Source organism: Miniopterus natalensis, chromosome 16, assembly GCF_054644295.1.
Source record: "Miniopterus natalensis isolate mMinNat1 chromosome 16, mMinNat1.hap1, whole genome shotgun sequence".
Taxonomy (NCBI): Eukaryota; Metazoa; Chordata; class Mammalia; order Chiroptera; family Miniopteridae; genus Miniopterus; species Miniopterus natalensis.
The window spans coordinates 2683474-2793122 of record NC_142096.1 but is presented as its reverse complement, the minus strand read 5'-3'; the positions used below and the strand labels follow the sequence as shown (position 1 = coordinate 2793122).

At 43.8% G+C, this 109649-nt stretch overlaps 4 protein-coding genes across 6 annotated transcripts; 2 read left to right on the top strand and 2 right to left on the bottom strand.

Moving 5' to 3' along the window:
• Positions 1 to 1232: 1232 nt before the first annotated feature.
• OTUD6B (OTU deubiquitinase 6B) lies at positions 1233 to 9442 on the bottom strand. The gene is made up of 7 exons (XM_087825264.1): positions 9361 to 9442; positions 8570 to 8721; positions 7412 to 7492; positions 5035 to 5347; positions 4041 to 4102; positions 3168 to 3274; positions 1233 to 2384 (listed from the first exon to the last, which is right to left on the bottom strand). The coding sequence occupies exons 1-7, from the start codon at positions 9440 to 9442 to the stop codon at positions 2300 to 2302; spliced, it is 882 nt and encodes a 293-aa protein (XP_087681390.1). The 3' UTR covers positions 1233 to 2299.
• A 5254-nt stretch (positions 9443 to 14696) lies between these two features.
• On the top strand, positions 14697 to 61247 carry SNTG1 (syntrophin gamma 1). The gene is made up of 18 exons (XM_016198959.2): positions 14697 to 14779; positions 28598 to 28651; positions 31106 to 31240; positions 33291 to 33347; positions 34982 to 35039; positions 35823 to 35866; positions 35955 to 35996; positions 43239 to 43341; positions 44230 to 44312; positions 46452 to 46582; positions 47092 to 47221; positions 49292 to 49330; positions 54821 to 54937; positions 56070 to 56141; positions 57715 to 57867; positions 58459 to 58551; positions 60182 to 60292; positions 60896 to 61247. Exons 2-18 carry the CDS (start codon positions 28625 to 28627, stop codon positions 61052 to 61054), a joined length of 1554 nt encoding a protein of 517 aa, XP_016054445.1. The 5' UTR covers positions 14697 to 14779; positions 28598 to 28624; the 3' UTR covers positions 61055 to 61247.
• A 5419-nt stretch (positions 61248 to 66666) lies between these two features.
• PCMTD1 (protein-L-isoaspartate (D-aspartate) O-methyltransferase domain containing 1) lies at positions 66667 to 101282 on the top strand. Of its 3 annotated transcripts, none has more exons than XM_087825262.1 (6): positions 66667 to 66751; positions 75147 to 75579; positions 85649 to 85751; positions 95626 to 95797; positions 97801 to 97924; positions 98859 to 101282. In XM_087825262.1, exons 2-6 carry the CDS (start codon positions 75273 to 75275, stop codon positions 99221 to 99223), a joined length of 1071 nt encoding a protein of 356 aa, XP_087681388.1. In that variant the 5' UTR covers positions 66667 to 66751; positions 75147 to 75272; the 3' UTR covers positions 99224 to 101282. The 3 variants fall into 3 exon arrangements, with proteins under 3 accessions (XP_087681388.1, XP_087681389.1, XP_016054396.1); XM_087825263.1 differs by lacking the exon at positions 66667 to 66751 and adding an exon at positions 68172 to 72600; XM_016198910.2 differs by lacking the exons at positions 66667 to 66751; positions 75147 to 75579 and adding an exon at positions 90293 to 90484 and having other exon boundaries at positions 85665 to 85751.
• A 4903-nt stretch (positions 101283 to 106185) lies between these two features.
• Positions 106186 to 107661, bottom strand: PPDPFL (pancreatic progenitor cell differentiation and proliferation factor like). Its single transcript, XM_016198960.2, has 3 exons — positions 107569 to 107661; positions 106380 to 106451; positions 106186 to 106289 (listed from the first exon to the last, which is right to left on the bottom strand). The coding sequence occupies exons 1-3, from the start codon at positions 107621 to 107623 to the stop codon at positions 106186 to 106188; spliced, it is 231 nt and encodes a 76-aa protein (XP_016054446.2). The 5' UTR covers positions 107624 to 107661.
• Between the last annotated feature and the right edge of the window lie 1988 nt (positions 107662 to 109649).

The following is a 109649-nucleotide window of genomic DNA, read 5'->3' as shown; positions in this document are numbered from 1 at the left end:
GTGCTGTTTATATATAGGGTTTTCCTGGTTAATCCCTGTACTTTCTTTCCCCCAGCCCCCACACCCCTCCCCTCTGACAGCTGTCTGTTCCACGTACCCATGCCTGTTTCTATTTTGTTCATCAGTTTATTAGATTCCACAGACAGTGAGATCACACGGCGTTTGTTTCTCTGACTGGCTTATTTCACGTAGCACAATAATCTCCAGGTCCAAAGAGGGGTGTGGGTAGGTGGAGGTGAGCACAGAGGGGGTAAATGGGGACCGGAAGACTTTGTTACCCATTTGTCAGTTAATGGAAATTTAAATTGTTTCTACTTTTTGTCTGTTTCAAATAATGCTATATGATCATTTTTCTTGAGTGTACACCTAGGGAGGAATTGCTGGGTCTTAGTAACTTTGGAGGAACTGCCGATGGTTTCTCCAAGTGGCTGCGCTCCATCAGTTGACATTCCTACCAGTGGCCTATGAGACCATGTTTTCATTTCACAGTCACTTGTGATCCTAAACTGATTTAACCTTTAAAAACTTTGTAAATTTATCTTAAAACAGTTGAACTTATTCTAGCAGACAAAAGCCACGCCCATAGTCTCTGCATATCCCTTTCTCCGACTAAAGAACTTTCGAAGCTCCCTCATGTTGATTAGAAGGCATCTTTCATCTTCCTGAGGTCTTAACAGAGGGTTTTATAGTCATGCCCTTGGCTTCACCTCTAGACTTTTTTCCTGACAGTTCCCCGATTCGCTGTCTGTAATTCATTTCTGAGTTTAGCATCATTTACTGCCTGGAGAGGCTAGACATGAGAATGTTTTATCTTTCAAGCTCAAAATGTGTGGCTCGTTTATAGTTTACAATTTACTCCTGCTTGCCTTTCTCTGCTCTTACCACAGGCAGCTAGCATCCAGGTAGCACCTTCAACACGTCCAGAAGCCTTTAGTTGGAGCATCCAGTTGAGGGTGTGCCTTTTATTTTTCATGTTAACGCTCCTAGCATCATTGCTAAACTTCTGGCTACTAATTTGAGTTCTAAGAGCCAGGCCTTAAATGGCTCTTATTTTACTACCTCCCTCGACCTGTTTGGGACATATTTATTCCAAATCTTTTAAATGCAAGAATATGTTATTGTATTATTCCCAATTATATGTGAGAACAATATAAAGGCTGGATAAAATTCTAAAACAAAATGAGCTTTCTCTATTTCTATAATCTAACATGTTAGCAAATAACAATTTAAGCAAATGTTTAATTCATCTTTATTTTTCTTTTGGCAAACAGATAATATGAACAAGACTATATGTAGTTATACACACTCTTTTTTGCTTTATACAAGTTATAAAGATGTTTAAGTGGGTAAAATTCTTGGCTTAACACATATACCAGAAATCCGACATACCTTTTTTTTTTTTTTAAAGTATGTTTTTATTGATTTCAGAGAGAAGGGAGAGGGAGAAATAGAAACATCAATAATGAGAGTCATTGATCGGCTGCCTCCCACACGCCCCCTTCTGGGAATTGAGCCCGAAACCCAGGCCTGTGCCCTGACCTGGAATCAAACCGTGACCTCCTGGTTCATAGGTTGATGCTCAACCACTGAGCCATGCCGGCCAAGCAATATGTTGAGTCTTTTTAAATTACACACAAATAAAAGGCTAATCTGTCATTCTTTAGAGGTTTAAATCTGATAGGGAACACCACTTTACTTTTGAATCTCATTTCTTAAAGTTCAGCAACTGATTCTCATCTGAAAAAGAAGTTTTTTTAAAAATTCTTAATCATTAAAACAAGCTTCCTAGCTGCACTTTGATGGGGTTATAAAAACGCTTCACAGCATGAATGCCACCAATACCAAGGTTTCTGCAATCAAGTCTATTTATACGCATTAATTAAGTTGGCTGTCACCATCCCCACTTTACTATAATGACAAAGAGACTGAGTCATTTGTCTTCAAGAAAAATTACATTAAAATGGTTACTGAAAGCTTTCAGTAAAACATTAAGATTTATTTCAACAGAATGTTCAGGATCCTATATTAATAAAAATATAGGCAAATAGGGTTGCATCTTGGTCTGTGAATGATGTTTTCCATAGTGGACTTACAAGTGTTTTTAAAATACCACTCAGGGGACACTGGGTTAAAGTTTATCTCTGATGTTTTTTTAAAAAACCTGTTAGCAGCTTGCTGTAAAAATGATTTAAAGTAGTTGTGTTTTTCAGTGACGTTCAGAACAATCCAGCACTTGGTATAAATACTCATATCGGCACACAGTACTAATAAAACATAATAGTTCGACACTTTTTTTAAACTAGCCGCAGTTTTCAGTAGCTCTGTTCACCAAGCCTGCAACAGAATTGTAATGTTCTCCTAAGCCATACGCATGTCTCATATACCTGAAAGAAAAAAGGAAAGAAATGAGCAGCTCTGATGAATGTAATTCCTTGTGTATAAATGTTTACTATGCATATAACACCAAGCCCTCGGAATCAATCACTCCACAGTTTATCACTCAAATAAACTACATAAGCACATTACTTAAAAGTTCACCACCATGCGAAAAGCAAGCAGTCAGTAAGATCTTTAACCATGTCTGCTGAGTCTAAGTTGTGTAAAACACAATCACTGAAGGGGGAGGGATTGAAATGCCGAGTGCTCAGTGAGCTTAAAATGTTTACCTAAATCCAAGCCATTAATGACCAGCTTAGTAGGTTTATCTAATAAAGACTGAAGCCGAGAGCAAACTCTCCACGCTGTGTTTTGGAGGAGATTTCTCAAACATGTAAAACACTTTTACAATATGAAGGAAAAAATCTCTAAGGAATTAACAATCAGGCAACACGAATATATTTCAGCTTTTTCACTTGTTGAAACCTTTTAGCATTATTAATGTCAAACCAGGACAATATTCAAACTACTACTAAAACTTTCTAACCTTTAGAAATGACTTTATTATTAACATATATGCAAAAATAAATCACTATAGATTTAAATAATTATCTAAATCTCATATTTTGGCAATACCTTTTGATTCTGTAATTGCCTTTAACATACGTAAGCCTAATTAATGCTGCTGAAGATAGGTTTTCTTTGATTAATCAACAACCACCTAAAATATTTTAATGATCCCTTTTTCTTAATTATGAAAAATATAACAGTGGACATCCCTTAGTACTTACACGAGTATTAATGGTTTTTTGGGGTATTCCTCACCCACTACAACAGGAGGAGAGTCTGCCTGTATTACCTCTATTGGTGTTTGTAAAATATGAGACAGAGCTCTCAGCTATAGGAAAGAAAATGCATTAGTAAAAAATAAATAAAAATGTAAACATTATTGAAATCATAAACAACTGAGGCATTTGGGAAAAGGGCAGTCAGTCAGAGCAGGGGTTCTCTCTGTTCATCACTATTCACTGTGAACCTGGCACTTAATACACACACATACTAGGCACTTAATACATATTTGTTAAATTAACCAATAAATATAATATTTATTAAATTGAATGCAGAAGTGTCAAGCCCTGGCTACATGACAGCTTCTTAGAAATATCAATGTCATTGATATAGAATGAGGGTATGGGGAGACTGGGTTCATTATACTAGGCTCTCTACTTTTGAATATAACTGAAAGTTTCCATAATAAAAAGTTTTTTAAAAATCATTGTTAAGGCACCAGGCCAAATCAATTCCAATTTTGGAGGGAGAGGGGGGAAAACGGCAACAGCCCAGAATAGGTTTATCTTCCTTCAAGCTTTCAGATGATTCTAACGTACGACTAGGGTTGACAGCCACTGCTCCATGATTCCCAAGGTGCAAGCAGAATGAGCTGTGTATACGAATTGTGTTGTTTCACGGACTCTCCATCTAATTAACACACAAGTTTATGTCATTTTCTACCATAAAATATAAAATTAGAGCTTAAAGTGGATGAATAATAGTCGGGAATCTTCAAAGAGAAATTGGGATCATCTGAAAATGTCTGAAAACTACAGATGGGATTTAGGGATAATTTAACAATCCACAATCACTATGAATAATTATAAACTTACCTCAAGCTGACCTCCCCAAGCAGCTGTGTTTATAATATCATCACAGTACTTTCCAAACTCTTCTGTAGAGAATAAACAGAATATAGCACTTAATAACTTTCATAACTCCTGTTATAAAATCCCTCTCAGAGCTCCCACAATTCCTCATGAAACTACTCAAGGCACGAACTTCCTTCTCTGCCGGACTCTCCAGAATTAATCCACCTACCAGATCCAAAGTTAACTCAGTACAACTGTCCACCACCCTTTCATCCAGGAGCAAGGCATTTCTGCTTCCCTTCGTCAGCGTGAGACCCAAGGGCCTTAACTACATAACAAGCCTACTTCCCTCTCTATCCCAAGCAGTCACCCCACAAAACTGTCCACTAGTCACTATCCTGACATGTATTTTAATGCCTAAACCTGCATCTGAGAGAATACGCCAAAAGAATAAAGATGCAGCCTCTATAGTCAGCTCCACTATAAGACCTTAAGAAATCTGAAAAGAGGCTGGGCCGGTGTGGCTCAGTGTTTGAGCACTGACCTATGAACCAGGAGGTAGCCGATCAATGACTCTCTCTCATCACTGATGTTTCTATCTCTCTCTCTCCCTCTCCCTTAAATCAATAAAAACATATTAAAAATATATATATATCTATATATATAAGAAGAGAATCAGGGTAAAAGTACAAATGCACTAAAACTCCTTTCTCAGAGAGAGCATTAAATAGTGCCTCCACTTGTCATTTTGGAAGCATTTACCTTATTTGCATTGGTATCTTATATAAAACAATATTTTTAACTATAAAATAACTACTTAAAATAATAAAGCAGTTAATAAAGCAACCTGTGCTACTATTAAAATTACAGAAAATAATTCTACCTAAATTTTGGGAGCTTTTCCCCGTAAGGATTATACCAGTTTTTCTTATTCTCAGACTCAGGAAGCACTTTATTGAACAATGACAACAACCGCAATGGCAATACCAAGATACAGCGAAGAAAAGGAAATTACCTGGAGTATACATGTCCCCTGTATTAGGGTTTGTTAGAAACGGCAGGAAGTCCTCCATGTGGCTTTGCATGTAGGTGGCAGTCTGACTTCTCAGGGCAGCGACCGTCAGAGGGCAGTCCTGCTCCTTCAGCTGGTCTTCGATGGCTCTGTACATACAGTGGCCATCAGACGGGATCTGTTTAATTTCCAATTGTCTGGCAGCCAGTATTTGAGCAAGTTTTTCACTTTCTACATGTCTAGCTCCATATAAGTTCTCGATTTCAGCCTCAGCTATCCTTTCTTTCTGCTCCTTTTCCAAGGCAGCTTTTTTGTCCTAAGAAGGGAGACAATGTAGGAAAGTTCGTTCATAATAATTGGGACTAATTTGCATTCACCAAGGAGACAGATATAGAAGATTCTCGAGACATCTTAGCCATTTTCCTGCCTTCTCCCACAAGCACCATCTTATCGAGCGTCCCGTCACTTGTAGCATCCTCTATACCGTGAACTCTTTTACGGGCAAACCACCCTTCTCATCTGTGTATACCCAGCACCTAGCTGCACTGGGACAAAAGCCCTCGAGTTTTTCCTTGAAAAATTTAAAACTTTTAAAAACTACATGCCAAGTTTCTAAAAAGTTCACTTACTGACTTCAATGTCCTGTCTTAAGACTGGCTTACCCTAGGCCTTAAAGCTAGCTTATCCTATTTAAGTCCAGGCCAATACCAAGCTCTGGAACTTACCACTCCACCAGCCAGGCATTAGCATGCTAAAGCCTTTAGAAGGGCACAGGAATTCTATTTATATGTATCTAGCTTAAAAAAAAAAGTGTTTAAACACAAACACAAACATTCACATAACAGATAAAAATATTCTTCTACATAAAAAATTAAATTTTACAGATAGACTAAAGTTCCCCTTTAAGGACCACTGCCAATCCCAGTGCCTGCTCTAGAGGTCTGTTGCATCTCCTTCCAGATTCTTCTCCTATGCATTTTATTTATTTATTTGTTACTGACTGATTTTAGGGAGAGAGAGGAAGGAAGGGACAGAGAGAGAGAGAAACATCAGTTTGTTGTTACACTCATTTATGCGTCATTGGTTGTTTCTTGTATGTGCCCTGACCAGGGACCGAACCTGCAACCTTGGCATATCGGTAGGATGCTCCAACCAACTGAGCTACCTGGCCAGGGCCTCCTTTGCATTTTAATATAGATGTACTCACAGAAATGTGTAAAAACAAAACAAAAACCTTTTTAGCAAAAACGGTATACATTACATCCTGTAACTTGCTTTCCTTATTCAAATGTCATAAGAAATCTCCCCATAAAATATATGCAAAGACGGGGGTCCATGAGAATCTGTGATATGGAAGACGGAGCGGCGGTAGAGTGAGAAGGCTGAGGTTAAGAGAGAAACATTCCTGACGGGGACGAGGGAAGATGAAAAACAGAGGCAACAGGTGTCTCACGGATGAACACGGTTCACGCAGCTGGGAGGCCCAGCTTGTACTTGTTAGGTGTTAACTACCCACCAATGTAAACTGTACTTGTTAGGTGTTAACTACCCACCAATGTAAAAGAAACACGTCTCTCTCCATTTTACTTTTTATCCAATCCCAGAGATTTCCTGCTTTACTTTCTCCTGCTTCCTTAACCTGCCACCAATGGACTTCACACCACCTTTCTTACGTCTCCTCCTTTGACTCTAACGTATAAATTACAAAACTGCTACTCCCTGGAGTATTATCTCAGTCCTTTGAGATTCTGCTTCTGGGACTAACCCCCAAACCTTGGCTCAAAATAAACTTTCTTTAGGTTTGGAATTTCTTTCATCAACACCTCTCTGAATTTTCACCATAATTAACCATTACCTAGGTACCTACACAATTCTCTGAGAATTTTGTATTCCTATATATCTTGCTTAACTTATAGGTTCAAATCCGTTTCAGCACTTACAACTATAGCTTTTAACCAAAGTGGTGAACCAGAATCACCTAGGCCCACACTGTGAAGATTCTGCATTATTAAAGTCTATATATATTTGTAACATGTATTTGTATATTTGTAAAAAATATTCTTTGCATATCCCTCTTCCTAGCTCCAACCTTCTATGAGAACTGCAGCTGAGCATGTTATTTGATATTGCCTTAGGCCTACTTTCTTCCCTCTCAAATGGAAATAAGAATCTTACTTCATAGGGTTACGGTCAGGACTAAATGAGATTTCACGTGACCTATACGCCTCACACAGTATCTGGCATGTTGCAAGTCCTTCGTGACTGTTAGTCCGGTCCTTTGACAGGAGCTCCATCTTTTTTTCCTACTCTCTTTACAACACCCACGACAGTACCGAGCACACAGCACTGACTTCAACACTTGGTGACAGGACTTTCATACCCGTCTCTTTTGTGCTCTTGATATCCGAGGCGGCTGATTCTCAAGAACCAAGTTTGAAATGTTAACAGCATCAAAATCTCTCTGAAGAAAACAGAAAGAAAGTATGAACTAGTTAATGAAAAATACTTTTAAGTTAGTATTCAAAGTTATCAGATTAATACATTATTGTGGAAATCACAAATATGTGTCACCCCACAATTCGAATTTGAGTAACAGCCACTACATAGCATAGTTCTGTCTCCTTTCTCTATTTGTAAGGGAGAATTTATCGGGTTCTCAAGAAGTTTCCTCACAGCTCTTGAAAGACAACGCTCATCCCTGCATGCTCTTCTTCCTTCTTAGCATGTCCACGCCATTAACCTAAATAATTCTTTTATGGGCCAACTCACTCAGCACTCCACCCTTCCCTTCTCTAAATGCTGATAGTACTCATTGGATATACAAGGTCCTGTGCTGGCTCAGCTCATTACTACCTTCATCACCTCCAACGTGGCAGCAGAGGTCTTTCTCCATCAATTAACCAGAACCCGATGAGCACTGCTTCTTGACCCTAGTAACAAGCTGAGCTTGTAATACGTTAAACATAGTGTTTGGCACACAACACACATTAGCTACATAATAAAATAACGGTACGTTAAAATGATGACAGTATGCTCCAATGTACCCAAGAAACATCAGTAAATTTTCATTCATTTCAACTTGTTCGTAAAGCACTTTTATACCTTAAAAATGACTTCATGTTCATTGTCCCATTGGATCCATACATGATCTCAACTCAAACAGCAGAGGTATTTATATCATTGTATGCGGAGAAATTTAGGCTCGGGAAGTTTAAGTAACTTGACCCAGGTTCTAATCACATCTATTGGCAATTTGGGGACTAAAGGTATGTACTTCCAACTCTCACTTGGTGGAGCTTCCTCAAATCCGCTCGATCACTGTTCATTTCTGGGCAAGTAACGAGTTCAAGTGCACTTCCTCTGCTGACCTCCCTCGCAAAAACACACCACCAGGTAAACCCAGAAACGGAAATAATGTAGGTAACGCAGGAGGGGAATGGCAGCGTGACTTCATTTCCCTCCGGAGTTACGATGTCATCTAGTCTAAGGTTTCAGAGGTGCGCGACCGCTTTCGGCCGCTGCGGGCAGAGACACACACCTGGCTCTCCTTGGACGTCAGCTTCAGTTGCTCCAGCTCCTCTCGGTGTCTCTGCTCCATCTCTGCTTCCAACTTAGAAACATCTTCAGTCAGCTGCTTCCTCCTCTTCTTGTCATTCTTGGGAACAGCATTCTTCATACCTTGAATTTTGGCTGAAAAAAATCACACCGAACACTTGAAGTCAAAAAAACTCCAGGGGTTGAGCGTCCACCTGGAACCCGGGAGCTCGCGGTTCGATTCCTGGTCGGGGCTCAGGCCCGGGCTGCGGGCTCGGTGCCCAGCAGGGGGCGCGCGGGAGGCGGCCCATCAGTGACTCTCATCCATGTTTCCCTCTCTCCCCCTCTCCCTTCCTCTCTCTGAAATCAACAAAGACATATTTATAAAAGCCCCAGGGGTGCGGAGGAATGGGAGCAGGAGGGCAGGGAGGGGGGCAGGAAGGCGGCGCGCACACGGGGCTCCCCGGTCCCGCGCAGGGGGCGGGCTGAGCGCGCGGCCCGGGAGCCACGCTCACAATGAACGCGACGCGCGGCGCGGGGGCGGGGCCGGGAGCGGCGGCCGGCGGGTCCCAGTCCTCCCGGCGCCTGCTCCCTGCGCTCGACTCGGGGAGGTTTTCCCAGCAGCCCCTGGGGCCGGGGTCCAGGCGAGGCGCCGGGTCGGGCGGGCCCCGCGGCGCGGCGACGCTCTGGGCGCGCGCCCGGGACGGGCAGGCGGCGGGGGCCCGCGGGGACCTGGGGGCGGGGGAGGCGGAAGGCAGGGGCCGCGGTCCCCGCCGCGGAGCCCGGCGCCCTCACCTTGCAGCGCCTTCCTCTCCTGGCGCTGCCGCCTCGCCAGCTGCTCCTCCGCGTCGCACGCGTCGGCCGGGCCCTCCTCCATGGCCGCCGGGCGGCCCGCGCTCCGGGACGGCCCTGCGCGGCCGGCGGGCGGGCGCCTCCCCCTCGGCCCCCACCGCGGGCGCCATTGGCTAGGCCGGCCCAGCCCCGCCCTCCCGGCCGCGCCGGATGGAGGCGAGTCCGGGGAAGCGGCCGGCGGCGGCCGCGACGCTGCGCGCCTGCGCACTTCGTGGGACACGCCCCCGTCTGATGGAGGGAGCGGGGAGGAGCCGGAAGGCGCGGCGCGCGGGGGCGGGGCCTGGCGGGGGCGGGGCAGCCCCAGGGTTACCCAGCCGGCTGGCTGGAGCCCCTGGAGCGGCGATGCTGCGCTCGGGTCTGTGGGTCCCGGTGTGAGGCGCGCAGAGATGACAGCGCGACGACCGTATTGGAAGTTCGTGTTTTGTTCCATTTAAAAAAAAATTATCTCTATTGTTTAAAGTATTACAGATGTCCCCCTTTTTCCACTCCTTTGATCCCCCCCCCCCCCCCGCCGTCCCAGCTCCAGGCCTTCTGCCCTCACTTTTGGTCTGCCCCCCTCGCCCCCCTTAGGAAGAGCTATTGAAAAGGGAAGAAAGAAAAATCACCCATCAATAAAACCGTTAATAGCTATCAATCAATAGGAATCTTTGCGTCGAATGAAGCAAATGGTAGGCAATAAGTTGTTTATTGTCTTAAAAGTATTAAATAATATAAACAGAGGCACTTGAAGGAGTTTGAGGTGCCATCCCAGGGAAACTGCCTTGCAGAGCTTACTCCTCAAACCTTTGGAATTTGTTAAAATAACCTTTGGACTGGGGCCTAAAGCAACATTGTATCCAAACAATTGCTTGCAAAGATGACAATAAAACCAGGATAAAAATTAAACACATTATTCAGAATTAGCATCACCTATAGAAACTCCTTCCTTCTCTTCATGTAATTGTTTCCCTTCCTTTCCTCATAAGTACCCCCTGCCTTTACTGCCTGTGGGCCCTGACAATAAAGATGCCTACTAAGAAGGGCACCTGGTGGCCAAATGGGCTCAAATTTTCAGAACAGAGCCTAGCCCTGGTCCCTGTGGCTTGGTGTTTGGAGCATGGTCCTGTGCACTGAAGGGTCATGGGGTTTGATCCCTGGTTGAGGTGTGTGCATGAGGCAGCCAATCGATGTCTCTCTCTCTCTCTTTCTCTCTCTCTCCCCCCCTTCTCTCTCTCTAGAATCAATGAAAAAGCATATCCTCCATTCAGAGCATCTCCATTCTGTCCAATCAGGACAGTGCTTTTTCAAACAAACTGGGAGGATTTGGAGTCCTCATTTCCATAAGGATGGACCAATCAGGGTCCAGGGGCAGGGATTTCTGTCTATATAAAGGCAGGTCTCCTCCAGTTCCAGGAGTGCACTTTCCCTTCTCACTAGACTGCATTTCCCCATCTGGAGCTGAAGCACGGAAGACAGCTGCCAGGACCCAGTGAAGCGGACCGGGACTGGGCAGGGCTGTCTAGCTAGAGAGGGGCCTTGCTCTAGGGCTTTCTTGCCCCGAGGCCTCCTTGCCCCAGGGCCTTCTCACAGCCTGGCTGCTTCCTAATTGAGCTGTGTGCCCTGAATAGTTTCCTTCTTCACCACATCTTTACTTGAAACTTAAAAAAAAAAAAAATCTGTCTTTATTGATTTCAGAGAGAGGAAGGGAGAGGGGGAGAGAGAGAAACATCAGTGATGAGAGATAGTCGTTGATCTACTGCCTCCTGCACGCCCCCTACCGAGGATGGTGCCTGCAACCCCAGCATGTGTCCTGACCAGGAATCCAACGGTGACCTCCTGGTTCATAGGTTGATGCTCAACCACTGAGCCACACTGGCAGGCAATCAACTCTCTTTCTCTCTCACTGGCAGAAAGAGAGAGAGGGAGACTGCCGTCAACGTAGGCCAGTACTCAGGAGGAGATGATGTGTTCCCCGAGGTCTGAGTAATCAAGTGCCGATGCATTTAATTAGGAACCTCCTGGTACCCCGTGCCTCACTTAAATGCTCTTATTTTATTTGGTGTGTTATATTTCTGCGATTATCCTTGCTTCTGCATTCTGGGAGAGAGTAATTTAAACAATCAATTCAGTCAACTGCAGGGAGCACCCAGCATTAAACTCCGGGGAGAAAGGCCCCTCTGCTGCAGGGGGGTGGCACCAGAGGAGGAGCCCTCACACAGGGAGGTCTGTTTCAGCCCTCCAGCGGAAGCCCTGCGCTTTCTGAACCGTATTTGCACAGATGACAAGTACTTGCTTATGCGGCTACAAGAAGCATGCGTTTGTCTGCATTTGCCTAAGGGAAAGGGAAGAGTTCATTTGCCACCATCTCGATCCATCTATCTTCACAAGGGCCCTAAAGCAAAACACAGCCCTTCCAGATTAGTCTAGGTTTCCGTGTCCCCATGAGGTCAGGGGGCCTTATCAGACATGGGTTGAGCGACCCCCTCACACCTCCTAACACGGCCTCTGTTCCAAAGGCCTGTGAGAGCCGGGCAGGTGTGGCTCAGTGGTTGAGCGTGGACCCATGAACCCGGGGGTCACTGTTCCATTCCCAGCAGGGGGCGTGCAGGAGGCAGCCGATGGATGATTCTCACCATTGATTTTCTATCTCTCTCTCCCTTCCTCCTTCCTAAAAAAAATAAAGGCCTGCGAGCGAAGAAAGTTGACAGGGGCTACTGCTGAAGGCGCGCACGGCTGCACACAGCTCCAAGGCGCACAGAGAGAGCCGCGTGTGCAGCCCCAAGGCTCACAGTGCCGCGTGTGCAGCTCCAAGGCTCACAGTGCCGCGTGTGCAGCTCCAAGGCGCACAGAGAGAGCCGCGTGTGCAGCCCCAAGGCTCACAGTGCCGCGTGTGCAGCTCCAAGGCGCACAGAGAGAGCCGCGTGTGCAGCTCCAAGGCGCACAGAAAGAGCCGCGTGTGCAGCTCCAAGGCGCACAGAAAGAGCCGCGTGTGCAGCTCCAAGGCTCACAGTGCCGCGTGTGCAGCTCCAAGGCGCACAGAGAGAGCCGCGTGTGCAGCTCCAAGGCTCACAGTGCCGCGTGTGCAGCCCCAAGGCGCACAGAGAGAGCCGTGTGTGCAGCCCCAAGGCGCACAGAAAGAGCCGCGTGTGCAGCTCCAAGGCTCACAGTGCCGCGTGCGCAGCTCCAAGGCGCACACCGAGGCGCACTCTGCTGCACACGCAGCTGCACACGGCGCTCGCCGGCTCCAGCGAGTCCAGCGCGGTGCACGGCCGCCTCCAGCCGGAGCCGGAGCCGGAGCCGGGAAGCGGGCCGTGCCGGCTGCTGGCCAGCCCGGGGATGTGAAGGCATCGGTGCGGCAGCGAAACGCCTCGGTCTCAGCAAAACATGGACTTCATGGACTTCTCCTGTGAGTAAATAACCTGCCTGTTTGATTTTCATTCCCAAACGATCCCCGTGCCATGGCGTTCCGCCTGGCAGCGCCCTGGCGGCCGCCGCGCCCCCGCGGGCCTAGCTCGCCTCGCCTCTGCCGCGCCGCGCGAACCTGGGGGAGCAGGGACCCCCCAGGAGGCGGGGGCAGCTCACCGCCGTGGCCGCTTCTCCCGAGGAAGGAAAACCCCACCTCTGCCGCCTCCCCATCTGAGAAATTCGCAGGGAAGGGAGGCCAGAGACAGCGCCCGCCGCTATCCTGCCGCCTGCACAAAGCGGGGTGTCTCTCTGCCCCCGCACCCCCGCACCCCCAGACACTACATCAGTACATTTTCCCCCCTCACTGCCCAGAGCCCTCGGAGACGTGATTTGGATCAGTTTTCCAACAGTTCCGGCGTCGTGCGCCTCTGTTCCGTAGTCTCGCCCTCCGGGCATCTGTCTGCGCCCCTTGCGGGGCGTGGGTGGCGGAGCCCTCGGCGGCTGCCCGCGGGGCCACCCCCGCAAACCCTTCCTCCCGCTCGGCTGTTGGAAGCAGGCGGAGCGGACAGGAGCGGGGTCTGCACGGGGCGGGCGCGCCGAGCCCGCAGGACCTGGGGAGGGCGCAGGCTCCGCACCGGCCCCGGGGGCCCGGGGCGCAGAGCGGGAGCCGGGCCCGCGGGCGGGGAGCCGGGCCCGCGGGGAGTTGTTCTGGCTTTAGAAGGGCGGGGGTGACTTGGTGCATTTCCTCTGTGCAAGCAGACCCCCCCCCGCAGGAGCCGGGGCTGTGGGCGGCGGGGGCGCGCGCCCTGGGGCGCAGCCTCCGGAGGCCCCGGCGCGCCGGCTGTTCCCCGCCGCCGCCCCGCGCGCGCGGACGCCCGGAGGACGGCGCCCCGCGGGCTCCTCTCGGCTGCTCGGCCGGGATCCGGAGCCCGTGCAGCTGCGTTTGAAAAGGTAGCGACGCCGAGATGCCTTTTCTCTCCTTCGTTTGATGACGATGATGATTCTACAGTGACCTGGCGGGTTTTTTTTCTCGGAGGGTCAGAGCAGAATCCACGACCTCTTTACTGTGTCTGAACTAGGGGTTTCAAACGGGGTGCCCCGGGCTGTGCATGCGGCCCCCGCCTCACTCATGGCCGGGGTTGCAGGACCTTCCAAAGCAGCCGCTTTCCGGTTTATGTAATGAGAGACCCACGGGGCCCCGGCTGCTCCACGGCACATAATCCGTATTCATTTCTTCTCTCGCCCCCCGCCCCGCCTCCTGCGCCTGTGCGTGCGTTTCCACGGATTCCCACCTCCAACGTCAAGTAGCGTCCGGAGCCGGTGCCGCCGAGTAGGCGCGAGGGTGTTGTCTTGGAGAAGCGGCCGACCCGACCCCCGCGCGGGTGGAAGGCGCCGCGGAGGGGACACCGGCCGACGGGGAAGCCCCATCGCGGGCGCGGCGGAGGAAGGCGCCGGGGGCCGGGCTGGAGGCGGGGTTCCGGGCGCAGACTTCAGGACCCGAGGGATGGACAGCGCCCCCCGACCCGGCCGCAGCCCCGCGCGCGCGCCCGCGCGCCCGCTGCCCCCGCTGCCCTCCGCCGCGCCCGCAGCCCGCCTCCCCGCCCCCCGCATTTAGAAGGGGGGCTCCCAGTACCCCCTCGTGCCCAACCCCCCTTTTCAACAGAGGGACGATAACTTGTTCCCCACCTGCCACAACTACCGGCCTGGGCCCCGAGGAGCGCGCTGGGCCCACCCATGAAACTCGCAGCAGCAGCAGCAGCAGCTGCGGGGGACATGCAAGCCCACGAGTGACGCCGAAGGCCTCCGGAGCCCCCAGAGCCATGGGCCCCGCGGTAGGAGGGGAAACGCTCCAAGCCCCGCGCCCTTGGAAATAAACACCGTTCATGAGGCGACCGCAGCTGTCCCTGGATATAGCTTTGTGACAGGAGGCTCCAGAACTACCCAGAGAAACGAAGAGACCTCATTCTTCACCTGGCAGGTAAGTGGTAACACTGTTTTTCTGCTTATTTACAACACTACTTCCCCCCCCCCCTAGAATTTCACAGGAAGTTTATATACAGTGTTATTTTTCCTTATGGATTAAGTAGATAAGCAATTTGGTTTTTAAACGATTGTTCCTGCGTCATAATCTTAGGAAACCTCGCCTGGTCACATAGTTGAATATTTGATTGTTGAGTCGTTCATTTCTCGGAAGTCCCTTATATGACAAGAATAATAGAAATTATTATGTATATTGGGTTATATAATTACAGGAAACTCTTAGTTGGGTATTTTTTATCTTGCTGACCTAACATATTTTTTAGTTTATGTATGTCTTGTTTTCCCAAAATCTGGCCTTTCCGTTAAGAGGGTTTTTATTTTTCTTTTGTTTTGTTTTGTCTTATGCATGCAGTTTAAAGTGATCTTGTCTTTGTTACATAGTAAACGAAATTCAAAAAGTTTCAAGTAGAGCCTGGCTGGTGTGGCCCAGCGGTTGAGCATCAACCTAGGACCCAGGAGAGGGAGGTTTGGTTCGTCAGGGCACATGCTGGGGTTTCCGGATGGATCCCCAGTAGGGGGCGTGCAGGAGGCGGCCGATCAGTGACTCTCTCATCCTGAACACCCAAGAACACCTACACCTGTAGAGCCTTAACTAAAGAAATACACACATTTTTACTTAGCAGTCTTCCCTGCCTTTTAAAGGTTAAGACTGCTCGCTCAAACCACACCCGCCAGGGTGCAGAGAACGAGGACCTTTAGTGGACCAGCTTCTGATGGCGTTCTGACTTCTTAGTTCTACAAAACGAATTTGTCACTGAAACCCAAACAGCGGGAGAGGAAAGCAGGTTCTTGGCAAACCATAAACTTTGAAGTGTTCATTAAGTCTGTTTTCTGTGGTTCTCCTTTCTGGAGTCTTCCCCTGGAGCTTTAAAACTACCAGCTTTCCCTGTGACCTTGGTAAGCATTCTGCTTTAGTATAAAGGTCTCCCTGGGTGAAGGCGGCTGCTCAGATCCATAGCCCGCGCCTGACATTCACCAAGGCCCCCATCAGCTCCACGGTGCACATTCGCTTCTGTGGAGAGCGCTGACTTTGGATGGACTCTTGCGACCGTGTCAGCGCATACGATGCTATTTGTATAACCAACACCGTGGGAAGAATTTGCCCCTTTGAAAAGTTACAGTTCCTTCTTTTTTTCTTTTAATTTCATAGGACGTCTAAATGATAATGAAATACTCCTAGTACATGTCCACACTTACCCTCTTTTTCATCGTCAGCCCCCAAATCCCAAGGCAGTTAAGATGTATTTGTTGGTAGGCTGATGGGCCCTTGTTTTGCATTGGCCGAGAGGAGCAAGTACACTCCGAGGAACAATCATTCCCAGCTGTCCTTTACCACTTACGTGAACCTCCTTGTGGAGCAGAAAGGGAGCGGGGCATCTATGCCGCTGAGCTGCTTGGCGGCTGTATTGCTCTATATAGGTCAGAAATGATCATCTGAGGGGGAGGAGATGTACACGGGTTTGGATTCCTTCCTAGGAGACCTAGGATGTGCTCCTAACACGACGCAATTTTTCCCCCCCTAATCTGACAGATGTGAAGGTGAAACTGCCTCGTGGAGTAATTAATGACGCTGCAGGAGACGTGTGGCATATTGCTCGGCTGATATTTTGGTTGTCAATTAATTAGTGTAGACTCTCGAGGCTGGCACCTCAGAATGGAAGCGGAGAATGTGATCTAGGAGGTGGGCCCGTGGGCACGCGGCCGCAGTTGCCTTCCCCGCGGTGCAGAGGGCAGGCTTTCCCTGTGGGTGCCTGAAACTGCGCAGAGCAGAAGTTCCCTTTGCCCAGCCCCGTTGGGGATTTAGTCATAGAAATAAGTAACTCTAATTCACATCTCCTTGCATAGACGGTAAACTCAAATGCCTACAGGGCTCAGGCAGGTAAGCTAATGAGTGTGGCTGGCCAGTGGGACCTGCAGCAACCCGATTGCACACAATTTAATTGTTTGTGTGAAAGTTAAATTTCTTTAAGTTTTATCCAGACTTTGTTTTCCTGAACTTGTTGTTTTGGATATGTATACTAGAAGTCTAATCATAGAATAAACCATTGAACGAGGCCTCGGAATCATTTATATTATTTACACAAGCGTTGAAAGCCCCCAGTGGGCTACTTCCTCCTGAACAGAATTAACAAAACTCCAAATGAATGCAGTTTCTTCTCCCAAAGTGTAGCTCCAGAATATTGTCCTAGGAGCCTTGCTTCAGTGTGCTCAGCTGAGCCGAATCTCTGTGTTTTTACAGGTTTATCAAGGATACGTATTAAGAGGTTGAATCTAGGAAGCAAGATGGCTCTCAACTAGATAAAAGTCCTGAGTATCCATCTAAGACTATCTTATAACTATTCTTGGTGAACATAAAGGTTGAGCACTTTGGAACAAGGCTGATATGTGACCAAAAAAAAAAAAAAAAATGTTTGGCATCTGATGAATTACTTAGCACTTCTTTTTGTAAAGAATAAAAGCTCTCTGGCGTCTAACAAAGAGTTTGTGAGTGTATGGCAGGATTTTGAACAAGGAGAGCATTTAGAAATGCAGTCTTTATATTTAGGAAATGATTACGGGATGCAGCTGCAGGTTTTAATGACTTTTAATAAAGCACGTTATAAAGTGAATTAGCAATGGATGTTTAACAGATGATACTAATTCAACACATTATAGAACATCATTACATCTGTGTATTAGATTGTTAAAGGAATAGATGTGTTCCTATAATACTCGGGCTTTTAAAATTTTCTAGGGTGTTTTGAAAGGAAGTTCAAGGAAGATTCAACTTTAATGAATGGGATTAGTGTATCTACCAGCTCCGGTAAACCAATAACAATTTTATTTATTTAAGCGATAGAGAAACTGGAAGTTCCTTAAATTTATACAGTATACAGAATTATAAAACAAGATTCATGTATTAATATATGAAGATATATTTCAACCATTTTAAATTCTTAAGTCTTTCATAAATAAAAGTGAATTTTACTTAGTAGAAAAAAATAGTTTGTTAGAAATAATCTGTGTTCAGACCTAGCTCGTTTGGCTCAGTGGTTAGAGCATTGGCCAGCTGACTGAAGGGTCCTGGGTTTGATTCCGACCTGGGCATGTAGCTCGGTTGCAGGCCTGATCGGGCCAGGGCAAATGTGGGAGGCAACCAATCAATGTGTCTCCCTCACGTCGATGTTTCTCTCTCTCCCTCTTTCTCCCTTCCACTCTCTCTGAAAAAGCGATGGGGAAAATATCCTCGGGTGATGATTAAAAAAAAAAAAAGAAAGAATCTGTGTTCAACACTTGCTTTGCTGGCGTTGCCAAAATTCTAAATTTCAATGTCAAGTGGTCAGAATACAGGTGAACAGAAGCAAACACAACTCGTAGCTCACCAGCGTCTGTTTGCACAAGTATTGGCAGGCCACCTCAGCATGCAGAATGATGCACTGTAGATTACTCTTTTTTCAGTATAAGTTACTTTTAAAGACTAATCTTGGCTTCTGACCTCAAGAAACCTGGCGTCTAATACAATAAAGCTAGGATATTTAGAATCACAAGGCAGAGTAGGAAACGTAGTCACAGACTATCATGCTAGGAAGTTGACTCTCAGAAAACTTCTGAAATTTGTTAAAGATTCAAATTTAGTTTATGACTGAGTTGTAATAGAAATGTCAATCATGGTTTAATCAATGATGATACTCCAAGAACAGTAAAGGAGAACTGAATACTGTTCAATGAATATCTCTTTATGGAACCATAGTTCAGGGTAAGCTAATAGCCTAGGATGTTAAGAAGTAGAGAAGTGGTAAGTTCTAAGTCTTCCAACATTCCCAGGAAGGGGGATTAATGCTCATCATAGATGCAGCTAAGGAAAACAGTGCTTTTTTTTTAACTTTGTATTTATTTTAAAATATAGACTCAAAAGAACTTGCAGAGATTTTCTTTTAAATTTATCTTTATTGTTGAAAGTACTACAGATGTCCCCCTTTCCCCCCCATTGACCCCCTACACCCTGTCCCTGCCCCCCCCCCCCCCCAGGGCCGACCGCACTCTTGTGAAGCCTTCCCTCAACCTCCCCAGTGGTAACACAACTAGGACTCGATCATCTGCTCCCAGAATAGGGAACGTTTAGGACAATGGCCAGGCTTTTTCAATAAATATATGGCAAGAGAAACTATAATCAAATAGGGACTTAAGAAAAATAGCAACCAAATGCACTATGTGACTTTTTTTTTATTTTTACATTTCTCTTTGAGAGTTGTTCCGCTCTCTTGAAGGCACTGTGTTCCCTCCTCTCTCTCCTCCCCCCTCTCTTTTATTACCTCCCTCTCTTATTTCAGTTTCCTCTGTGATTACAGTTGCAAGCTTGTAATTTTGGTATAGTCACTGACTCTGTCTCTCTACCTTCTATTTCACACCCTAGCAGGAATCAGTCTTAAATTCCACCCTGTGTTTAACTTTGCATTTGCCTTCCTCCCTCCATGGCTATGCTAGCAGCCTCCTAATTGGTCCCCTGACTTCTTTTAAATCCATGACATTCTTAGGTTTATCTTCTAAAACACAAATCCTGATCTTTACATGGCCTTGACTACTAACCTTAATTGGCTGCCCGTCACTGACAGAGTAACTCCTTGGCACAATTTGCAGAGCAGTTCACGAGCTGAGCCCGTCTGTCTCTATAATCATATGTATAATCATTCCCCATGATATGTTCCAAAACAACAACGTCAGCTCAGCGTGTGCGTGCCATATCTAACTCAATCTGTACAAGAATCCTAGAAGGTAGATAACAATTATAATTTCCATTTTATAGATGGAGAAACACGACGCATGTTTATTAAGTTGGATGCTCAAGATGAGAATCTTGGCTACATAGTCAGGATTCACAATAACTGCTCTACTGCTCCCTCTCTCTCCCTTCCTTCTGTTATGTTCTTGGGCTTCACGACAGGAAATTAATTCATTAATTCCGTCAGTGTCCCGACGGGAGACTTCATCGCCGAACCAGGTATTTGAAGGAAGTGTAAGAAAAAGATTACTTCAAAGTCTGGGCGAGATACGGAAAAACAAGAACATGCAGTGTCCCACCGGAGAGCGTCGGAAGGGGCACCCACCTAATCCCAGAGAAGGTGACTTTATGGATAGAGCTGCCTGCCAGGACTTGGGTTTTCCTGGAGAGGAATTTAGCCACCCCAAGGACTTCATAGGCAGGGCACCTGAGGGCACCCCGGAACCCCTTTCTCAGCCCTCCCATCTCCTCCAGCTGCCGCTCACTGGCTTCATCCAAGCAGAAGCCAGAGGCAAGAAAGCCTCTTGAGAGTCTCCTCGGCTCAGCCTCCGCCTCACGGAGGCTAGTGGACCATGTGGATGAAGGACTTTTTAAATATGAAACTATTGCTGTAAAGTGGGCAACTTATTTTGCGTGTGTTATGAATTCTTACAGATGGTTCCGCGCTGTCTTGTTCTGTTTGCCCCCCCAGCAGTTGTTTGTGAGCGATGCGCGGTGCTCAGTCCTAGTGACCTGCCGCACTTCACCCACCTGTCCCTCGAGGTGGGCCCACAGATTGCTTTGCGCTACTATACGCGGTGCGCAGCAGTGGAATAAGCTCCCTGCGTGTGTCTCCTATTTCCCTTTGGGTATGCTGGCTCTGAAGGTTTTCACATGTTTAATTTTATTAAGTGCTGTCAGACTCTCTTCCAGAATGGCTCATTCGAATTTATCTTCTTTGCACTGGCACTTGGAATTCTTGTTTTCTCGCGTGATTGATAAGCTTTGGCACAGTTGGGAATGTATTCCCTGGACCTCTGAGTGCTGTACTCGAATCTCCTTACGTACTCACTATATTTTTGGTTCAGATGTCCTTCATCTCCTCCAACAGCAGTAATTGGGTAAAAACCCATTCTGGTTATTTCCCCTCTCTCTAGATTCTTATTTCACTCTGCTGTTCATGATAGACACTTAAAGCTCAGCTCTGCCTCTTAAGCAAAACCAATAAAAATGAAGGAGCTCCTCGAGGCCGGAAGGCTGTCAGTCTTTTGTTGAGGTGCTAAAGAAGCCACCCTCTCCGCAGCTGCCTTAACTATAAATTCTGACGTATCCCCAGGCTCCGGGTACAGAGGAGACCAATCCATTTATTTGCCCCTTAGGTCGTCCAAGATCTAGGCGCTCTTTCTTCAAAAGTTCCAGAGCCTCTGAGGACCGTATTTCCCACGTCCTAAGTGGACCGATTCCCCCTCATTGGCTTTCACTCCCTGGTCCCAAAGCTTTCCCAGGCCAAACAGAAAGAAGCCCTGCGCTTGTCCTTCGTCCCGACACCATCAGTGTGTAAAGCCGCAGTCTCTAGGCCTGATGATTTTAGAAGCTGCCCTTCCTAGGACAGGGCTGGCGGTTGGCTTGCGGTTGCGAGGCAGCCAGTTGGCATGTTCGCCGGAGTTGCTAATGAGCCCTTTGAAATGGGAGTAGACATTTATACGGACATAGATCAGAATCAGCGTCATCATGGGGGGAAAAGGTACCGTTAAGCTATTTCCGCACACAACAAGGGTGATTTACAGCTTAAATGCAAATTAATAATGAATACTCAATCCTTGTGTGTTGGACTAAATGTAACCCAGCCCTTATGCTTAGTCTATAATTCACTGGTCTTGTTAAGAGAAGGCCACTGCCTTTCTCTTTTCTTATGGGCATGAATCCATGTGATATTAGTTGGGACAAATATGCGGTTCTTAAAAAAAAAAAAAAAAAAAAAAGAGCATTATGTGTGACAGGTGGACTCATTGGGTGTCTGTGGTGTTTGAGTTTTTCAGCTGTGATAGGGAGAGCGCGCTCAAGGGTAGCTCGTGTGGTCCGAGACTGCCGTAGTTCCAACAGCGTGAGGGGTACCTGTTGACGCGTCCTTTTGGGTAATTGAGCTACCCTGTTCCACCAGTGTTTTCACGGCTGTAATTATGACTGATGCGATTATTAATTCTCAAGCACAGTTCCGTTACTGTTGGAACATTTGGCCTCAAATGGAAGCTCAGAGGACAACCGGTTTCATTGGATATTTATCACTGATCCTCTCTAAGTAAATCTTAAGTGTCAGCTGCGTAACTTCCGTTGAAATGAAGTTAAATATATTACTGACCACCTCACATGTCCCATGATGTATGACTGATAAAGTAAACAGTTTATTTCCAGCTTTAATCACACCTGTAAAGGTTTTGAACAAGTGCTGTTGGCGTTTTATATGCTGTTCCTCCTTCAGTTTCGACGGGCACTGAAATTTCGGCTATTTTTTATTTTTTATTTTCAAGTGAAGTCAGGAATTCAGGGACAATGCTATTTTTTTATTTTATTTTTGCCAGTCAAGTAAAGGGCAACTTATTAATATCTCAGTGTTTGTTTTGTGAAAGAGAGATATTTTTCTTTCTCAAGATGGTAAATTTAATCACGAAGGGAATGTCTGCGCAGTTGGGTTTGACTTGGCGTGTAGAAATCCGCCCGGTTTCTCCTTTGCCACCTGCCCAATGTGGGTTATGCTAAATGCTCCCCAGGCCTTCTTCATTTCTCGAGGCTCCGAGATGGGGATTTCTCCCCGAATTGCAAAAATGGTGTCACTGTTTGGAAACCGCATTTCTTCACTTGCAAGGTGCTCGCATCACACTTTGTTTTCAGTTTAAAATGATATAAACCTGCTGTCTAGACAATACCAGAGCTATTTTTCTTCAATTATTCATAAGACTCTTGTAATCTTAGAGTTGGCAGGTAATATTGACTTTATTCCAACACTTTCATTTGGGGGGACAGTGAAATATGGACCGAGAAAGACATGTCTTTGCTCCAATTTTACACAGTAATTAGTGGTCAAAGTGAGAATAAAAATTAGGTTTACTGACACCTAATTTGTCTTCCTACTAGGCTACAGCAAATACGTCAAAGATGAAAGCACTGAAATTTTGCCAGCGAAAGGAAAAATAATCAGTGAGCTTAGAAATAAAATTTAAAAAGTGTCATTAACTGAGTGCTTACTCTATCCAGGTTTTAAATAAAATATCTAAATGAGTCCTCTGAACCCTGTTTCACTTTGATACCACTGAGGCACAGAGAGAGTCACTGTGGCCAAGGGCACATGACCAAGAAGTGCAAATAACACTATTATTAGAAAGTGCAAATCTTTGCTGATATTTATTTAATTGTTTAGGAATTAGATAATGGAGAGTTAAATTGCATGTTTTAAGGCCAATTGCAGTAAATATACCGATTTGACTGTTAATATACAGGTTTTTTAATCACACTTTTTACACTAGTTACAAAAAAGGACTTTGAAAAAAATAGCTTTCTTTGAGCCTAAGTTACATGATCTTTGAGCGGATTGGACATGTTGATGTCTAGAGCATTTTAAAGCTATGAGATGCTATGATGCTAGTGGCACCGCGAGTTGTTTTGAGGAACACACGTGCGTGCACTCGTGCACATACACACGCACACAAGCGCACACACATGCACACACTCACACACAGGCACACACTCACTCACACAGGCACACGCACTCACACGCACACAGGGACTCACGCACACTCACACACATACGCACGCGGGCACACTCACACACACACACAGGGACTCACGCACACTCACACACACACGCACACTCACACGCTCACTCACACAGGCACACACACAGGCACACACGCACACTCACACGCACACAGGGACTCACGCACACTCACACACACACGCACGCAGGCACACTCACACACACGCACACAGGCACATTCTCACACACACACGCACACTCACACGCACACAGGCACAGCGGGCAGAGGTTCCCTGTGCCGCACGCGGGTGAGCGAAAGGGACCGGCGCGGTGCGGCTCGAGCTCCGGGAGGAGCGGTCGGGCCGAGGCCTGGTCCGCCCCCGCGGGCTGTGAGACTTTCCGGATTTGTGGTGTTTCCCTGGATGAAAGAGGAGAGATGAGCAGCGGCCCTTCCCGCACCCTCTGCGGTGCAGTAGGATCGCAGCTCTCCCATTTCTGGGTAGAAAGGGAAGTTCCACCGATGAGGGAAATGGGGGGATCTGTCGCCGCGTTTGGCTGGAGCTGTAACAGAAACGGGGCAGGGAAAGGGCAAGGGAAAGGGTGACGCGCAGAGGAACACAGACCTTTATGAACAGACCACCCTGGGAACTTTCTGCGTTACCAGGACCTTCGCTCCCATACCTTAGCTGCTGGCTTGCTCAAGAATAAATTAGCTGCGGAAGTGGGAAGCCGACCTCCTGAGTCAGCTCAGAGCTCGTTGGTGCAGGTTCCCGTCTTCTGCAGGCTCGAGGCCCAGCTGGCCTTTCCCTCCCACCTTCAGAGCCGTTTCCTCTTTAAAAGAAAGCTCGATCCTCTGTTGTCTGCAAGGCAACAACCGTTTTCGGCCACATGAACATTAAATATTGGACTTCAGAAAGAAGCCCACACCCCACTGTCTCTCACAGGTGCAGGCCCCACGAGGAGAGAAAGCCTCTGGCTGTGGGAACCAGCGTGCTGGTGCTTTCTAATGGGGAGAAACACGGATCCCTTTTGGTGCCACTTGTCGTTCCCGCATCCTGACCCACTTTCTTTCTGAAACGGAATTTTCCATGTTGTCCTTCTGTTCTGCTGAAGGTCTGTGTCTGTAACTGATATCCTGGCAAATGAAAAACCCGAGGTAAAGAAAACCTGCATCGCTTCCAGTGGGCTTCCTGGGAGTAAGACATTCTGCCGTAAATTATTGTAATACCATTTGCCCACTCTGGGTAAAAGAGAGTCATGATAATAGCTCCCATTGATTAAACCCTGTGCTGAGTCATCTCCCCGTTGCGGTGCTTTTGCCCGGGATTGCCTGGCTCGCTCACATTTATCTCTTGAGCCTGGAACTCCTGTCCTCGTCTGCTGGAAGACGACACGGGGGCTTAGGAGAATCCAGTGGCTTGTTGGAGCCTCACATTTAATTAGTACCAAATTCAGCTCTCGATTTTTCTGTCAACCTGTAGGATAAATGACATTGTTTCTACTCTTCTTACAAAATAATTTGTAATTGGCTTTGAGGGAATGTGAGGACTGCAGGCAAAGGACAGCAGTGGCAGGTGGGCAGACACCAGCTTGCCCTCTGTTTCTCTGGCCCTCTCTGGGGCGCCGTAGCCAGTTCTTGTAAAGGGGACCTGCGGAAACAAATGGGAACCTCTTTGGCGTTGGTGTTGAGGTCAGAGGACACATAGGGGACGGCACTGGTGACTGCCCCTAACTACAGGATGTGCGGAGGCTTTAACGGTCAGACACTAAGCAGTAGCCTGGCAGATGGGTAGTGTAGATGGGACACGAGTTCAACAAGGATCAGATGCAGGGGAGGCTGGTCCTGGGCTCCCAAGTAGCTGGGTGAGTGGTTCTAAGGACAGGGTTCTTGGGCTATGTGTTGTGGTGGGGCAGGCAGTGTGTGTGTGGGGGGGGGAGGGCTGGGCTGGGGTCCCAAGAACCCTGGATAGGTAATGCTTGGGCCAGAAGACGGCATCCCATCCAAGGAGCTGCTGATTTTTGTGTGATTTTATTGCAGCACCTACCATAGTTGTAGTAGATCAAAACTAAACAAATTAATTATAAGTTGGGTGTCACAGACTCTATACTGGTCTTTGTATTGTACCTTGTGGTGACTATTTGAGCTGGAATCCGCGGTGCAGTGCTATAAATAGGTCCCAATTTATTTCAGTGAGTTCTAAAGCCTGTTAAAAATAGGGCCTTGTGGAGACTTCATTATCTTCTGTTTTCCACAGCAATGTGACAAAACATGTCTTTGCAAATCTTTCCAACTGAAAAGAATTTTGCTTTGTCTCCCCACTAATGTCTGGTTTTTAAAACTTATTTCTAAAGCTCCAAATGAGAAAAATGGTTTGAATCAAATCTGTTAAATTCCCACGACTTATTTTCAACTTAACACAGGTTTAATTGAACATAAATCTCACACATTTCGCAGCGCTTTTTTCCTAGTGGGTCTTCGGTGTGATTGTTCATTTTATGTGTCAAGACCAAAGTACCCAGATAATTGGGCAAATACTATTCTTGATGTTTCTTTGAAAAATTATGATTATATTTTCATTCTTTTTCCCCTTTTGATGGTGATGATGATGATGATGGTGGTGGTGATATAGAGAGCAAAGTATTAAATAGATGGTGATGGTGATGGTGCCGCCGATGACGATGGTGGTGGCGGAGGAACTGAACGGTCCTTTTCATATTCCTTATTTCCCGAACAGATGAATATGTACGGAGGAACTGGGGCCTGAATATATTTGCCAGTACTGCAACTTGCTGTTTAATCAGTTTGTTCTCTGCCCAAGAACATCCTGCTCTGAATTTCATGCTTACTCACCTGAACAGAGAATGAATTCAGAAAATGAATAATTTAATTTAGTTGTGTTCAGCTGGTGGCTGGGTTGGTCTAGAGTGTCAAAAATGACTTCTCATGCGCGGCCAGTGTGGCTCAGCGGTTGAGCATTGAACAGGAGATTGAGGTTTGATTTCCGGTCGGGAGACATGCCAGGGTTTCGGGCTCGATCCCCAGCAGGGGGCGTGCAGGAGGCAGCCGGTGGATGACTCATCACTGAGGTTTCTCTCTTCCTCTCCCTTCCTCTCTCGGAAATAATAAAAATACATTTTTTAAAAAAATGACTACTCACAGGCTTAATGCCTTGATAGTTTTTCACTCTTTTCATGGACACTAGACGTTCTATATAGTCCTTTAGTGGGTAGTTGCTGATCTTACATGAAACCTTAGAACTCCAAGGGAGCATTTTTAAAGAGTTAAGAAAAACCAAAAGAAGAGGCAAGTAGATACCATGCGTGTTTAAATCCCGAACGCAGAGATGAGCACAACTTACTTTCTCAGTATTCCATTGTCCAGCGTAGTCCCAGGGACTGTCCAGATCCCGGGGGGGGGGGACACACACATGGGTCCCAGTTCCTATGGGAGAACATGGGAAGATCTGTGGCAGCCTTTAATCCACCCCATAAGCAACACTTCTACTTTAAGAGGTAATGAGTTTTATATACAGTTAAGAGAACACACTGGTCCTAATAAAACGATGAGGAATTATTCCCCAATATAGGAAAAGTATCACTTGATCAATTTTGCGCCATCCAGTTAGAGCGGCAGTTTCCAACGGTGTGCTGGAAGAATTTCTAAAACATGCGGCATCTGACTAGTTAGCCAGGGGCACTGGCCTCTTCCCTTAGACTGTCAAGTGGAACAATGACAACCGCCAACACAGCAATAGCCGTCCCGTGTGAGCCAATCAAAGTCACACCTATTTTTCGGTCAGATCGGAAAAGATATTTTTTGGTGTGCCGCAGAATTTTAGTAATTAGTTCATGTGCCATGAGATGAGAAAGGGTGAAAATCGCTGACTTAATGAAAAGTCAGTGATAAAATATAAAAATGACAAACGCGAATGTATTTGTTTTATCCCATTAAGCTAATGAAAGTTTGCCCGTGGACACCATAAAATGAAGTAAATTATATCATCAAAGTATAATTTCTATCACCAGTTTGCCCTTTTGTCCGCTAGCGGCTCGTTACCGGGGTCTGCTGCCATCAGATGAAATAAAACCAGGCCCACGACCCGCAGGCCCACCTCGGGGACGCACCTGGTAAATGGCCCATTTCTGCTCTTTCTGAGGCCACGGGGATGACCCGGGGACAGCATGGGGAGCGTCTTCCTCTGTTTCACCCCCACATCCCTGTCCATCGGTCTCGCACCACGGGGACGGTGAAGGAGCCTCGGTGGCCTCCGGCTGCAAGTCCTGGGGGGGGTGCCTGCCAGGAGCAGAAAGCCTCCCTCCTGCACTTGGCCGCCCGCTGCCCTCGGGGCCTCACTTACCTTGGCCGTTCTCTCCGGGCTCTGCATCTTTGCAGCGCCACAGTGTCACCTTTCCATGATAACTCTTGGTTTTATTGAGTTATCACATTATTGAGACGCTAATAGCATTTTTTTAAAAACAAACTTTAAATGTATTTTTATACATTTCAGTTCACATCCACCATTTAGGTACTAATGGTGACCATAAAATGAATCTGTATTATATATTTTACACACTAATTATCTTAATATTATTCATTCCGATGAATAACTTGTTTCCTTACATCGTCCTGTTTGTGAATAAAATTTTAAGTTCCAGAGGGAATTATTCATGCGTGTAACTCTTTAATTAAAAAGAGAAAGATTCGTCAACTTTTTGCAAGAGATAACCACATGAAAGTCAACTTTTAATTACTCCTTACAACTTTTAATTACTCGTTCTGAGGTTCAGAATGAAGGCTGGGCGTGAGCTAAGACCTTAGCGAGAGCAGAGGTTACTCGAGTGTAGGTGGCGTCTGCGCGCCCTGGGGCCTGCCGTGTGTCTGCACCCCTCCAAAGCAGGGGTTCAGACCCTTCCAGTCTGTCCTCCGTTAGGCCCTCCACACGGGTGACTGGAAACGCGGTTTCCCGCAGAACCTGCTTCATCGTTTCCTTTTTGTTGATTATGTTTTTATTGATTTTTTTCTTTTCCTAGAGAGAGAGGAAGGGAGAGGGAGAGAGAGAGAAACATCAATGATGAGGGTCACTGATCGGCCGCCCCTGCTGGGGATCGAGCCCGCAGCCCAGGCCTGCGCCCTGACCCGGAATCGAACCGGCGGCCTCTGGCTCCCGGGCCTGCGCTCGGCCCCGGCGTCACTGCTCGGCGCGGCCAGCTCGCTCCTCTCCCGCACGTGGCGCGGCGCTCACCCGCTGACCTTTCTCTCTTTTCAGACAACGTCCTCTGCGGGGCCACAGCACATGGATTTCCGGACTCCCTGTGAGGAGGTAGGTGAAGCGCCTGGTGCTCTGCAGGTTCCAGAGCAGGAAACGCTCGGCCTCCTTTCGTATCAGCGGAACCTTTGCTTTTGGTGGCGGGATGAGCCACAGGTTTATCTCATCTCCGGAGTAGCGTCTGTTTCTGCAAAACCGGAGAGCCCACGAGTGCCTGGGGCTGCCGCAGACACGCAGGCCCCCGCAGAGGGCAGGGGCCGAGCTGGGCGAGCCAGCTGGTCAGGCCCGTGGGCTGCGCGCCACACGGCTTCAGGCAGGGAAGCACTGGACGCGGCTCCTTCACGGCAACGCTTAGCATCAGAAGGCACCCAAGGGCCCCTTTAGCACCAAAATTCTAGGATTTTATAACCTCAATATTACATAAGTATTGCGATATAATTTAATTATTAACATATGGCTATTCAGGTTCTCTGTAGAACTATCATGACCCCAGAGTATGAGTTGGTGATACATTGCTCTCCCAAGGGTATGAAAGGCCAGTCACTTGACTGTTAAAGTGCATGGACTGGGGCCTGTAGGGAATGGAACTGTTCTATTTTTGGAAGAAATACTCTCATTTTTACTAAACGAGGGATATTCAAAGCATCGTCTTTTCATTCTTCAGGTAAAATGCCAACATTCATACGTAAAATATTTCTCACATTGGCCTAAAAGGTTTAAGATATTTTTATTGTGTATAAATAGCCCAAGGAAAAGCACAACCATAACTGGATTGCCTGTGGAATTAAAAACAAACCAGCAAAAACTTCTGTTATCAACCTTTGTGAACTTTTTTCTTTTCACGAAATGTCACGAGTTAAAATTCTTGCAAACATATCTTTAAAAAAATTTGGTCACCGTTTACTCATAGCTTAGAATGTAATTCGTTCAGAAAATTAATAAATTGCCTCTATGTTTTTAATGCTTCGGCTTCTTACATTATAGTTATTTGTTTACAGACCTCTCATAAGCACGGAATACTGTAACCTGTATTATTATAACAAAAACTGCCTCTCTCAGGACCGAAGTATAATCTCAAAGTCTGAATTCTGTGTTCCAGGCAACTATCTAATAAGTAGGGGACGTTTCACACATTATTTGAGCGTTGAGTGGATGAAACTTTGCCTACATCCGGGAGGTGATGAGAGGAGCCTCATTGCTCTTTCAGCCCCGGCGCTCTCCCTGGGTGGTCCTTTCTCTCTCTGATGTGCAGCAATAGCGCCTTTATGGACTGGCAGGGAGAAGCCCCTCTCGTCCTCCAGTTGCGACAGAGCAGCCGTCTTTGGGAATGCCATTTTTTTCATTATATCTCTGGGGGCGGATGTCCCAATGGAACTGCCCAGTGAAAAAATCAACAGATGTGCTCAATTATGCTCAGGTGGCTTTGGTATTATTTTATACCCCCGTCTTCCCCGTGCGACCTCGGAGAGCCCCGAGAGCGCCCTTTCCTGAGCATGAGAGACTTTTCCATGTGAAAAATGTAGAAAATTATGTTCTATATTAAGAAAAATGTAATTTTCCCTGGCCAGTGTGGCTCAGTGGTTAGAGCGTCGGCCCGCAGACTGAAGGGCCTGGGTTTGATTCCCGCCAAGGGCACGTGCCTCGGTCGCAGGCCCGATCCCAGGCCCCGGTCGGGGCAGGTGCGGGAGGCGGGCAGTCGGTGTCTCTCTCCCCCTCCACTCTCTCTGAAAAGCAGTGGGGAAAATACCCTCAGGTGAGGATTGAAGAAACAAACAAAAATACTTAGTTCTCCAACCAGGCTCTGTTTTAATCCTCGGCATGAATTACGCAGTTCACGTGACCTCTTTACCCGCAGTCCCTCATCTGCACGGTGGGGGGTGGAAATGTGTTGGTGACTAGAGATGATTAACTGGTGGAGGTCAGAGAAGGCGTTTAAGTAGGTGTGTTTGCAGATCCAAAATCCGACGACAGAGCCAGAAAGCAGGTTAGTGCGGTTGCTGAGGCCGAGGGAGGGGCTGGGGAAGGGGTGGTAATAGGTTTCTTTTCGGAGTAATGAAAATGCTCTGAAATGGGTTATAGTGGCAGCCGCACAATTTTCAATATACGAAAAAACCCAGCCCGCATTGAATGGGACAGCTTGAGGGTCGAACTGTATTGAATGTAAATTGTAACGCAATAAAGCTATTCCAAAAGCTTTATAGTTAGGTAAGTATTAAACAAAACGTTCATTGTTTTTCAAACACGGTGTAAAAACTCTACTCCTTACTCTCCGAATCTGTATGTGAGTTTTCTGACATGGTCCCCATCGTCCGGGACCCGGGGACCACTTTACCTGAAATGATTTACCTTTTTCTCCGCACCTCCATTAATATTAACTTTCAGACTCATCGGAGTGCGTTTTCTGGAGCTCTTAAGTGTTACTCAGCATGCCTTTCAGTAAATAAGCTATGCAATTACAATTTACAAGCTCAGTATAATATCTTCTCTGTTTTGTTTTTTTGTCTGAAGACAAAGACAGGGGTTTGTTTGCTGCAGGATGGTAACCAGGAGCCTTTCAGAGTCCGGCTGCACCTGGCCAGAGACATTCTGATGATCCAGGAGCAGGATGTGATATGCGTGTCGGGGGAGCCTTTCTACTCCGGTGTAAGTCGCTCTTCCTTCTGGTAAAGAGTGTTGCTCTTGTTCAGTGGAATATTTATTTACAGAACAGCCTTCATATATTTTCTTTTACTTTTAGAGCCTAGTCGATCATCCTGCACTTAATCTTTGTTCACATTATTAAGTGAGCAGGGTCCTTGCATCAGTCCCCACACCGGGGGCCACAGCCACACCTTTAGATGCCCCTGCAGTTGGGCGTCTCTTTGACTCTAGTTGTCTTCACATGACTGGAGCGACACCTGTATGTTCTTTCTTTTTAAAAGAATATGTTTCTATTGATTTCAGAGAGAAGAAGGGAGAGGGGGAGAGAGAGAGAAACATCAATGAGAGTCATTGATCGGCTGCCTCCTGCACGCCCCCTACTGGGGATCGAGCCACAACCCAGGGATGTGGCCTGACCAGGAATCGAACCGTGACCTCCGGGTTCATGGTCGATGCTCGGCCGCTGAGCCACGCTGGCCGGGCGACACCTGTATTTTCTGACCACGCGAGTGCGTTCTACCTTGTCTCACAGGGGACTGACTGAGAATAGTGCTGGCCACTCTCCGAGTGCCTGGCAGGGCGTTGTTTCCGGCCCTGGGTTTATCTGGCATCACTTTGAACGCTTGGAGGTGGCGCAAAGGTGGGACTCAGCTTTTAGCGTCTGGGAAGCAGGAGGAGTTAGGCAGCGGCCACTGACCTCAGTGTCGTTGCTTTGCACCAGGGGGTTGTACATGAGTAATTCTGGGGCTTCCTCGATGGAATTATGTCTGTGTGTTGCAGCAAGTTCTGTCTAATGCTCTACGCGGTTGACATATTACCCTGCTGCTAATCCAGCCGCAGAAAGAGGCATAAATGATCAATCACACTCATTGGTCTTCTAGCTAGCACTGAAGTACCACCTTGGAAGCTATCCTTAGGCAAAATGAGATTAACTTCAACAGAACGGTTTTATTATAAAACAGAACAAGTTTTAGAATTTATCAGTTATTGCTTGATAATATTAAAGACATCATCTTAACTTTGTTGCCACGTGGGATCCCAGAAGAAAATTACAGCAGGGATCAAACAGCTGGCTTCCGGGCCCCCAGGCATTTGTAGCTATTTAGCTTGGAGATTTGATTGTTAGCTTATTGGTGGACTTACCTAGGAGCGTTTTATTGGTGGTGAGTAATACTGAACTTTCCACCTCACTTCTCACTAGCTTCCTATGGGAGTCACACCAGGTCCTAAATCAATTGGCCTCACTAACTAAAGATAATGGCCTTTTTGCAGACTTAACTATTCTTTTGTCACAGACCATTTAAATCATCCTGAATCATGGGTCTTGCTGTCAAGTTAGATTAAATTGCTCCCATGCGATTATCCTTTCTTTTAGTTAAGGAAAGAATAGTGCTGGATCCCTTTTTTCCTCCCTCCCTCCCTTCCATTTCTTTTTTTTTTTTTTTTAACTAAAGAAATATGATTTATATAATTCTGGAATAAATATATTGCCCAGGTCCTAGATCAGTAAAATTTTGTAATTTGTAAAATTCAGTATTTCAACACTGAAATGCTATTATTGCTTTTAAATTTGGCAGTTGAAATAACTAATGTACACAGACCTCATCCATAAGCAATATGATTTGTAGTGACAGAGATAAGAACCTAGTGGAGGAAAATAATATTTACCATCGACATTGAGTTACTTTGATGTAACCAAAACATAGTCATTTCTTAGACAACAAGAATGCATAATGTGGAAATGAGAAGAGATTTAAAAGTTTATTCCAAAATATGTCCAAAAGACTCATTGGAAAGAATACATTTTTAGAAGTTTAGCTGTTTAATAACACTACAGTCCTTTTATCTTGACAAATAAATTATTAATGTTTGATTTTAAAATTACAAAACACTCCATTTATTGCAAGATTTGGAGTCTCCGCGCTGACATTATATGTGTGTGTGTCTGTGTGTGTATGTACATATATGAGTAAAAACAAAACCTAGAGGAGGGATATGTTGTGTAAATACAGTTTTATAAAGAGGTAACCACTTTTAAAATCCTGTCTTTCAGGAAAGAACAGTGACCATTAGAAGACAAACTGTAGGTGGATTTGGATTAAGCATAAAGGTAACCTGTGTTTCTGGTGTGTCCTTACAAAAGTCATCCTATAATGCTGCATTCTTGTGTATTTTGATTTCTGTACGATAAATAATTAGACAAGCATGGCTATAGCAAACTCCTCAATATTTGGATTGAGATGTAAGCTAAGCAGGTTGTCATAGAACCTTGCCCCCCTTTTGATTTAGAAATTTTACAAAAGTATTTGGAAATTCTGCCTCACCTGGCATTGAATATAACAAGTTAACTTTTTGATCTGGGTTCGTCTAAACGAGCAAATGTGGTGTTTCGGTGCGCACAACAGTCTTCAGCCAGCCAGAGCAGGAAATCCTGGCCTGTTGGTGAACAGAGCAAGAACACGTTCGGTGCTAATGAGATCTTATATTAAGTATTAGTTTAATTCTACCCGAACTTACTACCAATGAAATCTTATCATTTATAAATAATAGTTGCTAATATTTATTAACTGTTCTTTAAGTGCCATATGCTTTATATTCTGTTTCATTGGGGTTTCCTATCTAGCACAGTAGCTAACCAGTGCTATCCCTCTACAAGCAATGAGATTAAGTACAAAGAGTTTAACTTGCCCATTGTTGTAAGTGGCAGAGCTGAGCCTAAACCCCACATAGAGCTGATGACAAGGCCCTTCCTCTTAATAACTGTAATCTATAGATATAAAACTATCTCTAAACTCTGTACTTCTGTACTTGGGAAACACAAACAATATCTCCTCTCTGGGTTATTTATACTCTGGCTTATTTGAAACAAATACATGGATTAAAATCTAGGATCGAGCAAGTAATTTTTAAAAATAAAGTACTGAATTTTAATTGTATCAAATTTACCAGATGAGAACATGTCTTCGGTATAGCTACCCCTTTCCCACCATGGATCGCACACTGGCTTTGTGCATCTACTCGTACAAGAGCCTCTCCAGTCGTTAGCACGCGAAGCGGTCAGTACTGAGTCTCCAGCGTAGAACAACTTAACCCTACAGTGGACACACGTGACCCTCTGGTGTGCGGGGCCCTGCCAGAAACTCCTGCGGTGGGCAGCACTGCTACACGCGGAGGAAAATGCCTAGTGAACACTGTCGTTCTTTATTTGGAAAGTAAACACTTTCGAAGTCACTTGTTATTTTTTTATTTTTTGTTAATCTTCACTCATGGATATTTTTTGCATTGATTTTAGAGAGAGTGGCAGGGAGAGAGAGAGACAGAGAGAGAGGGAGAGGGAGAGAGAGAGAGGGGGAGGGACACCAGTGTGGAGAGGACATGGATTGGTTTCCTCCTGCATGTGGCCCGACCCGGGCTGTGGATCCAGCCTGCAACCCAGGTAGGTATCCTTGACCAGGAATCGAACCTGCAACCCTTTGGTACATGGGATGATGCTCTAACCACTGAGCCACAGCAACCAGGGCAAAGCCACTTGTTATTAATGACTGGATGTCACAGTAAAATTCTGAACAGGTAGATACCTTTCCTGGGAACACTATATACTTCGTGAAAAACGTCCACAGGTTTATTTAAATTCTATCTCGCATTTCTTAGCGTACTAATCATAGCCTATACATCCTAACTAAACTCTGCATTTTTTATATGTCTTCCGATTAAAAAGCACAATATATGATTTTCTCTTTTCAGGGGGGAGCTGAGCATAACATTCCAGTCGTCATTTCAAAAATCTCCAAGGAGCAAAGAGGTAACACGTGAAGAGAATTTTACAGCAGCCATTCCTTTCTTAGCTATTGTTGTTGAAAGATAAGGTGATATTTAAGCATATAAATTAGTATGTCTTTGAATAACTCCAGCCTCCCCGTGGCCGGGCGGTAAGGGATGCAGGCTGACTCCTGAGTCTGTGCCCCAGGGTTCCAGGGAAAGGCTTCTGCCCGCGGGTCGACACGAGTCGGGGAGCGCAGAGCTTTTCCCTAGTCTCATTAGACAGACATACAGACACGCACATGCAACGATATCAAGTCAGGTGAAGTATGAGCAATTTTAGATATATATTATTTACAGTCCCCACACGCAATTTAACTCAGTTAACCCTCCGCATAAGACGTTATCTGGGAAAAACACCGAAGCTGTAAAGCAGCTGAACTGCATGAGAGAATCAGATGTTTACAGAGACAGTGGGAGGCGATTCAGTGGCTGATGGGTTGAATGTCTAGATCTAAACTTTTCATACATTCCTTAGCTTTGTAAGTACGGGATAAAATTTAGTCTTCCCTCCAGAAGAGTGACTATTTTTTTTTAGCAACTGTGAGATCTGAAATGGCAGCACTAAATAGAAATATGTCAGCTCGTGTTTTAATATTGGGGCTGAATCCTAAGATTACTTTTGGATTTCCATCGCGCATCTTTTAAGATCATATCCGCGTGAAGCATTTATCTTTTTCTCTTATCAGTTTTGACTTTAATTTAAAAACACGTGTCTGTATGGAGAAAGTAGCTAATGGGCCGTCCATTGTCCTTTCCGTCACAGCAGAGCTCTCGGGACTGCTCTTCATCGGGGACGCGATCCTGCAGGTATACATGTTGCCATTGTTGTTTCATGCGCCCAAAACCTAGTCCGTCATCGGATGCCTCAGGAAACATTGCTTTTCCTTCATTGCAGATAAATGGAATCAATGTGAGAAAATGCAGACACGAGGAGGTGGTGAGTTTCCTTTGCTTTTTCCTTACATTGCGATTTCCCCCATTGTAAAGGGAGGTTCAGTACGTTGCTAACATGTGCCAAATTTTATTCATTAGAAAGATATGACATTGGTCCAATGTGCTGTCAGATCTTGATCTCTTAATTGGTGTTTTTGGTGTGTGCTTTGGTTGGTTGGTTGGTTGGGTATTTTTTTTTTTCGTATTTGAAACAGATCAGGGAGTACTGCCCAGGATGAAATGTGCTTCAAAGGTCTACTTAAGGAGGGTTATTTGCTATGTTGACCCTGTATTTTTATTAATGCCTACTGATTAATATCCGCTAAGTATATCTCTACATGAAATACAGCTCTGAATTTTTGCAAATATTTAAAAGCTTATAAACAATAAAATCTATGCCTGTAAAATCTCATACAGTAGCAGGTCAGTTGGATGATCATATAAAGACTGTTGTGTGTGTGTGAGAGAGAGAGAGACAGAGAGACAAAGACAGAGCCAGAGACAATTTAAAGGAGCTTAATTTCAAGGCAAACAGGTTTAACGCTGCAGATTGGTCATCGGTTTTTCCTGTGGTGTTTTGTTGGATTGGGGTAAACCTGCAGATCTGAAGCGCTGGCCTCCGACGCTCTAACCCGGTCAGTTCAGGTTGGACCAGGAGTTAGGATTTTAAACGGTCAGCCCAGGGGTCCATTGTTGGTGGCTTCTCAGCTACACTTTGGGAGAAGCTGGAAGGTTGAGAAGCTACCGTGGGAGATGGTGAGATGACATAAAAATTATGCAGAGAGGAACAGGACAAGGTAGGGACTTTGGGAAACATTTGTGGATATTTATTTTATACATTAGGTTAAATATCGATTCTACTTTACTTTTTTTTCTCAAGTGGTTCCAGCTTTGGACATTATAAACTCTTTCAATTGGTTTTGGTGTCGCATTGAAATACTCCTTGTGATTTTTTTTAATAACACTTTCTCCGTTTCCAGCACTGAAAGATTTTTCAGGCTCATCTTGTGTATTTCCTGCCAGCCCGAGAGTAGCCATTTCTCGGAGAGGCCCTGCTTCCCTTCACCAAGAATGCGCTAGAAACAACACTCCGGGGGCCGGGCGTGCTCAGGGCTCCTGCCTTCTGGGCCGCCTCAGCTTACAGAGCTGGAGACACACGTGCCTATGAGCTTGTTCATGTGCACACATCGATCCCTACACACTTCTCTACGGGACCATCTTATACCTACAGTAAACTAAATATTAAGGGCATATGGCTGTCGCGAGCAATCCGTTTCCTACTGATCATTCTAGGCCCCTCCCTTTGCTTATTTGTGACCTCTCACTCCAACAGATGGTTGTACCATCTGCCACGCGTGAGTTAATTGTCAGATCCAGGACACATGTCCAGCTCCTCGGGAGTGAGAGTGGCTTCCCTTTCATACAGTGAGCTGTGTGTTGACACTACCAGGTGATTAATAGGCGTATCGTGAATGAAACCTGGACATGCACAGCCCACCTCGAACTGGACTCCCCCTAGTCTAACGGCTTTCCCCGTCTCTTACGGATCCTGCCTCCTTATTTATTCCTGATTCTTTCCAAATATTTCCCCCAGCGTTTATATTCAACTGCCCAACAGCTCTCTTACCAACCTAAGAAGAAAGCTTTAGGTGTCAGCCCTTGGTCTACTGGCTTTTAAATACACCCTTACTTTTCCCACGAGGAACCGTGGGGTTACAGACGAATTAACAGAAATCTGGATCTGCACCTACCATTTTTGTAAACTTGCATCTGAAAAATTCTTTGGATGCTGCTGGAAAACTGTGGAAAGCGAATTTAAGTAATGAAGTCTCCCTGCAGAGCTCACGTTTTCACAAGCACATGCCAGTTCCATTAACTAGTATGGGGATGGTTTGGCTGTAACAACCCTTCTTCTGAAAATATGAAGGGAATTAAAGTTCTTGGCTTTTTCTTTTTTTCTTCAGGGATGTTATATATCTTGGATGTTGAGGCACCGTCCTGCTTAGTCTGTCCTGATGTGAATGTCATCCAATGTCCACTGTCCAGCTGTGTTTTTAAGTGCTCTAAAGTTGTAGTATGTCGTGTGCAAACAGAAAAAATGCTCTCTCTCCGGTAGCATTTGGAATGGATTTCTTAGTGCCTGTCCTCTACCCTGTCCCCACTGGGGGTCATTCTTGGCTGCTTTCTTTTTCCTACCCAAGTGTCCTCCACCTTTTAAGTGTCTCTCGTGGTTCTTCTAGTCCCGCATCTGCAGGGAATTTGGATTCACATGGCGTATGATTTGTACGTCCCGGCTTTATTACAACTCACCGGAGACCTTTGCTGGGCCTTCGCACAGCCCCGTCTTGCGTCCAGCACCACTGTGCCTGGCCAGCGTCGCCCTCTTCTGTGTCCTTCACAGCGGGGTGGTTGTGGGTTTCTGCTGCTGCTGACCCCCGCATCGCCTCATTCCTCTGTTGAGCTTTTCTCCAAGTTCCCAGATTAAACCATCTGCTTGAAATGCCTACAGTAGTTTCTGTTGACTAGACCCTGATGATTACAGATGTTTATCTGTATTTCAAGTTTTCCTGGGACCTTAATGAAAGCTGTTGCAATTTTCATTGTAGAAGTTCCATACATGTTTGTTGATTAGAATAAATTGGGTGAGAAAATGTTATAAAAATAGATTAATTACTGACTATGCAGACCATAAAGCAGTAAGACCTTAGTCTAACCCAGGAAAGAACACCTCTGGCTAGAGCTACATGTCAAATAGCTTGAAATATAAAACTACTATTTTGTTTAAGTCGTAGGAGTTAATATCATGAGCCCTTCAACATAACATTCTTTAGTGAGCCGCTCTCTTGCCTTCCCCCCTTCGCAGCGTTTCTCTGAAGCCCTTCCTTCGCGGCGCTGGAGTCAGGCTCTGTCCTGCGGTCACATCCTGCGGGGTTCGATGATTAGTTTGGAAAATGCCTAAGCATCCCTTCCCAGGGCCCTTCACCAAGCTGTTGCTGCTTTCCTTCACGGGCAGCACCTGCCGCTGTTTCCTAGCCGTGGTCCCTGCCCCTGGGGGGCGACGGGCCCATCCCAGCAGTGCCCGGTGCCCGGTGCCCAGCAGCAGCGCTGGCCCTGCGGGTTCAGACCCGCACGCCCTGCGCCTGAGGCGCCCTCGTTGCGTCTCCAGTTACGAAGCCGCACAGGAGCCGAGGCACCGTCGCTGTCGCCATTTCCCGGGCCAGTGAGCTGACCAATTGCTGCCCCACCGACCTGCCACGTGTCTCTCCCAGGCTCCCCTCCGTGGCGCTGAGAGTGGCCGTGCAGCGGGACTGCCTGGGGCGACTGCTGCTCGGGTTGCCGCGGGCACGGAGCCCTGATAGACGCGCAGCAAAGCTCCCTCCTGGTGTCACCAGCCAACAGGAGCTCGTCGCACTCGGCGCTTCGCACGGGCCAGGCAGGTGCAGCGGTGTGGGGCTCAGACGCAGAGCCCCCGGCGGGGCGTCTGGCTCCTCTCCCTCCATCCCGCGCACGCTGGTCCCCGAGGAAATGCTCGGGGCGTTACCGGCAGCCCCCCTCCAAGGCTGCTGTTATCTGAAAGCAGCCTCTGCCGGTCTGCGTGCCCTCGCGAACATTCTTCCAAACTCTCCACCGGGACAGAAACCATCTCAGGCGCCGTCCCGGGCGAGCGGCCTGTAGGTGGCACCCGTTTGCCCCTGACTCACGTGAGGAGGGGGCGCTGAAGTTCCTTTGTTACTGAGCCCCTGCTGCGAGGTCACGGCGGGTGCCCAAGATCCCAGATGTCCTCTGACAAAAAGCAGTTCCAGTGGGGAGGCTAACCCAGAAATAGGCTGGCCGGAGCCGCTTCGGACACGCTGGCGCTAACGCGGTTTCCCCTTTCCTGGCAGCTCCTCTGGAGGGGACCGGGGGCGGGAATGGGGCCCGAGGCGCCAGCCGGGCGCACAGAGAGCTTCCGAAGGGTGCTTGTGTGCGCATTTGTGCTTTTGGTTTGTCATCCAGGCACCAGGTTGCAGGAGTGTCCTTAGGGACTTTGTTGGAACAGAAGCAGAGAAGTAGACTAGAGAGAAGTTCAGGAAGACAATAAGTTTATAATTTTGCTAACAGTCATCCTTATATATTTTCAGTAATTCCCATCTAAGTAAGATGGGGACATATATGGCTTCCAGAGAAAGTAAGTGCATCTCATAAAGGACATGCATGATGCGTAATTCCATCAACAGCTCACGGCTGATGCAGTTGTCATCCCGCCAGCGTTTTCGCGCCTGATAGATTTCTTCACGAATTTAGCAACATACAAGGCCGACTATTTACTCCCTACTCATTTAATATATTATATTGGGGACACTCATTTACTGTATTTTATTTGAGACATACACATCTACTATCAAGTATTTGAAATTACCAGACTCCCAAAGAAACTAGTGTTTTCCCACGGCAGTGCAGCTGTGTTTTTCGCTGTGCAAACCTCGGTCACCAAGGAAATGCGGGTACAGCCTGATCTGGTGGCCCCAACAATGATGCTAATGGTATCAGAGCACTTATACTGTACTCAGCGAGCTTCACGGGGCTCGGGGCATTTAAAATTCAGAATAACATAAGTAAATTGACTTATATAATAGGCTGAAATGACAGTATATGTCAGGAAACAGCACAAATAATTCTAAAATATTTACTTCTTAGGTCTGTGTTCTGCAAGCGTAGGACAATATGCATAAACAGATATTTAGTGACTGCGAGCCGCAGCTGCAAATGTAATGTGGGTGTAATACTGTTTGTTTTTCAGATCTTGACAATTGATTTTACATGAGATAGTCTTATACAGAGTTCTGAAAAATAAGGGAAAGAGTTATGAGTTCCCTCTTTTCCTTCAAAATTCTTCTTAAATCTGTACTCTCTGTACAACCCAGACGTTCATGTAGCTGTGGGTTTTCATATCACTTATTTAGAATAAATATGTGCATTAGCTATTTCAGTCCATTGTGATTACACAAAATAGTATCGTCTGTATGAGGCTATTTTAAAAACCCTGGATTCCCTAGATAGACGTGGAGATGTTCGGTACCTCCCCACCCTGCCTCACAGATGGGGCCAAGGAGCCTTTCTCCCCGAAGCAGGCTTCTCTGGGCTGTAAAACAGCTAGATAAGGAATGGAAAGACAGGGCTTTATTCACACACCCTAAGAAACCTGAGGGTTGGCTGCAGCCTTGAGAATAGGCAGAATTCACGCCCTTTATCGCTTATTTGAAATGTGAAGTCGGGGCTACCGGGGCAGAGGTCTAGGGGAAATCTCCATACTTTTTCTTCAACTTCGCTGTGAACTTAAAGCTTCTCTATAAAAATTAAGTGTTTAAAAATAAAAATATATATATATATATATATACACACACATATATGTATATGTGTGTGTATATATATATAAGTTAGTACAACTAACCAACAGTTTCCCAGGGAGAAATTTAAAACTATGCACAGCCACAGAGAAGAAGAATATATGTGTGTGTGTGTGTGTGTGTGTGTGTGTGTGTGTGTGTGTGTGTATAAAAAACAATCCCAAGCTACGAGTGTTCTTGACTACATACCAAAGCAGTGGTGGATGGCTAAATTCCTCTTAAAATCTCAGAGTAGAGGGACTGGCCTCCAAGTAGAAAGAGAAACGGGCAAAAATTACGAAAAGAGTTTGTGAAGTTTTCCTTTTAACTGGTGAATGGAACGTAAGAATATTCAGTCCATGAACTGAGTAGTTAGTTGTGCCGTGGTTTAACGGAGCACATTTATAAATACCTCCCTTCATCTGGGTTCCCGTCTCTGCTCTCACTGGTTGCCTTCACTTACCCATCTCGGTCCCGTTGCTCATGGGCTCACCCAAGGCAGTAGCTGTGCTAACACGCTATCTGATTAAAATGCACAGCATTTGACTTGCATTATAAAATGTGAATGAAAATGAAAAAGACAGTTGGATTCATGGGTGCAGGCTTCTAATTGTGCAGGAAGATGACATTTATCATCATTCAGGAGGTAGAACCTGTAATTTCCAACCTGACAGTGTCAGGTGAATGAACTATGCATGCAAAGCATAGTAGGGACCCTGAAAAAAATTAACACAGTTATCTCCATCCTGTTCCCTGAAAAGAGGAACATTCCTGCATGAATTAAAAATGCCTGTCAAGGATTTGAAGGTGTGATTACTCAGAAAGATATCCATCATTGATCTTTTATTGGAAACACAACAAAATGATCTCTCCAGGGTGAAATTTTGTAACTTTTAAAAAGCTTTTAATTTTCTCAATTACACTTGTACAAAACTTCAAGAATGAAATACAAATGTAAAGTTTTGAATTCAAACTAGTTGCCTATTGTCCAGGTAACCAAACTAGTTAACCACCTCCACCCAGCCCCTGCCCCCCACCCCCGGCCGTTACCACGATGTTGTCTGTGTCCATGTTCTTTCTTCACTAATTATTCTTAATTCTTCTCTTAGTTTATGTGATAAAATTATTTATTTAAAATTTATTTAAAATTATAAATATACGTATGTTTTTTTCCAGGTATGTTTGCTTTAAATAAATCCTCAGCTTCTTGTATTTCTTTTAATATTCCTTACACCTATCTTGGAATAATTTTTTAAGAAATTACCATTATTTTAATTGGTAGGTTGAGACCTATTAATTCCATGATTTGGAAAATGTTGCGCTATCGATAATAATAGTGTTAATTATAATTCTAAGTTTTCAGGGAAAGGAAAATAAAATGTGTGATGGGGTAACAGGAAAATAATACCCGCTTTTTGCAAAGAGTTTGAGTGAATTGGAGCCATTTTATTTACATAAAATTAGCACTCTGGACAGCGGCTAGGGTCATTTATTTGTAGATCACCGAATGTTGCATAATATATGCTCGATAAATACGTTTTACATTAATAAGTGTAGTGGCACGAGCACTACATTGTTCCGTAAACTTCACGATCCTTCAGAGCCGCCTAAGACAGACCAAGGAAACCTCGGTGTCTGTGGATGGAGATGGTGAGGGGAGTGGTCAGGCCGCAGAGCGGAAGGGACAGGAGACCCCTGCTGACCCCGCGTCTGCGGCGTTAGGTCCCTTATGCCCCTGCCTCGGAAAATACCCCGGCCACCAGGGGAGCTGGGGTGGGAGGTCAGCACAGCGTCCCGAGACCCCGCGAGGCGAGGCGAGGCGAGGCGGGCGGGCGGGCGCCGAGGCCTCACCGTGCGGCGCTTCTCGGCTTGTCCTTTAGGTCCAGGTCCTCAGGAACGCGGGCGAGGACGTGACCCTGACCGTGGCCTTTCTGAGAAGAGCGCCTGCCTTCCTCAAGCTGCCCCTGAACGAGGACTGCGCGTGTAAGCCCGGGCCTCGGCCCGCGCCGCTGCGGAGACCGCCCCTGGCGCTCAGGAGCAGTTTCCCTTTGAATTTGGGTTTCTGCCTGAGTACAAACATTTTAATCCTATGCAAAGGGAGCGCATCTTATTTCTAGTTCAGAATGTATTCATCACATTTAGTGATTTTCCCGTCTTTAATGGGAGAAGCATTGTTAATTTTAAAAAGAAGCGTCATCTCGCCCCAGCCGATGTGGCCCAGCGGCCAGAGGGTCGGCCCGTGGACCGATTCGGGTCAGGGCACGAACCTGGGTTGCAGGCCAGGGCGCGTGTGGGAAGCAGCCAGTCGATGTTCCTCCCTCTAACCACTGAGCCGAACAAGCTGGGGCAGGCTTCAGTTTTTAGTTGCAGTTTTGCAAAAGTAGATAGTGCCAATAAGGGTAGTTCCCATTATAGTATTTACCAAGAGCCCTTGTAAAGACAGAAAACCTTTTTTTTGCATCATGGAAAACTATGGTACCTAAAGATAAGATTTGCCAGGAGGTTGACACATGACATGTAGAGCTTGAATGATGAACAAACCCCTACACTGCTAAGTGTTACAAGTGTGGCTCACTTTGGATAATAAAATGAATACTACTTTTATAAGGTTGTTTATTTTCCTTAATAAAGCCTTAATTTTTCTGAAATCAAAGACCCAATATTTGCAGGTCTCTTTTAGGGCCCCAATAACTTTAGGCAATGAGCTCTCTTGCAAAACTCTGACTTCGATATAAATGAAATAGAAATTTATTTTACTACCTGATTTGCTTAATATCGTTGGATATCATGAAATATAACACTGTAGAGTGCATTAGTCTAGAATGCCTTGGCATTCTCACCAGCGGGCTGTGGTGTTTCTGTTTCTCATAGGTGCCCCAAGTGACCAGAGTAGCGGCACCTCCTCTCCCCTCTGTGACAGCGGCTTACATCTCAACTATCACCCCAACAATACGGTAAGATCCCCGAAGCACGGTGCACATTAGTAAGGAGGTTAACACAAAAAGCCCCCAAATATGTATATTTATAGTTTGCAAAAGCTGATACTGAATCTGGGTTGAAATCCTTGGCTGCTTCATCATTTGAGTATTATGACAAGCCAGGAAGGAAGGTCTAACTCGGTCAGTTATTTTATTTACTTTTTAATTATTTATTAAACATGTCTTTACTGATTTCAGAGAGAGGAAGGGAGAGGGAGAGAGAGAGAGAAACATCAAGACGAGAGAGTCATCGATCGGCTGCCTCCTGCACGCCCCTGACCAGGGACTGAGCCCGCAACCTGGGCCTGTGCCCTGACCGGGAATCGAACCTCCTCGATCTCCTGGATCCTAGGTCGATGCTCAACCACTGAGCCACGCCTGGCCTGGCAGGTCAGTTATTTTTTTTAATGTCATTTTTCTCCTTTGAGGAGAAGTTATTGACTGTAGAACTAGCTGCTCAGGGGTGGGCCCCCTCAGCAGTGTGCTGGGTCCTGCGAGAGGTTTGGAGCCACGTGCTGTAGGGGCTTCATTACCAGCAGCTTGGTGGGACCTGGGACCCTCACAAGCCTTTGGTTAATTCTGGCCTGACCACAAAAGCCTCATCCGTTTATCCTACTGTGTCGCAAACAAGGATTGTTTCTTCCAGCGCCTTCATGCAGAAAAGGTAGGGGAGCAAGGCTGTAACGCATCCAAAACAGCTTTAGGGTTCTCTTTTGTAAGAGGAGCCTCGCCATAGCCTTATCTTTGCAAGTAGGCACCGTAGGGCACAGAGAGTTTCCATAACTTGCCGCTGGGTTAAAGGACTAGTCAGTTAGGAAATTGGGATTTTGAAACCAGGTGGTCTGATTCCAATTTGGAGCCTAAGCCTTCCTCACCCTGTTGCACTGCCACCCAGATGGCTCCTTGCCGACCATCTACAGCGTCGCACGTGAAGGCCAGGAGAGAGTAACACGAAGCCTATGTTTGGGTTTTTGCAACCGCCAGATAAGCACTGGAAGCAACTGCCTTGCATCTAAGGACAGGCGTCCCACGCTGGAGTGTTCACTGAATCGCCAGTGGGCCGCCTCTCGCCCCTGAGTGGTCGAAGCCCCTGCCCCCTCCGAGTGTCCTAGACACTTCCAAGCACTTGGTAGATTTGTGTTTCACACTCGGTGACCATTAACGTAATAGTGCCAAGGAAAATGCAACCTTTAATCATAGCAAGGGCCATTTTCTTATTTCCTAAGCAATTTTAAATAAATGAATATCTGAAAGAAAAGGTTAAGAATAGACCAAGGGTTTTACCATGACGGCGAAAAGAGAACCTCTTTCTAACTTCATCCTTCAGAAATTACCCAACAGAGAAATCGGTATCAGCAGTTCCCTGGTCAAATTAAGCCTTGGCCCCTTGCAACCCACGACAACTTAGATGTCAACGTTATGCAGGTGCTCATGCCACAAAGAGAATTTAACAGGGAAGCACACGCAATGGTCGAAGCACAAATCAGCATCACGTGGAAAGCCCAAATTACGTTCAAACCCGTCTCCTCTACACGCCAGGGAAAAAATGCAAACTTCTGGTGAAGCGTAAAATACGTGTCATTTTAAATCAGCAGTGTTTCATTTAACATGACATTAAATACAAGAAAATATAAACATGTGATAAATATAAAGTTAAAATAATAGACACATTATTTGAGTAGTTTTTAAAAGTTGTTTTATTAGAAAATTTATTATACTATTTGCAAGTAATTGATAAATCACAAACAGTTACCTGTCATTAGCAGATACTCAGAAAATACTGGCTAATTGGATTAAGTACATCTTATTTTTATTTCTCACTTATGAGTTAGTTCACTGCCGTTACAGTGTCTCCCCTTCTTGTGCATGAATGCAGTTCTGTTTATTTTTTCCTTCCACCTCCCTGCGCATTTTTTACAGAATCCCATCAATAAAGACGTTAACAAGTATAATTTTGTTGTCAATGACTATGGGTTTCTTCTTGTGGCATCGTGTAAATACCTTTTGAGTATTTAGGGGGAAATGTATCCCCCAAATGAAAAGGATTTGTGACATGGAAACTCAAAACACAGGAAGAAAGGAAAAGCCACTAGTGAATGTCGGTGCTCTTTTCAGGACACACTGTCGTGTTCGTCGTGGCCGACGTCCCCGGGCCTGCGATGGGAAAAGCGGTGGTGTGACCTCAGGCTGATCCCTCTGCTTCACTCTCGGTTCTCTCAGTATGTGCCTGGCACGGATTTGAGTCGGTGAGTTCACGTTCCCGAGCTCTGATTTTCTGTTGATTGAAAGGGAGACCGTTGGTGAAACTCTTCATACAGGGTGCCTTGTGGTTATTATTTTCAACATGTGATATCAAGTGATTTTTTTTTTTTTTACACCATGTTTAATATTTGTGTGTTTTTACGTGACCTTTGAATTACAAATAAGAAGATGCATTGAAAATGTCAAGGGGAGATGACAGTAGCCACAATAATAAAGTCCTCTGTGTAATTTTCTGGTGACCTGGGAAAGAGTCCTAACATGTCTTAGATGGACTTCCACTTACGTAGTATCTATTTTATCGGAATAGATAAATTTATCTGAATCTCAGGATGCTTTCTAGCGATTCAGAATGCCACGGTGCCTCAGTTTATCTTCAGTCTTCTTTTAGAAACAGGCGCGGAGGGCAGCGAGCGGGCCCGCGGGAGGCGGGTTTGCACCGGCAGCAGGCCTGCAGCGGGCCCGCACCCGACCGCGGTGTTCTCCCCGCCCGCAGGCAGGACGCCTTCCAGGTGGTGGCCGTGGACGGCGTGTGCAGCGGGGTCCTCCGGTGCCTGTCCGCGGACGACTGTGCCGACTGGCTCCAGGCCATCGCGGCCAACATCTCCAGCCTCACCAAGCACAACGTGAGCAGTGAGCCGAGCGCTCCGGCCGCGGGCGTGGCCTCAGGAAGTGCACACGTGCACGCACACGCACGAGTGTGCAGCTTGACACAGCGATCTGGGGCTCCCCTAAGAAAGCCCGTCACGGAACGTGCTGGAATTCTTATCAAAAGAACATCACTTTACGCTGAGTAGCCTCACTTGTCAGTCCAAGAACGCTTCCCGCACACGGGGTTCCATTAGGAACCTGCTGAACGTCTGTGTTAAATAAGTGGAAACATACGTGTAGCATGTAACCTACATGCTGCCGTAAATAAAATGTATATAGGTGGGGGGGGCATTCTGGGCTGAAACGATGCTCACTTTCAAGAGCGGTGCTGATTTTCCGTCAGTGACCTTCGGTTGCAGGTAGAAAGGCCTGGGCGGCTGGGGGCGGGGGGAGCGCGGGCTGGGGGCCGAGGGTCTCACCGGAGGCTGGGCTGTGAGGCTCCGCGGAGGCCCCGCTGGGGCCTGGCCACGCGCACCTAGGGCCCATCGCTGGTGTCAGGAGCGGCTTCTCCCTTTCCCTTTTTCTACTCCCGCCTTTTTCTTCCTTTCCCATTCCTGTCTCTGTTCTCGCCATCTTATCGTTGCCACGATTGATGACTAAGCTTGTCAGTCCTTCCTTCCCCTTACTTTTTGGGGAAGTTCAGTTTAGCAAAATATATGAAACTGTTAACCTCACTTCATTGAGCATTGATGGGTAGCGTTTAAATGATTTAATCTTAATTTTTTAAAAACGACATTACATGTTATTCATGTCTTAATACTCGCCTCTTTCCACAACTCTTCTATGTCCTGTTGACCAAGAAAAATTCAAAAGCCAGGGAAAAGTAGGTAACTTCTTTACCAACTCATGAACTTGCAGAACTCTTCACGTAAACAGCTCCCCAAGCCCAAATACCTGTGCGCAGATTTTGCTTTGAAATCTGAAAAAGACTGTGGCAAATATTTCTTAAAAATAAGGAAGCTGTCAGCCACGAAGCACAGCGATGCTGTCGTAAGTGACCGTGCAGATGCCTCCCGAGCGGGTGTTTGAGGGGTTGCCTGGGAATGAGATTGGTGGCCCTGGGGCATGTACGTGGTCGACACCTTCTGGCACTGATGCCCAGCGCTTCCCCAGGGACTGTGCAGCTCACCCCCTTTGGTTGGCAGGCCTTTACTCACAGGTCACCTCAGCACTTGGTATGATGCTGTCCTTTAAATTTTTGGTTATTTGGTACGTGTGACATGTGTCTCATAATAAGGTCAGGCGATTTTTTTTTTCATGGTGCCTGAGTAGGTACCACTTACACAAAGCCTAACCCAGGACACCTCCGAACAAGCAGGCCTGGCCTGGGCATGTCTGTCCCGGGCAAGAATGACCCTGCGACACTCCATCTTCGTCAATCTGGTGGTGTCACCGTATTAGAATTACAGGTGAAAACAAGAGGTATCAGGCTGACAGGAAAGAATAGGACAGAGAAAAACCGGTGTTTCTCTGGGGACCCTGCCCCTTTCCCAGCCGCACTCCTCTGTTGGGTGCTCGGGGATTAGGAGGGAAACACACCTCGCGAGAGCACCACCCTTCTGTTTCAGTATGTGCTGTAATTAATGCCCCAAGTGAGCCAACATCTTGTATTTACTAGAAACAAATTTTAAAAGAATAGAATGTTGCCCTGGCCGGTGTGGCTCAGCGGTTGAGCCTCGACCGAGGATCCAGGAGGTCAGAGTTCGATTCCCAGTCAGGGCACAGGCCCGGGTTGTGGGCTTGATCCCCAGTCGGGGGCGTGCAGGAGGCGGCCGATCAATGACTCTCTCATCATTGATGTTTCTCTCTCCCTCTCCTTTTCTCTCTCTGAAATAAATAATAATAATAATAAAAAGATTACATATGAAATTTGAAATAATTTTGATAGTAAAAATAATTTTTCTTTCATAATTGCTGTTTTATATGCAATGATTTTGCTGTGTCTATATATTTACTCACTAAAAATCAATTACCATAAAATTTAGGGAACCTTGTGTCACCTTACTTTCGTCGTTCTTACTTTTACTATTTATTTATCATTGCAGATTAAAAAAATCAACAGGAACTTCCCTGTAAACCAGCAGGTAAGATGGAAAAATATTGGAAAGTCAAATTATATACGTCTTTCCTTTTATTTATTATAGAAGATAATCTTGATTGAATTTAATTATGTGGAAATAATTGGTACTATTATTAGCTACCTTCAGGAAAATACATAGTTCATTAGATTTCTTTCATATTATGTGATATATCTGTTTATCTATATATCGCATTAAAAGTAGTTTCAAAAAACTTTTATCTGCCTGGCCAGCGTGGCTCAGTGGTTGAGCGTCGACCCATGAACCTGGAGGTCACGGCTTGATTCCCAGTCAGGCCACATGCCCGGGTCGCAGGCCCGATCCCCAGTAGTGGGGGGGTGGGAGGCAGCCGGTGTTTCTCTCTCCCATCATCGATGGTTCTATCTCTCTCTCTCTCCCTCTCCTTTCCTCTCTATCAGATGTAGGAAGAGATGTTCAAATTCACTAACTATTGGGGAAATACAATATTGTTCTCACAGGCTTCCTTGCCTCTTTCCTCACTTCCTTCCCACGCGAGTGATCCTGCTCGGACACAAACCAGGCAGATCAGACTCTGCCTCTCCCCTGCCGAGGTCCCCTAATGACATAACCATCGCTCAGAGAAGAGGCCAGAGTTCTCCCAGGGCCCGCAGGGCCGGCCCATGTGAGGTCGGGTCCTTTCTGACTCACGATCAACTCTCCTGTCTAAGTCACTTTCCTCTAACTATAGGGCCTCGCAACCCCCTCAGATAGTCCTGTTCAGCTCTTGCCTCACAGTCTTTGCCTTCGTTGGCCCCTCTGCCTTCGTTTTCTCCCCCTAGACAGACATGTGGGGATTATCCGGTTCTGTGAAGCCTGCACTCAGATGTCCCTCCGTGAGACCTCACGCAACCACATCTAAATTTCAGACCCTTTGCAATATTTCCTATCTTCCCTTCCCTGTGCTTTTTTTTTTTTTTTTTTTTAACTGTTTTCCTTGGGATGTCTTATTCTTTAACAGCCTATATTTTACTTTTTTTCTTTTTTTATTCTCAATCACTCCAAGTGGAATCTAAATTATATTATTGCATTGTACTTAATTCGCTGCTGTATCCGCAATGTTTATGACACAGGCTTGACTTAACTCCTGTCATTTCGTCTATGTGAGAAGGAAAAATGTCCAGGTTACCCATCATCTGAAAGCATTACCTTTACGCACAGAGAGCTTGGATGCCGTTATGTCTGAGATATCTCTTTGCCAGACAACAAAAATCTTCAGTTTTACTCTTCCACTGTGAGTCTAGATGGCCTACAATTATTTTAGTTGTCAGAGAGGAATCGATCTAAGATGAACAGTGCTTTTCAAATAGGACTGACGTGTGTTGCCAGAAAACAACCGTCCTATTTCCTATTAACACGCTTGGCCCCCGCTGCCAAGCCTACCTGCTTTTATGTGCTGACAGTGGTGTCTCTTTTTTCTCTCCCGATGGCCACTCTCCAATATACCCTGGCACAGTCCCAGGCTGCTTAATTTCCATGTCTTCAAAAAGGCCTTTCTAGCCAACCCATGTGGTGACAAATCAGAGTAATTGCCACAGTCCCCGGTTTGAGGGGCTTTGGGCCATTGCAGTAATTGCTGGCTCAGCCGTGGTTTTCAGGGAAGCAGCTGGCAAGAGAGGAAGGAGATGGTTTTCTACGGCTGACCCAAAAATGACAATAGGTTCATCTGTAAGCGCGTAATCAACCATATGCCCTTCTACCAGAAGTGGAGATTACTTTCTGCTGGTTTCAGAGCGGTCGGGGTACGCTGAGCTCATTTTGTAACTTCTCTTCCATGTTTAGCTCTCCTTTAAATTCATTTTATTAAGATTTCTCTTAGAGAAATATTAACAAAGCAAAAATCTTGTGAAAGTGCCCCCCACCCCCCGCCCAAATAAAATCCCCCAGTGAAACATTTATCAGACAGTGGGTGACTGGCATGGCAAGGCAGTGGGTTTGGGCAGAGAAGTGTGTTCCTGGAAAGGACTGATGCCAAATAGCATCACAGGCTGTCAGGAGACATAATCTAGCCTGTTACTGAACTGAGTGGCCCCAGCTTCTGGGAGTGGTGTCCGCGGAATGCAAAGAACAGTAGCAGGTTCTCGTTAGAAAGCGGGTGAGGCAATTCCAGGACTCGAGTGCAGTGTTCCACAGTGAGGCTTCTCTCCAAGAGGCAATGAAACCCGACAGCGAATGGGTCTGGGCGGCCTGTCGCTACTTGAGCCAATTAAGCCAGAGACAGGGTTGAATCATACATGAGCGTTCATTCCAATAATGCCGGCCGCGTGGGAGAGCAGCAGGATCATCCACACAAAACCTGCTCTGCTGCTCTCCACACGCCAGCTGCTTCTATTGGGCAGAAGGACAAAGATTACATGGGAGAGTAAGAATTACAGGCGTGGGGGAGTATGGCAAGGTTACAGGCAAGGTGGGCTGGGGGTCGCAAATGGTGGGCGCCTCTGGGACTCCGCGGTTTCGGGAACGAGGCTGTTAATCTTTCCATGATGGCAGGAGGTTCTTGGAAAAGGAGAATGACCTGCATTCCAGGCTAACTCCCACGTCCCAGGGTGTACAAGCCTCAGCCAGGTTAGAATGTGCTTTCTCTAATCAGAACAGAACAATCGGGGTCAGCGGGGCCTGATTAATATTTCTTATAACTACAAGTGGTCCCCACTATTCTATTTCCGCCCCTAACAGCAGGGGAGTGGGTACTGTGGGAAAACCCCACTGAGGGACACTGTGGTCTCGAGGGCCGCATAGTGTCATGTGCACAGGCACAGTTTTGTCAGAGACCTTCCAGGAACATTATAGAAGGCAGACTTGCGGATTTGTCGGATGCTGCTGATGTCGCCGTCTAAAAGAATATGAGGCCATGTGGAACATAAAGATGATGGTCATTTGGGTGACATCACATCTCCTCTCCCTTGATTTAGGGACTTGAGATTAATTCTGAAATTCGGCCAGGTGAGGAGGGCTGTGAGATGAGAGTGCCACAAACCAGAACTCCTCGGTAAATAATTTTCTTTTCATTATCTTGCCTTTTGTCGGCATTTTAGATTTCCGTGGCCTTGAGAAACAGCTGTCGCTCCCAGGTGCTTTTAGTTGTAACATTTAAAATTCTGCTAGGTATCTGTGTGTGCACACACGTACATGCCCGTGTGCACATGCACACACACATCACAAGGGAGAAAGATGGTCTTTTTAGGATGCAACTGCAGTTGGTGTTTGTGCTGATTTTGTACACAGTGACTTAAATTCACTTAATTCTGTGCTCCTCTTTTCAGCTGTGTATAAACTTCTGGAAAATCCTTATATTGCATTGCAGTTTCAGTTATTCTATTTCTGTTGCTAGACATAGGTTTTATTTCACAGTTTCCAGTTATCTGCTACAACTTAGGAACTAGTCATCTAAATTTTAAACATATATCGATCAAAGTAGTAGTTTTAAAGTTTGGGTTTGATACCTCCAAAATTTGAGTCTCCTGTGTGTGTATGTTTCTTCCCCTTATTGTCTGTTTTATCCCTTGGTTTTCTGAATTATATTTATTTTTGTCCCTTCGTATGACTTCTAAATATTGGTTAAATAGTAGACATTGCTCATAAAAATTATAGGCATAACTTGAGGCTCGGAATGATGTTATTTTGCCCCAGAGAGGATTTACTTTTATTTTTGGCTGAATAAAATCAGAAGTACAATTTAACTAGTCATGATCAGGTCTGAGTGCTTATGAACTAGGCTACAGTCTTTATGAGGTCTGGCTTATTACTCATTTATTTTTACTTATATGTTGTATCCTGTTGAGTTTTTGTTTTTAATCTTCGCCCAATGAGTAAGGATATTTTTTCCATTGATTTTTTAAAATATATATCTTTATTGATTTCATAGAGAGGAAGGGAGAGGGAGAGAGAGAGAGAGAGAAACATCAATGATGGGAGTCATTGATCGACTTCCTCCCACGCACCCCTGACTGGGGATTGAGCCCGAAACCCAGGCATGTGCCCTGACCGGGAATCGAACTGCAATCTCCTGGATCCTAGGTCGATTTTCAACAGCTGAGCCATGCCTGGCCCAGCTTTCTATTGATTTTTAGAGAGCGTGGAAAGGAGAGGGGAGATGGAGAGAGAGAGAACATCAATGTGAGAGAGACACATTGATTAGTTGCTTCCCACACATGCCCCGACCTGGGGCAGGGATTGAACCTGCAACCCAGGTACGTGCCCTCGACCAGTGACTCATTTCTCTGCACTTTACTTTCCACCAGGAGCTGGGCCGCCTAAGCCTTTGTGCCTTGGTAACAGTGCAATGCCTTCTTTTTTTTTATCACTGTAATATTTTTAAATTACATTTATTGGAGCGACATTGGTTAATAAAGTTATATAGGTTTCAAGGGTACAAGTCTATGATGCATCATCTGTATATCATTGTGTGCCCGCCACCCAAGGTCAAGTCTTCTTCCATCACCATATATTTGGTTCCCTTTACCCTTGATTACCCACTACAACCTTTCCTGTGGTAACCACCATACTATTCTGTGTCTATGAGTTTTTGTTTGCTTACCATGTTAGGCAGCTGTGAACAAAAATAAAACCAGAGTATGTTGACTAAGGCTAACCCCACTTGGAGGGCCCTGGACTTGACTTTATGCCCTAAAACTGAGGCTGAAAAAGTATCTTAATCTTTTATGGCTTCTTCTGTATCAGAAAGTGCCCCTGTGGCAAAAGCTAATCCACATCTGGACTCACCTCTATCAACCAGTTATAAAACTAAAGCAAGTTACATGATGTAGAAAATGTGTTCTCCCAGGTACCTCTACCACATAGACTGTGGTAAGAGATAAACAAAATGATATATGAATATTCTTCAGGGAATGTAATATTCGTTAAATAATTGTTTATGTACATGTTTGACCTTTACCTCAATCAAATGATGAAAAGGGGAGTAATCTTTAATTTCCTTTTGGAAATTGATCCACCCAAATTTAAGAGCTAGAAGCAGAAGAGTTGTCGTCGCTGCCCTCCGATGTATGAATAACGCTTGAACAATCTTAGTCATCTTAGATCGGTAGCTAGACCAAGAAAGGCCCGGGGAGATGTGGAGACGCGGACCCCCGAGCGGTAATAACGTCTGATATCTCTGGCTTATCTTGTTACCCACTTGTGCCCAGACAGTGAAAGGTCACAAACTGGTAAAGAGATGGTATAAGTCAATGAATTCTATTACAGATAAATAATCTCATAGTACAAATGGTAGAAAGTGGGAGGCATAATTCATGCCAAGCTGGACTGCGTAAACAAATAAACACCTGGTAAGTGCTCATGGAAACATGCTACAAATTCTTACTAGTGGTTCACATATACCTTTTGAAGGCAAATCTGGTTAATATGCTTTTTGCATCGATTAATTTGATAATTTTATTAGAGCGTTAAGATATAAAAAATATACATAATACGTCTGATATGAGACTTTTTTTGCAGTTATTATATTCAATTTCCTTGCAGATAGTCTACATGGGTTGGTGTGAGGCCCGGGAGCAGGACCCCCTGCAGGACTGTGTGTACTCTCCGATATTTCTAGCCCTGAGGGGTTCGTGTCTTTACAAGTTTCTGGCACCTCCGGTAAGTGTTTTTGTCCAACACTCTTATTTTCCCATATTATCACAACAGAGCGACGCCAGCTTAACAATAAAAAGTAGCATGCTGCCAATATATTTTGAAAATAAGCCACAGGAAAAAATAGAAAACAGTCCGAATGTTTTTGAACATATTTTGCTAAATATATATGTCATCATTCAATGTTATTTTATAACCATTGAAAAATCTAGAAGCCTTTTCTATTTAGGCATTTATGACAAGCAAGATATGTTTATGTGGTACAAGTCTGTCTACAGTAAATCAATAGTATTTTTGATGTCCTACATGCTAGTCGGTGGGCTTTGCATTAGACATGTGTGGGTATCCATTGCACCTAATATCTTGCTTTTGAAACATGTACCTTACACAATAGTGATTCTCAATAAATATTTATTGAATATAAATATTCAATGTCAGGCCACTCACATACAAGCCGAATGATGGGTAGGGTCTGAGAATTATCAAGTCCCACTTGCTGCCATTTTTAATGTCTGTGTCTATACAAAGTTCAAAACACCAGGGAGGCAGGTTAAAAAAAGTCATTAATATTTACATCTACTATGTTACTACTCGGAATAATTTCTTATGACTGGAAATATAGATATGTGGTTCAAACTTCAGCAAGTTAAACAGTTTCATTGTTTGAAAGCGCTTGATGTCTTCATAATTTTGTAAGGTGTTCTCACCTCTTAGAATGACTACTAATATAAACTATGCATTTTTGAAAAATCAAACTCAGTGTTGCTATCTAGTAATCTTCTTTGTAGGTATCGAGTGGTAAACTAAAAAAAAAAAAAAAATTACTAGTGTGAAGTAGACATACTTAATATTTATTTGTAAAGACTGCACACATTCTTTAAAATGTGTAAAGACATTGGGCCAGTAGAGATTGTTGCCCGTAACATGAGATATTTGCTGAGAGAGGAGGAGAAACGGGGGTAGGGCTTAGAGGAGGGGAGGCCACAGCTGTGCACGAGCCTCTCCGCGACACTCGCCACCGAGAGACCACGCGGTGCGCACGGGACAGGCCCCCGGGGGGCACAGCACACAGGTAACAGAAAGGGGAACAGGAGCTCTTTCTCAAGCACATGGCGTATCACTTTCTCGTTTTTTGAAGGTGACGACGTGGGACTGGACCCGAGCAGAAAAAACATTTTCAGTTTATGAGATCATGTGCAAGATTCTCAAGGTATGATCCATAGGTAGCAAAAATGTTAATCATTTTTCCTCAGCAAACAGTGGTTTTGGCTCATAAGTAGGGTCTGAAAAGAAATGATGCATTGTTATAAAAGGAAATATAAGATAAAGACAAATAATATATATGCACATAATTTATATATACAAGTAAATTATATATATATAACATATATATAACTATATATAACTATATATAACATATATATATAACTATATATATAACATATATATAACATATATATATAGTCCCCCAAAATGCATTCACACACTTTGAATAATTATAAAGGCAGTGTTTATTAAAATACAGTTCATGTTCAAAATTGAGCTGTCAGCTGTTAAAGCGTGCATCCATTTTGGGGGGACACCCCGTATGTAGAATATAACGCGGAGAGGTGGGTCGGCGCCCTCCTACTGCCTGAGATGATTGTTAAGCAGATTCTGTGGGGAGGAAACAAGGAAAAGCCTGGCAGGAACCCGCTGAGGAAGGGGTAGGAAGTGCCCTTGGAAATAGTGAATTATTACCATAGCTTTTTTGCTGAGGAAAATACAGAAGAGAAAGGTGTGGATAAGTCTTTGATTTAGAAAATGTAGAAAATATGAAGGCACGTGCAAAGAAAGGGTATCTGTCTTTTTTAATTCTCGGGGTTAGGCTATGGCTCTGAGGATGCAGAACGACATACGACCGCTTTTAATCAGTTTCCGTGCTCTACACAAAACTGTTGCGATAGAAAATCATCGCGCATTCTTTAAAATTCCAAATGGTTTCTGTAGCCATTTTTAATTAAAAAAACAGAATACTTTATAAGACTCAATGATAATCTACGTTCCGTTTCTGCTCCAGGGACTGTGGGCTGGGAGTATCCGCGATCGATCATTAATTGGCCTTGCCGAGGTCGACCTCATTTGTGCAAACAAGGCCGCGTTCCCTGTGTCTTGCGTCAGTCGTTTCTCTTCCAGTTAAAGACTCTGTGGAGGAGAAAATGCTGGAATATTTGCAACATAATGCAATGTATCAAACGTGTCTGAAGCAGAGACAAAGAAAGATGATTACTTCTGAAGTGCTCATAATTCTTTCCTATAGAATGATTCTAGATCAAAGCTGACGTTTACAGTAGCACAGAAGCGAAATAAAAATATAGGTCACTGCGGGCTCCTCACTGTGCCTGGGGTTGCTAGCAAAAGCTGAAGCCAGGAACCCAGCTTCTGTTTATGGATGGGATTCCGTGTCAGTGCAGAGGAGAAATGTCATGGACCTTGAGGCCTGGGATTCTGGCTGCAGGGACCTCTTTTTTTTTTTAACTTTTATTGGAGCGACACTGGTTAGTAGGGTTATACAGGTTTCAAGTGCGCAATATTATCCTGCATCACCCGTGTGTCACCCCGTGTGCTCCTCACCCAAAGGTTAGTCTCCTTCTGAGCAGCGACCGTTTTTAAGGAAGATTTAGTGACAGTGTCGAGTGCGGTCTCTGCCACCGGCCCCCCAGCCGCGCCCCGGTCGGCCTGACTTGAGGCCCAGGCGGCGGTGGGAGCTGGCGCTCGCGGCCCTAACCCCCGGCTTCCCGCAGGACAGCGAGCTGCTGGACCGGCGCAGGCACTGCTTCACCGTGCAGGCCGAGTCGGGCGAGGACCTCTACTTCTCCGTGGAGCTGGGCTGCGACCTGGCCCAGTGGGAAAGGGCCTTCCAGACGGCCACCTTCCTGGAGGTAGAGCGCATACAGGTGAGCCCCTGGAGCGCTCGGGCCTGCGACACGCTGGGGTGCCCTCGCTCCGAGCTCCCCTAGACATTCCAGTTAGCATGAAAGACTCTTCTCTGAGCCTGGGCCTCCTCAGACACACTGGCTAAGTAGCCATTGTGATGACGTGAACAGTAACGCAGCTCTGAGGAACATTTTCATTCCTCGGCCATTTGATCTCTCCAGGCTGTTTCCTACCAGGCATCAAAAGCATATTGGTGATTTTAATTAGAATCAGTTCCACTTTAAATCTAGAGTGAAAATGCTCTGATTTTAATTAATCCTTTACAAGACCGTTCCCTGTTCTTCAGTCATGATCACCTCATTTTCAGTTAAATGTTCATTTTTCTTGCCAGAAGGCCTTCATTTCATCTCTACCCTTCAAAACTACACACGGACTCCGACGCTTTTTTCATAGGTCATGTCATCTACGAAGATTTTGCTGATTTCCAGTTTACCCCGCCCACCGATGACCACTTATTACAGAAGCTTTCCCAGTCTTGGATAAATATTAGCTATTAATCCTGACCTGGGATCAAGCTCACGAAAAGTAACCGTGTTTTCTGTTCTGTCTAGTGCAAGACGTATGCGTGTGTACTAGAAAGTCATCTAATGGGACTCACGATTGACTTCAGCGCAGGATTCGTCTGCTTTGATGCTGTGACAAAGGTGATGAGTTCCGTCAGCTCTGGAAATGTTCTGCAGACATTTTGATTTTAGAATGATTGAAATAACCAGACAGAGGACCGATAAGGAACTAGAGAACTTGACCAAGACTATTACCAACTCTACCCACAGAACATACAGGGAACCGTCCACCCAACAAGAACAGTGTGTACTTTGTCTCAAGTGCATGTGGGACATTCTCTGGAATGGGCCATATGTAGGGACACAAAACAAGGAGTAATGCGTTTTTAAAAATTGAAATCATGCCAAGTGTCATTAAAGACTCCAATAAATAATAGAATAATAAGTCATAGAATTCATATTTAAAATTATGCTTTTATTCACATCGCGTTATGTTTAAGTGGATTATTGAATCATGTTAAGACCATGCACCAAAGTTTAATAAAAACACACAACAGGTTCCACTATACTGTAGCTTAAATGGAGCCCTCTCAACACGATACACTAGAATCACTGGCAAAAACTACAGGGTAATATTTTACTTTCATAAAATCTTTGGCCCATCTAGTCATGAGAAAAATATCAGACAAATTCCAACAAGGGGCATTCTACAGAATGTCTTTCCAGTACTCGTGAAATTGTCAAGGACAGTCTGACAAGAAAATGAGAGACTGTGACAGCCAAGGAGAGCTTACAAAGACGCAGTGAGTGTGACGTGGGAGTGGCTGGGAGCCTGTCCCAGAAAACGTGATTAGGTTAAAACTAAGGAAACCTGAACAAATAATGGACTCCAGATAACAATACTGTCCCAATATTGGTTCCTTAATTATGACATGTATCATATTACTATGAGATATCGACAATCAAGTAAACTGTGTGTAGGGACGGACATAGGAACTCTCTTTACCATCTCAGTTTTTCTCTAAATTAAAATATATGTATATTCTCAGCCCCCCCCAAAAAAAATGTTTGGACCTGTCACTGGGGTTCCATGTCACTATATATTCAAACAATTAAGAGCAGGGTTATGTTTTAATTAGCATTTTGGTTCTTATGAGGATTTAATATTAACTAAATCTGTTGCTGCAATACAAGAAGACGGTTTTGAGTCAAATAATCCCATACACTGAGATATGATAGCCTGATTGGGCTAGTTCTATAAACTGCTTATTCTAGTTCAATCTCATGATGGCGCCGTGTAAATTTTCATTATAATTATTTACTCAGGCTCGCTTTCATCTTGGTAAAGCTACAGGTTATTAGTTTGAGCTTAAAGAGAAAGTTCTACAGAATTATCAATTCAAAATCGCCTTATTTCTATTAATACAAAACAAAGAAACATATAATAGGTGTTTTTGTTTAGTCACTGGCATCGACATATGTTTTAAGTGAGCTTGTTTTTATTTCATGATAATATGAAACAAATTATTCAAATTTATTTATTTGTATATATTTTTTGGAATAATTATTTCATGGGTACATAAGTTATTTCTAGAAATAAAAGTATATCTTGAATCTAAATTATAGATTTTGATGAATATATTTTAATTTACTTTTTAATACTGGGATATAGTACTAACTTAATATGATTACCCTTTTGCACTTAAAAGAACTAGGTTGTGGTCTGAGTGAAGATATTGTGTTGACTTGTGTTCTGTTTCTTTCCCTTCAGGCTGTACTTTGGAGGTATAAGTTTTCTCATCTTAAAGGCTCTTCAGATGATGGCAAGAGCAAAATCAAATTTTTGTTTCAGAATCCAGACACTAAACAGATTGAAGCAAAGGTAAACCCAAGTTCATCACATAAACCGCCTCTAACTACATTCGTACTGTTAGGAAGCAAAGGAGAGAAAATTTAGAAGGACCAGAAGACAAAAGCATACATTCTCTGTTGACCTCGGACTGTGCCTCACGGCCCAAAAATTAAAATTAAAGATTTTAATGGCTAATTTTCACTGAAAGGCATAACTTAAAGTCAATTTATGTACAGTAAAAGGCAGTCCTCTCCTTCTAGGTGTCTGTTTGGCTCACTCTTCTATCTTTTCGCCAAGAAAATGACTAAATGCATAGTAAACATCAACAAATATTTGTTGACTGAATGAACGAGTTTGAAGAGAATGTATGTTGAGTGTGGTAAATGGGGTTCAGAAGAGCTTCATCACAAAGAGACAGTAAATAACTGGGGGAGGGTCATCCACGGGGCTCAGTGGGGAGACGAACATGTCGTTCTGAAATTCACATTATGGGTGAGTGAAAGCAGGGCCCCAGCTCTATCGAAATAATCCTTGGAGCCCCAGGAGTGGGTATCATTGTCAGAGGTGTCTGATTATTTCCAGTTTTTTTTAAGAAATTTATTTTTATTTTATCTGACCCATTTTTCTTCTCAGGAGCTGGAATTTTCAAATCTATTTGCTGTTCTTCACTGCATTCATTCATTCTTTGCTGCCAAAGTCGCTTGTCTGGACCCTCTCTTTTTAGGCCACCAGGCTACTGCTTCTGCTGCGGCCACTTCTACTGCGACAAGCAAAGCAAAGCACTCGACCTGACCCGCTGAGCTTTGTGTTGCTACTGACCCTGACTGTATAAATAGAACAAACAGACTCATCAGTTTAGATCTGGGCGAAACAATAACATCATCGAGTCAAATGACCGTTTCAGCAGGAAAGGAGCGGCCGCCGGGATCTGGAAGCGCTTCCGTCTGGGGAGGCCGCAGAGGACCGGCCCAGGCGAGCGGGCGGCTTGTTCTCGCACCCGCTGGTTTCGGCCAGTGTCCTGCTCTCATCAAAACAACGGAGGCTTTGCATTGTGTAAGTAATACAGAAGTTGTAAACTCTCTGTAAATAAAATAAAAATACTAAATTTAATGGTTACTTCTGTGTTTTAGAATATTTTGTATGCAAAATACATGTTGGTTCAGATCATGAACTAATAGCCTGTGGTTTTATTACGAGTGACCTAAAGGAGGCAGAAAAACCGTGGGGCAGCAAGGACACTAGCATGCAAAAAAACCTCATCAAAGAAAAAAGCCACTTTAATTTGCTGACGTAGATTTCTCCGTGTATTATCGCTTCATGATTTGACACAGACACGCCAGCTCTGTTTCTCTTATTGTGAAATATTTCTAAGAGTTGCAAAAGGGTGACCGCATTGACCTATGATGGGCTCAGTGTGAAATGAACTATTTCCTCCTCGGAAGACTCATACTCAAAGTTTTATTCACTGCTAGTGTCGACCACATACGCCCAAATGTGTTCCTTTAATTGTGAATGAGGCAACATTCACGAACATCTTGTTCTGTCTTTCGTTCAAGGAGACTTGTATTTTGCCTGATGGAGTTTATTTTCAAATTAAAGTTTCATAAATTTTCAGGGACCCCAAAATTTTCCAGAAAAAAGAATATCAATAACTGTGGTGTGAGAAACAATTCTTGGTAATCCTAACCCTAGCTAATCGTAAACTAAAATGTTTCTAGAAAGCAGTCTCAAAGCGATTACTTATGTTAGTTAAATGAAATTTTTCCATTTTGGTAACGTTGAATGATAAAGTGAGGTATGAAAGTAAAGATTTTAAACTTCTACCTTACCATGTCATAAAAAATGATTATATGATTCTAAACAATGAAGGTTCTTTTAGGTGTATTTTCTTAGGAATGTAGATCTGAAGAGGCTGGAAATTTGAAAGCATTGGGGGGAGTGTGCACAGGACTCAGAGTCCAGATATTACATAACTATTTGTATAACAGGGAAAACATTTCCTGTCCTTCACTACAGCTGTCCTGAGATCTTTTAAACAGCCAGCTGCCTATTAAAAAAGGAAAATACGCTTTTTTTTTTTTTAAATTAACGCACATGTTCCCAACCAAATCAAAATTGGACATTTCCACGTGAAAATGACCAAGTATCTAATAAGGTGGTTTGATTTATTTTTTAAGTAAGAGGAAAATATCACTGAAGATGGAAAAAGTGATTTGTAAAAAGGCACTACCATTATAATTAAAGAATTAACATCCAACTATTTCTATAATCATAGATTTTCACTTCACTTTGCATCTGATCAATTCTGAATCACATTAAATTTTTTTTTAAAAAGAAAGTTTCATAGTTTTACATGGGCAAGTGTTAAGTTGGGCCTAGGACATGTTACTTAAAAAACTGTGGAAAATTCAACAATATTAATAGAACTTATTTTGACCAAAAAACTAAATACATACCTGTAATTAGGGCAATATTGTGGAAATATTCCATATTTATTGATCACACATAACAGTCGTTTTAAATAAGAAGCCCACTGAAGGCAGGCTTTGCTATTGAACTTGTGGAGAAAGAAGAGAGGGCGACGTCTGCCCCGGGATGGAGGCAGCAGCCTCCAGGTCCTGATGGAACCCCGGCTACCGCCTGGCGTTGTGGCTCAGTGCGCCCGCCTGGGGTGGCACCCGTGTGCCGTCAGTGTGATGACCTGGTCTACAGGGAATACGAAACGGGCGAGTGAGCTGAAAGCAAAAACAGTTTAAAACTTTATGTGTCATGTAATTATTGAAAAATTGTCAGATTTTTAAAAGCTCCATTTAAGAAAAATACAAAAAGGCAATTTATTGAAATACCTTTTTTGTTACATCATAAAAATATGCCAGCCTCTGCTTGTGTGTGTGATGTAGGAAAAGATGCGCAATGAGACATGTATGGACATACATCTCCTTGTGCAACACACGCACACATGTGTATACGTATGTATATATAACAAAATGTTAATTACAGATGAAAATTATTTCAAATACATATACTTAATATCTGCATTGTAAATTGTAACTTGAATTAAAATTTATGATAATACTATATTTATTTTTGATACTATTGATAAAAAGGCCTAAATTACTATGTTACGTAATTAGGGGAGCAGCCACCTATTAAAAATATTATTCTACTTTTCATTAGTGAGCAAGTAGTATTTAACATCTTTTAAAACTTTTTGTAAGTGCAGTATAATTACACTTACACTTAATGTAGTTGGATTACTGAATGAGAAAGCATAGATATGAAAAATATTAAAATAAATCTCCATTTCTCACATAATTTTGATTTAGAAGCATTAGGCTTATTCACATTAAAACCTAGTTTGTACTGCAGAACATTTTAACAGCAGAATGTTTAATTTAGTGTTAACCCCTCCAGTGCCTTGGTATGTGTGTGTGTGCGCATCATGCATATATATGTACATATGTATATATGTATACATGTGTATGTATATATACACACATTTAAAGGGTTCATCCTAGTGTACGTAGTACAAGCCAAAAGAGAATATTGGTCAGATATAAGGTCAGAGAAGGGAGTTCAAGTATTTCAAATTTTGCTAACTACTGTAATAATGTACTTTGCCTGATGAAAATATAGCAATTCATGTAAGCTGAAGTAAATTAAAGCAGGGGCATTTTAAATTTGTTATATTGAAACAAGTATTTATTTAAAACTACTTTCATAGATAATGTAAGTGTAATGTGTATGCTAACATATGTCAGCCAACACTATTTTTAAGGGAAAATAATTAACTAATAACTTATTGCCCATTTTCCAGGCTTATAACCAACTTAGAGTTTGAAAGCCTTTGCTCACAGTGCTGTCATTTAGCAAGTAGAAAAGTCATTACTTGAAAATAAGTGTCACATCCATATTAACCACGGGAGCAGAGAAAACACTCGTTTGTACCCCGGCATTCCCCTCATTTCCAACAAAGCTTGCTCATGAACTTTGCGTCGAATGCTGGAGTTGAGAGAAGCTTGATTTGCTGTTGTGAAAAGTTCTGATCTAAAAATTATTTAGAATCACTGCTGGGAGTCAGCGGTGTGGAGAGCTTTAAAATAAGCACAGGGACAATCTTGTGCTTTACTCTTTAAGGTAAGTGTAGATGTTCTGATGTTAAAAACAAGTAGTTCGCTACTCTTAAAACTTCTATACTCCTGAGTTCTCCTTAAAGAACGGCTTTATCCATCCCTCTAAAACTGCTATTTATGATTTATTCTTCTTCCTCAGTACTTTAAAATTATAATTCACTTATGTGCACATCTGAAGTTACTTTTGAAGGTAAATAAAATATTGTAAATGTTATATATTTTATATGTATTAAAATAAAAAGAAATACCAGAAATATGAAATGTAAATATATTTATTTCATTTTTTATTGTTTTGGTGGATGTTTGTAAAATATAAATTCATATTGTGACAAAAACTTGTCACTGTGTTCCTTAAGTTTATTAATGTACTACTAATAAAACTTTTTTAATGAGGCATACTGAAAAATAAAAGCGAATACTCTTTACTACACTTGTGCTTTCACTTCTTGTGCTGGACGTGCATGTGCTAAGAGCACTGTCCTGAGAGCTCTGTGCCTTGGGGGCAGACCTCTTGGGACAGGACCTGCTCTGGCTCATCATTATGAAGATCAGCTATCTGACGTCTATGAGGCCCTAAAGATGGGAGAAAGATGTTATTTGACAAAGTACTAGAACCGCCACAGTTGCAACTTTTGAAAGCATGACAACTTTGGTATCTGCACAACGGTCCATGATAAACTGGATCTATACTGAGAAGACGGGTCTGACGGGGCCTGATGAAAATATTATTAATTCATCATCATCTGGTCGTTTGTCACTGAAAAGAGCTCATCCCTTCATGTCAGACGAGACCACAGTTGTCGCTCAGTAACTACAGTTCCATCAAATAGATGGATCGCATGAATCATTTAAAAGCAAGTCTGTTATCTATATTATTCCAGGAACCAAATGAACCTCTCTCTCATTTCTTATGTTTTCTATTTTTGTATAGAAAGAAAATCTGAAAAAAACAGTACATACTCATCACAGATTTTTTAAAGAACACAAGACACAAAAGATACATTAAATCTCACAACCGCGAAAACATGCACTTTTTATTTTAGGTAAGTGTTACGTCTATGTTTATATAGAGGTAAAAAAAATTAAATAAATAAAAATGAGCCGAGGTACAAGCACCCAGATTTAAACGCTTTATAAACCTATTCCCACAAAGATACAATGTAAAATACACAGATAACTCTGTTTGGGGGTATATGTGAACAAGAACAGCACAATGTGGGATTTTAAAGCTGACTGCACACCGCCGGCCCCTGACTAACCGGGGTTGAAAATCTCCCTGTGCCCGGCCAGTGTGGCTCAGCGGTTGAGCCTCGACCTAGGATCCAGGAGATCCGGGTTAGATTCGGGTCAGGGCACATGCCCCGGTTGCGGGAATGACTCTCTCATCATTGATGTTTCTATCTCTCTCCCTCTCCTTTCCCCTCTCTGAAATCAATAAAGATATATTTAAAAAAAAAAAAAAATCTCCCTGTAACTGCTGCAGCCCCAGCCTCGCAGCGGGTCCCGGTGTGCCGAGGACGACAGGTGTCCTCAGCCGCAACGTGGCGCGGGAGGCGCGGCCGGGGCGCAGGAGGCGCGGGCTCGCTCGTTCAGCGACCCCAAAGGCCAAGGGACATTCAGGCGACAGGGGCAGGAGAGGGGTGAGGGTGGGGCCCCGCCGCTTAGGCCTGCGCGGGGAGCGGCCTGGGAAAAGGGGCGATGCCCCAGCCGGCTGAAGGCGGCCCTCTGCAGGGAGGAGGCCGGCCGCGGATAAACCGCTTTTGGGAGGAGGCCGGCCGCGGATAAGCCGCTTTTGGTGAAACGCGTCGCTCTCATAGCACCCTGGTGGCTACTCCGGGTCCCCGGGTTGGCAGGGCCGCCCCCGGGCTCGTCAGGTTGGCAGCGGCCCCTTTCTGCCCGCAGCCTCCGGAGTTAACCCCCCAGGCAGCACCCGCGAAGCTGCCCCGACAGCGGGAGGACCCGACCCGGCGCCCCCGAGGTCGAGGGACCGCGCCCCGCTCCGGCCCGCGAGCTTCCAGACGCCGGGCAGGGGGCGAGGAGGCTGCTCCTGCTCTCGCGATATCCACCCCCTGGCCCCTGTCTCTCGAGACCTCGCGTGGCTTGGGCCTGGGGGCGGGGCGGCCCGGGGGCGGAGCCGGCGCGGGGCGTCCGGGACTCGCTGACTCGGGCGTCCTGGCGGAGGCCTCCGCGCATGCCCAGGGCTGACGCCGCCGGAGCTCCCGCGGGGCCGCTCCCTCCGCCGCGGGTCCCGGCGTCCCGCCCTCCTCAGGCGGCGTCGGCGGCGGCGGCTGCGCGGAGCTCGCGAGTCCCGGCCCCTGATCCCCGCGCCCCGCGGCCCGGCCGCCCGCCTCGCCAGGTAGCGCCGCGCGCGGGGTCGGGGTCGTGGGGCCGGCGGGTCGCCGGGGCCGGGGTCGAGGGAGGCCGGGGCCGTGCCGAGGGGGCGCCGGGGTCGGGGCCCGCGGCCGCGGGCGCTGCGGGGTCGGGGAGCGGGGACCCCGCGCCCTTCGGGCGGGCGCCGGGCCGCCCGAGACTCGTTGTTTGTTTGGGTTCGGAGGCGGCGAGCCCGGGGCCGGGCCGGGCGGGCCTGAGAGGCCGGCGGCGCCGACTCCCTCCCCCTCCCCGCGTTTCGCGTGTTTGGGTTTTTGGGGGTTTTTTTGTTTGTTTTTCTGAGCGCTTACTGCTGCTGTAAGTCGGGCCCGTCCCGAGGGCGCCTCCGACCGGGCGGGGCGGGGTGCGGGTCCCGGGCGCCGCTGCCGCGCGTCTCCCCGGCGGCCTCCTCGCGAGACCGGAAAGCGCCGACTGCGGCTTTTCCGTGACGGACTGAGGGTCGCGCGGGTGCGGAGGGGAGGGGCGGCTCTGCCGGGCGGCGGGGTCCCGCGGCCGTTCTCCCCAAGTTGCAGGAGGACTGCGTGCTTTTTAAGGAAGAAACGAGGCCGCCGAGCGGTGCGGACGCCGCTCCCCCCGCCTCGCCTCCCCCCGCGCCGGGGCCCGGCCCCGCAGCGCCGCCGGGCCGCGGGGTCCTCCCGGGGTCCTGCCCGGCGTGCGGCGCCTCCCCGCAGCCCTGAGCACACGCCCGGCGGTGGCCCTGCCCGCCGTCGGCCCTCGCAGACGCCCCTCCATCTTAGCACCTACTTCATGCCTCTTAAAGGTCGCGCGGCTGGGCGCGGTGTTTCTTTTTCCTGCCGAACATTGTCTCCAAGTTGTTTCCCAGCCTTTGACGCTGGTTTCAGGAGGCCCGCGGGCCCGTGTGGACCTGGGCTGCGGGGACCTTCAGGCGGGGCGTTTACGGGGCGGGCGGGCTGAGCGTGAGGTTCCCACGGTGCTCCACGGGAGGCTGGGCGACCGAGGCGGGCAGGTTGGTAAAATAGTCCGCTCTCTGGTTCGTTTGTTTGTTAAAGAAGTATTTTTCAGAGTACATTTAATTTCTGGATGGTCCGTTGAAAACACGTTTAAATTCCTTAGACGTGAGCTGGATCGCGCGTGGAGGAGAGGGAAGGTGGAAGCCAGCGGCCCAGAAGTTTGTATTTCAGGCAGGTAAAAACAAACAAACACAAACTCAAACATTAACAGCCGGGATCGAATGTTTCCATAGCAGACTGTAGGGAGAGAGCCGTAGGTAGAAAGCTAGGAGCTCCCTGTTACATGTCGTATCTCTGCGCAGAAGAGCTGGAGGCCTTGTTGGCTTAACCGCGGACTGGTGTGGATTGAACTTGTGCCGTGTGCTCATCCCGGGGTGGCTGCGGGGAGAACGGAGACCGGGCTGGCTCCGGACAGTGGAGCCTGAACGCCCCGGCCCATCGTGTAACATTGTGTTTTCTAGGGAACTGCTTTTAAAGGGAGGCAGACACATCCCCGGCACTTTACTGTTGCGGGTAGTATGTTCTTCCTCATGCGTGTTTCGCAGCAGCGTAGGTGTAGTCCCCCCGTGAGATTAATAAACAGGCTCTTAGAGGGGAAACTGCTCCAGGGTCGTTGCCTTTTCAGTGGTGGTGGCTGCGGTGGACTCAGGCTCGCTTAACCCCAGAGCCGGTGCTTTCTGCTCTGCCGCATGCCTCCGGTCGTGAAGGCTACTTTACACAGTGTCCTCCTCTTTTTTGCCAGTGGAAGTGTTCTTGCAAAATGGAGACGTGTATATAACATTCACTGAAAAAAAAATAATCCAAAGGATAGTGTGAACCTCAGATGCTCGTTTTAGATGAGGTTTCTGGGGGTGTATTATTAAAATATTAAAATTCCTTGAGCTGATGCCATTAGCCAGCAAGGAGGCGGACTGTGGTACTTCAGTCACTCTGCTTGATGCCCTGGAAAATTGGGATGTGATAGTGAATTGTAGCTCTACAGGTGCTTTTGGTCCTTATAAACGGGGTGGGTAATCCCATTGCATTTAACATGTTTATGAACCCAGTTGCACTCTTGGTAAACTGAACTAATATGGTGAAAACAGGGTCCTAAAAAAATTAAAATGTACTTACTTTATTTTTGGTATTTTAATGTCTTTTAAAATGCATCATGACAGATAATAAAGTATGTGTCATAACGTTACGGTATATTGTTTCAGTTCTCCAGCAGGTGCGACACTTGGGGAGTTTAAAGAAATACGGCAAATACTGAAGTTAATAAAGTGTGATCGGTGGTAATATGTACTTGAGGAAAAAAGTGATTTTGAAAAAGAATTTTCAAATCACTCTGAGGATGAGTGATTTTTATTTGTGTGGAATTCCAAAGTCCCATTTCCCTGAGTCCCGTCCTGGAAGAAGTGTAGCCAGGGATTCAGTAGAGCTAAAAACAAAGCCCATGTCCAGAGTCTCCTTTCCATGTTGGAGCTGCGTCCAGTTCAGCGTCAGGCTAGTTGCAGTCCCTTAGCCCATGGTGTGGAGTCCATGCTTCTATGTCTCTGGATCTGTTTTGTTCATCAGTTTATTTTGTTCATTACATTCCATATGTGAGTGAGGTGATGTGATACTTACCTTTCTCTGACTGGCTTATTTCTCTTAGCATAATATTCTCCAGGTCCCTCCGTGCTCTCCCAAAGGGTATGAGATCCTTTTTTTACAGCTGCATAGTAGTCCATGGTGTGAATGTCCCACAGCTTTTTATCCACTCATCTAGTGATGGGCACTTGGACTGTTTCCAGATCTAAGCTATTGTAAGTTGCACTGCACTGAACATAGGGGTGCATATAGTCTTTCTGATTAGTGTTTCAGGGTTCTTAGGATCTGTTCCTAGGAGTGGGATCACTGGGTCTGAGGGAACTCCATACTGTTTCCCACAGTGTCTGCACCAGTCTGCATTCCCACCAGCAGTGTACTAGGGCTCCCCTTTCTCCGCACCCTCGCCAGCACATGTCATTTGTTGATGGAGCCATTCTGACAGGTGTGAGGTGATACCTCATTGTCGTTTTAATTTGCAGATGTTCATGTTTTAATTCCTGGAACCTGTGAACATGTTGCCTTCTGTGGCAGAAGGCTGCTAATCAGCTGACTTTATGATAGGAGGACTATTCTGGAAAATCCTAACGGGCTCAATGTAATCACAAGTTTCCTTAAAAGTGGAAGGAGGGCTCAGCTGGCTGTTGCTGGCTTTGAAGATGGTGGAAAGGGTCATGAAAGACGAACACTGGATGCTCAAAAATGCAGGAGAGCACCCCGGCCTCTAGAAAAGAACTCGGCCTTGTCTGAGCCTTGATACTAGGCCAGTGAGACCCATGTCAGACTCTGACCTCCAGAACTGTAATGATAAACTTCTGTGCTTTTAAGCCATTGCATTTGTGTTAATTTTTATGGCAGTGATAGAAAACTAATACAGGTGAATGTATTGTGACCATTTGTTTACTCAGGGCAGTGATTGCTAAGCACCCCTTCACCTAACAAAATAGTAAGATGACATTTACAACATTAATGTAAAATCTGTGACACTGTGTTTAAATGGGGGTGGCCATGAGCCCTGCCAGGTAGAATTCCCTCTCGTTTTTGCAGGATCCTCAAGGTACCTCTGAGTTTTGGGGGATTCTTCCTTTAAAGATAAAAGTGGTGTACTGGGCAGGTGAGTCAGGTGGTATAAAGAATGCTGTTGAAGTTGGGAGAAGCACAGATGTGAAGACCATCTTGAAGTTAGTTACAGTAATCTAGCTGAACTCGATTAGGATAGTGACAGAATGGGATTTTCACTAAGAGGAAGGGAAGTAGTTGAAGAGAGTAGTTAATTTGAAAGATGAGGGGCTAAGGAGAAGGTTTTGGTTTCAGACATATTAAACTTGAAGTGGTGGTGGGAAACCCCTCCCCTGTGAAATTAATCTGGAAACTTATTAAATGCCTTGGAAATTTTATGCCAAAAAGGGATGATTTAGAATCAGTGCAGGACAAAGGAATACAAACCTGCCCTGAAGTCCCTGAGGCAGTACGCTAGAAGGCGGCAGGGACAAAATTGGCAGCCTTTTAAACTGCTTTTCTGGGAGAGAAAAACAGCTGGCTGGGGTCCTTGTGCATTTCTACATGGAGTCTTTGGGGAAAGAATCCTGTACTAGAAGAAGTTGTACATAACCTTTGTTCTCGGTAGGAAAGACAGACTATCCCTATGCATTTACTGTAAATATAGAAAAATAAGTTTCCACCCTAGACTCACTAGCTATAAAAAATGTTAGGAGAAATTACAGTAAAGTAGTTGGGTAAGACAAATTACTAAAAATTACTGTCTTTGAAAGTATTTTTGTTCCTGCAAAACACATATACCTTGCACCCAACCCACATTAAAATAAAACAAATGCCCTATAGAAACAAGGCTGTCTTTCTGGTAATTGCCACTCTGTATTCACTGTGTTTCATTTTTAGTACAGTAGCAAAGTCTGTCATTTACTGTTGCTTCTTCCAGACCTGTTTTCTGTGAAGGAGTGATACAACAAATGTGCTTAGTTCTTTAGTGTCCGTTTATACATTTAGTTTTTCCTCTGTTTCCACAGCTCTGGAAATGCTTTATTCCAATAAATGTTTTTTTGATGGTCTTTTTCTTCTTTCAGTTTGAGATTCCACTAACAAGAAAAAGTAACCTTTGCTATTGCTTATCTCTAGCATTTGTTTTAAGAATTGGCTTTGCTGTTTTTCTGCTCCTTTATTGCTTAGTGGGTTCTAATTTTAGCTTGCCCACCATGCCTACATCAAATTTAACGAGTTTTTCAGTAAATACATACAGTATTTTAAATGTATTTTCCTTATGATTTTTAAATAACATTTTCTTTTTTCAGGTTTACTTTATTATAAGAATACAGTATATAATATACAAAATATGTGCTGATTGCTATCGGTAAGGCTCCAGGTTAACAGTAAGCTATTAACTAATTTGGGGAGAAGTCAGACGTATATGTGGATTTTTGACTTTGGGAGCTAGTGGGGTGGGGGTCAGCACCCCTATCCCCGTGTTGTTCAAATGTCAACTGTATTTATATTTCATCCTACCTCTTTGTCATCACTGAGAAGACACTTTCCTCTGGTTACCTCTCATTCGGTGCAGCCCTGTTTTTCAGGATGCCCGTGGCAAGGTCATTGAGGGGTGAGTGGTTCACACCTCAAGTAGTGTGTTCTCCTTGCTGTCACTCGTCTCTTCCCCTCAAAGCTGGTGAGCCTTGTCCCACCTTTGCAGGAAGGGAGCAGCAAGGAGCGATTGGCTGCTTGCCACTGGTTGCTAGGAGGGAAGGAAAGTCAGTCAGTATTTACTCTGCGCTACTCTGGGACATCTGTCTGCTGTTTGCTTCCCACCTCCTTTGACTTGTCTTTAACCTCCCACAAAACATCCCTGAGCTGTCCGAAAGACACTATCTTTGAACTGGACCTTCAGTGGTTCTTCCCTAAAACCAAATGCATTAAAGCCACACACCTGATTGGCTTCCAGTCTTCATCAGCTGCTAAGGTATCTCTAACATGTGGAAGCTGTACATTCCTGTCGCTTCAGCACATAAGCGTGTTGTAAGCCACCACAACTTCCTCATTGTCGCCACACCACTACCCTACATACTAAATGCGAGGGCTAGTGTGTGTTAAAGAAACACGCATCAAAGCAGATTGTGCCTTTTATTTCAGGAAGCCTTTCCTGACCGCCTGCCTCCTGGATGTCCTTACAGCTTTCTGTTCAGATCTGTTTGTCTTTCCTACCAGGCTGGAGAGAGGAGTCCAGGAAAACTGGTTTCACAGTTTTGGAGTGCTCCTTGTTGATAAGGTGATGTGTGTTTTTTCCAGCCTTCTGATAGGTCTGTTGTAGTGGGTCTGGATCCCAGATTACACTGCCCTTCCTACAACGGAACTGTGATTCCCTCCTTCATTAGTGTGTTTTGCCCATAGTAGATGTTCTTAAACTAGAGTAGGCTCCTGGGTCTCTGAAGAACTCAGGAGCCATTGAAATTATATGCAAAACTTCTGATTTATTTTTTAATAGAGAAGGGTTATACATATGAGCAAACTCTTGAAAGGTCCCCCCCCCCAAAAAAAAGTCACTGGGTACAGGATAAAGGTCTTATAGTGCTGAAAGGTCCCCAACTGCTTGTAATACTTCAAAAGCCGCTCTCGCTGTAAATGCCAGTTGCTTCCTCAGCCTACCGTTTTGTTGCTCCTTTAAAAGTGTTACACAGATGGTGTCCTTAAGAGAGCTCTCCCTGATGCCTGGATTCAGTTTCCAGGCTGGGCTCCTCCGGGCTCCTGCGGCAGTGGTCGTGTGCGTCGGAGCCCTCCATCCCTTTACAGATGGTTTCTCACGGAAAGTGGGCATGCGAGTCCTTGTCTGTCAGCAGGTGGTGGTTGTCCCTGTTTGTCTGACCCTTCCTCTTGCCTTTCCCACCAGGAGTGTGAGCCTCCGTGTAGCAAGGTCAGTGTTTTGTTTTGCTGTGATAGTCTTAGATTGGTTTGAGCCAGTCAGTGGGGCTGGAGAGGTGTCAGGTCATTCTTCAGCCCTAGAACCAAACAAGGGGGGTCCTTTTTCAACTAGTAAGTTATGGCCCTGGTGGGTGTGGCTCGGTTGGTTGGAGTGTCACCCCGTGTCCCAAAAGGTCAAGAGTTCCATTCCAGTCAGGGCACGTGCCCAGGTTGTGGGTTTCATCCTCGGTAAGGGCGCATGTGCGAAGCAGGGATCATTGGTTTTCTTTCACATTGATATTTTTCTCCCTCCGTCTCCCTCTCTTTCTGGAATCAGTGAAAACATATCCCATATTCTTGCGTGAGGATTAAAAAAAAACTGGTAAATTGCAACATTTCCAGTAGAGCCCTTTGTTTCACCTGGGAAGACATTCATTCTCTGAGTACCAGATGAAAAAGTTAACCTGTGCTTAGAAGCCACGTCATTAAAAAAACCTTTAAATGCCAGACTCGCACTCCATGAGTGGATGTGCTTGAGTTATAAAGGGAAGCCAGAACTCAGACTCCTCGAAGGGGCAGCTGATCGGCGTGTCCCAGTGCACTGCATGCTGCGAGATCACAGTCATGGGGGGTGCCCCAAACCCTTGCACTTTTTAAATTTCTTTCTTTATTTGGTTTTGGGGGTCAGTGAAGTTGGCCAAGTTTGTGTGAGTTTGAATAAGTTAAATAGGAATGTGATGTGAATTCACAGTGTTTACTCAGAAAGTGTAAGGAGGTCATAAGAAGAGACAAAGGACAGACAGGGATGGGCTCTGGTAAGGCACCTGCCCCCAGAGTGCTGGAGCAGCCTGCTGCAGGGTCTCAGCATCCGGACGAAGTTCAGACCTGATTGCTTTGCTTCTCTAGTCCAGAGGGAGGGAGGGGTGGCTTTGCCCAAGTCGACTGTCACAGCTCTTGTTTTGGCCATGGGCGTTTCATTTCTCGCTTTCCCTCTCTCCTGATTTATTAATTTAAAAATTGGTATATGGATTTAGTTAATCAGCTGTAGTTGAATGAAGCTTAAGTTGTGTATTCAGTAATATGTATTGACAGTTTATCAAGGTACACGTATGTTGCATTCAAATATGCTGAGTTTGACCTGTTAGAGAAGTTCATTGTGCGTGTATGTTTGTATAATGTATGTTCTAGTGCTTATGTTATTAAGGTTGTTAATAAAATTTCTTGTCTTATTTATCACAAGGTTTACAAAACGATTTCTTAACTACACACATATACACTTTAAAAATGTGGGTCTGTTTTTGTTTTTGCATTTTGTAAGTAGTGTTTGGTTACTATATTATTCTTTGTGTTAACATTTTGAATTTGTGTGGTACATTTGGGAATGGTTAGCAGATTTTTAAGTTCAGGAATTTTGAATCAAGTAATCCATGAATATTAGACTGGACTTAAAATACTCTAAAGAAGGCAACAGGGCTTGGTGACAAAGAGCATGGTTCCTGGAGTCTGAGAGACCTGGGACTGTCCCAGCAGTGTCTCTTTAGAGCAACACTGACTAGTATGGCAGCTACTGGCCACATGCAGGTCTTAAGCACTTCAAATGTCTGACTGAATTTTAAATTTAATTTATTTAATTTAGGTCTAGGTAGCCATATTGGGCCTCGGCGTAGTATGAGGTGACTTAACTTTCCTGTGTTCCAAATTTCCCATCTGTACAAATGAGGTCATACTTAAACTACCTTTTGTGGTTGTTACAAGAGTAAGTAAAAGAATGTATTGAAAGAGCTTAACACTATACCTGGAACCGAACATGTCCTTGAGAAATGGTATTTATGATGGTGATGACATATTTAATAAACTGGAATTACTTTCCGTTGGGGCATTAATTTAAACCTGTTTATTTTTATTCTTCCCTTTCAGGATTGTTTTATTTTTGGAAATCAAGTGCAATATTAAAAGGAACACAAACTGTACTGCACATTATTGGAAGCCATTTCTGCTAATTTTATTGCATTTTAAAATTTATGATTTGATTTGAATGCTATCATGGGAGGAGCAGTGAGTGCTGGGGAAGATAATGATGACTTAATTGATAACTTAAAAGAAGCCCAGTATATCCGCACTGAAAGGGTGGAGCAAGCCTTCAGAGCGATTGATCGTGGAGATTACTATTTGGAAGGCTACCGGGACAATGCGTACAAAGACTTAGCCTGGAAGCATGGGAACATACACCTGTCAGCACCTTGCATTTACTCTGAAGTTATGGAAGCCTTGAAACTCCAACCAGGATTGTCTTTTCTTAACCTGGGAAGTGGAACCGGATATTTAAGTACAATGGTGGGCTTAATTTTAGGTAATTTTATTTTTGTAAAATTCTTTTTTAAAAAGTAAGCTAAGTTTGTATTACTGTTTATGATTTACAGGGCTTGTCACTTTGTGTGCAGTGTATGTTTGTATAGACTCAAAGTAGTTACCTCCCTTAAATGGAAACGTGGTAGTGATCTTCTGAGTCCTCAGTTGGAGAGTCAGCTTCTGCACTTAGTTGGAGGCCTAAAGCTCTTGGCATTGTTTTCCAGCCACCCCCCCCCCCCCCTCCGGTCATTGTTTGTGCTTAAAATTGAACAGCTGGTAGGCCGGAGACTGAGGAGTGTAATGTAATTTATTTCAGGTAAAGTGTTCTTACTGCTGGCATAGAGTTTGATAGTTATCAGTGTCCCATTTTAAAGGGAGTGGTGCCAGGTTTTTGTTAAAGATACAGGAGTATGTGGATACAGAGGATGTGGCACTGGCAGGCAAAACAAAGCACTGGGGAAAAAGCACAGAAGAGAGAAGTGTATGTCATTAAGGTTTCAGCATGCCCGTTAAGTAATCGCCTGTTCTGCCAGGTGTTACTTCTAGTGTGAGTGTGCAGCAGTGATCAAAAGGGCAAATATCTCTGCCTTCAAGAAGCTTCCAGGGTGCTTACTGTGAAAGCCAGGCATAGATGTGTAGGTGAGTTAAACCAAAGCACAGAGGTTAAATATCTTGCCTAAAGTCACATAGGAAGTAGCAGCTGGAAAATATGCAAAGTGGGTGAAAAAAGCATGGCTAGAAGAAAATCTGTAAGACGACATGTTGGGTGGAAAATGAACAGCCATGAATTTGAGTGTTTACTGAGTGCTGCTGTGTGGCAAGAATGAAGGTAGAGCAGGAAGGCCCATGACAGACTCTTGCCCTTGAGTTTAGGGGCCGGTGGAGTTCACAGACCAGTGGGGGTGGAGAGACAAAAACCAGCCCCCTTATCCAATGCGATATGTGCTACAGTTGAGGTATATTGTATGCCCATGTTACAGGGATAAGACCAGTTTAAAATTTACTCCAAAGTGATGGGGAATCATTGAGAGATTTTAAATAAAGAATCTGACTATACTGTAGGGTAGCTAGGTCCCAGAATGCTGGGACAGTCCTGGTTTATCCCTGCATTCCTAGCATCATTATTAATAGTGTTCTTTTCTTTCCCAAAGTATCTCAGTTTGGACAGTAAATCCTGTGGTCACATATGACATTTAAAGCATTTTTAGTCCTGAAATTCTCCTTTCCTACACACTGGCTAGCTCCTTAGTTTCTTAATCATGGAACTCGTAATCTATTTCATTAAAAAATATATATATATAACATTTTCCTCCCACAATTGAGTCAGTTGTTGATAAATAATTCCTCAAAAATGGAAGCAAATTATTAACTTTTACCAAGAAAGAAATGGAGCAGCTTACATGTACAGGTGGTCCTCCTGCTGCCCCTGAGACAGGAGTTTCTCAGCAGGTTGGGAACCCCGGACATCTCCCCTTGTATCACTGGTGCCTCTTTGAAAAGGAATCTGTAGGGTTTGAGACAGTCTCCAAATCAAAGGGAGTCAGTGGGGAGAGTAGGTAGAGTTTCTTTTTAAACGTTACCCTTCTTGAACCAGTGCATTTCTTGACCAGTTCTGGCAACTTTAGGCCAGAGTCCAGGTCTCATACCATGTCTTGCCAGCCTCAAAGCACCTGTCTTCCACTTCTTCAGCCCTGGCAGCTGGCTCCTGCTGAGGGAGGTCAGTCTAGCCAGAGGCCTGGCAGGGGACAACCTTGCTAGCAGTGAGGTGGCCCTCTTAAACTCCATTTCTTAGTTCTAGTCTCCAAGACAGTCGATAACTGGCCAGGTGCATTTGTAGGTGAGCTCAGACTTCATTGTTTCTTGAATGTCTAATGCATACCAGGGAGCAGTGTGGGGAATAGACCCTGGGTCAGTGAGCCCCCTGGTGCACTAACTGTTTTCCTCCTGTTACCAGCTCCGGGGAGTCATGGGTCTTAGTCACATGTATGACTGGTTACTAGATATTCCAGGATTTGCTATGTGTGAGCTGCGCAGTCAGGACAAGATAGAGTTCCTCTCCTTTAGATGAGAAATAACTTATTTTGCAAAAAAGATAGAAACATTTTAATGGAGAGGAAGAAAGACCAGAGTCTGTAAAACTGTGATTACAGCTAATTACTTAGATCTGTCCAGCTTCTGAGGAAGCTTCATTTTTTTAACTCTGTCCCCCCTTTTTTTGGTTTGTATTTTGAGAGTGTTTAAGTCAAGGAAGGGAGGGTACATCCATAAAAATCACTTAGAACTAGATCCAAAGAAGGATGCTGTATGCTCCCTATAATTATCTGAGAGTGTGAATCACACGTGGTTCTGTTGCTTCACAGTGACCTTGTTAACAGAGGTTCTCTCCTTATTAAGTAACTATAGCACCATGGCTCTCGGCCATGTCTCTTGGTCACAAGATGGGGATGACAGGTGCTCGGCATTGGAAGCGGCTCTCATCTGAGGGCGCACGCTGTAGTCCAGAGGCGTCAGGCTGAGACAGGAGAGCAGGCCTCTGTGCTTTGATAATACAGGTGAGAAAGATACTCCTGGAGGGATTTCCATCGGCACTCCAGAAACACACCTGGAGAGGTTGGGCTATCATCTTGAGGGAGCTTTTGTTGTTTAGTGTGGGGAAGTTAGGTTTATCTTATGGAAATTTCTTGTGATTAAAGTTCATTTAAAGCAGTTATTCATAAATAGAATTTATTTTTGCCCCAGACCTGGAGAATGGATCACCTCTATTTGACAGCTTGTTTAGTTTCAAATTGAAGATAAATTCTTGTTTCCATGCGCTCCCTAGAACTGAGGAATTTCACAAAGATTCTTGCATTTAATTGGCTCTCTCAGTACTGTCTTATCACACCTAGGGAATCCCATTGAGAAATAGGGCACAAGAAAAGAAGCCTCCCAAGTCCTCTGCTCCCCAGAGTTGAGTTAAATGTCAGAACCGTGATGGCAAGTTATTCTGACAGTGTTTCTGATGCAGGTGGTATGGTTCTCCTCCATTCTGGCCCTTTTTGCTTAGGGATTCACTGTACTATCAAGGCTCATCCAATTTAATGACTTTCTTAATCTCTCCCCTTCCTGCCGAGTTAATAGGAGTGACTGGAGAGGCTGCCAGAATCATGCCAACACTGTATTTCTCTACCTCAGCACCACAGTATTAGTTCCTAAACGGGAAACAACTAACAAGCTCGTGTGCTTAGCAGGAAACTTATGCCAGCGTATATCAGCACCAACAATTGCCACACTTAGCTGCCCAAAGCAGCTGATAGTTAAGCTGTGTGTTGCCATCGTGGTTGCCGACTATCTATACTCTCCTCTTTCTCTTTACCACAGGCCAGAGACTCAGATACTGGTGTTTTCACTTTCATTTTAGCCCCACTCAGTTCCGTGAGCTTTAGTGAATCTGCAGAGCTGTGCAAGCAGTGATTACTACGGTCCAGCTTGAGAACACTTTCATCGCCTCAAAAAAAGCCCTCCATCACCCCCAGTTGCATCCACTCCCTATCCCTACCCCAGCCCCCGGCAGACACTCATTTACTTGCTGCCCCTGTAGACTTGCCTTTTCTGTACATTTCTTACAGATGGAATCACACAATGCATGGTCTTCTGTGTGTGGCTTCTTCGTTTAGCAGCTTTCAAGGTTCACCTGGGCTGTAGCATGTGTGAGTTGCTCCATTTCTCTTACGGCCGAGTAACAGACCGTTTCATTGGCCTAGCACATTTTGCCTCTTCATTTACCACTTGTGGACATTCGGGTTAGCACTTTTTGGCTGTTATGAATGAATGATGCTAAGTTTATTCATGTATAAATTTTTGAGTGGACAACTAATTTCTCTTGGGTGGGCTCCTAGTAGTGGAATTGTGGGCTGTATGGTAAGTTTATGTTTACCTTTTTTAAAGAAATTGCCAACCTTTTTTTAAAGTGGCTGCACCATTTTATAGTCTCTCCTACAATGTATGAAGTTCCAGCTTCTCCACATCCTCACGGATGCATGGTAGTGGGTATGAAGCGGTGTCTCGTGGATTTAACTTGCACTCGCTCCCCTAATGACTGTTCCTGTGCATGTTGGTCATTCTGTATCTTCAGTGAAATGCCTATTCAGATCTTTCCTTCATTTTTTTAATTGTTAGTATTATTGAGTTTTAAGTGTTCTTTATACATTTTGGATGCAACCCTGTTTTTTATTGAATGTATTGGGGTGACATTGGTTAATAAAATTATATAGGCTTCAGAAATTTTACGAAGTTTTCATACTTATTTTTCTGGTTATATTTCCACCTACTGTTCTTAGAAATTCTAAGGCAATTCTCTCAATGATGTGAAAATTCTTAGATGGTTCTCTGTGCATCTTGAGTTTTTACCGCAGGGATTAACTCTCCCCAACCTAGGTATGTACCCTTGACCCGGAATCGAACCTGAGACCCTACAGTGTGAGGGACCACAGTCTAACCACTGAGACACATCAGCCAGGGCTATTTTTATTTATTTTTATTTTTTAGTCCTCACCCGAGGACATGCTTAGAGAGAGGAAGGGGAACAGAACGAGAGAGAGACATCAGTGTGAGAGAGAAACATTGATCAGTCATCTTCCAGGATTGAACCTGCAACCCAGGTGTGTGCCCTGATCAGGAATCGAACCAGCAACGTTTTGGTGCACAGTGATGCTCAACCAATTGAGCCACTCTGGCCAGGCTAGTATACTTTGTTTTTAAATCAAGACATGAAAAATGGATATTGTTATGCTTTGCATATATAATTTGTCTCAGTCTTGTGAGTCTTCTAAACTTGGGACCATAGCTACATTTATATACTTTATTATTCCTTCAAAAAGTAACTTATTTGACACTCTGCCAGCTGCTGAGGATAGAGCAGTGCATAAGATACGTACCATACCCTTGAGACTGTGCATGTCACTTCTGAACTGGCAATAGAAGCACTGTGTCAGTTATATTGGCCGTTCTTCATTTAGTTAAGTAAATATTTATTGAGCGTTTATGTAAATTGATCACTGTGCTGGCCTCAGACTATCTTCAGGTTTTTCACAGATATACACAATAGAATGAAAGAGCCGGCGAAAATGGCTTCCAGGGGAAATGATTGCATTAAAATTAAATTTGGATCAAGATACAAAGCTGTTTTAATTAGCTTTTTAAATTAGCTTTTAAATAAATTCTCTATTATGTTGTAGTTGAGCACATGTTTTTCTCAGTTTATTGAATTTGCTTTGGTAGAGACTTTCTCTGTGAATGGCCCAGTGTAGATGTGTGAGGTAGTCTAAGTTGCTCTGGACATAAGAGACTCGAGTGTTGTCAGCCCTTTGGGTTGAAATAAGTAAGTGAACTGGTTGTGGTGTCTGTTCTTGATATTTCAACATTTTAGACATTTAGTTTACATAGGGGTTGGGTCCACCTCTGACTCTTGAAACTAACACTTTCAGATTCTGTATAAGCGTATTTCTAAGACTCAAGTGTAATAAAAATAGCACTTACATCCATAAGCTGAAAGGAGCTCAAGGGACTAGAACCTGAATTTCCTGGTAAATTTCCAGACTTGCTTCATGGGGTCTTTTCTAAACCTACAGAGAAGAACAGGTTTATCGTCTTAGGTGTTTCTACCCAGCTTCAGAGTGGTTGAGTGACCGGGGGAGGATTCAGTAACCATTTGGCAGTGATTGTCTGTCTTTACTAATGTGTTTTCAATGTAAATGTAGTAGGATGGAGAAACCATAATAAATTAATCATATCTTAGTAAGTGGCAGTGCATTAGAGCAATTTCTCTTTGTTTAGTTAATGATTACACTTAATCTTTTGCTGATTCCTGCTTCTACCCTTTTTTTTAAATCTACTTTTGCATTCTTTTATATTTCTACATCATACCCCAGGCTGTTCATGGAAAGAAAGAGTCAAACCTATTGTCTGCTTTTTACCTGTTACTTGTCTCTGAATTCTTACAAAGTTATTTATAAATCTTCCCAAAGGTGCTTAAATTTATACAACTAAAGTTAGTAATAAAACATTGTCATTTTTACATATATATTTTCTCATTGAGACACTTTGTATTCGTTTCATAAAAACCAAATACCTGATTGGCCTACTCCTTCTTGTGGTATATATTTAGTGTTTATCCAAAATGATTTAATTTGTAGTTATTAACCCTTGATATTACTTTACCAATGAGAACAGAGAGGATAGTCCAAAGACATTTTTTAAAATTATGTAGATTGGGCTTTGTAATAATTAGCTGTGCTCCGGTTACCTGCTGAGCCTGGGCCACACCCTGAGACTTTCCTCTACCTGTTTAGGGTGAGACCCAGGCATTTACAGTTTAAATCAAATTAAATTTAATCTACTTTTATAAATTTAATTTTAAAATTTCCAGGTTATTCTAATATGAAATCAGGGTTAAGAACCACATTTCGGTCATCATGGTTTTGCTTCAACAACTTACCAGTTCTGTGTACAAGGAGAAGGCACGTGATTTTCCTAGGGACCCATTTTATGCTGTAGGAAAGGCTTCGAATGCCAAGAGGAGGAACCAAGGTCGGACACTTAAGACATCTGCCCTTAAATTCACTTTCTCACCACCCCACAGCGTTTAGATTTGAGTCCTCAGTTGAAATGGTGGATCTTGAATTAGCCCATCTTTAGACCTCTTCTAGTTATGTATTATGAAGTATTTTTGCTTGTAACTACATGCTCTGTAAATTAGCTTGACAGACAAAATTCTGAAGGTAGTGAGAGCTGCATTCAGATGTCCAGTGAAGCCCTCGGGTGTCTTCAGCTGGCTCGTGAAGACTCCGCCATCACACTCACATCCTTTTCAGGGCACCTCAGAGCAGCGGGAAGCTGGAGTATCGTGTGTTTGTGGGGTCAACATGGATGTGAATGAGAACTGTAGCTATTGCATGGACACTTTATGCCTACACCTAATGGTTATTGACCTTTATGTATAAACTTCGATTATTGACCAGCTAGTAGGTGATAAATGAGTGAGATTAGATCCAACTACTACAAAAGAAAAACAGTCACTAGATTTTATTATATTGGTATTTATATCTGTTATTGCTCTTAATAAATGGGCTATTGCTCACCTTAAAAATGATTTCTAATATATAAGATACCTAGGTTTTTCTAATGTATTTGTCTTAATAAGCTTTGACTTTTGTTGTGTTTCTATTTTCTCTTTAATATTTAACCATTAAAGATAGTGGTCAACTGTTACAAGTTTCATTTTTTAAACTATGTGTTACAAAAGTTAAGCATTATTTCATAAAAAATACCTTCATATTGACAAGTACAGAATAACATTGGAATTTATAGACTACAAAGTTAGATGATCTTAGAAAGTGTTAACACTTCTTTTGAATACTGTTTCATTTTTTTTCTATTGACAGCTTATACCTATTAGAATTCTTTTATGTTGTTTATTTTAAAATCTTTTACTCTTTTTCCCCTTTGACTCACTTACTTTTTGATTGAGAAAGTTATGCATGCATCCAGTTAAGACACTTTAGGCAGAGTGCAATGATGAAAGTGTCCCCTTCCCATCCCAGACCCCTTTGTCCCCCTTCCTAAGAAGCAGCTGTATATGCTTTTTTAAGTCTCTGTGTTTGATTTTTCTGTTCTGTTGCATACAGATGTCAAATACAAGTTGTAATGAACTACACTACATTTTTATTATACATTTGATGTATTCTAGTTGTATATTGCAGTCTAAATAAATCAGATATTGGTGACATTTCTATTTAAGTTCTGCTTTTTATTAATGCTTTAAGTATTGTTTTCATATGTTATCAGTTTATTAGTGTCAATTATAAATATATTTGTTATTTTAAAATTAAGCAGTTACATCTATTAAAATTATAAATGGTGTTTGCACTAGAGATTAATGCATAATATATTCTATGTGTGTGTATATGGTTCTGTCAGATCCTTTGTATGTTAGTGAAATTGTCTTTATCCTGTGTCCAGGTGATGTGAAAAAGTTTTATGAAAAACATTCTTAACATATTTTCTTAACAAATTTTAAAACTTATTTCCAAAAGTTGCCATTTTGCTTTTATACAATAAGCAGAAAGCAAGAAAGGGTAAAAGAGACCATTGGCATCCTTAAGAGATGAACAGCCTGTGTAGTTCCCTTTGCCTAGAGCTCTGAAGCTCAGGCTTCCTCTGTGAATAAGACAGTTTGAAATATTGAACAGAAGCTTGATTTCCAGATTCTTTCCACGACACCTTTAGTATAGTGCGTATGCATTTGGTCCAAAAAGAAACGGCAGCTTTTGGCAATACTGACCTTTGTTATTGATCTTTTCACCTCTGTTATGTTTTACTTTCAATGGGTCACCACAAAAGGGTAAAAAGAAGATAAGGTTAATTTCATAGAACAGTATTTTCCTGTTTACTTAATGTTAAGTAATTGCAGTTTAATTTGAGTTTTTAAATGAGGAAAACTTTATTCAATCTTCTCTAACATACTTTGTATGCTTATGGAAATTTAGGTTTTGGAAACCCCCAGATTCAGTACTAAATTAAAGTGACGTCACTGTGCTTCTCTAAATTTAGTTTTTTGCCACTTTCATTTATTTTGTGATAAAAGGATATTTTATATTTAGTCAGGATCTATGGGAATGATAAGGAATTACAGGAGTTTTTAAATAATGTTGGATGGATAGTCCAGTTTTCAGATAAGACCAACAGACAGTTTGACAGTAAGAAAACAAAAAATGAGATGGAAAACATTTAAGTTTTCATCAATCAGAATAATTTACTTTAAAAGATATAAAAACATTCCAAAGGAAATTTTTATTCTGTTTACCCGAATACATTTAAAAAGTAGAATCAATTTTTTAAATAATCAAGTACAATATGATAGAAATATAGTAAGTTAAAGCATTATCAGATTTTGGTTTTAAGATAGCATCTGAGTGTTTTAGTTTAATTTTTGTGGTTTCAGTAGTTTCTAGATCACAAACCATTTTTTTATGTGCTCTCTGAACATTGAACATGATAATTGGTGACTGGTTTTTGTTGTTACTATTTTAAAATTCCAATATATATTATATTTTTAATGACATTCAATAAGGGGCACATCCAATTAAGTAGTTCTTATGGTAGATATAAGATACAGTAAATAAGTCTATATAAGATACAAAAAATAAATACCACAAACAAACACAAGCTGCATACTTTCCCTTAGGAGACCAACCTCGGAACAATCAGCATGAGTATGTAGAGAACCTGGTTGACTCAGTTTCAGAAATTCAGAAAGAAGTAGTACCTGGATGGAGTTGTGCGTCCCTCCTGTGGGTCACGGGGCCTGCAGCATGCACAGTAGCAGTGGCCTTTCGAGGTGCAAAGCCAGTGAAGTCATTGTCAGCAAGCAGGGTGGGGAAAGGCGCATCCCTACCTCTCCTGGGGCTGAGACAGCTCTCCCATTTTCCTCCTTCCTGCAATGTTACCCTCGGCTTTCTGTAAAAAGATACACCGAGTGAGAAGTGCGAAGTAGACTGGAGCAGGAGCGTAAAATCAGCTCTGCAAAAGGTGACCGATGGCCACGTTCTGCTCGACAGCGGAGCTCCCAAAGACACAGAACATGGTCTCGGCCCTTGGGGGGAGGGGGATACTGTGAGATATTTATGTTATATCTATGTCAGCCCATGGTTTCGAGATTCTACAATTACCAAGTTTTTAACCAGTGATAACATGTAATGGTAAAGAAATTTAACTCCATGTAGCTTTAGGGTTTTAGAATTACCAAATTTTTAAGCAGTGATAAAATGTAATGGTAAGGAACTTAAACTTCATATAGCATATGACTCTTTCTTTGGCAGTATTATCTTGACAGATAAGCATTATCTTGGTTTTTTGTTTTTTAATTAAAGCAGTATAAATTCTAGGATGTCCATTCATCCTTTTAAATCTGGCTAGCAGATACATATTTTCAAGCCCTCTTTCAATGTTCCTGTGATAAACAAGCAGAAATTAAACGAGCTCTGTAATGACTTATTAATATTTGTTTAATACAAGTGCTGCTACGATTGCAGGTCCTTTTGGAATAAATCATGGGATTGAGCTTCACTCAGATGTGGTGGAATATGCCAAGGAAAAGCTCGAGAGCTTCATCAAAAATAGCGATAGCTTTGATAAGTAAGTATTTATGTCTATAGCTTTGGTTTTAAAGCACTTGGCAAATAGATGTGTGACGTGCCTGTTCCTCAGTAGTGTTAGTTTATTGACCCTGAGTTCATTTGAATGCAGCAAAAAGTCATTGTGGTATAAAATGAGAGAAAAGATTAACTTATAAAAGTTATCCTATAGTATGACTTTGTAAGTCTATAGTAAATTATAACTTACTTTTTAATCATATGCTCCTATCACTTTATTAATAGGGTACTGTTTCATTCATTAAACATAATACAAGGACCTTTTCTGAAGATAGAGATGTTTGATTAGAATACTTTTCTGGAACTGGTTTTACTTTGGGGATGATAATTTAGTAGTTCTGCCGTCTTTATTTGTAACGTAAGAATGATACCTGTTAGCATACAAGGGACTTTCTTAAAAATACTCAGTTATTTTGTAATATATCTAGAGGAAATTATGGTACAAATACATTGATATATCTTGTGATAAATTTGTTTATAAAACCATTGTTTTGACATCATACTTCCCTTTGAAGAAATACGGTAATCTTTGGTTCTTCACCTGGCAGCGGAGTCTGTTTGGTGCGTAATGTTTCTCAAATTCAGCAGTGATACTACTATAGAGCAAGGGCTTCTTATGCTAAAGTCTATGAACTCTGAGATTATATAATATTTGGAGGGCATTTATTTTTCTCAACTAGTCATATTTTCAAAGAACACATTAAAAGGATACGCAATCACAAGCTTGCAACTTAAGTCATTTTATATAACTAAGTTTTAATGCAGAGTCATTCAGGGTTCCAGCTCATCTGCAGGCCTTGGCCATGACCATGGACGTGAGAAACTTGGAGGAGCCTAGATCATAGCTGAGAGCTTTTCTAGAGTTTAGGCTTGGGGACAGAGCCAAGAAGGCCCTGTGGATGGATGTCTGCTGCAGTGTGTCTCTCTCTCCTCCGGTTCTCTGCCCTCCTCCCCCTTCCCCTGTCCTCTCCCCTTCACCACTGCCTCTGGCTAGAGGCGTGTGATTGGTTGAGGAACAGAAAACTGCTGCTCTGCTGTAAAATCAGTTGTAGAGGGAAGGGGAGGTTTCACGGCTCCTTAGGTGTGATTGTAACTGGGTTATTACAGACATCAGTCAGGCAAGCTTGGGAGAATTTGGAAATGCTCAGAATTAATTTTCTATAATTCCATGGCTTTGAGCAAGCCACTTGAATTTTCTGCATCAATTTGCTGAATTCATCCTTTAGCTCATTTATGCTTGTCTTGATAAATAATTAACATTTAATTCATATTTTGAATTATTTTCAAGTGCTTACCGTGTTGGTTCATATTCTAATTCCAAGAGTAGCATTGATAGAAACAAAATAGTTGTTAGTCCAAGTAATTTTATAAGAAATTGAGGTTCAATGATAGCATCTTTTTGTATTTCTATCTGTCTTATGAATAGATTAGTAGCATGTTAAGTGCTTAAGATGTAGATATAAGTATTTTTATATTTGTTGGAATTACAGAGTTCTGTTAAACTTACTGAACTTTTGTTTTACATTTTTGTTTTGATGTTGAAACTATGTATAACATAAGTACCTTTTGAATACATTTGAACTTAGAAAATATAAAAGTAATGTTAGTAAAAGTAAATGTTTAAGGGCTTTTGTAAGGTCTTTATATATATCTGGGATAGTAATACATTTGTTTTATGTATCCATACATGATGACCTAGATAATTCAGTTATTAATCAAGGAGAACAAACTCAAGGAAATATCTTGAATCACTGAAGCCCCTCTATACAAGTGTCTTTGGAGCTCAGTTTTATTGCTGATAAGTGGGCGTGTTCCTAGGAGACAGCAAAATATGTCATTATTTAAAGCATTTTTCTGTGTTGATACAATTTAAATATTAAATAATCTGTAGCACAGATAAGTTTGAAGACTATAGGTATTTAAGGGCCTCAGTTTTAAAATTTTTTCTAAAATTGTTTTCATGTAATTAAAATGATTACATTTCCTTGGCTGTATTTCATATTACTACATTAGGCAGATCTCTCATAAAGTGATGAATCGTAAAATATGGTGATGTGACTGATCCTCATGCTTCTTTATAATTTCTAAAGGCCTGGTTATTTTAATTAAAACAACCAGTCAGATTTTACAATATAGTTGTTTCTGAAGTTTGTGTTACTGTTTATGATTTACAGGGTTTGTAACTTTGTGTACACTGTATGTTTGAATGTATAGACTCAGAGTAGTTATCTTCCTTAAATGGAAACACAGTGTTTCAGGCTTGACTGGCTCTAAGACCCTCTTGTTCATCTTCATGGTGTCCCGGGTGTCTAGTGTAGACGCTTCATTTATAAAGCAAGCAGCAGGCGGGATTCGGCTTGTTACCCGTAGTTTGCTGACCCCCATTATTCTCCTCACACAGACTCCCCAGAGCATCTTCATTTAGTCCTCTTGGGCCTAGACAAGTCTTTGGGCCTACGTTTTTAAGGGCCCTTGGGTGTCTGGCTTTCGTGAGGGAAGGAGAAGGTTAGGAAAGGTTAAATTAGATGAATCAGTATTTGTGCATGTACAGTAAGCAAAATAATCTCTCCAGCTGTGGTTCCTTGGAAGAGTAAGTCAGTTAAAGGACCTGATTTGTAAACCTTTACCCTGTTAATACTTTGCAAGTGAGTTAGGAATTGGTATAGCATGTATTTCTAGCTACATTTATATGTTCATATAACACGTAAACATGAGCATGTAGTTCCCTTGGCTTCCCAGAGCGCATGCTTTGGAGTGTGCCATTTCCCTGTCAGACAATAGATCCTGTCACCTCTCTCCCCCCAGGTACTGGAGCTGATTGTGCAAGTATTTTAATCTCAGTCATCAAATGAGTACAGCATTGTCAAATTTATTGAAGATTTTCTTTCTATTTGAATGGATTTGTTTTTATATGGTTTGTCATATAAATGAGTCATGATGTGAGTACTAAAAGCAGTAATGAGGTGATGAAGATACTAGCACCTAATGTGTAATGTCTGTTAAACACCATGTGCCATCCTAACTGCTTAATACACAGTCCTAGAGGCGCATTGGTGTCCACGTTTCCCAAATGGGAGGACAGAGCGAGTCAGGCGGTAACACAGCCAGGCCCCTCTTCCCTTTGGTTCTGATGTAGCTACGATTCTGTGAAGCACTGATGGGTTCTAATCGCTCCTCCCAGCTCTGAGCTGCTGCCAGCGGAGCACAGCCTGGCGGCCTAGCCCCACACGCAGAGTGAAGCAGCACTTTTATTTTTATCACGTACGTCCTTCAGGTTAGCAGGAAGGAGTGCTGTTACAGGCACTAGTGCGCTTTTATCCCAGGGCACACCTGCCCTGCCGTCGGTGAGGCCTGCGGTGGGTGTGAATTACTGTTGGGGCAGAGAGGAGGAAGAGGCCGTGCACTCCTCAGGCTAAATTCAGAGGCAGTGTCATCGTTTATTATAGGAAGTTTAATTGATTTATGGCAATGTGTAGTGTCCTCATTTTGTTTTTAGTGATAGGTATTTATTTTTCATGTGATCCGATTTGCATTGGAAAATTCACTGCTGCTCTGCTTTGTCCAGTCTCTCCCTTCTGTGGTGCTGCTTAGTCTTCAGGAGAGTTGCAGCGTATTTGAAGTCACTTTGCTCCCTAGAAATAGACCTTCACACTATTTCAAAATGTTTTTCAGGTAGTTGAAGATTTTTATACGCCAGTAATGTTCAGATGGTAGTTTTATGGAAGTTATTACAGGTTGTAAACACAGTTTTTAATCGTGACAAACATTTGATTGTTGGGACAGAGAAATTCTTAAACAGTCCTCAGAGCTGTCAGTTATATATTTAATAACATCAGTTAAATGGCGTGGGGAAAAGTTAATGGCTTCAAACACATTATTAGGAGAAAAACACTATTGTTGAAATACGTGAAGGTTCACTTTTGTATGAGGTACCTCTCACATTTCCTGCAAAAATTTAGAGATTGTTTTTGATTTTCCTAAAGCTTCATTCAATGAAAACTTACTGTATTTACTTTTAACTCTTTGCTTTACATTAATGTTGGAATTATTCTGAGATGAGTTTGATGCATTTGGAAGGGAAACACTTGAAAAGGTAAAGTCATTGGTTTTTAAAGTTTTTAAAAATTCAGTAGCTTAATTATTTATTGTAAGAGGTTTTGAATGGTTTAACGGCATTTGGAGATCAAAAGATTAACATTTCCCTGGGTTTTCTTCCCAGTGGAAAGTTCTGAAGTTTCATTTTATTGTAATGAAATAGTCATAGCCCTTAAAACTCAAAATGTGTACTTTGACAAAAGTGTTTTACGGAAAAGAAGTTTCTGTGATTTATTTGGCAGCTTGTTCTGGATGAGGTCTGAGAACAAGGTAGGATTTTTTCCTGTGTCCTTGAAACCCATCATTCCATTGGGATACTAGTCTAACATGTCTGACAGCCTCCTGTGGCACACAATCAACTCGGTGTGCAAATTGTCAGCCCCACGTCAACAGCGTATTGAAGGGGAATGTTGTTTTTTCTACTCTCAGTCAGCTCCTAGACCTAGACTATCCGTCTAAGAGGGAAGCTGCAGGGCAAGGCTAGGTCACCCTGATCTCCTAGCAGCTTCTCAAAAGAATTGTATGGGCAAGTTGGCAAGGTCCCTGCTGTGAACGAAACCATCTGTCCGTCTCAAGACGAAGAGGTTCCAACACGCACCTGTAAAGAAAACCACTGCCGAGGTAAGTGGTCGGAATCCTGGTGTTATTTTGGGCAAGTATTCGTGTAAACCAAGATGTATGTGTGCTCTGTCTTCTCAAGTGGTTTTCAGTGTCCATTTTAGAGTATGTCAGATATTTTTTCTCCTCTGCATAAGAGAGTCTAAAAAGCAGTCGTTAAGATTTAAATCAATAAACAAGTCTAAAGTGAGTGAACTTGTAGTTACTATGTACATTTCAGAACTGTTTTTTTATGCAGATAACATTGTTGGGAGATAAAATTCAGTGTAAGTTAGGAGTGTGAGTCATCTTTATCTGGGAAACTTTGTTTTGCAAATGTTCTTCAAAGAATAAAAATGATGCTGCTTTTCATTTTAATAGCAGATACAAAATTTTAATCAACCTCCCAAAATCGAACAAAAACTAGGGAAAGAACACGTGAACCATACTTTTATGAGTAACAATTTCCCCACATAGGAAATGTTTTGGTAGACCAGTTGCCGTTTTGTTTCCCTCCCTTTTCTCAGGTTTCATTTGGTGTGGGGTTGATGTGAAAAGGAGGCATTTGAATTTTCACTGTCACTATTTTTAACTTAGATTTTATATGTAAACCTATAAATAGTGTAGTACTATTTTGTAACGAACTGAAAACATCTGGTTAGCTTGTTGCTAGTCTTGGAGATCATATAGAAAATGTACTTGTTTGCCTGTAGAGGTCTGTGGACACCCAGGTCAGACGCTGTCAGAAGGCAGTAAACGCCTGAGGAAGAGAAGGTTCTCTTTCTCTTTTCTTCGCTGGAAGAATTAACGGGATTTGCAGTTTACCCTGATATCACCGCCACCTGGGTCTTAGAGCAGTAACTCTTCATACATAGGATACGAACACAGGATCCGGACATGAGCTTGTCTGTAAACATTTGCCTGGAAATTTTTCATCTTCGACTTTTTGAAAAAATATTATTAGTTCCATTGATACGAATTCATTTACATGAAATGCTGTAATAAAAGTCATAATTCTAGTATCAGAATACACAACGTCTAAGTATCCTCAGCCACATGCCTAGTCAGAAATCTAAAGCTCATCTGTAAGTTTGTATGAGGAGAGATGATCCATAGCGCATTTATATATGAAAAATAATGTAAATATGTGGAATTTGAGAGCTGAATTTTTTACTAATGTGAAGGATTCTTGTATTGTTTGGTGGAAAAGGTCATAGCTGTAAGTATAATAAACAGTCCCCAGATAGGATACACTCTGGTAGACACTTCTTATAACTACTACATTGGTAGTGTTACCACCTTTTTGTAATGTGTTTGGTGTATAAATTCGCTATTATGTCCTAAATATTTCAGTGTAATAAAAATATTATACTTTCCTCCCCATTTTACTATGTCCTTGAAGTTTTAGTATTTTGTATCTAGAAATAGTCCTTTTGAAATATTGGCTCAAGTTCAATTAAAGTTTCAAAGTAGAGTATTCTGGTAAAGGAAATTAATATAAATAACCTCAAATAGAAGTGTAAACACCCACATTCATATGTTAGAAGTATCTGTTCCATTTCCACTAATAGAAATTACTTATAAATTTAGAGATCTAATTTTTCTCTAATGAGCCTTTGTAATGCTTTCTGCATTGAAGCGAATAGACTTGTTCTCGGCTGCGTCGTAAGGGATCACATCAGGTTGTTTCGTAGAGTAGGGGGGCTTATTTAAGACCTTAATAGAGGCTCCTAAAAAGTGCCTCTCAGTATATGGAACAGTCGAATCATTCGTAAAAGGAAAGGGTTTGTTCTGTTTTACTATTTGAGGTTTTTTTTTGTTGTTTTTTGGCATTTTGGGGAGAAAAAAACGTATGCATTCTGTAACATTAAGCTACAGTTATTTATAGCAACCAAGTTAGTAAAACAAGAACCATCATGTTGATGCAGAGAATGCCATAGGCATATATTTTTACATATTTTTTCCTTTATCTAGGCAAGTTTCTCTTCTAGTCCTGAGATTTTTGTGATTAACATATTTAATTTGTCAACTTTGGGTTCATCTTAAAAGTTGGTAGGTGGAAAAGTTGACAAAACATTTATGTTTCTGATATGGTTTGCTTGTTTAGTAAATGTTTTGAGGACTGGACTAGGTGGTGGAGGTGCAGGTAATTCAGAGGAATATTCAAGGGCAGCAGGAAGACCAGGAGGATGTCTCACAGGCTGGTGTGGTGAGGACTCCGCTGACATCCGTCACAGGCGACAGGTCAGACAGTTGCTGACGTGTATGGGGCTTTTGAAGTGCATATGTCATATGCAGATACACACAAATACAGGATAAATATTGATATATTTCACTTTTTTTGTTTGAATCTTTGAAATCCCTGCTTAATTTTATTCTCACACCTCAGTGTGCCATACTTTATGGGCTCAGTATCCACGGGGGGGCAGTGGCTGCTCTCTCGGATATTGTGGCTCTAGATTGTCCTGTCTCCTTATTAAGATCATAGCTTCCTATTTCTCAGGGAACCTTCCTCTGCCTCCCCAGGTCTGTTAGTTTCCTTTCATCCTCAGTCTTAGAGAATCCTGTTTCTTTCCTTTAGAGCATTTACCGAAGTTGTAAATTAATCTTTAATTGGTCAGATAGTTTTATGCTTGTGTCTTCCACAGATGTAGGCATGGGTGTTTCCCATTGTGTTTCCAGGCTTTATACACAGCTGGTGCTCAGAAAGTAGTACTTGACATGATGAACTTTGCTAATTACTAGTGTCAGGTAACTTGACCGGACTTACATTTAATTCTAGATCAGGCACTAAATTCTTGCTAATTCATTTTGCTGGGATGAGATGTATAAATATCACTAGTATGAGAAGTAGTTTTGATTGTAAGCTGTTCACTTGTAACGGTGTTTTTCTAGGTGATCATTCTATAAGCTGTCACTTTTGTTTTGTTTTGTTTTTGTTTAAAATATATCTTTATTGATTTCAGAGAGATGAATGGAGAGGGAGAGAGAGAGATAGAAACATCCATGATGAGAGAGTCATTGATTGGCTGTCTCCTGCACGCCCCCTACTGGGGATCAAGCCCCAAACCCGGGCCTGTGCCCTTACTGGGAATTGAACCGTGATCTCCTGGATCATAGGTCGATGCTCAACCGCTGAGCCATGCCCGGCCAGGCCTGTCATGTGTTTTTAAATAGTAGGAAGCTTTTAAAACTATAAGAATATTTTTGAGTTTATTGAACAGACTTGATGATAAAAAGGGCTTTAATAATTCAAATTTAAATTTTTATTTAAATTTTATGTTCCCAGTCATGCTGAAAATTATGACTGACTTAAATTATTATGAAAGTAAATTATTTAAAATGAATGAAGATTTTTAGATAGACTTCATTGACAGTAGTCTGACTTTTTCTTTTTAAAGAATGTTTACTGTGAGTTTGATAAAGTGATTAAGCCACTGATCCACAGTATCTAATTACTTGAAAGCCAACAAGTTATAAATTATATTTTGGTCATATTTTAGACAGTCATAGGTTGTACCAGTCTTTAATATAAAAGAGAAATGAAACATGGTCCCTATAGGTAAATTTACACTTTTTGTGTGCTCTGCAAGTGGAAAAAATGAGATTCTGTTAAAGAGTTGGATAAGATTTTGTTGCAAAGCTAATATTTGAACTGTATCTTGGAGGGATAGCAGGCATTTATCAAAGGAACAGCACATCCACAGATACAGTGTTTCAGAACACCTTGTAATAGCTCCTCTACACAACTAGCAGCAAATAATTTAACGCAGTGTGGGTGGGAGCAGAGCCCGGAAACAATCCTGGAAGGACGGCTTGACGAGAATCATAAAGAGCCCGTGGGACACCCTTAAGGAGCTTGAACCTTCCTGCCCTGTAGGTAGCGAAACGGTGGAAGGGAGGTGTGAGCAGTGTGAGCAGTGAGGAGGCAGTCACAGTACAAGAGAGAATGGGGCAGAGATTACATTAGCGAGGGGATGTGGAGAAGAGATTACAGGGTACACGCTGTTCACTGACCCCCATCAACCCTTTCCACCCCATCCCACCCACCAAGCAGACAGGGCGTCATGGTAAAACTCCCTTAACTATCAGGGATCATAATGTGCCTGTATTTTAATGAAAACGTACTGCATAATAAATGTTAATTACCAAAGAACAGGATATATATACATTTGACAAAGTATAAATGACTGACTTGGTCAGTGTCTGTTTTCACCGCATGCTGAGACTTAATGTAAATCACTTCATCCTTACACGATAGCCTGGTTTTGCTGTGTGGTCATATTAACTCTAATCCACTTAAAAGTGAAAGGATATTTCATTAATTAACTTTAAAAATGATTACGTTTTAGTGTATTGAGGTTGTAATTATGTTATATGTTAGAGACTATTTTCAGGTCTGTCAGGATTTAAGGACTAAAGTAGGAGCCTAACCAGGGAAGTTTGTAAAATCACAGCTCTCTATGCCATGAACCAACACTGTAACCAGGAACCAAGGGCAAGGGGTTGGTAGAAAATGCTTTGCTTTGAAGCCATCTCTCTTCTTCGGTCGCGCAGGGAGACCACGGGGCCAGAGCAGCAGTAAGGAAAATTACTGTCCACCTGCTGTCTGTCCCAAGCCTGTAACACAGCTCTGCTAAACTTGTTAGGGACATCTCCCTGACCTTAGTGGCTGCGAGGGCACATGGTCACGCTGGGATCTCCCGACAGGTTTGCTGCAGTGACTGCAGCGAGTGTCTCGCACAGCTGATGCTGCACCTGCCCTCCCCGTTTCCAGCGGCCCCCCGGGTGTTTTTGGAAAGGGCGGTGGGAAGTGAAGCCTCCCTCCCTCTCTCTCTCTCTCTCTCATCCTGTGGTTCTTATCCTTGTATATCATTTGTGTGATGTCATAAGGTTGGTGGTGTGATGGGCTCTTCGTCATCTTCATTTTTTAAGCCTTGAGGGGCAGTGTGGCAAAAATGTAGGTTAATATTTAAAAAATATTTATACTATAGTGATAGTAAAATAACATTTAATCAGTGTTAAACTTCATAAGTATGATATTTAAGTCAAATTTCATAATATTTTATCCTTAGAATTAATTTTGGTAACTTCACTACTTCAGAGAATATTTTTTATCTGATTTTTCGTTTAAATGAATTAAAGCGTATTTATTTTTCATGCAGATTTGAGTTCTGTGAACCTGCCTTTGTGGTTGGCAATTGTCTCCAGATAGCATCTGACAGTCATCAGTACGATCGGGTTTACTGTGGAGCTGGAGTCCAGAAGGACCATGAGAACTACATGAAGATACTACTGAAGGTTGGAGGCATTCTAGTCATGCCTATAGAAGATCAGGTAGTGTCACTGTCCTTCTGCTTAATGGCATAGAAAACAGGCACATTAGTTTAAGGTGGGAAGTGTAACACCATAAAGGTACAGTGTAATTTTTAAAGAAGAAATAATCTTCATAGATCTCAATGCATAAAAATGTTTGAAATGGACTCTTGATTATTTAATCAAAGCAGGTACAAAAAAGTTCCCTCTACTGGTATTAGAAGAGACTTGGTCTGTCACCCACGCTGAGCTGCTGTCTTTGTGGTACAAAAGTCCCCCCATATCTTTGGTTTCACTGTCTGTTGCCTCAGTTACCTGTGGTCAACCATAGTCCAAAAATATTAGATGGAAGTTTCAAGAAATAAATAGTTCATAAGCTTTAAGCGGCACCACATTTTGAGTAGCGTGATGAAGTCTTGAGCCTTCTCACTCTGTCCGTCCTGGATATGAATTGTCCCTTTGTCTGTCGTAGCTACACTGTGTGCATTGTCTGCCCTTTAGTCACTTAGTAGCCATCTCAGTTATCAGATCAACTGTCGAGCATTCAACTTACTTTACTTGATAATGGCCCCAAAGGGCGAGAGCGGTGCTACTGTGGACTCGGATATGTCAGAGGAGCCCCGTGAAGTGCTCCCTTTGAGCGCAGGGGTGAAGCTTCTCAGATGCATCAGGCTCTGTCACCCCCTACAAAGCAAGAAGGCCGAGGGCGGCACAGTAGGCATTTGGAAAGGGACTGTTCGCGCAGCTTCTGTTACAGTGCGGCATTACAGTTCCGCTTTATTATTGGCTGTTGTTCGTCTGTGACCGTGATTAATTAATAAATTAAGTTTTATTGTAGGTATGTATGTATAGGATAAAAATAGCTTATATGGGTTTAATCCTCTCCGTGGTTTCAAGCATCCACTGGGAGGCTTGGACCATATCCCCTGTGGGTGAGGGGGGGCTACTGCATTTGCCAGGTTGACCCCAGTGGATCTTTGTAAAGCAGATTACTTTAAAATTTTATAAAAATCTATTTCAGAAAAATAGCTTTAATACTATTAACCTAAATCAAAGATGTTTAAAACACCACGTGGTTTGTACAGTAGAAGGTACGCTTGTCTACAGTGACCGAGACCCAGCACGTTTATGTACCTTGGGGGTCCCTCGACAGCCCAGCACAGCACTTGCATCTCAGTGGATTTCATGATTGCTGTGCATTGTGAAAATTGTTTGTCATTATTGAGGAGACATAATATGAAGACACTCATTGAAAAATGTTCCTGAAAAAATGTTACTCGAATGATTCCAGAGTTGAGACCCCCAGATGAACAGTCTTTTTCTGTTTTCTTTTAAAGCTACACTTTTGGACTTTTAAACTATGGCTTCCCATTGGTGTTTTATTACATATTTATTATATACTGTTATGCTGATATAAAACATAATAATGGTTTTTATAACATAAATTGAAGATACTGACTTGGTCAAGCTACATACTGGGCTAATCTTTTTTTCCAAGGGCTGGTGATGGGTGTTTGCTGAGTAGGTACAACTCCTAAACCCTTTATGACTGATGACATTTATTAGTGAGGTGTCAAATCGAGGTCAGAATCTATATTTTATTGTCAGCATGGAAGATCATGAGTTGACTCGCGGGTACAGTAATCAGAACATGGTTTATTAATGTAGAATGCTGTAACCAAACAGTGGAACCAGTGTGAGACATGCTTCGGGAGCCAGTGGCAGGTGTGGATTGGAATTCTACCCCTAGAAGCCATCAGACCCCCCGGTGTCATATGCAGGGACACTTGGTCATATTTGGACATTCCATTTGCATTGAAATATCTGTCTTGAACAGCCAATATTTGTGATTCCTTCTTTATTATTTTATAGTTAATATGTGAATGAAAGTAATTTGGTTGCGTTTAAATACAAGTGATTATAAAGCAATCACTGGCAATTATTTCATTAAAACAAAGTTGTGACTGTAAGGCAGTAACGTTTCCTGAATTAAGCTCTTCTATTTCTTTTCTCCCTCTAAATAGTTAACACAAATTATGCGAACTGGACAGAATACTTGGGAAAGTAAAAATATTCTTGCTGTTTCATTTGCTCCACTTGTGCAGCCAAGTAAGAATGACAATGGCAAGCCCGATTCCGTGGGACTCCGTAAGTAACTGCTGGCCCTTACTGGTTGAACTGTGATTTCACCTCAATGCTTGGGACTTAATGGACTGTATAACTAGGAAGAATTAAATAGAAATGTGGTAATAGAGTCCGTGGGTTTATTCCCTTTTTTTTTAATAACAAGCCCCTACGTTGCACCGGACACTGTTAGCTGCCTTCATGGAAACATGAAAAGAAGGGACAAGTTAAACAAAAATGAATTTATTAATTACAGTTGTGAGATTATTAATTGTAATTTATTAACGTGGTGGCGTTATTTTCCATATAGAGGGACAGCAGACATAAAAGCCTTTAGGCTGAAAAGAGCTTGGTCATGGAAATAAGTTTTAGGGTGGTGGAAGCTCATTGGCTGTGCTGTAGAGGACAGATGACACCCGAGGAGGGAGTCAGTGCTGATGCGGATAATGTTGGTGGGTTAAAGGCAGAGCAGTAGTGGACTGTGTAGGAGGTGGTGGCCGAGGGAAAGGAGGGATCTAAAGTTTGACTTGAACAGCTAGGTGGTGGTACCATTTATTGGTGTTTGGAAGACGGGGGTGGAATAGTTTGGAAATACGTACAGGAAGGTGTAGTTTGGCCATGTTTGTGTTTTTGCTGTTGTTAATCCTCCCCCGAGGATATTTTTTTCCACTGATTTTTCAGAGAGAGTGGAAGGTGTGGGGTGGGCGCATCAATGCAAGAGGGACACATCGATTGGTTGCCTCCTGTATGCGCCTGGACCAGGGATTGAACCTGCAACCTGAGCCACCGGCCAGGGCTGTCCTCAGTTCCTAGATGGTGCTTTGCTTTTGGTAAACGCCTTGGAATCGTTGTTAGTGAAATTCAGTTTTTATACTTGCTGCTTTCTAACGTTCACTGAGAAAGCCTGTTGTTTCCTATGAACCTTGAAGCGATGAGTAACGCGTGGCTCTTCCCGCAGCGCCCTGTGCTGTCAGGAACCTGCAGGACCTGGCTCGAATCTACATCCGACGCACCCTCAGAAACTTCATCAACGACGAGATGCAGGCCAAGGGGATTCCCCCAAGGGCCCCGCCCAAGAGGAAGAGGCGGAGAGTTAAGCAGAGGATCAACACGTACGTGTTCGTGGGCAACCAGCTTATCCCGCAGCCTCCGGACAGCGATGATGAGGAGAAGATGGAGGAGGACCGGGAGGAGGAGGAGCGGGAGCCCGGCGAGGCCCCAAAGCCCGAGGAGCCCCCGCAGAACCTGCTGAGGGAGAAGATCATGAAGCTCCCGCTCCCCGAGTCTTTAAAGGCGTACTTGACATACTTCAGAGAGAAATAGTCAGGAAGAAAGCACCTACTGATAATCCTTTAGCCTTGAAGATGTACCTTTTGTAGACATGAAAGGAGAGATCTCTTATCAGAGCAAATTATAATGGGGAGAAAGTATAACTTGTTTCCGTCTTAGTAATAAAAATGATGTAGCCAGTGATTAAAAAGAATCCCTTTTATAAAATATATTTTTCTTTAAATCTTGGGAAAATTGCTGTTTTAACTCAGAGTGACTTCAGGAGTGGACACAACCATAGTTAGGACATCGTGTACTGTGAGTCTTTTTCTGATCCCTACAGATTTTAGCAGTGAGGGTGAGACTTCATTTTATATAATGTTCAATAGTTAGGCGTATATTATCTTATTTGAATCGCAGCTGTCTGCCTGCCTTCTGTGGAAACTCAAACGCGTTGTAGACCCACGTACCTTACTCTTGCAACCACAGTTGCCGAGTTACGGTCGCTGTGTTCCGGGCAGCATACGAGTGCAATAACGACAGACACTGAGGAATTCAGCTTTAAAGAGGTTCGTGGATCCCACGGCACTGCTGCTTCTGCTTTTGAACCTGTTGCCAAAAGACACGGGGAAAATACCTGCTTCTCTCATAGAGATTTTAAGAGCACATGTCAAGTGACTATTACAGTAAGAAGTCTATGCTTAATACTCTTAATTCCTATGGACCCTTTACATTTTCAGTATTTAAAATAATGGGGTTATATTACTCTGAAATTTTAGAAGATAGTCTATTTAGGATTGTTTTTCTATAGCCCGCTGTGTAAAGTGTTTGGTTTAAGAAAATCCAGCACAGTGAGTAAGTGAACGAGTGGGCGTGGGGGACGGCCACTCCAGGTCTCTCTCGGCCGCAGGGCCGGAGCAGGCTGGTCGGCAGTGCACTTTAGCAAACGGGACTTGTAGTTCATCTGAGTGTTCGTCTTGGACTGAGCTAGCCTGCATTTGCTTTGAAAATCGTTTCCATAGTATGAGAGATATTCACAGAAACTGTACATAGATGCCTCTTGCTTTGAAAATTGAGTTCAGAATCTAGGGTGATCTTTGGGACCTACATTGTGCTCATTTAATTTCTTCCCACGTCTGTTGTTTCTTTTGGTGAAATTATAATTTTCATTTTTATGCTGAATGTCACATGCTTAAACTATCACTTGGCTGTTGTAGCTCTTCAGTGGTAGCACAGGGAGTAAATGCTATTTTTCATCCTACTAAGGCCTGAAATCAGTCATTCCTTGGTAAGAAGGTATCCACTGTGGCATATTTAGTAATTAGTATTAAAAGGATTATGTCTTATTTACAAGGAAAAGTTTGAGAGTATCACTTACTGCCACCAGCATCACTGTTACGATAGTTGATCAGATCTGCTTAAGGAAACCAATCAGTGTGTAGTGAAAGGATTATTATGTGCAAGTGTTCGACTACTAGAAATATGTAGAGGGTTTCAAAACTCTCAGTTCTGGAAGTTCCACATGTTAAAAGCAAGTGTTTAAAATATTCTAAGCATAAATTATCCCAAACAAATGAGAATACTTTAGTCGTGTAAAAGATAATTTCATAGAGGGGTGTGTTTTATACCAATGACAGAGGCTAGGGCTGTGGTTGGGGCACCTCCACCGGTTTCCCCAGATGACCCCTAAGCCGGTGTAGTTAAGAAATGCCTCGTGTCACTTCTGTCAGGGAAAAAATTAGTTTCATACAGTTGTCATCTATTTTATTTTCAGTTTTTAGTTTTAGAAGCTTAACTTTAAGGTCCTGGTGCCCACATGTTTTTATCTAGCACCCCTGCACACGCAGGTTTTGGGAGCTGATACCCAGATATGCAAATGTACATGTTCTTAACTGATAGTTTCACTGTCAGGAGAGAGTCTTTGCTAAGGCAGAGTGTGAAGGTGACTTTTTCATAGCACATTTCATTCTGTTGACCTTGGCAAAGTGTACACAATAAGTATTCATGACTGCATATTTTTGTCATTGAAATGTATCTTTTGTTTTTAAATGCATTCATTTTACAGTTGTGACTTTATTGATTTTAAATAAAGAAATGGAAACAAAGTGAAAAATCCAAGTGAAAGCCCTTTTATGTACTAATGGGAATATATTAGAGTGATTAGCAATGTTGGGTTTGTGTTTATTTTTAATGCATTCATATTTACTTGAATATAGGTGATTATGCTTTATAAGATAAAGTAAGATTAATCGAAAATGATGACTATATCATGTGATTTTATAGCCAGATGAAACAATAGAAATAATCTAATCCAGTAAATTATTTTTCGAGAGAAAGTAGGCCTGGGGAGGTTGCATGATGTTCCTAAACCAGACGGCTGGGTGGAGACGGCTGGAAATAGCTCCAGCATCTGATAACCCCAAGGAATTTGTCAGTGGCACCGTAACTGCTAATTGGTGTGTGTATTTGGTTCTAGTATTAATAGAGGAAAATGTCGCTAATATGGCATAGATAGTGGTTGAAACAAAATACAAAAATAACGCAAGTGTTGGTTTCTAGCTGTCTGAGGGGATAAAAGTGAAACAAAACCTGTTACATTTTGGGGGGACTTGGAAAATTATTTTAAATAAACGATTGCGTATAATGAAACCATTTCCTAGTGGCCTGGCTTTTTCTTTTCTTTTCTTTTTTTTTTTATTTAGGAAAACTCTACACCTATGAGTATATACTGAATTAGTTACAGTGGTTCGTGTTTGGATATCTAATTTTCTCTTGACTGTTGTCATCTCTGAATAGTGTAGAGTTTTTCAAAAAATATTTTTATGAAATAGTAGATATGAAGGATATTCATAAGATATGAGTAAAGTACTAGGAATAACTCAGTGTACATGAAAATACAGCAAGTCCTCACTTAACATCTTTGATAGGTTCTTGGAAACTGATTTTAAGCTAAATGACATAAAACGGAACCAATTTTAACGTAGGCTAATTGATAAAAATTAAGTTTCTACCTTCTATTTCTGGTCACAAAAACATCACCAAACTTCTAAATAAAGACCTCAAAACACATCTAATGTTAAACATGGAAATAAATGTGAGTTATATATACATTTAAGAAAGAAGAATAAAGATCAGACCTCTTCCAACCCACTTACTCCTGTTCAGGGCCGTGGGCAGCCAGGAGCCTCCCCCGGCCGCTGGCAGCTCGGGGCTCGGACCCGCGCACGCCCGGGGCAGCTGCGAGCCACTGCTCCTGGTGCACATCCCCAGTGTGGGGAGGCCCGGAGCGCCCGGGGAGAGCCCACCCAGCGGGGAGAGAGAAGACGCCACGCAGCGGCCTCGCCAGGAATCCGGCTTCCCCCAGCGTCGCGGGGAGACGCTGTTGAAGGAAATGCTGCTGGTGGAGGGCCTGCCGCGAGTGTGTCCCGCCGTTAGGTCTGCCGCGGGGCTCCCTGCTGTGTGTGCTGCTCCCCCTCCTCGAGGGGGCCCCGCCCGTGTCAGCCCTGAACTCGCTTTTGCTGCAGGAGCTGTGTCAGGTGCACGTGTCTCCGCTCTGGGCCTCGAGCGTGCTGAGCTTTGTGCGTGGAACCATGCCGTGTGGAGTCTTGCAGCGCGGTTTTCCACTCGCTTTGCCCTTCGGAGATTAGACCACGCTGGGTACAGTTAGGTTACTTACATCACCTCGCACATCTTAATTATCCTGCTGTGACGGATGTGCTGCTCCCCCAAATAGTTCAGCGTGAACATCCGGCAGCGTGTTCTGTGGCTGCGTGTGTGCAAGAGTCTTAGTGTGAGCGTCATTACTGGGTCGTGGGGCAGGTTAATACTCACCTCTAGCAGCCAGTGCAGGCTTGTTTCCCCAAATAGTGTGGGGGGAAATGTCCCAATTTTTCCGTCTCCTCACCTATATTTGCTAGTGATTTTTGCCTGTTTGGTAGGGACTTTGTTACTTATTAAGGAGTTTTGTGTGTGTGTTTTAAATCTTTTCAGGTGTTTCTTGATTTTAGGTTTCCTTTCTATAAAATTTCAATTCAATTACAGTATTTTATAAATTCTTTATTTGGTAGTTTCTTTTTAAAGATTAGCTTGTAGAACCCTGGCCAGGTGGCTCAGTTGGTTAGAGCATCACCCTGATACCCCAAGGTTGTGGGTTCTGTCCCCGATCAGGACACATACAAGAAGCAACCAAAGGATGCAAAAGTAAGTGGAACAACATCTCTCTCTCAAAAGCAGTAAATTAAAAAAAAAAATAGCTTGCAGGAGTGCCTTCTGTAATCTGGATATTAATCCATTGCCAGTTATATGTATTGCAAATATCTTTCCTCAGTTTGTGGTTTCTGTTACTCTGTGGTGTTTTGATTAGTTGGCATTTTAAATTTTAATCGTGTTCAATTCACCTCCGCACACCCTCAATCCCAAAATCATGAAAAAATCAGCTTTTATTTTTCTACAGAAGTCCTACGATTGTTGTCTTTCACATTTAAGTCCACTTGCTGTAGAAACTCGGGCAGCACACAGAAATACTTTGCATTTTTAAATCATTTTATGAGTTCACATTAGCATTACTTTTCAGGAAGATTCCTTATATTAACGTCTACTGATCAGTCTATCCTCGCATGTCTGTGTGTGTGTGCACCGCTCTAAAGTGCTTAATAACCGTATCTGGTCATGATAATATGTGTGATTCAGAAGCCTATGTAAAATTCAACTACTTCGCCCAGTAACTTTTAGCAGCAATAACACTATTCTAAACTAATATAAAAGCAACAATTCTGACACTTGGGAAATTTATCAAATAACCTAAGCAAGCAATCTGCTGACACACCAAGTTGTTAAATAAAAAGGAATTTGTTCATAATCTTGAAAACAAATCATCCCCCAAATTCACCATTTTACTATGCCCTCTTTTTCTCTCAGTTTAGAAAAGGTCAGTCTTCAATTCGTGTGATTTAATTTTAGATGAAAGCCAAGTGAAATATATAGTCCAACACTTTAACTGGCCTCTACAAATAGATAAAATTTATAAATGCAGACAGCCAGAAAAAGCAATAATATGTAGACAGTGGTGTATGCTTGGGCCAAGGTGACACTTGAGTGCCCTTCGTTGACGGCAGAGTGACAGGTGGTCACAAAATGGAACTGGGAAGTTAGGAAGGGAGCGGCCCGCAGCGCCTGTTGCGGAGGGTGGCCTTGGTAGTTCATCCTGCTGTCGGGCAGGAGGACAGTTGGTGAACGGTCGCGGGCACAGGGCCGTTAACGCAGCAGCGGCCCTGAAACCCCCCAGTGGCGATCCCCTCTGGCTGAGCTCCACACCCCTGGCTTCCGGGCGTTTATCATCTTCCGCTGAAAACTATTTGCAAGCAGCATCTAGGCGCTTTTAAACGGAAACTCATCACCCACCCAATACTGAGGAAAGCAGGAAATACTCGAACTAACATAGGATGTATTCACGTTCAGGAAATTTACTCCAGCGTTCCTTTTTAAATACATTCCATTATTTTCTAATTATACAGAAAAATGGGTTGCATTAGGAAATTTGAGTAACAGAAAAATAGAAGGAAATGGAAACCACCCATAATCCCATCTCCAAAAATAGCCACCGTTGCTATTTTGTTACATTGCCTTTCATCTTGTGCATATGTATCTTTTTAATGCAACTAAGATCACTACGTATATAGATTAAACTGCCATTTTTACTGAACATTGTGTCATCTTAATGTTAAATATTAATAAAGTTTTAAATTTTAAAGTCTACTCAAACAATTGGTTAAATGTACAGTAATGTATTAAACTAATGTATTTATGGGTATGTTTGCTATTTCCAGTGTTCATGATTAAAAATAAAAATTTTGCAACTCTTCACATGTGAATCCAATGACCTTTCAACCGTTACGTTAGGTATCGACGCTTCAGTTTTAAGGCATAACAAATCATTTGACAAGCAAAAGGAGTCTAAAATTTTTTTTGAAAATTAAAAAAAAAAAAAATTTGAAATAATTTTGGAAAAATAACATGGATTATGAACAGGCAACTACATTTGAAGACCAGCTGCTTGCAAGGGGCACGTTTCTAAACCACGCTTCTCTAACATCCTTTGTGACGCTGATGCCACTCGCAGCAGCCGTCTCCGTCCTGAGGATGCCGCGCTTTCGTGGGTGGCTGTGATCTTGCCTGATTACGGGGTCTCAGCAGGTTTTTGCCTTTTGACGGTGCAGCGGGGTTATCTGGGATCGCTGAGTGCCCAAGGGTGGCGCTCACGGTGGAAGCCGCTCAGCAGGGGGCGTCATTTCCATGGTCAGAGTCAACAGTTGGTGCTGCGTAAAACACGGTCGTTACAACCACGTCCTTACGGGGCGACACCGAGACCAGCTGAGCGGCTCCTCCGTAAGTCAGGTGTCTTTATAGCCCAGGTAAGGCAGGAGGGAAGCCAAACGCTCACCTGGGTGACTCACACCCACGGACTTGATAGGAAAGGATACAGCTTTCCAAAACAGTGTCTTCCTCGGATTTTAAAAAGCACCAATATTTAAGTGATTCTATTTCAAATTCTTTATATTAGAAAGTCAAAATGCTTACGTTTTAACATTAGAGTCTATGAAAATCATCATTCACTCTTGAGTTCTATTTAATGGCTGGTTATCAGTGTTACATCAGCCATTGTCTCAAGAACAAATTAAGTGCCAGCAGTGGGACCCACCCAGGCCGCTGGAGACAGCAACTAGATAACTGTTCTTTGCCTCCTGAATATTAATAAAAAAAATTTAGAACCTTGCCTCTAATTCCCAATCTGTCCCCCGCTAAACAATAACAAAAACGGGCAGATGGCTCTTCAGTCGCTCGTCAGTGATAGAACGAGACCAAGCGCTCGTGACCCGACCGGTGGTTGGTTAACTAGAGTGGGGAGCAGCTCTTCGGCCCCCCTCTCCCCCAGTCGCGCTTTGTATCAAAGCCGACGCCGTCCCCGAGAAACACCCTCACTCGCCGAGCAGGACGCGTGCCGGTCGGAAGGGACGGACTCACCCGCTGGCACACAGCTCCTTCCTGATCACATCCGAGAGCACAGGGTCCGCGTGGAAGAAGGACTTGAGCCACCAGGTGGGTTCTGCCATCTCCGGCAGCCCTGCCAAGTACAACTGGATTACTTCCTTACCCACAAGCCCGAGGGGTTAAAACGGAGGCGAGGAGGGCGACGCGGGGAGGGAGAGCGCACCTTCGGGGGGGCGTTTGTCGCCCTCGTCGGTGAAGCCCAGGCCGTCGGAGCTCAGGGAAGACACGCTGGCCTCTAGGAGACAGGCAGTGAGTGCGGCCTGAGCCGGCAGGCGCGGGCGGGCGCCGCACCCCGGCTCGGGCAGTGTGGCTCCGGCTGCTCCTGGCTCGTGCATGTATGAATTTAAAACTCAAATAGTCATCTACCAATTGCAAGGTCTCCCAGAATAAGAGTGCGTGTTACACTTTTTACTAACACGGCCTATTCCCTGCAACAGTGAGCTTGCTCTCTCCAGAGATACAGAGCGTAACGTGTTACAAATGCTGTCGGGTTAAAAATGTTACGAAGTATAAAATCAAGAATGGATAACATTCTTTTATTGCATTAGAAATATTACATGTGTATATATTTAAATAGCATGCAAAGGCTATCAAATTTAGAAATAAAGGAATTTTTAAAAAGTTTGTGTTGTCATACATGTATTTGAAACCTATCAGTCTTTAAAATAGAATATAAAAGTGGCTTCTGTAGCTAAAATATAGGTAAATGGGCATAGTTTAACCTTGTAAAAAGAAATCTGTAGATGTTTCCAACACCGAATTGGAAGTAAGAGTTTTTTAACATGTTGCTGGCTTATTTTCAATAAATGATAACTTTGTTTTAAAGTGATCATTTTATTTAATGACATTTCTGAATTTTCTTTACGAAGCTACAGTTTTCTTTTGAGCTATAAATACTCACAGATGGGTAGATGAAAATAGAACTGGCACAATAGATGCTAACCCGTTACCCACAGCAGCAACGTAGAAACTAGAAACGCTCTGAAGCAGTCATACTATCCCCTCTTTTCTAAAACATGAACAATATTTTATTTCTAGAAATGTGTTTTTAATGTATTCTATTAAATGCAAGGTATTGAAATGAAATATCATCGTGACGTATAAACAGATCTTCACTTGTTTATGTTAATGGCTTCATCGATACAATGTAACATCGTTGAAACAAAGAAATGAGCTGCCTGATCGTCTTGGCCTGGGGGTCTCTGATGAATTCTTTTCCCGTTTCCCTCACTGTCGCCCTCGGTCTTCCACCTTAAGTCCTGACCAGTACACACCACGCAGGTTACTAACACCCTCGACTTCGCTTCTGATCACAGTCTCTAGGGGTAACCTCTCGTGGCGACACGACTTACTGCGATAATACTGATTTTTGGCCAGAAGGCAGCCTATGGAAGGTACGGATGCCATTGCTGTCCCCTTGGGCCAAGCCCGGGAGAGACCGTGAGCAGCCGCCTGAGGGACAGAGACGGGAGAGGGAGGTTAACGTCAGCAACGTGGAGCCGCTTTTTTCCACACGAATATTTTTTGCAAAGCAACATAATTTAATACCGTGTAATAAATATCTAATAAAAAGAATTGAAAAGTTCACACAAAATTATAATCCAATATAGTGTAATAAATAAAAAAGATGCAGTCAATGCGGGTATTTATTTGGAAAAGCAAGAAAAAAGTATATACCCGACTGCGAAGAATGCCCACGCTTATTCCGCCTGAAACAAACCTAAGGGCAAGGGAAGGAACACTCACACAGCCGTGGTGGAGCCGCTCACCTGGGTCTTCGCTCCAGTTTGTTCCTGCACAATAAAGGTGGTTCTGAAGTTTCCTCAGAAAACGCCCAGTTTAAAAGCCTGCGGCGGTCGGAGGGGATGGCGTGGCCCTGGAAGCCGGGGCGCTGGCCTCTGGGCGCCCTCAGCCCCTTATATTTAGAAGAATGAAACCCGAGCTGCGGGCGGCGGAGGCGAGGCGGGCACAGGGCCAGCGGGCGGCGGGATGGACTTGGCCCGGCCCTTGCGTTGCACTCGCCCTCGGTAAGGTCACAGCTGTGCCGGCTGCCTCCTGCGGGGAAGGACGCGGCAGCCCCGTGTCCCCTCAGCCCCGGGCGCTCGCCCTCCGGGGAAAGGCCTCTGCTGGGCTCCAGGTGGGGCGTGGAGTCGGGCTGCGGGCCGGCTGGGGGGACTGGACACACCACAAGCGCCCGATGCGAGAGCCACAGGCCCAGAGCCCAGCGGGAAGGGCCGAGGGCCAGGAGTCGGGAGCTGCGGTGGGACCACGGGCCTGGGAAGCGCTGGCTCTGTCACCGCATCTCAACATTAGCTCTCGACACAAGAGCTAATTTCCTATTCCAGTCGTAGCAATATTCCTTATATAAACCATCCTGCCATTTATAGGCTTAGTTTGTTTGCCTGCGGATCAAACCCGGCTCCTCTTTACGCTGGAGGCTTCGCAACTGATCTTCTTTCCTTTGAAGGCAGTGTTGTCGTTTTTTAAATAGGTTTAATCTCTAGCGTTGAAAGCATTGCAGATGCCCCCGGGCCCTCCCCGCAGTCCTGCCCATGCCCGCGGGCTCTGCGTCTGTGCACCTGAGTTGTCTGGCCAGCCCCCCGGGCCCGTCCCCCGAGATCCCTCGTCCGCTGGGTGTCTCCCCGTCTCTGGATCTGCTTTGTCCATCGGTTTATTTCGCTCATTAGGTCCCACATACAAATTTATCTGGTGGCTATCGTTGTAACCGGCTTAAATTAATTTTGGAAAGGCAGCATTACTTTAAAATGATTCATGTTGTAATATTTTAAACAATAATAAAACGTAAAAAAAAACAAAAAAAAATAAAATGACTCATGTCAGCTAGGTTCACGCTTATCCCAAACATTTCTTTTCATGTCCCATTAAATGTCGGCTCTGCCGGGACGGCTCCTCTATGTTGCCAGAATCATTTACTTCTGCGTTTTCTTTTTCCCCCCTTGATTAGTTTTGCAGGAGGTCCCCCCCCATCAAATTCCTTCTTTTCAAGAACTATTTGGCCCCCCTTTTGGTCCTTGGTTGTCTGTTTCATTATTTTCAGTCTTAGTTTTAGTGTTTGTCCTGTTATCGACTTTAGGATTTTTCTGAGTATAATTTATTGGAAAATACGCTGTAACTGCCAATTTGACATTTCTCAAAACCTTTGAAGCACCGAGGCACGCTTTTCTGTTTCAAAATGTAGCCTTTTAAAACGACCTTTTCGTGGGTGATTAATAAATTCATTGTCCCGTGTTGTTAGGAGAGAATATTTAATTTCGATTCAGTCTTTGAAATAGTTTTAAAAACCGGACGTTAGTACACTCAGGCCAGGGGAACGCGCCAAGACTGGAACATCTACCTCTTTAAGGAAGAGACCGGCCCCTCGAGCCCGGTGAGTAACAGGGTCTCTGGGGAAACTTATCCCCGAGGAGGCAGG

What these genes read in the sequence shown, in the direction of transcription:
- OTUD6B (XM_087825264.1), bottom strand. Translation starts at nt 9,442, where the DNA reads ATGGAGGAGGGCCCGGCCGACGCGTGCGACGCGGAGGAGCAGCTGGCG. An exon ending in TGACGTCCAAGGAGAGCCAG is followed by an intron (nt 7,493 to 8,569) that starts GTGTGTGTCTCT and finishes TGTTTTCTTCAG; the next exon opens with AGAGATTTTGATGCTGTTAA. An exon ending in AGGGGACATGTATACTCCAG is followed by an intron (nt 4,103 to 5,034) that starts GTAATTTCCTTT and finishes TATTCTCTACAG; the next exon opens with AAGAGTTTGGAAAGTACTGT.
- SNTG1 (XM_016198959.2), top strand. Translation starts at nt 28,625, where the DNA reads ATGGATTTCCGGACTCCCTGTGAGGAG. An exon ending in TCCGGACTCCCTGTGAGGAG is followed by an intron (nt 28,652 to 31,105) that starts GTAGGTGAAGCG and finishes TTTTGTCTGAAG; the next exon opens with ACAAAGACAGGGGTTTGTTT. An exon ending in GGGAGCCTTTCTACTCCGGT is followed by an intron (nt 31,241 to 33,290) that starts GTAAGTCGCTCT and finishes CCTGTCTTTCAG; the next exon opens with GAAAGAACAGTGACCATTAG.
- PCMTD1 (XM_087825262.1), top strand. Translation starts at nt 75,273, where the DNA reads ATGGGAGGAGCAGTGAGTGCTGGGGAAGATAATGATGACTTAATTGAT. An exon ending in AATAGCGATAGCTTTGATAA is followed by an intron (nt 85,752 to 95,625) that starts GTAAGTATTTAT and finishes TTTTTCATGCAG; the next exon opens with ATTTGAGTTCTGTGAACCTG. An exon ending in GCCCGATTCCGTGGGACTCC is followed by an intron (nt 97,925 to 98,858) that starts GTAAGTAACTGC and finishes CTCTTCCCGCAG; the next exon opens with CGCCCTGTGCTGTCAGGAAC.
- PPDPFL (XM_016198960.2), bottom strand. Translation starts at nt 107,623, where the DNA reads ATGGCATCCGTACCTTCCATAGGCTGCCTTCTGGCCAAAAATCAGTAT. An exon ending in CAAAAATCAGTATTATCGCA is followed by an intron (nt 106,452 to 107,568) that starts GTAAGTCGTGTC and finishes CCTGTCTCCTAG; the next exon opens with AGGCCAGCGTGTCTTCCCTG. An exon ending in CGACAAACGCCCCCCCGAAG is followed by an intron (nt 106,290 to 106,379) that starts GTGCGCTCTCCC and finishes TGTACTTGGCAG; the next exon opens with GGCTGCCGGAGATGGCAGAA.